Raw genomic sequence first — 144,179 nt, 5'->3', positions numbered from 1 at the left:
AGGGGGAGTTGCACCTGATGCATCTGTGGCTGCTTGCATCAAATAGGCCGTACTTGCGCTCACACTTCAATGCAAATCAGACGCAATAGCCCTCTAAAGTTCTCTGGTGTCATTTCCGGCATTCCCCATGAGAGTGACAAGTGAATCCTAGGAGATATTTACTAATATGCAAATTTTTGCTTCTGATGTCTTTGCTAGACTTTGTCTAGTATGTTAGAAGAATACACTGGCCTATTTTTGTCAACAATGATTCCCAACAAATTCTCTCTAGCTTTACTTTCTTCCAAGCAAAACTTTGCTTACTTACTTACACTTATGTTAACTTAAATTCAGTGGGTATATAAAGGTCATAGGTGTGCATTTATTAGTGATGTTGGTGATATTGCTGGAAGTGGTCACATTTATTGATTAAAAATATCCAAGGAAGCAAAATGAAGACAAAGATCCTTTATTGTCCTAGGCCATTAGCCCACCCTATAGCTGGCCATAGATGCAAAGATCCGATCGTTAGAATCCACGAACAATCGGACTTATCGAACGTCCCCATCTCCCGACCTGCGACTTACCTTTCATATCAAATATAGTAGAAAAAGAACAGATCAGGGGATGTTCTGCCCCTACAGTAATCGTAAGAAAGTTATGTCCAACAAAAGCTAGTGTCTCCCACTGAAAATCGTCAGATCGGCAATACATGCAGAGATATTATCTGTCCGATCAACCAAACGACCGATCAGCATGGCACGACAGATGTCGGGACATTACACACACGATCCGAAAATGGTACGAATCAAGGATTCGTACAATCGGGTCTTTGTGCCTCTGGCCAGCTTAAGACAAATGTAGCATGAACTTCAAATATTAAAAAAGTGTAAATAAGATATTTTTAACAGTTACAACTTGTAAACGTAATCCCGCTTTAAATAAGGAAAAAACTCCAGCATTTTGACTTTTGTTTATAACTTTTTTGGAATACAGGATATGATGTCACTGACATAATGTTGAGGATGTAGCTCTTTAGTAAATGTGACCCTTAGATTTTCGTTACAACTGCACTGCAGCAATTGACACAGGCGACTTTGGTAACTACCGTCACCTACAAAACTGACAGGCCACCCTTGGACCCCAGGATTCCTTCAACAAAAATGTCAGTGATTAATGTTTCCCAATACATATAATAAGCTGCCAACTACAATGAACACCAAAAATACTGTTGGAATTAAGAAGGCCATCTACCCACCCCTGCAGATCAGCTGCAAGCTATCTCTTAAAACCGCCTGCGTGAAATCAGCCTGCTTCATGGTTGAAAGCCACCCCTTCTTTGGATGCACTTCCCAACACCAAAGAGTGTACTCCATGGCATGACAACACAAATCCCCCCCCCCACTGGAAAGCTGAACAGCAAGATGAAAAGGCAAATTATAAAACATATATATAAATAAATGATTACATTCTATAAGATGCCAAAAGTTAATTAAAAGGTGAACTACCCCTTTAATTGTGCCTAGCCGTTTCAGATAAATGTTTACTACATACATTTGTTTAAAATTGTCTTTAAAGGGGATTAACTTTTAGGGTGATGTAGAGAGTGATATTGGTTTTCATTTATTATTATTTGTGGGTTTTGTATCATTTAGCTTTTTATTCAGCAGCTGACCAGTTTGCAAATTCAGCAATGTGTTTGCTAGCAACCATGCACTGATTTGAATAAGGGAGTAAAAAACGAGTAATAAAAAGTAATAACAATGAATTTGTAGCCTTACAGAGCATTTGTTTTTTAAATGGGGTCAGTGCCCCTCATCTGAATGCTGGAAAGAGTCAGAAGGAAAATATTTCAAAAACTATAAAAAAAAGAAAAAATGAAGGCCGATTGAAAAGTTGCATAGAATGAGCCATTCTATAACATACTGAAAGTCAACTTAAAGGTGAACCACCCCTTTACGGTACTGTGGCCCCCACCTTCTTTGCATCAATTAACATTTATCATCACCCAGCTCATTAAGAGGAGTCTCCCATGATTTGTTTCTGTGGAAGATATTTGTGTCATGATTGAATCCCCAAGGCAGATTGCAAAACATGTAAATCTAGGTTTGTTTACTCAATTGATGGGTTGAAGATAGCTTAAAGGGCTACTATAGTTATACTCAATGTGAATGTGTAATAATTTCCGTTTTGCCCCTAGCATGTATGAAACTTTTATTAGCTTATGTTCTAATTTTAGTCACGCTTAAGTTGCCATTGTCCAAAATGGTCTGGCCACAGCCGAATCATCTCCCCAAACGCTCCTGTAGTGTTAGTATCATGGCACATGGATCTTAGTGATTACGAAATATTTCACCTTGAGATTCATAGTGGAAAAACTCATCTGCGGGGTCAGCAGTAGCTAACCCATTGAAATCCCTGGTGCCAGTGGCCTTATAACTCTTTTATAGGAAACCAAGAGAATGTGTGAATTTGTGACTAGGATGGTATGGTATGATATAGAGAATAAAGTACCCCCTCTTGTAAAATATAAGGATATTATAAGTTACCAAGGAGTTTCACGACCATATAAAAACACGAGTGTTTTTATACAGGTCATGGAACTCCGAGGCAACTTATAATATCCTCATATTTTACAACTGGGGGTACTTTATTAATTATAATACACAAGTTTTAGTGAGTCATGTGACAGAAATGACATCACTACTCACCGTTTATAACTGATGACATCACTACTCATCGTTTATAAGGATATAATTTACAAGATATTCATGGCTTTTGTGTATTATATATTGTATATGGCTACAGTTGGAAATTGTGAACAATTGGAATCATAGAGTCACAATAAGAATAACTTACTATGTTGCTCATAGCCTGCACAGCAGGGCACCATAACATCTATGGGGTAAATTTAGTAAGCGGAAAATTCTCCAGCGATGGCCTCACAGCCATTGCAACACTTCGCCAGGCAAAATTTGCTCAGACAACGCTAATTTACTATAATGCAAAGTTGCGTCTAGGGTGCCGAACGCTAGCGTTACTTCGGCAATCAAAGCGAAGATGCGCTATCATTGGCTAATTTGCATACGGCGGGAAATGATAAAGTTGAATGGACGTATATTTGTTGCAACAAATACATTTCATTACACAAGTCCAGGGAACCTTAATAAAAAAAGAGTTTTTATAATGCCCTACACATGAGCCCACTGTATAGTTTATGTTCCATGTTTGCAGGCTATCACTCTGGAAAAAGGAAAAGACGTCAGTGTTTTTTGGGACTTGGAAAATTATTCCACTAAAAATTGAGGAAGTCCTATGCACTCCATTGCACTTCACCTGGTCTAAACTGGCAAAGTCAAGAGGTAACGTTCAGTAAAATCCACATCTTAGTGAATTGCGGAGTTACGTCCATTCGCCAGAGCAAAAATTCGCCTGGTGATAGAGTGCAAATGATCACTAGCGTCTGTCTCTTTCGCTAGAGAAGTTATGCCTGCGCCCGTTAGTAAATCGGCAAAGTGCCCGAATGACGTCACGCTGGCGAATTTTAGCCAGCGTTAGTCACTTTGCCCGTCAGCAAATCTGCCCATATATGTATGTATGATATGCAGTGCTTTTTGGAAGACAGGGGGTATAATTGACCTATGAGTGTACATCGGCTTTATAACCTCTTTTAGGAACACCATCATAACATTTGGATCAAGTTTACTGGTGTCAATCGCATCTGTTTTATAAGCTATTCAACCTCATGGCAATCCTTTAGATATATAATTCAGTCTGTAATGACCGATATTTATGGTCACCTCCATACTGGAAATCATAGATCTTTTATTTATTCACTCACTTTAAAAGATGGAATCTACAATTAACTGTCACCTTAGATGCAACCGTAACTGTCCCTTTGGGAGTGCTCAAATTAACTATTTGTCAGAGAATATGCTTGTGCTTAATACTAATATTCGTAGCTTATTCTTCTTAACTAAATGTAGTGCTTAGTGAATGGAGCAACCACCTAAATCACATATACCTCCGCTGAGTCTATTAAGGTCATTAGCGCAATGACTGTATGGACTAGCTTTTTCTCAGCAAGATTTACAGACGTTGTGGAAGTAATAATTACCTTTCAGACATTTCAGGACTGTTGGTTTGTGACAGGCAGCATTAACTTAATTGCACAAGATCACTTACTGATCTCAAGTATAAACTATACACCATTTTTGTGTATATTGATTGTATCCTTTTTGTGATTCTGTCTAATATATTTCAACACAATAGTTCTGCAAAACATTCAAATTAAGCAATTAATAATTGTGCTAAGGTTTGTCAGTTGTAATGGATTACTTAATACTAATGGTTGCAACCGGAGAATTTCCAGCTGTTGTAGTAAATGTTCCTTTCAGCTGCTTTATACTATAAACAGGGATATTCAACTTGACTTCACAACTGACTCAACTACATCTCAGTAGGGTTGACGGATATTTTTTAGTGCTGAGTAAAGTCATATGCACTATTTTAATTTTGGGACCATACATGCCACACTTTGATAAATCATTGTTAAATCTATGCACATTGGCCACAAAATTGTTTAGTGGATAAAAATAGCAAAATGGCTTTGCCTTAAATTGGGTTAAACCAGAAAACGTTGGTGGATGAGGCTTATTTTAGCAGTGGATGTGGCCTATAATTATGGGTGAGGCTTAATTTTGGTGCAGACTTGGCATGCATAGCACACCTCCATGTTTTTCACCCCAATTCAAGCACTGGGGCCACCATGCACAATCTTAGGGCACTGTACTGTTGATATTTTATTGTCAAAACAAAATTTTGTTTGTAAAGTGTATTTAAATTACATTTCACCAAGAATCCTCAATAAAATAAAAAATGGTTTTTTTTTTACATTTACAATAAATACTTAACAATAATACTTCCAAAAGTTCCAGATTTTTGTTTTCCCTTTTTATTTTTACCAACAGCTTAATAGGACAGTATAATTCCATTGCTTATTTTATTTTCAATTATTTTACAAGGTTGGTCCAGAGGTCATCTACAATGTGTTTAGCATTATTTCAGTGAATTAAGTGACATCTCTGTGGATCTTGATACCTCAATGAGTCCACCCAATGCAGCTGAGAACCAAGCCCAGAGTTTTTCAATCAGCAACCAAGAAGATCACCCTAAGACTGTCCACAGACAATAAGTCAGGACCCAAGGTAAAGAACCGTAAAACAGAAGAAGGACAAAACAAATAGAAAATACATATTTTGCTTTAAAGGAACACATACTCCATAAAGTTAATGTGCAGAAACTATGTTCTCAAGTGGATCAATTCATCTCAGAATTTTAGAACTTTAGTTTTTTTGTACAAACCATAAAGCATATCTATTTTCATCTGTAAGTGCATTTCTTAGTAGAAAATGAGCAGGTTTTGTCTTGACATTTGGTATTTGGAACTCTGCTCCCCAGTGAGGATATTAGGGAAGTGCTAAATAATGGCGTAGAGTGATCTAACATCTCTCTCAGAGATAATATTCTCCATTTATTTGCCAAGCTGACAGTTATTTCCTGTGAATGCTGCGACAATGCTCTAAACTGATACAAATTGTCTTTCTGTGTTCAATAAGTGCAATTTGGTTTGATGGGGGGGATGACAATGCAAAGACATCTGCTTACCTTGAGCTACAGTCACATTCGGTAAAAATAATGACTGTATGTAAAACTGTACTGTTAGTATCAAGCAACACTAGATAAACAGCCCAGACTGAAATACATTAGAGGTGTATGTTTAATCTCTAGAGAGGAACAGCAAGAATAAACAAATACAGTATTTTTAGGCAGGGGAAACAAAATCAGCCCAATTTTGTCCAAATCACACATAGATTCACTATTTTGAAACCTCGCCAAACAAGCAGATCTTTCCATACATTGCCTATTATTCCTGTTTTCACTTTTTACACTAAAACATCTATTTTTTTCTAAAAAAAAACAAAAAAAACAAAACAAGGTCCAATTTACAGCTGTGCAGACACAAATTAGTGTCATAAAAAGTAGTTGTGCCCAAACATACTCCTTGCACATCTGTGTTCTTGACTGCCTGGCCTGCTCTTAAGAATAGCACTCTAGAACACCTATTGGACCCCCCTCTAGGACCCCTGGACAAACAACACCCTAGATGTGGTGGTAATTACAGGGTACTCTTAGCATAAATAAGCTAGTGCCAGTTGTAAAGTTGAGCACTGGAAGTGATGACATCCTTGCTTTGATAACAATGGCATGGTGGCATTTTGTTGCATTGTGCAATTGTAGATGAAATTTATGGGATTATATAAATGATGGTGAAAAAATCCTACATTGTGGGAAAAGATGATTGATTCCAAAAAGTGCACTTTGCACTATATTTGTAAGTGCGGCTTCTGGTCTTTCAAAAATAACCTAAATAACTAGACAGACAGAGGAACCAGTGAATCCACCAAATTCAGTCTTTTTCAAAATGAATTTATCAAAAATATCTGCTAAAAATCTGTTCATTTTTCAAGAAAAACACATATGAAAATGTCAGACAGTGTACTCAGCTTAATACATATCAAACAATTATTGGTAATCGACATAAGATAGATTGCTAAAGAAGTAGCTATCCATGTTTATCAATCTCTGTATTTATATGGCTGGTTGTATATATGCGTGTGAGAATGAAAATCATTATCTGTATGGATATCTTCTGCTTATAAAAATGCTGTCTCTAGGCAGGTATGAACTAAAATGATAAAAGTTCCTTGTGTCATTTATTTTCTTTTAAAGGGCTTGTATCACTCCAACCCCCCCCCCCATATTGATAATATCATGTTAAACCCAGTGGTCTTTTATTCCATTAAAAAGTCATTAAGTTACAAACATTAGTGACATATCTAGAGCAGATCAGTCTTTGCATCTGTTCTGTGCAGCTAAAGCAAGGTGGGCACTGTAGAAATATGAAACAGTGAAGATGCTGAGAAGTCATGTAACATACTAGTTCAGTATAAATACATATATAAATATAAAGTACTGACTTACAGTATTTATACCATGTAGGGCAATTCATCTTATACTGTATGTGAACACCTTGTACACCAACAGCAATTGTAAGGTGTCTTAATGTACATGTTAAGTCTATATTTTCCTACCATGTATATAAGTCGGGCATATCTTCTCCACCCATGCCACATGATTTGTACTGCATATGCCCCTCCATTTGCCAGCGCCATCAAATTTTCCTAAAACAAAAAGCAGCATTTATTGGGGAGACAACATCAGCGACATTGACATCTGCAGATGTATGCTGTAAAGTTCATGCAAGGCGGAATGCAGGATTACACAGGTACAACATACTTTGATAAAAAGTTCTGCTGTGGCTGAGAACTGTAATGGTTAAGCTGATCTCAGAGAGGTGGTTAGGAGCAGTTTCTATGGGAACCAGCAATGCTATATGGCTGTTAGACTGGAGGGTGTGTTCAGTAATCTGGGCTGAGAAGAACTGAGCATGCTCATTAACCAACAAGTAAATTCCTGAAGGAGGGGGCAGAGTTGGTTAGAGGAGGAGAGAGATTTCTAAGTGATTAAGGGGATGCTGCAGCCTTACTGTTAACCTTTTAACAACCAGTGTGGCAGGTATCTAAAGATTTCAAAGAGGCTGTTCATGGATTAATTTTTTTTTGGGGGGGTTACATTTCCTTAAAGACAAAGAAAGGAGTTAGTCTGTTACTCCTGGAGTTGATATTATATGGCCAAACCTATGCAGACACCTGCCCGTCTTACTCTCATTTAAATCTCATTAAAATTCTCATTATTGCAAAGGGTATTAACAAGATGTTGGTCTTCTCTGTGCTGCTAAACACAGTTTTTAACATCTGCTCTTTTGGGAAGGTTTTTCACTAGATGCTGGGTCATAGTTGGTGGTATTTGCTTCCATTCATAGCTAAGAGGTTGGGGACTGATGTTGGGGTTTAAACACAACTCACATCCATGCTCCAACTGATCCCACAAATATCCTTCAGCTCCCACCTATGTAAACCCATTCTGCATGGACCTAATAGAGGCATGCAATAAGAACAGAGGCATTTGGACTTTTGCATATTGGATCGGGCCGGGAAAGGCTTTTAGGGCATTACAACTGCAGCAGAATTTTAACTTGGTCAGTGCGGATACGTTTGTTCTGCATCTGAACAAATCTTCTTACTTGACCAGAAAGTTAGTCACCAATATTGACCCTAATTTGTTCTTCAGTCAGATTTCTGACTGCAATCATGCTGGACAAAAGTTGTTTTGCAATTTATAATCCTTAAATCTGATTTCCACTGGACTTCAATAACTTTTGAAGCATTGCCCACAAATCTAAACTTTGTGTCGATTTGTTAAATGAGCTTTTTGCACAACAAATTGTATTGTATAGCTTTTTGAAAAAAGTGTTTTGTGATAAGATGCACCACAACACATTTAAAAAGATGGTAAGACACGATGACATACTTGATTATGGAATAGAACATTTAAGCTCTTTCGGGGGAATGTAATAAAAGTAGCTAATGGAAAAACTATTCGCAATGAGAAAAGTTATGCCTCTGCGCAAACAAATTTTGCTTTGTGTGAATTTAATATAGCTTTTGGGAACCCAGAAACTGTTTAGCGACCATTTCCGACAGTGGGAGACCGTTTGTGAATTTTATAGTTTGCACCAATGTAATAAAACTTCTTACTGAAAAAGTCGTTATGTTTGCTCAAAAAGATTATGACACCTTCAAGCACTTCTTAACAGTGCGCAATTAAAATTCACAATGCACAATTAAAATTCGCAATGTAATAACAGTTTAAGGAAGATATTGCATTGCGAGATGTGGATTTTTAGTCTTATTGGTGCAAATTGTTTTGCTCTTTACGACTATAATTACATTCCCCCGTTTGTGTAGAAGCTGCAGTATGTATAAAGTCCTTCACTGAGGTAAGTAATATGGCAAATATTGAGAGGAGAAATGTTCTGTTTACACCATAAGCTTTAATTTCATAGTTTCCTGTCTCTTTAAGGCGACAAATATGCTACTGGGTCATCTGAATAGATCTCTTAGCATTACAACCACATATATGACTGTAAGAGGATTTGATAGTAACACCAACAGAGAACAAGTTGTTGAAAGCTAGTAAGAGAACCAGGATGCAGCTGGATTATGAAAGCCAAGAGAATATAGAATTTGCACTTGAAGAGAATGATTATGATTGTTATAACCAGAGAATGTCAAAGAAAATGAGAACAGAGTATTGTCCTTTGGCTGTCTCAGTGGAGTGCGCAGGTCGAAAACCAGACTGCATACAGTCTAGGAGATTATTGGTGCAGTAATATGAAAAAATACAATACATTCCAGGAGTTTAGAGGCTAGCTGTAAGAGAGGGTCATGGAGATAGTCAAATAAGCAGGAAGGGTCCAATGTAATGTTTTTAAGAATGGCTTGACACATCTGTTTAGTAATGAAGGTATATGATCAAGTGAGCAAGTTATAGATATACAGGAGAAGCTGAGAAACTTCAGACTCAGCAACAAGACCAAAACAGCTCAAGAGGGATGAAAGAGACTTAGGAAGTTTGAAATTATTGATGTCTGTAAAGTGGGAAAATTGTTTGTGGATAGAACATACTTTGCTTTTAAAGAAGTCAGCAATGTCCTGGAGACGTGTTCAAATGTGACTTATTAATTTGGGGTGGGATGAAGAAGGGAGTAGAATATGGATAAGAAGAGTTGTGGTTAACTGTGTTATTATTCATGTGTTTTATAGTAAACTTGCTTAGTCTGGGACAGGGCAACATTGAGGCATACAATGAGAAATGTATAGTGGAGTGAAGTTACCTTTTCTGTTGGATTTCCTCCAAATGCAACCTGCAAATTGTGAGCAAGAGTGCAGGAATCGTGTTGAGAGTTTTGCCAATATTCTCCATCAAAATTATGTCTGTGTGTGATTCTTTAAGCATAGATCTGCTGTACCTTTTGACACATTTTTTTCATCTATATACTTTTTTATTTTCTATATACTAATGAATAATTTTGTTTAGCAGAGGAAATACTAGGGGGCACGATTTCAGGTCCTATAATTATGCATATTATCTTTCTACTGCTAGCCTATCAATAGGAGGCCGAGTTGCCCAGAATGTGCCAGGAAGCAGCCATGCTGTTACATCTTTGCCTTTAACTATATATCAATATATAATACAACATATGGAATCCAATTGTTGCTGCCAAGTTTGAAATTGACACAGAGTCAATTTTAGGCCAATTATAATTTTTTTTTTTTCAAAATAATTTCCATTTTCTCTGTAATAATAAAACGGTACCTTATACTTGATCTTAACTGAGCAAATGCATGGTGATCCGAATTATGGAAAGATCCTTATCTAGAAAATCCCAGGTCCTGAGCATTCCAGAGTACCTATAATGAAAGACATTGATGTGAGCAACAACTGTATCCATTTTTGAGTGACCTTTTTGGATGTAAATGAACCCTGTAATATTTTAAACTTGGGAGAAACAAAAAGCCATTAGTTAATTCTCATGTTTAAAATATTTAATGTAAAGTTTGTTTGATTTCAAGATGCAAAGTATTATGTAAATGTGGTTGTTAAAGGTTAATAGTATTCCAGCATGTTCTGAGCAGTCAACATCAGTAAAAGGTGGTATATTAAAACTGGGTTTGGTTTAACAGGAATCAAGACAAGTCCATCAAGTGATACCTGATACGCCAGATTGTTATTTCAATGCTATCCGGTGGATGTGTGTGTAGCGCAGAGTAAAAAGGTGTTTTTAATCGGCAATGAAAATCAATTTGTCACAGACATTGCTGTAACACTTACCTTATGTTATTAAAGCATGCCTTATATTTTCTTGTTCAGGTTCACTGACAGATGAACAGAGCAACAGGGAAGCATAAAACAATTAGGCAACACAATATTGTTAGATAGGTAAGAGGTAAATATAACTTTAAGTCATCCAATTTAACATTCACATGTTGATGACAGAGTTACACAGCTGCTTTATATGCATTGAAGGTTTAATCATATATTACACAGTTCTAGATCTTACAAATGTATGACCTTTTTTCCTATTTTCTGGCAAGATACAGCTGTACTGCAAATCTGTATGACCTGTTAGTACACTAAGGGGCAGATTTATCAAAGTGTGAATTTAGAACAAAAAACTCACTCACTTTCTATTCATTCCTATGGGATTTTAAAAAAGCATATTTATCAAATGGTGTGCTCCATTGGTAAATATGCTTCTAAAAATCCCATAGGAATGAATAGAACATGGGTGAGTTTTGTGGTGAGTTTTAATCTCACATTTTGATAAATCTGCCCCTAACAGTGCCTTAACGGGTCTGCCTTTTAGTCTTAAACTGAACTGTATTTAAAGGGAAGCCAAAGCTCTTTGGAAACACAACATATTTTTCTATGTTGTCTTCCATGGACAACACCCTATGCCACTTAGAGAGCCAATTGAGAAGCCCCCTTCCTAGGTCCCTCAACTTTCCATCTATTTCTGGAGCAAAGTGCACAGTTCATGCTTTCTTCAGGATGCAGAGTACTCACGCGCAGGCACACTTTGCACACTGAGGCAGAGTACATGTCAGAGGAAGGTTCACTTTTGGAACCTTGAAACTCAGGAGTCCATGAGAGCTCTATCATAAGGATAATGGTAGCCATGGCAATGTTGAGTATTTTCTCACTCACAGTTGCTAACCCCATTCTACATGAATAGGAATCGCCTGGTCCTCTCAAGTGACATTTGCTTATCTCTCAAAAACATGCAGTGCAGAATTTTCAACATACCATTTATGTGTCACTTAAAGGGATACTGTCATCGGAATTTTTTTTTTTTCAAAATGAATCAGTTAATAGTGCTGCTCCAGCAGAATTCTGCACTGAAATCCATTTCTCAAAAGAGCAAACAGATTTTTTTATATTCAATTTTGAAATCTGACATGGGGCTGGACATTTTGTCAATTTCCCAGCTGCCCCTGGTCATGTGACTTGTGCCTGCACTTTAGGAGAGAAATGCTTTCTGGCAGGCTGCTGTTTTTCCTTCTCAATGTAACTGAATGTGTCTCAGTGAGACATGGGTTTTTACTATTGAGCGTTGTTCTTAGATCTACCAGGCAGCTGTTACCTTGTGTTAGGGAGCTGTTATCTGGTTACCTTCCCATTGTTCTTTTGTTTGGCTGCTGGGGGGGGGGAAAGGGAGGGGGTTGATATCACTCCAAGTTGCAGTACAGCAGTAAAGAGTGATTGAAGTTTATCAGAGCACAAGTCACATGACTTGGGGCAGCTGGGTAATTGACAAAATGTCTAGCCCCATGTCAGATTTCAAAATTGAATATAAAAAAATCTGTTTGCTCTTTTGAGAAATGGATTTCAGTGCAGAATTCTGCTGGAGCAGCACTATTAACTGATTCATTTTGAAAAAATGTTTTTTTCCCATGACAGTATCCCTTTAATAACTTGCAAGCAGTTACATTCACTCTGAAAGGAGACAGCAAAACTCTAGATATTGAATTGTCTGCTATTAACCTGATGGCTGTAAAAAGCAACCCAGCTGCCCTTTAACACCATTAATCAAACTTAAAAAGAAAAAGTAATTCAAAGGAAAAAGTTGTAATTTTTGTAGCAAAGAGACCTATGGTTTCCATGATTAATTCAGCACTGCCTGCTACAGCAGCACAGAATTCATAAGAGGTGGGAAGCAAGTAGGTGTCCCTTTTCTGTTCCTAACATGCATGTCCTTCAAGAAACAAGGTTTTTGTTATCCTTTAAAGGATACTGACAGACTCATTTCTGCTGTTTAGTTCCAGATGACCACTTTTATCTGCACACAGTTTTAAAGGGTGTGGCACCAAAAGGCAAGTATTTGGGATAGAAAGATCATTGATACAGCTGGCCAGCATGAGTTGTATTGCTTATGCTTAGCTCATGCTCAATCACATCCCTAAGAAGATCATATGATTGTCATATAATTTAGACAAAACTATACTGCTGCGTTGTTGCCAAATGTTTATTAAGTGTAAGGAACTATATATATGGGTATATATTAAGCTTGCCCTCTTTTGTCATTGGTCTCAGTTATAGTAAAGTGTTAATTAGAGGAAAAGAAGAAAAATTCCTTTTTGCATTTTGTTAATGAGGAACCAACCAAGATCTTGGTCTGATTGTTAAAATTATCCTGCAGTAATTAGCTTGTACAATTACAACTAACTTGCTACGGTAAAATAAGCCATTTTCATTGTTTTATAATGTAGTTTCTTTTTTTGCACCATACTTATACAATTGTAAATGGCACATTCAGTTATCACAACCTTCCAATAGCAAGAACACAGCATTATTGTGGACACTGCCTACTGTGTGTACTGAGTGCATGTGACACCCACACTGACACTAAGGGGGTTATTTACTAAACTCCGAATGCAAAAATCACGAAAAATTCCTGGGGTTTTTTTTTAATAAAATCGGACTTTTAAAAAAATCATGAATTGTTCAGAATTTATTAAACCCAGAGGATGGAAAAGTCAGAATTTGAAAATCCGGCATCTCAGACCTGTCAAGGTTGCATATAAGTCAATGGGAGGAGTACTAATGATTTTTTGATGTGCGCTGGGTTTCATGCAATAACCAGAAGTTTTCCCGAACCCGAGCGGATTTGATTGGAGTTTGTAGCAGAAAATACTGAGATAAATTCGGACTTTGATAAATAACCCTCTAAGCAACTCGCCATTCCGTTCCACTCAATCACTGCAGATCTGCTTTCATTAACCCAGAGCCATAAAATCGGGCCTGCGTCCCCTAAAACTGGGCTTATTGTGCCATCGTTCTCAAGCATTCTGTGCATGTTGAATCAATGTCCTTATGTGACCTTATATAAGTTTTATGACCGAAACTGGTGTGGGATCTTTTATCTGGAATGCTTGGAACCTGAGGATTTCTGGAAAAGGGGTCCTTCTGTCATTTGGCACACCGTGCTTTAGGGCTAAAGTACAAACCAATATGATTGTTTTGCCTTGAACATGTACCTTAGTTACCATCATGTGCAAGGTACTATCTTATAATTCTAAAGATAAAGCAAATCAGCCAAAAATGGAGATATGCTTATTTAAAGAGGTCATTCTGGAAAAAAACGGCCTTCCTGTATTTCACGATAATGGATGCCATACCATATATTAAATCATCTGTGGTTTAATACACGTGGCCTTATGTGTGCATAACTAATGTGCGCTGGCGTCCTTGCATGCCAAACTAGATCAGACTGATGGTGAACACTAAAGGAAATCATTTGCATTAGTGTGAAAAGGTTATACTGAAGTGAATAGGGATCTAAAGATCTTAAGGACATCTATACCAAGAGGCCCATTTAGGTCAAATTTGAATTCATGTGAATTTTTTTTTTAATTCAAATATATTCACAATTCGACTGGAAGGTTATTTAAAAAAGAATTGAATGGCAATTATTAGATTGAATGGTTCAGCCCTGAAAATTTGAATCGCATTTGATTCTTACGAAAAAAAACCTCTGCAATTGACTTGTACATGAACTCGGCAGGTTTTTGGTGGCGAATAGTCAAATTATGACTGTTTCCATGGCTGAGGTGTGATAAATCCCAGATTCAAATTTACATTCCAATAGGGGGATTAAAATTCGAATGTGTGAATTTTGAAAATTCGAATTTACTGTTCGACCCTTGATAAATCTGCCCCCAAAAGTGTCAGTTTCAGGAATGTAAATGTGAGGGCTTTACTATAGTGTCCTTGCCCCCTGTAGGTTTGCTTATAGTAAATCCTATTCTAGCAAATCATATCTCTTAAATTCTATTAAAATCCTATATAAATATTGAGCATTCAATAATTATAAACATATAGTAAAATACGGTATTAAACCCATATTTATTATAACTGCTGTTATTATTATCTAGCACCATCATTTCATGCAGCGCTTTACAGAGTAAAGGGATACAAATACAAGACCACATGGTTAACATAAACAGACAAAAGATTTCCAAATGTGATTTAAAGTTAAAATCAGATATTGTCAGGAGACGTGGTGGTGGTGGTGGGGGAGATCTGCTTACAAATAGATGAAAAGCAACCTTTCATGGCAACATTGTCCACAATTCAGGACAGTTAGCAGAAAAAATAATTATTGAAAATGTTTTTAAAGTTCACATAGTCTGTATCTACTCCTAAAGTTATTTTGCATACATATATTCCTAGACTAAAAATCATAATAAGTTTATGCACTGTAAAGTATATTACTGAGAAAAACACCTGCTGAATGCTAATGCTGAACTCCTTGAACCCACTACAAAAAAGTTTTTCCATATAATATTATAGGGTTTAGAAATCAAATATAGGATCCGTTAATTATAGGATCCGTTAACCCGGAAACCTGCTATCCAGAAAGCTCTGAATTACAGAAAGCCCATAGACTCTCATAGACTCAATTTTAACCAAATAATTAAAATTTAAAAAAATCGTTAACTTTTTCCTCTGTAATAATAAAACAGTTCCTTGTATGTGATCCAAACTAAGATATAATTAATCCTTATTGGAACCAAAACAATCTTATTGGGTTTATTTAATATTTAAGTAATTTTAGCAGACAAGGTGTGGAGATCCAAATTACAGAAAGATTCCTTATCCGGAAAACCCCAGGTCCTGAGCATTCTGCATAATAGGTCCCATACCTGTATAACATTTTGCTTAAGGCATATTTAATTGTACAATATACAGCCATTACACATTTTAAAGAGTGTTTTTAAAGTTATGTGTTCATGTTACTTTAAATGTAGCAATAGTTAAATCCAGATCCAAGAATCCAAATCCCATAACCCCCATAGCACCTGCATGTTCTGTCATTAACAGACTAATAAAGAAGGAGAATCATAGAAGTAGGACTATGTTCATAGCTGATTGCTGCAACATTGTGTCAATTTCAGATGTAGTCAGGATCAACAGTGTAGGGAATAACAGATATTTCTTTTAGTAGGAATTCTATTTAAGAAAAAAAACAAAAAAATATTTTGCTAAGAATTATTTTTTTTCCCTGTCCACAATTTTGTATGTGGGTTTATGATTTCTCTAAATAAACTAGCATTTGATGCCTCCTTTGATACCCAAATCAATTTGGCAAAATACCAAGTCATGGGTAAAATCTGGCTATCATGTACCTCATAAACGTAATTATACATTTCTTGTTCTTTGAAAGATTTCATAGATGTTCATACAAATGCTGTGTAAAATATACACCCTAGATCAGGGATCCCCAACCTTTTGAACCCGTGAGCAACATTCAGAAGAAAAAGGAGTTGGGGAGCAACACAAACATGAAAAATGTTCATGGGGTGCCAAATAAGTGCTGTGATTGGCTATTTAGTAGCCCCTATGTGGATTATCAAGCTACATTGAGGCTTTGTTTGGCAGTATACCTGGTTTTTATACAACCAAAACTTGCCTCCAAGCCTGGAATTCAAAAATAAGCTCCTGCTTTGAGGCCACTGGGAGCAACATCCAAGAGGTTGGAGAGCAACATGTTGCTCAGGAGCTACTGGTTGGGGACCACTGCCCTAGATATTGCAACCTTCAAGTGAAATCTAATACAGTTCAGAGTCTGGCTACAAACAGGCAACCAACTGTCAGCCAACCCCCAAAAACATTTCATAATGTCATGAATTGAATTAACCATGAGTCTAACTTTAAGTCATCCAATAGAACGACACTGCACTTAATAAAACTATAAGCACCCCTACATACAGTAAGTTAGATATGAACATTTCAGAATTGTTTTTAGTAGTTTTTACTATAAAATTCAGCAGTGTGCTTGAGTTATTCTCATATAAATGCAGGAATCTAAAGTATATTATATTTAGTGCATAATATTGCATTATTAATTTTCCCCCTACTTCTGAGCTTTGCTACTCTTCTGTTCAAATATCTGCTCAGGTCATATGTATGAAGAATGGCAGGAACAGAAGGTGGCCAGTGTTTTAGCTTGTTGAAAAGTTAGGCAAAAATGCAGTAAGCACACACGGGCAAATTTACTAAGCAGGGAAAATTCGCCAGCGACGGCTTCGCAGGCAGCGAAACACTTCGCCAGGTGAAAATTCGCTCAGACAACGCTGATTCACTAACATGCAAAGTTGAGTCCAGGGCGCCGAACGCTGGTGAAGTTGCGCTAGCGTTATTTCAGCAAGCAGAGCGAAGTTGCACTAGCGTTGGCTAATTTGCATATGGCGGGAAGTTAAAGTTGAATGGACATGTTGCAGCAAATACATTATACTACACAAGCCCGGGAAACCTAAAGTTGTTGTATCTCCCCACACATGAGCCCAGTGTATAGTTTATGTGCCATATGTTAGGAGATGTAGGGGGAAGCCAGTTACCCCCAAAAAAATTTACACTCTTTTGCAGCCTATCACCCTCAAAAAAGGAAAAGACGCTAGCATTTTTTGGGACTTAGAAAAATTTTCAACTAAATTTTTAGGAACTCCTATCTACTCTATTGCAATTCGCCTGGTCTGAGGTGGCGAAGGCAAGTCTGGCGCAAGAGGTAACGTTCAGTAAAATCTGCACCTTAGTGAATTTGCGCAGTTATGTCCCTTCGCCAGAGCGCAACTTCACCTGGTGATTGAGTGCGAATGAGCGCCAGCGTCAGTCTCTTTTGCTAGCGAAGTTACGCCTGCGCCTGTTAATAAATTGGCGAAGTACCAAAATGACATGACGCTGGCAAATTTTCGCCAGCGTTGGTCACTTCGCCTTTAGTAAATTTGCCCCATAGACTCACAGCTTATTGAATTGTTAGGTTGTGTTACACTGGATTTTTTTATAATGGCAAATAAATGCAGAGAAAAATTAACTAAGCGTGACCTAGACACAAATTGCCAGCTCTTTTTATCAGCAAGATGGTGCACTTATGTCAGGACATAGGTAGGCTGGTAGAGGAATTGAAGCAGGTTGCTATGTCATTCCACTGGACGCACTGGAAGCAGAAGTACCGCTACTGGATGTGAAGTCACACACCAGGAAGAACGAAGCAAACAAAATCGGAGCAGTTCAGCACTGAATTGTTTAGAGTATTTATAGCACCCAACTTAACTAAATACACCAGAATTCCCCTTGAAAAAGGCTTATTGCTGAAACGTTGGGGTAATTCTCATCATGTGGCCAATATATCCGCTTCCTTTCGAAAGGGTTCTATTGAATGCACTAAGTTGGTATTTATAAATATATATACCTCCTTGAAAAAGGTCCTAATGAGGACCGAAACATTGGACACTGATACAATGTAATGAAAAGATAAAATTTTTTACAAAGGGTGTGCCAGTTGGAAGTTATTTTTTGTATACATTTTATAACTGAGCACCCCTACCCTCAAAGATACATTGAGCCTTGGAGTGTGGATACTCACTTGGTTGGTATATATATATATATATATATATATATATATATATATAGCTATATAAATTGTTAAATGGGTTTCCTTACGTGAGGTAATGTTGTACTACTGTGTAAATATAATTTATTTTTAAGTCCCACCTTGTCTGTGAGTTTTGTGTGCAAGCCCTAGTAAAGAAAAATGGGCTGGTAGAGGAATACCATGGATGGCAAAACTGACTTTTAATCGAAAGAGAAGATACTCTTAATATTAATTTATCGCTTCAGTCGATAGAGAGGTCCGATTCAATCAGTGCAATTTATAAATACGAGAAAAGAAAAACTGACTTTTAGGCATGTGGTTCCCACATTACCTATTTCTGGGTGTGTGTAGGGCAGCGAAGAAAAAACACACCAGCGCACGAGGGATGTAGTTGCAGGGAAACCCTTGCCAAAACTTTTTACTGCGAAAAGTGCAAATGCAACTTTTCAGGGCTCCGCCCCTTTAGGGTTTCCCTGCAACTACATCCCTCGTGTACCGGTGTGTTTTTTCTTCGCTGGATTTCGGAGGTTGCCATATCCTCCAAACACTGGGCACCAGGGTAAGCTGCCTATCTGAATTAAGGGTGTGAAAGGGCCTACCTAGTATGTGTGTAGGGCAGCTAAGGCAAGGGTCGCTAATGTTCTATCACAACTACGTCACCACTAATTTAAGCATTATTCTGTAACCTGTGCATGCACAAAAATATGATATGAAACAGAGGCACTGAAGACTGAGGTGACAATGTTCAGTGGCCCCTTTCGGTTTTACAGCTTTACCTGAATGCTGCAGGATACTCGTGGGCTCCTGTTCCAGAGCTTGACAATATGATTAACAAGAAACAAGGTACTTTGCAAAGCATGGAGTTGATTGATGACATACTATTATTCTGCTCTATATATAAGGATACCGAGAACAGAATCTAAATATAACAAAAACTGTAAGAATACTACGTTAAACACAAACATTTCTCATCCTCTACAGCCTTCCCAAACGTTAAGCGGTCACTGAATTTAGGTTAAAAAAAACACAAAGTGAGTTTTTAGACCATATTGACCTGGCTGCTTCATACAGTATACAAGCCTTATATTCTTCTACCTGCTTAGATTTCCCTTTCCTCTTGACTACTGTGGGAATTCAAATGTTAGCAATAACTTCTTGAAGTAGAAAGGCAGCAACATCCAGATAACTTTAAACAGAAATCCGTCTGTTTTAAAGAGAAAAGTAACTGTATGTAACAAATTTAACAGTAATTTACAGAGTTTGTTCATTAACCAGAACAGCCTGTTCCCCTGGCAGACTGGCCCCACTGGTCTTGCTCTTAGCAGCAAAGTTTTTAGACCCACTTAGGTGGTTAGTCCATACCTCAAACAGACGTAACACAGTAATTACCTCCCTTTTGAGCTATGCATCTTAAGGTGGTTTGATCAGGCAAAGAAAGTGATTGGGATGTCGTAGTGATTCAGCCTTTTTATGCTGCACCCCTAAAATAAATAAATCCCTTTCTAATTCTTTCCAAGCTTTTAGCACAATCATAAAATATTATAGATCCAGTTTGTTCTATCTGGACCAAAAGAAATGTTGCATAACAAGATACAAATATTGTAGTTACTGAATAACAAATATGTGTGTGCAATACCATGCTCAACACACTTTTTAAAGCTACTTGATGTTCTTGAGGGATGGTTGTGCTCACTTGGTCTTTCCAAACATCTTAAATACACACAAAATCTGAAAAGAGGTGACAAGAGCAGAGACACTGCAGATATCCTGTATGCTTGCAGCTGGGATTATGATAGGAGCATAGCTGAATAGGACATTAATTCCTCACTGAAAACAATAAAAGTGTCTTTAACACAGACCAGGGCTCTTATACATACTAAAGCAACTTATACCTTTGGGAGATCGCTACATTTCTTTTTTGGATTTGTAATCTCAACACCTTTTTTTTTTTTAAACCAAACCTTTGTTTATTAATCCTGAAACAAAGCAAAAATGTTTGAAAACCAATCCCTCGTTTCAAAGGCACATTCGGGAAAATGGAGGAATAGGAAAAATTCGAGCTGTGTAATGAAGGGACATTAGTTTCAGTCCAAGTGTACAACTAGAGTCTTGTTACAAAATGAGATAAATCAAAGAAAAAGACTTCCTACCTTTAACATAAAGACAGATGAAAACATACAATTTATTGTAAAATTATACATGCAATTTTGATGGATAGCGACCTATGCTGGTAACATATGGATACATTTGTCATAGGATCTGATCAATTTACCAACCAAACTGCTGAAATCAGCCTGCTGAAATATGCCGGTTGAAAAATCAGCCCCTACATGGGCATTAGCCTCCTCTACTGCCTGCACCTGGAACCGTTGGGTGAAGACACACTCTGCTAATTTCGGTGGGAGAATGCAAGAGCTTTTGTTTTTTGACAAAATCAGCCGTATGTGGCTGCAGCAACACATCAGTTCCAGGTGCAGGTAAGAGAGGAGGTCAATGCCTGCACAGGGGCTGATTTTCAACCTGCATGTTTCAGCAGGCCAATTTCAGGGCCTATTTGGCATCAGCCTAAAGGCCATAGACGTAGAGATCCGCTAGTTTGGCAATGTCCGCAAATGAGAAGATCTCTCCCTAATATGTCCACATTAAAGTGAGCGATATCGGGCTGATCCGATCGTGGGCCCTAGGGCCCAACGATTGGATCATAATGCATCCGATACGGGCAGCAGATCATAGGGCTGCATAAACGCACCGATGCGACTGCGATCCAACGGGATTTTTTAACCTGCCCGATCGAGATCTGGCCAACTTTCGGCCAGATATCGATCCGGAAAGTCCGTCAGATGGCCCCCACACACGGGCCAAGAAGATGCCGACTCAGTCTGTCGGCCGCTTAAGGCACCATGCAGTGTGCAAAAAATGGCTGATTGCTGCCTTTATTTGTTTTTGCATGCCTTGAGGTTTGAAGTAAATAAACCCTTTGGTCTTTACATAGAGTAGTGAAGGGGCCATTACACAGGCTTCATCACAGCTGAGTTTAAAAACCTGTTTGAAGAACATTTTGTGCATAAAACTAAAAAGCTAAAAGGTTTATTTCTGTAGTCATTAAAAATGTACAGAAGGCACCAATATGTAATTATCTGTATGATTTATTTTCAGGATATGAAAATAGCTTTATCTACAAAAAAGGCATGGGCTTTTCCAGACAGTGTGATGTCTGATGTTTGTTATGTCTCAAATGTAACACATTCAATGCTTATCTCACAGTGTTTCCTAGGATTGTATGCTTACTGAATAATATCGGTATCTTACATCTTGTTTAGGGACATCTATTACTTGCTTGATATGTAGCCAGAAAATGATTTTTGCCTGCAAAGATATAAAAGTTTGTTTCAGAAATATTGTGTAAGTAGCTGTAAACTGTCTTGATAGATACATCCACCATTATGTAACTGTATCAGAGAAGGTGGGAAAACATACAGCAGGCAGAATTACTGCTAATACGTTTTTATTTTATGTCCACACGACATGTTTCGGGCTGCAAAGGCCCTTTCTCATCCACCATTATGTTAATAATAGTCCTTTTAAGCATTAGTGATCCAAATAAGCCAGTGCCTTTTCTTGATTATGAATTTGCACCAAAAAGAAAGGAACTGCAAAGAAGAGCTAACGAGGTCGCACAGCCTTATTAATAATATAATTAGATTGTGTGTGTAACTTGGAAACCTGAAAGGAATAATTATTGCCTTAAAGAATGTTTTTGATGAGTACAAATAAATTCATTCAAAATAAATGCATTGTGTCCACACTTTGATGTGTTGTCATTATTATATTTTGTGATAAACAATAAAGAGTTAATAAAGTGCAATAGTGTAAGGGGTGCTAATTACGTAAGCAACAGTTCGTATTCCACTAGTCTGTAGAAGAAGGAATCACTCAATAAAGCATAACATTTAATAGTTCATTTAAAATGAAAAGAGGGATTTAATGAAATATAAAAACACTTAAAAATATGATGTATCCCGATCTGGTTTCACAGTTATAAGGATTGCAGTATATCTGAGTAATGAAAATACTGGTCCCACCTAGACCCTTACATCAGCCTATTTGCCCTCTTATAGTAGTATGAGGAGGGTGTCTATAGTAAAAGAAATGAGGTAGCTCCCATTGTGGGAAAAACAACGGACAAACCAACACCTTGTATGCTGGACCTTGAAGTATCGCACAAGTGTTAATTCCAAAATGGTGTGCAGGGAGAGTAAACTGACACTTTGTCCTCTCAGAGGCACCTAAGTAGGTATGGCCTCTTCCCTATGTCTTGTGTTAAAGCAACACCAAAAGTTTGGACATGAACACAATAGGTTAAATAACCAAAGGCAGTGCATACAAACAGAGGACAGACCCAGTGTACTGTACTTTGCAGTATTATACAGACATAGCTGTATATGTTTCCAATAAGGTGTGCATAGAGTAACTGGCGCTTTGTCCTGTCAGAGGCACCTAAGTAAGTGTGGTCTATTCCCTATCGCTAGTGCAAATGCAACACCAAAAATTGGAACCGGGCAAAGCCCAAAATTAAGTCTGTGCGAGTGCTGGTAACAACATCACCGGTCTGCCCAATGCTACCTCCGTTATTAGAGGGAAACTGCTGCCACCATTCAGCCCACCCTCCAGGTTGCCTCCTCCCCACCCTTAGAACGCTCGATAGAGCAAACGCCTGATGTACGTTTCGCCTGTATAGGCTTTCTCCTTTTCTTGATTATCCTGAAGTACTGTACAATAATTAATATGGACAAACAATGCAAGAAAATGGAACAGAAATAACAAACTTTGCGAGCAACACCTCTGTGAATTTCTTCAGATGTCACCTCTTTGAAGAGTTACAATGCGCCATTGTAATTGGATTAGTGGAAGAGTTTATATGCCAAGAACTTCCCACACCAGTCAGTTGAACTGAAGAAGCTGCTCGGATGAGTAGTGAAACGTCTTCAATGATTACTCAGCAAGTCCAGTTGTTTTTAGATTTACCTATACTAGATATACCATGACCTGGATGAAAATCTTCATAGTCAAACATTAGAAGGTTTTGTCAGAGGCTGTGATAACTGTATATTGTCCAGCACCAACCAGCCTGTAGTAGTGCACAGAAACTGACACTTTTTAGTTTCAACTTTGACAGGGTTAACAGTAAAGGTATCAATTAGATTTTCTCTGAGACCTGTGGCCCCAATGTTAGCACCTAAAACTGTGCTAAAAGTTAGAGAGCACCACTTTCACGTAACATCTGTATCCACTAATGTGAATTCTTTTGAACTGGAAATCCACCCAACCTTTTTACAGATGAGATACTATTACTTTCAAAACAAGAAATGATGACGTTATCCTAATAAGGAGGAAAAGCAGATCTGATGGGTTTCTCCTACTTCCTCTAACTGCTGTCAAAGGTAGTTACAGTGAAATTGCTAATAAAAAAATCTGTGATCCACAATAGCAGTAACCATTTGATACAAAAGACATTTTGCTGCTATACCACATGGCCGATGGGAGTCTCCCGAAAATGGCTCCCCATGGAAAATAACTTGCTAGCGGTAAAACCAACATTTCCTCCAGAGGCAACTTAGGGCGACTTTGGAAGAGCAAAGTGATCCGTTAGTTTTACTGCCGGCAATTTCAGCTATTTAAAATGGAGACGCATTTTTCGGGAGATTTGCCGCCAGCAGTCGTGCATTTTTATCGCAGGAGACAAATCTACCTGTCAGCCACTTCCCTTATAGAAACAGACTTCTTAATAAATCTACATTATAAATTAAGTATAACTGGTGAAGATATTTTAGTTCCATACTGTTTTCCTGTTATTAAATAATGTTTTGGAAAGCTTCCATGGGACTCCCATTATACTACTAATAAAAATTCCCAAAAGGTGAATATGCTGACCCAATATATTAATAAACCTTTCCAGGTAAACCCTGCAACTTGCCTTTGTGTGTGTGTATATACCAGTCAAGTTGCAAGGTTTACCTGGAAATTGCTTTGCAATAAAACTCCCAAATGGTTGCCCCCCTCCTATTAGACACACGGGTATTCATTTATAGAAGTTGGTTATAAGCTTGCCTTTACTAGTACTAATATATCCAGTTCTTCCAGGTGTATGATTGCAGTTTGAAATAAGTTAAATTCAGGCAAAAAAAAAATGTAGATGGACACACTGCAGAGCTATAAGTTTGCTCATTCCTCAAGTCCAGGCCCAACCAATGACCCTATACACTTGACAATGCAAGTCATGTACACAGTGCTGGGCATATGGTTCAGGGAGCGCCCAACGGCTGCATTATAGACCTGTGTCCTGAGTTTAGTTTCGACCATCTTCAAGGAGTTTGTCATGTCTGTGTGGGTTCTCTCTTTGTACTCTTGCTTTTTCCCCAAGAACCTTCTATTGTAGCTCCAACTGAGGAAGGATGTAAATGATGCAAAAATAATGTGTGGTATGAACAAAGATTAATAATAACTGTTGGGGAGATAAAGGTTCACACTGAAATAAGAATTTTGAGAAAATAGTGATCATGGTGATGCCCTTTACAAATATGATTATATTTTATTTATACGATTAATTACATTCAGGATTATGTGTTAAGTAGGAGGTCCCTGTGCCATAGAGCTTACACTCTAACTTTACCCACATACATCAGGGACCGCCATGATGAGTCATATGCGTGTGGAAGGGGGGGGGGGACAGATTGAACGTCTGGAGGATGAGCCATGGTGGCTTGGTGGATAAGCTCACAACCTAATTGTCCATATATCTGCTCATTTATCACCCTCACCTGTACGGTCAGCTTAACATAATAATGAAATGACATGGGAAGACAAATTCACTGGTAGAGCCAAAATGTTAAGCAACCCCTGTCACTTAAATTGCCAAGTTACTGGACTGGTGCTTCTTTTAGGATCTCTCTAAAGAAGCACTGCACCACCATCTTACTTTTATTACCAGGCTTGGGCTTACATAATATGGTAACCTCTGATTTTAGCTCATGCACAAGTCCAAGCCAAAGCAAAGAACCTGTGAGAATTAAAAGTAAGATAGCACTTCCTTAGAAAGATTCTTAGGCCAATGTTTCCTTCTACCATCTCCCCACACCCACTGCTCTAACCAGGGCAGCATTGCGGATTCTCCGTTTGCAATTGTGCTCTCTATATTAAATCCAATGAATTTCTAGTTAAATACTGAAATTGTCAAAGGTACAGTAACACCAAAAATGAAACCATTTTAAAGTTATTAACATATAATATACTGTTAGCATGCACTGGGAAAAGTTGTGTGTCTGCTTCAAAAAGACTTCTATAGTTCATATACATAAGATTCTGTGTAGCCATGGGGGCAGCCATTCAAACTGGAAAAAAGACACAGGTTACATAGCACATATGGTGTTTTATCTGTTATCGTCTTTTTTCCAGCTTGAATGGATACACAAAAGCTTGTTTATATAAACTATAGTAGCCTTTCTGAAGCAAACACACCAATTTTACCAGTGCAGCGCAACAGTACATTATATTTTAATTACTTTGATACACTTTCAGTTTTTGGTGTTACTGTTCCTTTTAGGGATGCACCGAATCCAGGATTCAGTTCAGGATTTGGCCGAATCGTTCTGCCTGGCTGAAACAAAACCTAATTTGCATATGCAAATTAGGGGCGGGGAGGGAAATTGTGTGACTTTTTGTCACAAAATAAGGAAATAAAAAATGTTTCCCGCTTCCCAACCCTAATTTGCATTTGCAAATTAGGGTTCGGCTGAATCTTTCGCGAAGGATTCGGGGGTTTGGCCGAATCCAAAATAGTTGATTCGGTGCAGCCCTAGTTCCTTTAGGGCAGAGCCACACGCTGCTATTTCGGGAGATTAGTCGCCCAGCGACAAATCTCTTCTTCTTGGTGCGACTGTCTATGGCATCTTATTAGTCGCCCAGCAACAAATTGTTTCTTCTTCGGGCGACTAATCTCCTCAAACTGTCTTACCGCCTGCTAAAATGTAAGTCGCTGGCCAGATGGCACTTGGATCGCTTCTGCTTTAAGAAGTCACCCAAAGCAACTTCAGGCAACTTCAGAAAACAAAGCGTTTCGATTGCTATCCCGCCGGCAATTTACATTCTAGCCGGTGGTTGTTGGGCGACTAATCTCCCGAAATAGCAGCGTGTGTCTCTGCCCTTAAATTACCAATGACATCTTTTTATAAGCCAGTACCACCTCAGGCAAAGCCTTCACCTTGTGTTATTGTACAAACAGCTATTAGAGACACATTTGGGGTACTGTAATAAACAGGACAAAATTTGGCCAGATCTAGTAACATTTTTTTTGCTTTCAACCATGTGACCAGTAAATGTTACCAGGCCCAGACTGGCAATCTGTGGATTCTGGCAAATGCCAGAGGGGCTACTATAAGATGCCATAGACAGTCATTATTTAATGGGCCTGGTGGGGCCTCTGTGTTCTTGGAATGCCAGGGCCTATTATGTTCTCAGTCCAGAGCTGTATCTTACTATTGGTTGCTATAGGTTACAAGACCAGAAATAGACCTTTTCACCTTCTATTATCCATAAAAGAAGTCCAGTAAACCCATGGCATAACCGTTTTTAGGTTAATGGAATGAGTGTTCTTAAAATGTTCCAAACAATATCCAATTTCTTACTGCCTTCGTTTTAGGTATTTCTAAAGAAATGAGGTAAATACCTGACAGGATTTAGCAGTAGCTAAATAGTGATTCCCTTACTATTCAACTCGAGGCCACAAACCCATAACGGGTACATTGGATCAGGCTGATTATTTTACAGTACGTGACAGGCCTGTTATTGGCTTTCATCCGGACAAGCAGCTTCCCTCAGCTGTGCCTGCTCGTTCAGGCGGGAGAGAGAGCTCAGCCCACAGCGCGGCGGCAGAGGGGGAGACAGGCCGAATGGAGGATGCGGCGGGGGAGCCTGGGCGATGTGCTGCGGTGTTACCAGCTGGGGGCTGCGGGGAAAGACTGGGCAGTTCCACCCCGAAACAATTCTGCACTGTCCTCGGAAGGCCCCTTATCAGCCACACACTGGAGGCTTTTGAAAGGTAACCTTAACCCCCCTCATGAGACCGTACCATTCGCACCGGAACTCCCTTACTCTTAGAGCTGTGCAAATATTTTGTTTTTATTTCCATCACAGAAACAGAGCGTATATGCGCCTTATTTGTATCATGTTAACCCCACACCTACAAATGTATACTCCTGGTTCCGCTCTCTGTCCCTTCTGAACTACAACTCCCAGAATCCCTTTAGCTGCTGATTACAGGCGGGAAATGTAACTCAGTGGGGGACTAACCATTCTATTATAAGGAAATAGTTCAGCGCCTGTTTATTTACTCCATTAACTAAGCAGCACCTACAAAAATGATTCTATAGTTGCAGTGTCCTGAGCACTTTTGCAGCTTACCTTTACAAGTATTTTCATGGAATTAGCAGTTTTGCGCTGTGAATATCATGCTTACGCCTCCCTGCTGAACTGATATGGAGGCTGGACGCAAGAGGGTTAAATCATTATATGCGAGTGGTTCTGTTTTCTCACTTGGGATTGCCACCTAAATAGTACAGGGCAACTCTTTTGAAATAAAAAATAACAAAAGTGGTATAAAGCTGATACCTTTATTGGATAACTAATATAATCATAGCAAGCTTTCAGAACATTTCAGTTCCTTTTTCAAGCTGATTACAACAAAGCTGTGGTGTTCTCTGGTATATACACAACATTCAGCTCATAGGTCAAATGACCAACAAAAAGGAATATCAATCTATTTGTAAATCTGGCCATAGACTCAAAGATTCGCTCGTTTGGCAACATCGCCAAACGAGCGGATATTTCCCCGATATGCCATTAACGCCATGGCTATATCGGGGGTAATTCGAACGTTCGGACGTATGGCTGAACGATCGAATTACGATACGCCAAGGGGCTCCAACGGGTCGGTTAAAAATCAAACCTTCCCGATCGATATCACGGGCAGATAAGCTGTCAAATTGGTCCAAACGACTGATATCGGCAGCTTTATCTGCCCGTGTATGGCGACCTTAATGGGTGTCAAAGTCATTTACGAGGGGATCTGCAAGAGACAAGCAGATAAGGTACAAGATAATGTGGGTCAAAGAGGCTGAGTATAAATTAGGGCTGAATTATTGGAGTGTAGAATCAAAGGAATTCCATATGATCTCTTAGTCCAGATCCAGACATGTTGGTATTTCTGACCTGGTGCAGTCCTTTCTTTGTCCAAATAATTAGCCATAAATCCAAGACCCAGGTTTAGTCCATTCTTCAGAGAATTGAAAGTTTCCATTATTTTGTATTCCCTCACTTTTCTTTCATTATCTGTTTTAAAATTGCCCTTAAGAACCAAAATTCTTAGATCGTTTATGGAGTGATGAGGGCCATTGAAATGATTTCCTATTGGTGTGTCCAGTTTTTTATTGGTTACAGTGAATCGGTGGTGTGTATTTCTCTTTCTCAGACTTTGCCCAGTCTCTCCTACATATAGTCCCCCTGCACAGTGCATTGACCGATTTAGACAGTTTAAACAATTTGCCCAATTTACTAGTTTCTTAGCGGCGAACCCATGCGTCACTCCGTCAATCCGGATCAGTAGTCGCTGCTGCTCAGCGTTATGGGTACTGTCTCAGTTATGCCCTATACAGCTCAGGAGAGCGGGTCCCGCTTGTGTGCGAACCGTTGATGCCATATGAGAGCCCTGGAATCTCAGGGCTCCGCATCTAAGATGAGAACTTCCCTCAAAACCCACATATTACAGTCCCAAGGGCAGGGCAGCCATCGGGGGGGACAGGGGGGAGAGTTGTAGGGGGCCCAGAGGTTAAGGGGGCCCTGCCATGCCAAACTTACTTGATTAGCCGGGCCCCCCCATCTTTGTGAGAGCTGCTGACTTTGGGAAGGCATGGACGTTTAAGGGGCCCTGGCCACCAATTTTCTCATAATGTGGGGGGGGGCCCTGGCCACCAATTTTTCTTTTCTCATGTGGGGTCCTAGCCACCAATATTTTTTAATGGGGGGGCCCTGGCCACAAATGTTTTTTTATGGGTGGCCCTGACCACCAATATCTTTTTATTTTTTATTAACATGTGGGAACCCTAGCCACCAAAACCAATATTGTTTTTTTACTGTGTGGTGGGGGGTGGACCTGTGGCGGTGGGGAGGGCGGACCTGTAGGTGGGTGCAGCCCAGGGGGCCCAGGAAATTTTGTTGAATGGGGCCCTGCAATTTCTGTTGGCGGTCCTGCCCAATATCATGTACATCGCCTTCGGGGTAAGGTCATGTAGCCATTGGCCTCTGCAATGCAAAAGAGTAGCAATAAAGTTAAAAACATAGGTACAGAAAAACAGAGGGGGAGAGAAAAGAGGAAATTACTTATTGGTACTAGACATTAAGGAGGCAACAATGTTGCCAAACTGTTCTGCCATAATGTAGCAGTGTTGCATATGAATCAAATCAAGGGACACTGATATAATCGAGCTCACAAGGAGGAAGCAATCTATGTATAACAAATAAATCCATATATATATCAATGGTATATTAAACAGAAGGAACAACTGTAAGAGGACAGCTTAGATAAAGCACCCCAAGGGTAGGGTCTCATTCAGCCCCCGGGGGCCAGATCCCTGTTGCCACCTCGTGGGAGAGTAGGTTGGTGGTCTATTGACATACACCAAAGGGTTGCCAGTCCATGTCCCATTTGGAGAAAATGTCTAGCTACGTGTTGTTTCGCTGTTTTTTCTTTGAGTGCTTTGCTTATCGTCGATCTATGATTAGCTATCCTGTCACGTAGTGGAGTGGTGGCCTTACCAACGTAGTATAGACCACAGGGGCATATGATGATATGTACCACAAAAGATGTGGTACAGTTAAGTCTATGAAGGATTCTGAAGCGCTTACCAGTGTGCAGATGAGGAAATTCCTTTCCAGTAAGCATTGATCTACAAGAAGTGCAGTCAGGGCATTTGTAGCAACCTGGTTTTTGCTGCGCACTCAGTCAGTTTTGCGTGTCCTTTTTTTGTGTGGATAAAGTCTGTTTTTACCAGTATATCTCTTAGGTTGTGTCCAAACATAGGATGTGGAGCCTGGTATAGGGAGAGGGTGTTATCCATGGCTATGATCTGCCAGTTTTTGTCCAAAATTTTTTTTCAAGTGTTTTGATGCATGTGAGTACTTAGTGGTAAATGTCATCTTGGCAGTGGCATGATCAGCCATTGATTTCTTTACAAGTAAGTCAGTCTGCTTAAATGCCAGTGCCCTTTGCAATTGGGGCAGTAGGATTTATATATATATATATATATATATATATATATATATATATATATATATATATATATATATATATATTAAAATAAAAAATATATATATGTATTTAGGGGCCGCTATGTGCCATGGTACTTATCCACGCAGATTATACTGCAAAACGTAAGAAAGCAGGAAGATATTATGGATGAATGGTTCCTAGGCTGCATGAAAGGACATTTTTGATTCTCTTTATTTGAGAATCAAAACTGTGGTTGGAAATTGGCATTGCGTTTGTAAAGTACCCAACATTTCAGGTAAATGATGACTCATTTACAAATAAATAGAATGAGCTTTTTCTCAGGATGATGATACAGATGACTAAACAGAGTCATAAGGAAAACTGCTGCTGGGCCACGGAATAAGATTATGACCCTTTAAAGGTATGATACCCTTTAGTATGATGTAGAGAGTGATATTCTATGACAATTTGGAATCATTTTTTATTTTTAGTTATTTGTGTTTTATTTTTAGTTATTTAGCTTTTTATTCAGAATCTCTTCAGTCTGCTGTTTCCGCAATCATATATTGATTTGAATAAGAGACTGGAATATGAATATGAGAGGGTCTGAATAAAAAGATGAATAATAAAAAGTAGCAATAACAATACATTTGTATCCTTGATTTTTAGATGGGGTCATTGACCACAAAGCTGCAAAGAATCAAAAGAAGAATGCAAATAATTCAAAAACTGTGAAAAATAAAAAATTTAGTCCAATTGAAAAGTTTCTTGGGATTAGCCATTTTATAACACACTAAAAGTTTACCTGAAAGGCGAACCACCCCTTTAGGGTGGTGGCAGATGGTGAGATTAGTCGCCCAGCGACAAATCTTCTCTACTGCGGGCGACTAATCTCCCCAAATGCCTTCCCGCTGTCAAGAATGCAAATCGGCCGAAGTTGAAGATTCAAATAATTTATATAGTGTAATTAAAGTTAATTTTGCTTGACTAATGTGATAAAATAGGATTTTAAATAATTCTTTTGGGTGACTGATTCCCTTTAAAGACCTGAAGGAATACTGATCTGCTACATTGTTTCAAAAATCTGAACAGAAAGGGATAAACAAATACTGGTAATCTGTTTACAAATGATTACAATATTAACTTACTAATTATATATAACATATTCAATATACATTGGAAAGTTGCTTAGAATGTTGCAGGAATGATACTTCAAATTGAGGAAAATACCCATGTCCCAGGCATTCTGGATAATAGATCCCATACTTTGCACAATCATTACTTTGTTAATATCTAAATTTTGATTTTAGCATATCTCATCCATGGGGGTACCCCTGTACTCAGCATTGAATGGCATACAAACCATTTATTGTTTTCACTATTCATAACTGTCAGCATAATGTTCATGCTTTTGATCATGTACACTGAATAGAACATTTTGCTCTCTTTCTTTCAGAGCAAGTTGGATAAAGGATATTATTGTTGTCGTGGCATTGGAGAGCCTTGATTTAATGAAGGCAATTATTCATAAATATGGCCATAAACGAGTGACACTGGTTAAGGGCGGAGAGACGCGTCACAGATCCATCCTTAACGGACTGAAAGTATTCTCTGAAAACCGTTCTGATGGAACTGCCAATGAGAAACCAGAGGTGGTGATTATACATGATGCTGTACGACCTTTTGTGGATGAAGAGTTTTTGCTGCAAGTAGCAATATCTGCCAAACAACATGGGGTGAGTTCAGGTGGATTAATTCCACTGGAAGGCGGAGAGAGATTTAATCATATTTAAGTGGATAACATACACTGGAGCATGTAAAGTTTTACAGTTTATCTCATACAAGTATGGGAAACATTATCCTGAAACCCGTTATCCAGAAAGCTCAGAATTACGGAAAGACTGTCTTCCATCGACTCAATTTTATCCAAAAAATCCAGATTTTTGTAATAATAAAACAGTACCTTGTACTTGATCAAAACTATAATATATATATATATATATATATATATATATATATATACACATGTATGTATGTATATATATATATATATATATATATATATATATATATATATATATATATATATAAAATTACTGCTTATTAGAAGCAAAACCAGCCTATTGGGTTTATTTAATGTTTAAATGATTTTGTAGTAGACTTAAGGTATGAAGATCCCAATTACGGAAAGATCTGTTATCCGCAAAACCCCAGGTCCCGAGCATTCTGGATAACAGGTCTCTTACCTGTACTTGAAAATACCAAGAACAAAATTTAAATTATGAGGAAAAAAAGTTATTCCTTACTTCCCTATATTTGTTTGCCACCTTTTTCAGGTCCAGTATTGCAAATTGCAGGAGCACTCAGGCCTTTCTGAGCAGCACATTGTGCATTTCTAATCATGGGTATACATTAATGCCTCTCACTCCGCAAACAAATATCATCTCCAAACTGATACTTCCCTCTATAGTCTGTTCAGTTGCAGACTTAGATCCTGACCCAGAGTTCTGGGTCATTGTATAAAGACAGTCCCATTCTTCACTAGAGGCACTTGAACCATGATTTTATTAATAATGCAGGACAACTGAGTATCTTCAGTGCTTGCATAGTCTTCCCTAAAGTTCAAGATCTGAACAATGTTAAAGGGGTAGTTCACCATCAAGTTAATGTTTAGTATTTTATGTAATGGGAAATTCTTATCAACTTTTCAATTTGTCTTCATTTATTATTTTTTTTTAGTTTTTCAACTATTCACACATTTTTTTCTGACTCTTCCAGCTTTTCAATGGCAGTCCCTGACCCCCGGTGTCAGAAAAACAATTACTCTTTGAGGCTACAATTTTATTGCTATTCTGATGTATTACTTATCTTTCTAATTAAGCCCTCTCTTATTTAAATTCTAGTATTTAATTCAAGCCACTGCCTGGTTACTAGGGTAATTTGGACCCTAGCAATTAAGTAGCTGCTAAAATTCCCAACTGAAGAGGTACTGAACAAAAAGCTAAATGGTTCAAAACCACAAATAATAACAAATTAAGACCAATGGCAAATCCTCAGAATATAATTCTTTACATAATACTAAAAGTTAATTTAAATGTGAACTACTCTTTTAAGATGGGGATACTCCATAAGATCTGCTTGTTTAGTGAGGTCACCAAACAAGAGATGAGCTTTACCCAATTTCAGTACCGACTTGCTGGACCAAACTGAGACGATCCAACCTTTTGCCCCCCCCCCAGGAAAAATATACTGTGTGCATGGTGCGTTAGGAGATTGCTGGTATAAATCTGGGTGTGAATTCCATCAGGTGCAGTTGCAGATTTCTAGTTTTACTTATACAGTATCAACAATCCCACAGCAGATTAACCTCAATGTCTGAGCAATTCCAGCACTTCCACAGTCTTTTTCAAGCAGCAGCAGGATCTCTATCCATGTTACTTTGCAGGTCACATACGATCCTCCCACTGGAGTATCTACAAATTCAAACAAAGGAGATTCGGTCCAAGTCTTTTTCAGATTGATTGGACAACAAAATACACTTACAAGATATTGGGGCAAATTTACTAAAGGGCGAAGTGACTAACGGTGGCGAAAATTCACCAGCAAGACGTCATTTCGGAACTTCTCCGATTTACTAACTGTCGCTAGCGAAGGAGATAGACTCTAGCTGTATTTCGCTCCCTCATGTGTAGGGCAATATAACAACTCTATTTTCTTTTATTTAGGTTTCCTGGGCTTGTGTAGTGTAATGTATTTGCTGAACTTTAACTTCCCGCCGTATGCAAATTAGGTAGCGCTAGTGCAACTTCACTTTGCTTGGGGCATTAACGCTAGCGCAACTTCCCCAGCGTTTGGCGCCCTGGATGCAACTTTGTATTATAGTGACTTAACATTGTCCTGGTAAAGTTACGCCTGAGGAAGTGTTGAGCTGTGAGCAAAGCCGTCGCTGGCACATTTTCGGAGGTTAGAAAATTTGCCCCATTGAGACTTCAGTGCACAAACCGAATAGTCCTTCCTGTTAGAAACATGATTGCATCAGGTACCAGGAACCTGCAAGTCCCGCTTGTCTTCTGCCCTCCCACACAGACCCTGGTTTTCAGCCTACATTCATATTCAGGATGTTTTTATTTATTTTTTTATTAAAGGACATATGGGAGATAAAATTCCACTTCCAGGTTCTAATGTTGTAGGGTTAATGGCACTGGTAGGTTATTGTGGTTTGTACCCAGCTGGGTTTGAAATGTCTTGATGAAAATATGATGCTTCTGAACCAATCACTTTTACTCCAGAAGACACATTCATGGGTTTCTGCTTTATATACATAAACAAGATGAGTCTGGTTTGGCGATCTTTTAGATTATAAACTTTTTTGGGCACGGCCCTTTTTACATCTTGTTATTCAGTGATTGGTTGTTTTGTATGTAAATTGATATGTTTAATTTATGCACCCATTTATTGTACAGTGCTGCGGAATGTGTGTAATATATTATTATGAATAGTAATAATAACAATACCTGTAATAATAATAATTATATTGCCTGATCTTTAATTGATTACTAGCTCCAGAGAATAAATTGCTAATTGCCTTATTATATAAGAAGAAAATTACAATATTTGATTCACCATACATTTACAATATTGTTTGAAATTATTTTCAATGGTTGCATTTAAATCAGTATTATGTTTATGTTCTATATCAGTTTTGATTTCCTCGATTAATAATTTGTTTGATCGAAGTTCAAAAAAAAAAAATCAATTAGATAGTAATCCCAAATAAAACTTGCATAGTCATATCAGTTTTTTAGTTCTATAAAAAAACTGATTCAAAAAGACAAAGGTAAATACGTTTATAATATGGCCCTTATCAAATGCCAACAATATTTACAATTTACAAAGTAATCCTTGTTCCGTGTGTCTTTACTGTAGTACATCTGCTCAGGAGACAGTGTCTATAAAAACAAGGAAGCATGTACATACTCAGCACTGGCACTGAGGTGGTTATACACTGGGGATCATACAATAAATTACCTTTGTTCTCATGGAAAAACAAATTGTTCCTTGGATTAATAGGATTTGCAAGGGCACTGCTCTTTCTGTGGGTATCTATTATGCTTTTTCAGTCAACTATGCAGTCAACTTTCTACTCCAGACATAATCACCGAATGAGTTGTTTTCATTCTGAGTTGCTGCAGACAATGGCATTCAGACTTTTTTCCAGCCCTACCTATTTACTTGCAAGTAAGTGGGTGTGCGGCTGTGTGCTCATTTCGTTTCACTATAGCTTCTATTATCTCTCCATTTCCTTTTCCAATTATGCTTGTATAAATTATGCATTCTGAATCTTCCAGAAGAGCTGAAATTGAAAAATATTGGACCTCATGACAGTTTAACGCTGGAAATTTACATTGGGATTTACAGATTCCTAAAATTATTAAAATGCTTCATAAATAGGCTTCATCAATGCCTAAAATAAAGACTGTGTTATGTAGTGACGTGATTTATTTATAAATCATTTTTTACTTAGCTTTGTAAATAGGCCCCTTATGTAGAGCGATGGATGTGAAACTTTTTATTGCATTTATTGCACAATGGAAGGTCTTTTTGACTCATTTTAGCTCTTACCATCCTAGACTCTCTCCTTACAATTGCTTGTCCAGTATTATTTTGAAGGAAAAATGTACATTTTGATTGAAAACACATTTTAGCAGAAACACTAGTTTACTGTAGTTATATTATGCCAATTATGGAAAATATATTTATTTTAAGCATATTGCAAAATATATAATTTTTGATACTACAAGTGCTAGAGTGCTAAGAGGTGCAATTGCCACCCCTGAGTGCTTACTTACCAAACACTTGTGCCCCTGAGAATGCTGGTGTTGGTGCTTAATGCACCCTCAGCCCGCTGTTTATCAATTCATGGGGAAGTCACTGGCCAATCCACTCCAAAACAGAAATCAGAGACCTGCAGCAATTTGCAAAGAACAAAACACAGTCCTTTAAATATGTCACATTTAAAATATAAATATTTATTTTGCAGCATTTTCATAAGGGTGACAATACTGACAGGATTATAGTTATTCACAGGGACTGGGGATGACACAGTTTTTACACAGATGTATTTTCAGGACTCTGAAGTCTCTTATTGCCCAAATGCCTATTCGTTTCAGTGGGCTGCAGTTCAGGATATCGCAGATGCCACTGTAGAGATATATTGAAATCCTGTCAGTGTCCCTTTAAACTAAATTCTTCTTAATTTGTATAATGTGTTTAGGAAGTCTGGTACTGATATTTTCCTCCACTGCTTTTTGTTTGTCTCTTAAAACTATCCTTTTATCTTTGCAGATGGATAGTGAAAAAATACACCAGAATAATCTTTATTGACACTAATGGGAACCGAGGCAAATGTGAGTCTTGCCTTTAATGTCAGAGTCCAAAAATAATTATTTCCTGTTATAGCAACTGAATGAGCTATTTTCCAGTATTAACAATGACATGCTGGTTTTATGAAGTTGCTCCTGGTTAAGCAAAGACTTGAATTCAAGTCTTTTCATTCACCATATTGAATGGATAGTATATTAGGCATGCTTACAGATAGTAGATGAGGTCATTTTTTTAAGAATATTTTAGCAATATAGGGACAGATGGGGAATCTAGAAGGATTCCCAGCACTTCAATATATTTCACTATTCATCACTATTCATCAAAGCTTTTTCTGCCGCCTGCAAGGAACAATTTACGCATTTATTAAAGCTAATACCTGTGTTACTTTGCCAGAAGGCATTCAACTGTCGGATGGCATTATTCAGTGAGTGCTCCCTCCACCTATTTAACCTTTCACTCTCTGCTGATACTTTTCCATCCTTATACAAACAAGCACTAGTCACTCCTATCCTCAAAAAACCTTCCCTTGATCCCAGCTTTCCCGCTAACTATCGTTGGTTTCCCTTCTTCCAGTCGCATCCAAACTACTAGAAAGGCTTGTTTACAAATGCCTGATCCTGCATCTCACTCACCACCCCCTTCTCGACCCCCTGCAATCTGGCTTCCGCCCAACACACTCAACTGAAACTGCACTCAACAAAGAACTCCTCGCAGGTATTCCAACAAGTCACCTTTCACACCTCCAATCTGTTCTAAATGCGGCTGCCAGACTCATCCATCTATCTCACTGCTCAACATCAGCTGCTCCCATATGCATGTCCCTTCACTGGCTCCCAATCTCCTCTAGAATCAAACACTCTTATTCAAGGCCCTTAATAATGAAGCCCCTCCCTATATTTCATCTCCTTCACGCAACCTTCGCTCTGCAACCTTTGCCTCACTTCTCCTCTCATCACTTCTGCCTATTCTCGTCTACAAGACTTCTCTCGGGCTTCTGCTTTTCTCTGGAACTCTCTGCCTCGAGCTATCAGACTTTCTCCTTCTTTCCAAACTTTCAAGTGTTCCTTTAAGACCCACCTGTTTAAAGAAGCTTATTAAATGTACCTTAATTAATTAATCATTGCTGTTTCAAAAATCACAAAATTGTTTCTAAAATCCTAATGTCTCGATTGTACCCTAACCTTCAGTTTGTGAACTCTAATTTGTAGGGCCCTCTAATCCTATTTACTCTGTAACCCTTGTTTGTAATCCACCATTTATTCCCTGTTTGTTATAACTAAGGTAAAGCACTGCGTATCTTGTCGGCACTATATAAATAAATGATGATGATGATAACAGGCCCCATACCTGTATTTAAAATCTTCTATGGCACATGCATTTAAATGAGAGAAAAAAAACCTTTTTGGCATAAATTACTCTGCAAAGGCATTATATTTCCTACTATTTGTGCCTATTGATATTCATGGAAACTACTATAGCTTTGACAAATATATTCATTTTCATAGATTTATGAAACAGACCCTCTGTACTTGTATTGTCTTAAAAATGGTAGAAATCTTTGGCTGATTTTGTTGACTAGTAATGATTCTGGAAATAATATTTCTAAGGCAAGAAACAATGAAAACAAATAAAAAAAAGTCCTCTTAACCTTTACTGTTAGTACAATATTTCTCTAAAGTAATGCAGTAAAGTGTGTTAGGATCACGCATTGTATGGTTAAATACATTTTTGACAGGTTTTGTTTTTCTTTTTTAATTAAGGCTTAATTTTTTTGTAGCAACGACTGTCATCTGAGCAGTCTGTTTTTCCAGGACCATGGATGTTACATTGTATGCCGATTTCCTGTCTTACTGATTGTTAAAAAGGAGTGCATGGCTAAATTGTTGTTACAAAGAGTGATTTTGAGGATATACTTCATAAAATGTAATGAGATACAAACTGTCAGGCAGTATGTAAAATGACTCTATTATAAAAAATACATGCTGTAAGGGTATAAAACAAATCTTATCCAACTCACAGAACAAATGGCTATTAAATCAGGTTAAACATCTGTTTCAAGAGTAAAATTTGAGAAGAAAGAAGTTTGCACTGTATAAGTTGCTGAATTTTGATACTTTTGTAGTGCTATGGGAATACTCCTAAATTCAGGATTTACAAACTAAAACACAAAGCACGGTATGTCATAATGAATTATTATATTAATAATTGTTAAATTCTAAACCTTAAACTTTTCACATTAAGGGGGTTGTTTATTAAAGTTTGAGGAGAGTTTTCCATGAAAATAAGCATTTTCAAGTTTATTTTTTGTCCAAAACTCACATTTTCGGGATAAAAATAGCTTGAATATTTTGCAAAAAACTCAAATTTTTCGAGACTTATTATACCTCTACCCTGGAAATAGCTTGAATCCGAAAATGCATCTAAAACCTGTCAAGGTCATGTAGGTGTCAATGGCAGAGGTCCCTTGAACCATTTGAAGATGTTAATAGCCTCCATGATGTTTGTGGGGGTTTTTTTTAGAGGGTTTTGCCAGAAAACTCAAATAATTCAAGAGATTTGAGATTTTTCTCTGCCAAAAAATTGATTAATTGGAGTTTTTTGGTTTCGCAACTCAAACTTGCAGAATCAAGTTTTTTCCATTCAAGTTTTTTCTTAAATAAGATACCATTCGAGTTTTGAGTTCATTCGAGGTATAAAAAAAACCTCTAACATTCGACCTTTGATAAATAGCTAGGTGTCATATAAAAAACTGAGTTGTTTCTGGAAAAAAGATTACTGCACTTTGAAGATCAAATCAGTCATAAAACCTTGGATCTCACTGTCAAGGGCAAATACCATCAACCGTTCCATTGTTAAAACTTTTTATACTGTGTGGATCTGACACTGAGGCTTGAAGGGATATCCGTGATCACTACGTCTGCAGTTTTAGTGGTGAAGTAATGATCAGCATTCCTTTGGTCTTGAAGTGGCCCTCCAACATATGTTTATCCCCCCTAGTCTCCCAGAAGACTTCATAGTCATCATGAACACCGCCTATTTAATAAAATGTTTCTGTTCTGTACATCTGACATTGACCAGAAAGAAGAATGATTCTTTACACATTTTTCTTTGTTTCATTGATTATCTGTTCCTGTCATAATCAGCCACAGCAGCTTTGCATTGATTGCATTGAATTTTTTTTATTGAATACAATTTTTAAAGGGATCACATTGAAGATTAAGTTCTGGGGAATGACATTAAAACTAGAAATCAGTAGGATTTTTGAAGGACAAATTGATTTTATTTTAATGGTGATGTAAGCAGTAACTGTGAGTGTTTTTGGTATGTATGGACTGTTTGGATTTTCCAAATGTTTTGATACAACGCCATATAAGCAGCTGCTTTCTAAACTCTTGGTCTTCATGCTGTTTGTACATAGATAGAAAACTTCCTAAAAGATCGTGTACAGAAGGTTGCTATCAATGGTACATTCTCCACGTGGTGTTGGGTTTAGTGGGGTCTCACAGGGTTCTGTATAGGGTTCACTTATATTTATTTTTAACATTAATGAAACAGGGGAGGGGATTGTAAGTAATGTCTCCTGTTTGCAGATGATACAAAACTATGTAGGCCACTTAATATCATCCAGAAAGTGGCTTCCTTGCATTAGGATTTGGACAAACTTGAACTCTGAACGGCTAAATGGCAGATGAGATTCAGTGTTGCTAAATGTAACTTTATGCATTTGTATGTATGTAAAAATATGCAAACCTACTTATAATCTAAATTTGGCTACATTGGGCAAATCTTCGATTGCGAAGATCCTAAGGGTACTTAATAATAAACTTGGCAAACAATGCCAGTCAGCAGCTGCAAGGGCTAACAAGGGTTTGCGTTGTATTAAAAGGATTTATTTTCTAAAGGAGAGGGTGATTCTTCCCCTTTACAAAGCAATGGTAGCCATAAATGGAATATGAATTGCAAACCATATTTTATTGAATTAGAGAAAGCCCAAAGAAGAAAACCTGCAGGTCTCAGTTATTAAGAACGGCTGGCCAAGTTGGGAGTGTTTACAATAGAGAATAGCTTAAGGGGAGATATGGATAAATATATATGGGGAGCATACAATACATTTTCTGATGCTTTGGTTGGATTTTTTTTAGCAAGTGAGGAAATAAAGGGTTACTGAAATTAACTTTAGTTGGTCCAGGAACTGGTCCAACTGCCATTTGGTAAGGAAGGAATTTTTTGTCCTCTGAAGCATATTAGAAAGGCTTTGCTCTGGGTCAGCTAGCAGTTTATTTAGTTTTATTAAGACCAAAATATTAAACTTTATAGACTTGTTTCTATTTGTTGATACATGGGATGGCCCCAGTTGTTGACATCCAAAGGTTCTCAAAGTTTTTTTTGACATCTTTAAAGAACGCCACTGTAATAGTATTGTTGGCTTAAAAAAATAATCTTGCAGCCTTTCCAAAGGTAGATAAACACACAGGGGTAGATTCACTAAAGGACGAATTTTCGCCAGGATCAGCTTCACGCAGCTCGCACCAGTTCGCCAGGTGCAAATGCGCTACGACTACGCCATTTCACTAATATGCAGAGTTTCCTCCTTGGCACCGAACGCTGGTGACTTTTCGCTAGTGTTACTTCAGCAGTGGGAGCATTTCTTAGCAAAGATGTGCTAGCGTCCCTAGCTAGTACCTACGGAAAATTTGCTTGTGATCTTTTGCTTAGGTCAATTTGTATACGGTGGGTAATTTAAAGTTGTATGGAGGCCTTTATTATAAATGTCGGTGCAAATGCTTGAAGTTACCACTTTTTATTACAAATGTCTAACGAACATAAATAAAGGCAAGAGAGTTAATATAATGCCCTACAGATGAGCCAACCGTAAAATTAATGTTCCATATGTTATGAAATGTCTGGGGAAAGCCGCTTATCCCAAAAAAGTTTGTTAGGACTTTTGCAGGCAATCCCGCTTCTAAAAAGGAAAAGACGCCAGAATTTTTTGAACCTTTCTTTTTGCTTTGCACGAATTTAATATAGCTGTTGTGAACCCGGAAACTGTTTAGCGACCACTTCCGACAGTGGAAGATCGCTTGCGAATTTTATAGTTTGCGCCAATGCGCAGTAAATGTAATAAAACTTCTTACTGAAAAAGTCGTTATGTTTGCTCTAAAAGATTACGACACTTTCAAGCACTTCTTAAGATTGCGCAATTGAGATTCCCAATGCACAATTAAAATTCACAATGCAATAACAGTTTAAGGAACAATATTACATTACTACATGTGGATTTTTATTCTTATTGGTGCAAATTGTTTTGCTCTTTGCGACTTTTACATTTCTGATTATAATCTGTTTCAATATCAGTACTCTGAAATTGCTTTGTTATATCACTACACTGCAGCCTAATGATTTGTTTATACAAGAAAGTTTTTATTTTCATACTGAACAATTCCTTTGTGTTTTTTTGCAATCTTCTTTCTTTTTTGGAGTTTCATTTCAACTATTTTTTTATGGGCATTATGGCCATTTTTACCTAGGGTATGATTCATCAGGGCTCATATAAGCCTTCTGGAGTCAAAGGGATTCACATTTTTAATGGTTAGACTCTGTGCCATTAAAGTTGTGAAATTCAGTCATGACCCACACTGAGCTGTTTCTAATTGGTCTAAAGTGAGATTTTGTTTTTTGCTAATGCTAAACCAGGCATTCTTTCATTACATCTGCCAGTTTTGGCACGCAGAATTTTTTTTAAAATGTACTTATTCATAGAAACAAGGGTTCACAACAAGACACGTGACAAAATTTAAAAAAAAATATTCATCATCCATTGTATGTTAATGGCAAATAATACATGTTGTTTCAGGATAGTTCTTTAAAAAAAAAAACTTTAAAAATTGTAATAAAAATGTGAGATTATTTGATCTCATATTTGTGAGTTGTCTAACAACCCTAATAAAATGAAACATGAGCTTTGTAGACAATTTTATGAAGCAGAGATTTTATTCAGGTATTGTAATGAACTTGAGCAGATGTCTGAGGGTGTTCGTGTTTGTGCATGTCAGAAAATACAGCATACAACTGCTTTAAGAATAGCTTGCAGAATTGAAACAGAGATACTATTGCTCCTGAGAAACATATAACCAACTAACAAAGTAATTTCTTAATGATGCAAGACCTGCAAAATATATGTCATGAATAGATAGTATGAATTTATTTTATGCAGTTTACATTACTAATAGACTCCATTTCAGTGAGTAACAATGGGAGAATATTTTTATCATCAGGGTTTCACAGATATGTCTTGTAATGTCTATACATTCAATATAAGCTGGATCATTTTCCTAGAATGAATAGCCAGCTCTATACAAATAAGACTTGGCAAAAATAGATTGTGCTTAATAATTCTGTCATTTTAGAATGTCACTGCATTTCTTTTCTTTTTTTAAGATCACTATATGGTTTACAATATTCAGCGTTGGTGGATTAGATGTAACTGCTAGTTCTTTTAGCAGTCTGATATACATTTGTGTCACTGAGATTTGTAATCTTGAAGTATATCCTAGCTAGACTGGCCTTTCGCCGCATCAATAATCAAGAGCCCTGTCCGGATTTCTTCATTTGGAAATCCGGACAGGCAGTTTTGACCCGGCAATCCCCTCCGAAAGCCAGTCTGTTTTGGTCAAAACCAAACTGTAGCCAAAAGTGAAATTAAACATACTCCCTAAAATTTTTACTCTTAATGTATTAATAAGTTTGAAAAGTCAAATTCCAGGATTACAGTATGCTAGAATAAAGCCAGGGCACATGAAGTGAAGCTGTTAGTAAACTGGCATAAGTAGAAACTGGCACAAGTCTGTTAGAGTTTGTTAGGTAAAATTACGTGATGAGGCACATTTATCAAAGGTCAAATTTAGACTTCATGAATTTTGTTAAACTCTAATAAATTAGAATATACTCGAAATTCAATTGGGGGTTATTTAATAAAAAAATTAATATCTTAAACTCGAACGAATATTACCAACCTTAAATCTCTAATCGAATTAGATTAAACTCAAATCGAATTAGACTAAAGCGTATAAGGAACGCTCACTGGTGCTTCTGTCCTTACCTTCATCTTCCCCAAGATGATGGCGCCCAGGGGGAATCACGTGGACGTCGGACGCCAGCGCGACAATCCGGGTGCAGCGTTATGACACCACCGTCAAAATGTGTGGCGTCAACACGCAACGTCAGCGTGTGACGCATAATATCATCATACACATTTTGGCGTGAAAATTCACCTATAGAAGGACGCCAGAGACCTACAGACTTCGCCCAATTATAGGTTCAACTCTGTTGTGTTCCTAGGTGTGATGTATCATTATTGAATTCCTGATCTTGACTTCGGCCTGTATCTTGACTACAAACCTTTTCTGCCTGAATTGACCTTTTACCTGGATTGACTATTCTTCTTCTTGACCCCCTTTGTTACCACAAACTGTTTGGAATCGACAGCTTCCTCCTTGGTCCGCAACTGCTAACTGAGCCTTCGGGCCTGACAACTCGAAATGTCAGGAAGGCTAGTAACATTTTCAAATTGGTCATCTCCCATTAACTTATACAAGAACTCAGCAGGTGTTAGGTGGCGAATAGTTGAATTTTAAAAGGGGCAAAGTTTGACAAATCTCGAAATACGAATTAAAGTTCGAATTGAGTTTGGATAATTCACAATTCGAATTTTAGAATTTTGACCATTAAAAAAATTTGATCCTTAATAAATCTGCCCTGATGAACAGTCCAGTTCTACTTGCTTTAAGCTCAAATAAGATCAAATGAATATACGATAATGGAAACATCAGGAAGCACTCACAGTAGTTACAGAAAGCAGCTGTGACCTTTCAAATAAAAACAGTTTTCGGCACCAATTGTACATGAATGCTTCCTTGCCTTCCTGACATATTCTGTGAGATGTGACTGCTTGAGGGGGAACATCATGTGAAACATTCCGATGCATTTGGGCATATTCGAGGGCATAAAGGGTTTTGCTAAACAACTGTTATGTGGGGCTAGTTTTCTTTTTAACAACAACATGCTTATGTGCGTTAACCTTGAGTAGCAATATAGTAAATAATGTAAATGTTTTAAAAACTGATCCATTTAGTTTTCTAGTCCCTTTTTCTCTTCAGTGTTTTACCCCTCCATTGGCTGCTGCTTTTAGATAGTTTCATTCATAATAATTTTTCAGAATTTCTAATATAATGAACTCAGATATTCCTTAACAGTAAGATTTATTATTATAGCTTTAAAACTAAGGACTGCTTTAGTGATACAGGTATGGGATCTATTATCCAGAAGGCATGGAATCCAGGATTTTTCAAATATGGAGTCTTTCTGCAATTTGGAACCCCATACCTTCTAAAAATCATTTAAACATTAAATAATTGCATGCTGCGTCTGCATCCGACAGTCGTGTCGCATCGGATCAACGCTGTGACTTTATCCGACAATGCATTCACTTACCTTATTTCCATTGCATCCGATTTGACGCCTGCATTTTTGTGCATTGCGTCGGATCGCTCCAAAATCATCCGTGTAGTCCTACCCTTAATGAGAAAGGTTGGAAGCTTTATGATTTTGTAAAGGAATACTCTCATGGGAAAAAAATGTTGTTTTTTTTTCAAAATGGATCAGTTAAAGTGCGGCGCCAGCAGAATTCTGCACTGAAATCCATTTCTCAAAAGAGCAAACAGATTTTTTTATATTTCATTTTGAAATCTGACATGGGGCCAGACAAAGTGTCAGTTGCCAAGCTACCCACAGTCATGTGACTTGTGCTCTGATTAACTATTATCTTTACTGCTGTACAGCAAGTTGGAGTGATATTTACCCCCTCCCTTTCCCTCCCAGCAGCCTAACAACAGAACAATGTGAAGGTAAGCAGATAGCAGCTCCCTAACACAAGATAACAGCTACCTGGTAGATCTAAGAACAGCACTCAATAATAAAATCCAGGCCCCACTGCGACACATTCAGTTACATTGAGCAGGAGAAACAATAGCCTGTCAGAAAGCAGTCCCATCCTAAAGTGCTGGCTCTTTCTGAAAGCACATGACCACGCAAAATGACCTGAGATTGCTGCCTACACACCAATATTACAACTAAAAAAAAAAATACACTTGCTGGTTCAGAAATTAAATTTTAGATTGTAGAATAAATTATTTGCAGTGTAAATAGTATAATTTAGAAATAAAAACTACATCATAAAAATAATGACATAATCCCTTTAACTACTTTATTCTCTGTTTTCACATTTTAGGTATGTTTTTGCTTCAGACCCTGGGATATCAAATGCTTTTGTTGATTTCCCATTAGCATTCTCTTTATAATGGTTGTGGTGCCTTTCACCAGTGAATATTGATAGCCCATTAATAATGATAATGACCATAACCTATATTTTAGTACATATTCAAAACCAGTGGAAGAGAATGTATTAGAACAACGAGGCACTTGTAATGGTATAACATATTTTTTATGGTGGTAATGGGTATCTCGCAGTAGTTAAGTTGCATACACATTACACAACAGCTATTTATTAGTCCTTAATTACAACAGAGAAAACAAGCAAATGCAATATACCTGATGATTGAACATTACATAGTCATTTCCACAGTAATGTACATTTCCTTGATAAATAATAAGCTTAACGAGCATTTAAGTGGAAAATGCTGTTAAAGATGCTTTAATGGACCACAGACAATCATCCCATGGTTTGCAAAACAAATTCCTTCATTTGCGCTGAGAATGTAGAATGTAAAACGAGTACTGTTAATATGGTGGATAGTTTGTTCCAGAGTTTTCACGATTTATAAACAAAGTGGATTTTTTATAATTTTCTAACTCTGTAATGATTTGTCATTCCAGACCTAGAACATGCTTTTCTTTCCACGCTGATAACTGGGCTTCAACACATGGCGCACACATTTCTGTTTTCACTTCCCCCAAATTTTCCAGTGAATGGTAAAGTGTACTTTGCAGTTGGCCTGGAGCAGCCCCACACACTTTGTCTACGCACAGATGACACTTTTTTTTATCCTATCTCATCCTATTTCTTTTTTTAGAAAATAGACCTAAAAGGTTGATTCAGCATATTATTATTGAAAGATAGATTTATAATTAAATTTGAGCTCTGCTGCAGGACCTGTACCTAGACGATGAAATAATTGTTTTTATTTGAACCATTGGTTCAAGAACCAGAAGTCAGATCAGTTCGCACCACTTTGTTGCGTCTTTCTGTACTATCCTTGAAATACATTCCATAAGATACATCTATGTGCTGGTCTAAAGTCATCAGCCCTTAGCTTGTTACTTTTCTACATTTTGTTGAGAGAAAGTATTGGGGGGTATCTTTTTGCAATGATCTATCATGCTTATACCCCAACACACATGCTTGTCAGTATTTATTAGGTATAAAGATAGATAGATAGATAGATAGATAGATAGATAGATAGAAGGTGGGCTCCCCATTCACAGGACTTAGGTGAGACTTGCAGCTACCCCCTTGAATAGAGTGTTGCCTGCAATCACCAGCCTTTGATTCTATAGGGGAAGGGAAGGAGGAGGCACATAGGCACCCCCTTACCTGTTCTCCAATTTCAGCTAAATTCAGACATGGAAGTTAGTCAGAGAGAGGGGATGCAGGCCACAACAAGGCTTTTTCTTTAAGGACAGAACTGGCCTGTGCCCCTGATGTTTCAACCACAGCCCTTTGTTTGCTAAACAATTTTAAAACATCTTACTAGTAGTCCACATGCAAGCTCTGTCTTTAAGGAAAGGGCTGACCTGTGCCCCCTGATGCTGCCCTGTACACTTTTGGCTGGATTTTTTTTATATTGCACAAGGTGCACAGCACAGCCATTTATTTGGACAGAAGTGCTTCTTGAATGAGAACTAAGGGGCCTTCTTTTATGCTCCATGGTGCTTTTGCTCTTCGTTCTGGGGGAAACATAAATGACCGATAAAAATGCACAAGAAAATTGCCTTTTACTTGAGAGCAATACTACTTCCTTATGTCTATGTTCCATCCTGTCTGAATACCTTCAGAAGTAAAAGCTCAGCACTTTTGATATAAACTAGTATGTAGAACACTTGGTAGACTACTTGTCACTTTGATGTGATCTTTGGAACAGATGTTTTCCATCTCCATGTTCATTTTAGCTCTTGCTTTTTAAAAATCATATTTATTTACTTTTAATTTAAAACACAGTTATTGCAGTGTTTGTGTTGGCATACATGCTTAATATTCAGTTTAACAGAGCATGAAATACAGTACAATAACGACAAGTACAAGTGCAGTGTACGTGAGATGTTATTAGGTTACTTAGGGATTGCTCCCACAACAAGATACATTGTTGTCCATTGTACACTTTGTACCAAACAGCCAGTACCGCTGTCATGGTAAGCATTATTAACATAAGCTACTGTTTAAATACATATTAATTGTCATAAGTAACTAAACTAGTTGGCAGGTTTCATGCTGGATTCTTAGTACCTTCCAGGGAGTACTCCTCAAGCCAGACTTCCAAAAGATTTACTGGTCTGAGGTAGCGCTTCTAATAGGTGACTATGAGCAATGTTAATGCAATTCCAGTGGAATTTCCATATTGATAAAAATCACTTTTCAGGAAGATTAATCATTCATCCGCAGTGAATCTATACTATTCTTTAATGTGTTCTATGTATTAGTTAATAATTGTTTTTTATTATTTGGATTGATTGCAATCAAGCATTTCATAAAATCAATAATAATATTATTTTATAATAATATAAAATCAACCCCTACATGTTTCATTTTGCTCTTAGACCCCACATAAATGGCAACAAACACTTATTTAAATAAATCAACATTCATGATGAGGGTATCTTTATAATCTTTCCAAATCATATTCCAAGTCTTCTAAGAAGCAGATTCAGAGATCGACTAGAAAGATTTCAATGAGGGAGTTTGACTGAAAAAACATTTTGAGTCATTTTATGACAGAAGAGAGGTATGACAGATTTGAACATGTGAGTTTTGCAGGAGACAGGATGAATGGAAGGTTAATAACATGGAATTCTAGGTAAAAGTATTATTTGATTCTCCAGAAGCGAAGCGAGGACGCTTGTTATAAATGAAGCTTGACATTTGAGAGGATAAGATATTGGCTATATAAAAAAAGGGGGTGTTTAGTGAAATTTCAATATTGGTACAAATTATATATTTTGGTTTGAGTAAATCAAAGGAATATAGACATTATTAACTTATTCAAATCAAAGAGCTGAACAGAAAAACAGATTTTGAAATGTCATGACCACTTAAACAGTAAAAAACTGGATGAACTTATTTTGGTAAAATAATTATGGGCTTTCAATTGGTGTTGCAGGCAGCAGGAGCTATCCGACCACTTGTGTCCACCGTTATTGCCTCCTCTTCTGATGGATTTCTAGACTATTCACTGGAACGGGCTAAACACAGAGCAAGTGAGATGCCACAAGCCTTTCAATATGATGTAATTTATCGATCATACCTTCAGGTAAGGATCTGAGATAATGAGCCTTTAAGTATTGATTAGTTTAAATGGCCTTCTAGGTTTTAAAGTATTTTTTTCTCAATTGTGTAATGTTTATTGGCATTTTGGGACTGCGATTTCCATGATGAATCATATAGGTGTTCATACATATAAGTGTCTGCTATAAATTAATCAAGGCTGTCCTTCCCTAACCACTGTACCAGAAAGATTACCAGTAAATTTGTTTTTTTAATCTTTCCAATTGTATCTGCAACATCTCAACAACCTTATTGTCTATTTAGGGCCAGCCAATCAATACTGGCTGCAATCTATTTAAACATTTCTCATGCATTACTTCCTGGCCTGTGCTTGTGCACGGAGCTCTCACTCCTTCCTTGTTTTGCTTCTTTGCCTCTCCATCTATCTCCAGTTTTTCATTATTCTCTGCCCACTTAAATCTGTACTGTTTCTCTCCCTCCTACACCTTGCTCTATTCTGTCCTGCTTCTCCCTCATTCTTTGATGGTGGATTTTCAGATTCAGGCTCTTTTCAGCATCAGGGTATTATAAATCTCTAAAAATGTGAGTTTTTGCGCAAAAAGCCTGACCAGAAAATAAATCAAGTTTTAGTATATAACCCTCATAAAGTAATATATATCTTAAATAGTATGTTAAAACCTGCTAGAGTATATATGTATCAGGCATACATTGCCCCCCTTAAGCTGTTAATGAATTACAACTTCGAGCATCCCAATTGGAAATTGTATTTCAGGAACAGAAGAAGGTGGACAGCAGGTTTGGCATGCTAGATATTTTTAAGGGCTTGCATTCTGGCAAACCACTCATTCCCCTTTCAGGATGACTGGTTTATCCTGCACATCAATTGAAACTGACAGAAAGAATCTGCTCTCTTTGAGGCATGTGCTAGATAGCTAAGTCATATTTCTCTATATCAAGGAAATGCATTAGATGAATGGGCAATTGTTTTTGTGGGAGAATTCTTCTGGGCTACTCAATGCAGCAACAATAACCTCCATGTTCCCTTCATCATGTTCTCACTCTTTCTGTCTTCCTTCCTAATGATGTTAGGAGACTGTTTGCTTTGTCTAATCGGATGCAGACTACATTCCATAGGTTATAGCTCCGGAAAAACAGTAGTGTCTGAAAAACGGATTTCATTTCAGATATGCTAATTGGGAGCTTCCTCTCTCCTTATTCGCTCTCGCAGCCAATTGACCTGGAGTACAGAATAATTTAACCCCTTTGTGTTATGGTTTTCATCTTTAGTAAGCTTGCAGGGCAGAGTGTGCATTAGTAACTTGAGTAAATTAAAAATCTTTTAGAGTGGGATTTATAATGAGTGATCATTTTGGTTTTAACATTTCTAATCTCTTGAAACAAGACTGTGGCTTATAAAGGTTTCCTCCACTCCACAGTACGATATACCGAGGTATTATGTTGATATGATTTAGAAGTCTTTACATAAATTTTTTCACCATTCTTAAAGGGTACCTGTCACCCAGACACAAAAAGCTGTATAATAAAAGTCCTTTTCAAATTAAACATGAAATCTAATTTCTATTTTTTATTAATGCATACCTAGCTGTTGTAAACTCATTTAAAAATCTCAGCTCTCAATCAAATATTGTCTGCCCCTCATAGAGGCGGGGCAGACAATTTCTTTAATTTTCCATTCAGCACTTCCTAGATGTCACTGCTCTCCTCGCATTCCCCTGTTCTCTTCACCATTTAATTGTGTAGCCAGGGCATGAGGATGGACATCAGGTCCCTCTTGTGCACAAACAAGATTCTGAGATGATGTAAGGCTTGCCTTAATAACAAGTGTCCATAAAATGGCTCCTGCCTGCTTGCTATAATTATGAATTCCCAGACTGAAGGAAACAAGATTCAAATCATTTATATAGTGTAATTAAAGTTCATTTTGCTTGACTAAAGTGATAAAATAGGATTTTGAATAATATTTTTGGGTGACGGGTCCCCTTTAAAGTAGTGGTTCACCATTAAGTTAATTTTTAGTAGGTTATAGAATGACCAGTTTTAAGTAACTTTTTAATTGGTCTTCGTTATTTATTTCCTATAGTTTTTTTTTTAATTATTTGCCTTCTTCTTCTGTCTCTTTCCCGTTTTCAAATGGGGGTCACTGGCCCCATCTAAAAACAAATGCTCTGTAAAGCTACAAATGCATTGTTATTGCCATTTGTTTATTTCTTTCTATTCAGACCCTCTTCTTTTTCATATTCCATTCTCTTATTAAAATCAGTGTGTGGTTGCTAGGGTAATTTGGACCCTAGCAACCAGATTGCTGAAACTGCAAAGTGGAGAGCTGATGACTAAAAAGATAAATAATGAAAAATGAATCCCAATTGCAATTTGTCTCAGATTATCACTCTCTGCATCATAATAAAAGTTAACCCAAGTGGGGTTGTTTAAACCCCTTCAAATTTGCCATACACAACACTCAGAAAAGCTGCAGACTCAGCCTCTCCAGAACGAGTTGGCAACTTATTGGACTGCTTGTTGGGCCTCCCAATAGGCTCTCTGACTGGTATCCTGTCTGAAAATTGGGCTGATAACTGTCAGGTAGGTTACCTATAGGCCTTCCCTATGATCTGAACATTGTCTACTGGGTCCTGCTGATTTGGCAACCTCATTAAATACCTGGATCTTCTAGTGTGTAGCCAGCTTTACTTTATTCTGCTTTCATGTTCCTTGTAAGACATACTTTCCTATACTGCTATGCTATTAGTTTTACATTTTGTTCGAGAGCCAATGCTTTTTTTCAGTTCTCAAACAATATTTGTAAATCTAACTGCAAGAATACCAAATAACAGAGATGGAGTTTATACATAACAAATACGAAAGGGAGCTTATGTTTCGAAAATGCAATTGCTCTACAATATTTTAAATAGATTCTTAATGTGTCTCTGGTCTTCTTTAGCTAAACAAGTTTAAAGATTTATAGTGACCGATTTGTCACATTTATATTTAAGCTCGGAACGATGTTTCTGAGAACTGTATAAAGTATATTTTATTTAGCAAAAGTTTTTTCCCTTTGCCCTCCATTTTCACTGTCAAATAAACAAGCAGATTTTTGTTTTCTTTTTTCTAAAACAGATCTTTCGTCGCATGAATCTTAGCGAATAAGAACCTGGAAATTTGATAATAAAGCACTAACCCTAAAAACAACTTTCTTATGCTAACATATGTGCCAGAGGACTAGCTGCCAACATAACTAAGTGCTGTAATGTTGTTATAATGGATACCAAATTTCAATCTAGATTGGTGGTCTGTTGTATAAACTTGACTTGTTAAATACTTCTGTGTTTGATTAGCTTGTTGGCACTAGGACTTGATTCAGGATATTAAAAAGTCCTAGTAAAGATAAAATATGACAGGGCTGAATAACATTTGCCATAAGTCTTTTAACCCAAGCCCTAAACAAATAAACTTTACATGATTTAGGAAGATTTTTTCAGTTTGTGACATTCAAAGAGGCTTTATAATAATCCATGTGATCCTCTATAGCAAATATAGTTCAGGAGATTTCATTGTTTGTGTTGCCTAAACCATGGAACCGTTGCAGGTTTTAACCTCGTTTGACCAGGTGATTGTGCTGGATCTGTCAAATAAGTCTTTCCAAGATTAAAAATACAAAAGACTGTAGGCCAGTGTTGTCCAACTTCTGTGGGACGAAGGCCAGAATTTTTCTCACCTACATGGTGGTTACCACAAGAACACCAAAAAAACCAAATGGTTGATGCTCATTGTTGGGATATTACTCATATGTGAAAATTTTAAGTTATATCAAAACATACCCTTAAATCCATATGCCTCCTCTTCCCCTGTGGATAACACAGCAACCCCCAGAACAGGATTAAACATTTTAGGAGCCCCTAACAACAATTTTCAAATGCTAACAAACCCCCAGAACAAATCACGTTCCACAGGTTGCGTAGAGCAGGCAGAGTATGGCACACACAGACCGAGTATGGTGCACAGGGAGAATATGGCAGGTAGAGTATGGCACACACAAGGAGCATAGGGCAGGTAGAGTATGGCACACACTGGGAGCATAGGACGTGCAGAGTATGGCACACACAGGGAGCATAGGGCAGGCAGAGTATATCACACACACAGAGAGCATAGGGTGGGCAGAGTATGGCACACATAGGGAGCATAGGACAGGCAGAGTATGGCACACACACAGGGAGCATAGGGCAGGCAGAGTATGGCACACACAAAGCATTGAGCAGTACTGATACCTTTGAAAGCTGACACAAGGTAAGCAGTCACAGCAGGCAGACTTTCAGGTGGGGGCCACACAAGGGGGGTCGAACGCCGTATGCGGCCCGTAGGCCGCCAGTTGAACAGCACTGCTGTAGGCTATTACACTCCACCCACGAGTGACTGCAATGTTATAGAAGTCTATATAAATCAAAACTATATACACTTATGGAACTTGCTATTCAGGATGCTTGGGACCTAGGGTTTTCTGGATAAGGAATCTTTACGTAATTTGGATTCCCATACCTTAAGTCTACTAGAAAATCATGTAAATAAACTCAAATAGGATTGTTTTGCTTCCAATAAGGCTTAATTATATTAGTTAAGATTGAGTACAAGGTACTGTTTTATTATTACAGAGAAAAGGGAAATCAATTTTAAAAATGTGGATTATTTGATTAAAATGGACTCTATAGGAAATAGTCTTCCCATTATTCTGAGCTTTCTGGCTAACAGGTTTATGGATAAAGGATACCATACCTGTACAACTAAATAAATACCTTGTTATACATAATATGAAGATGGAAATACTGTATGTACTGGCCTTTATTTTTCGTGTTTGGCCTTAGTCATAGAGCCGATTGTCATTGAAATAATTCTTTGTTTTTCAGGTTTCTGTATAAAATAAATAGAAAGATTAAAAAGAAGAATTGAAGAATGGTTTTAGAAGTAAAGCTTCAACCGAAAGGTTGCTCTGGTGTCACAACCAACAAACTAGTAGATACAAACTGACCCTAGTTTTGCTTAAAGATATGTTGAACTCTTTTTGTTTATTATAGCTTGATAGTACTATTCTAGTGTGTTATTTGGAAGGTCAAGAAGCACTTGTATCCTTCAAATGCGTGGGAAGTGGTCACTTCTTCTGATTGCACAACACTCAAAACACACTTACACAATCGCATCATAGCTGCATTTTCCTCATTTTGTTTAATACCATCTATGTACCATAATTCAACAACTATGGGTACAAAACTTTTGGGTCAACTCTTTTAGTGTTTTGCACCAAACAAGGACATTGGCACAGACAATATCTATAACGTTAGAATGTTAACATTCAGTAATGAAAATGATAACATAGGTATGGTATCTGTTTTCTAAAAATCCATAAAGCTCACAATGATGGGAAGGCCATCTCTCATAGACTCCATTTTAATAAAATATTTAAAATTTTTAAAATTGATTTCATTTTTCTCTGTAGTAATCAAATAGTACCTTGTACTTGATCTAAACTTAATATAAAATTAATCTTTACTGGAGGCAAACTATCCTATTGGTTTAGGATATTAATGCAAAGATCCATTGGTATGGGCAACAGCCCCGTTGTTATTCAGTACTAATGTCTGTAAAAGAGAATTTAATTTGAAGAGAATTTCTGCAAATGAAATGGACATTAGAACATGATGAATAGGGAACATCCAATATGCTGTTCCTTTGCCTCTATTATGTTTATGTGCAAGATGATTTTCTTTCTTTTTGGAAATCGGGGAAGCAAGGAAAATTTAAATGGTATATTATGTAGTGCTTCACCTCTTTTCGTTAGTAGCGAAAGGAATGTAAACACTATTTGCCAAGACAAATTAATTTAAATATTAAACTCTTCCAATGACATGCAGGCTTATAAGCTTACATGTTTATAATGTGAAATATGTGAATAAAGACAATGTAGTTTGTGTCAGTGAAGGGAATACTTTCAAAAAGGGAATTGGCAAATGCATATATATATACAGTATGTACCATGGGTACTTGATTACTTCTTAATAAATAAGAAGAAACATCATGTGTGCTGTTTTTCTGCCTCTATGTCTGTTATCTGCTCTCATTTATCTACAAGATGAGTTTTTCTAATGTAGATTTCCTTCCTTTAGTTAGTAACCACAGGAATACATGGAACATACTGTAAATAATATTTCCCAAGACAAATGACTTGGACATGCAGGCTTTTATGTTTATAATGTGAAATATAAGCATATGTGTGGACTCTAAATGACACATTCATTAAAAAAAAGAATAATTTATAAAGTACTACTACAGTGGAACCCCCTTTTATGTTTTTTGTAATGGAATTAAGTTTCCTATTAATGAGTTATCAAAATATCATATAAAGTTTTATTCCCTGTATAAAAAGTTTGTGTATACTGCATATAGCTGCCCCCATTTTAAAATAATTTTCAAACATGCTTTGCTATTGACCTTATTGGTAACTTAAGACTTAAAATGGTCATAACATGGGTGGCCACTCATACTCTCTCAGTCATGTCAACGCGTGGCCTGATTGGTCAGACAATTTAGGAGATTTGCTTGTGTATGACTGACTTACTCCAAATTGGTGCACAATTCAGCTCTACCATGCCGGAACTGCAAATGGGTCTGACCTCTATTGGCCTTTGACCTTATAATACTGTATTGCTATAACTCTACATGAAAAAAAGACATTGAGAATAGGTTTTTGGTCATGGGAACACTGAACTTCATCCATTTCATTCACTTGTTTTGAAAATATGGAAATTATTTAGAGGAAAAGATTCCCTGAAACAGAGATTAAAAAAAGATTGATTGTTCCCAGATAGAATATGTTAGGAATGTCCATACCATTATGGTTCTTTCACTATGTTAAACAATTAATAGATGTAAATTGTAGATGACTTTCTACAAATGTAAAAGGTATTTACATGCATAAAAAAGCATATATTGGAAGATGAATCAGAATATATTGTTTCTGCCAGTGTTTACTTGTCCAGGTTTTGTGCACCTTATACTAGGTTATACATTTTGTGAGTTAACCATGCATACAATTCATGCCAAAAGTTCTTTCTGCGGTTGTAATTAATTGTTATATATATATGCATTACAGTTGTATAGCACAGACACTCTTTACCACAGGATGTGTAAAATAGCCATTTCCCTTTTTAAAAATTCCTACATGAAAAGTAAATAAGATAACGAGTGTCTCATTGATTAAAGTAGCAATGTTTGGACTAAATTAAGAAACTAAAATTGATTAAAAATAACAAGAAGCTAGATTGTATAGAATTGTACAGAATAAATAAACAATGTGGATTTTTTTCCCATGTGATTTAAAAAAGACCTTATAGTAATGAATTATATATTGAAAAAAACAAGAGATGCATGCTATGGGAACTGAGAACATATACCATATCAGCACAATCATGACTCCTCCAACTGATTTGAATACTCCAATAAATTATGCTTGGCTATGGCACACTGGGGAGTTTTTTCCCCTTTGTACCTCTGGTGGAAAACAATGGAGGACAAATGCCCTTCTCCTCCTGTCGTTGCCCCTAATACTATTGAATGAAAAGGATACTATTGGATGCACTATCCCTCTTTCAGCATCTGTTTTGCTTCATTCTCTCTTTATGCAGGCGTTAGGTGTCAGATATTCATTGACAGTTAGATCCAATATATCTTATAGGGGGGCTCCTTTTGCCTAGAAGATGTATTAGAGCTCACTCACCAGACATCATGTCTCTCTACATGCAGAATTTGTGTAAAAGGCAGTTATTTTGTTAGATTTTGTTTGTACTGGAACCAGTTATTTGAGTAAACTCTAATTCGTCTGCTAGGAAAGGAAGCCTACCCCCCTAGGAAAGGAAGCCTACCCCCTCATTGCCCCATGAGATATATTGGATCTAACTGTAAATGAATATCTGACACCCAACTGCTTCAAGAAGACAGAATAAACAGATGCTGAGAGAGGGATAGTGAAGAGAAAGTTGATAATTTCAGAAACGATGCAGAATAAGTAATTGATTATATTTAGAAGGTTTCTTATTTCAGCATGATAAGGCTTATATTACATTTTCATTTTCTTTATAGATCCCTTTTAAAGTCATGTAAACTCCGAATGCAAAAATCATGAAAAATTTGTGAATTTTTTTTATAAAATCTAACTTTTAAAAAATCACGATTTTTTTTGGAATTTATTAATCCCCAAGGATGGAAAAGTCAGAATCTAAAAATCCAGCATCTCAGACCTGTCCAGGTTGCATATAAGTCAATGGGAGAAGTCCCAATGATTTTTTTGACGTGCGCTGGGTTTCGTGCAATACTCCGAAGTTTTCAGAGTTTTCGGGTGGAAAATCTGGAGAAATCGTGAAAATCCAATAAAAAATCTGAAAAAAACATGAAAATATGATTTTCTTCCTGCAAAGCAAATTTTCGGGAAAATGTAATAATAAATAACCATAAAAAACCCGAGCGGATTTGATTGGAGTTTGTTGCAGAAAATATTGAGATAAATTTGGACTATGATAAATAACCCCCTAAGTAAACTCAATGGGCTGGTTTTTCTTCCAATAAAGATTAATTAAATCTTAGTTAAATAGACAAGGATGGTATGTATGTCTGCTTCTATGAGATAAGTATCCATGTATAGTTTACCAAAAATACTGTATGTCACCATGCGGTCTCATCAGAAATAAACCCAGTCCAAGGGTTGCCAAATATTGGAAAAGCTCAAAGTAGGCAAAGGGATCCACAATTAATAAATGCAGTATCAAGGTAGTAGTAAAATTTAAAAAGTATTCATTAGGACATGTATAGCCTAACAAAGGCTATGTTTGGCTATACATGTCCTAATACTTTTTAAATTGTACTACTACCTTGCTACTGCATTCATTAATTGTGGATCCCTTCACCTACTTTTAATTAAATCTTTGGTTTAAGTTTGGATCAAGTACAGGTATGGGACCTGTTATTTGGAATGCTTGGGGCCTGAGGTTTTGCTGGATAACGGATATTTCTGTAATTTGGATCTTCATACCTTAAATCTACTAGAAAATCATGTAAACATTAAATAAACCCAATAGGCTGGTTTTGCTTCCAATAAAGGATTAATTATATCTTAGTTGGGAACAAGTACAAGGTACTGTTTTATTATTACAGTGAAAAAGGAAATCATTTAAAAAGGGAGACATCCTTTTTTGTAATTTGGAGCTTTCCAGATAACAGATCTCATACCTGTACAAGGTGCTGTTTTATTATTGCAGAGAAATTTGGATTATTTGAATAAATTTGATTCTATGGGGCAAATTTACTAAAGTGGCTAACGCTGGCGAAAATTTGCCAGCGTGACTTCATTTCGGAACTTCGCCGATTTATTAACGGTCGCTGGCGTAACTTTGCTAGCAAAGGAGATAGACTCTAGCGGTACTTCGCTCTCTAATGCCAGTCGAATTTGCGCTCTGGTGAATGGACATAACTACGCAAAGTCACTAAGATGCGGATTTTACTGAACGTTACCTCTTGCTCCCGACTTGCCTTCACCACCGCAGACTAGGCGAAATTTTTTCTAAGTCCCAAAAAACTCTTGCATCAACTCTATCTTGTTTTTATTAAGGTTTCCCAGGCTTGTGTAGTGTAATGTATTGGCTGCAACATATACGTCCATTGAACTTTAACTTCCCGCTTGTATGCAAATTAGGCAACGCTAGCGCGCTAGCATGGCGCAGTAATGCTAGCACAACTTCGCCAGCGTTCGGCGCCCTGGACGCAACTTCGGATTTAAGTGAATTAGTATTCTCTTGGAGAATCTACGCCTGTCGAAGTGTTGCGCTGTGAGCGAAGCCGTCGCTGGCGTATTTTCGGAGTTTAGTGAATTTGCCCCTATGGGAGACAACCTTTCTGTAATTCAAAGCTTTTTGGATAAAGGATGTCAGGATAACGGATCCCATACCTGTATATAAAACCAATAATAATAATAATAATTTTGGAGGGACATTCCCTTTAAAGCATTGGAGAGCCCATTTAAAGCATCTTAGCTAGTTTATTAAGCATTCTGAACACTTTTTAAACATGTTTGTTTCTGGTATAAACTTAGATGCCATGTTATTTGCATTTTACTACTGTAAAAGTTTACAGCCAGGATACTGTACTGAGAAGTGGTCATAAAATTTCCACTTCATTTGAATTGTAGGTTATAGGTTTGGATGGGCGGCAGGAGGCAGCAGAATATACCTCTAATGCAAATGTCCCAATTTAGTGCTTGCCCTTTAGCAAAGTTGCCAAAAAAAGCTCTTTTATAAAAGAAGTGTAAAGAAGAACGTTGTATTCCTGTAACAGTGGTAGTGCTAATAGTGTCAGAATAATTTTCTTTTTTTAGTTTGACAGTTTGCATTTTTTAGGCAAAGCCACATTTAAAATGAGGCATATTTGAGGCAGAGAGATAGAATCTTGCCAGTTATTGACAAAGCAATTGTTTGTTTTATTCCAACAGTGTACTGATTATGACCTGGATTTTGGAACGGAATGCCTGCACTTGGCTCTGCAATACAGCAACGTTAAAGCTAAGCTGTTAGAAGGACCACCTGATCTTTGGAAGGTAAGGTAAACATTCCATGCTGAACCCCACCCCTCAGTGTTTGCTCTACATTCTCTTATTGCATATACAGAAGTGATGATATGACAGCTAATCAAGCAGTCTGCAATCGCTGGAGCCTGTAGCTTATGCAGTAATACCTGCCCTAAGTAACAGATGACAGCGTGCAGTATATAAAGAGCAGTTTTGCATGAATGGTGCTTTTAATTTGAAAACAATTTTTGATCAAAGGTAGATAACCTTTATTTCCACCTTTAAACCCATGTTTAAAGAAGAAAAATCGTTTATGGGAACTGTTTGCACGGAATATGCAAACTGCAGGATTTCTTTACCCAGCTCCCATTAGTTTGTTAGTTTTGATTTGAGTAATTTCTGTTAGTACATGAAAAAACCATGCACTCTATTATCCGGATTGCTTAGGATCTGCGATTTGGATCACCTTATGGGGCAGATTTATCAAGGGTTGAATAGAAAATTTGAAATTCGAATTTTTGAATTTTTTAATGGTAAAAACTGTCAAATTTGCCTAGGGAGTTATTCAAATTTGATTTGAGTTATTTAAAAAATTTTAATTCGATTTTCGAGATTTAGTATACTCTGGCTATTCGCCACCTAAAACCTGCTGAATTACTGTTTAAGTCAGTGGGAGGGTTCCAGGGATCAATTTGAAGTTATATGCAGCCTTCCTGACATTCGAGTTTTTTTCGGAGAAAAAACTCAATTCAAAAATTCGAGTTTGATTCAAGTTTTCAGGTCGATTTAATTCATTCGAGTTTAAAAAAATAGATTTTATTAATAAAATTTTGATTGTCGAATTTCAAATTTATGGGAGTTTAGGGGAGTTTTTGAAAACTCACATGAATTCGAAATTCGACCTTTGAAAACTCTTCCTCCCAGTGGGTCAATAATCATTAAAACATTAAAGGGGTGGTTCACTTTTATAACAAAACATGTAAAAACTTTCCTGGGCAAATATCAAGCATTTTACTAATTTATTATGATTACCTAAAATCATCGGTTTCAGAGAAATTGTACCCGCAAAGTGCGACTCATCTGCATTATACTCTCCTCAAGTGGACTCGTTCAGCAGGGTTCGGCGACACCATTTACTAGCCTGCCCCCTCATCTTCAGTGCCAATTACATCATTAGCTATGAGGGCAAAGTCTGCTTCAAGCACATTGTGTGCATGCTCCCGCGACATCCGTAGTGATCCTAATATGATAATTATCCAATTGCGCCAATTTATCCAATCCCACCAAATGTTTATGTGTAGTAGTATAGTAGGCTGGAGTGCTGCTAAAGATAATGTGTAGACTTGGATTGGCTGTTGTAGTATTTGTGAGTACTTACCCTGCTTGTCTAGGGGTGTCAACGTCGCACCCACGGTAGGGAACCCACCGTGTCCTTCTCCCTGCACACCAATGCGCGTTCTGAAACAGTAGCCACACCGCTCGCTTCCGGGTTTGAGTGGTGGCGCGGATGATGTAACCCCCCTTTGCATGAGATTTGACTATTTAAAGGCACAGACGCCTTTTGTTTACTACCCAATGTTAGGTCTATTTCATAGTTCCTGGGTCTGTTTTCTCTGTATTCCTGATCTGTTACTGACCCTGCCTTCCCCTGATTACGTTTAGTTTGCTGCCTGTCCTGATCATTGCTTTGTTTTTGACTATTCTCTTGTATCCTGTTGTGTACCGCGATTTTGGTGTGTTTGACCTGGCCTGTGACCCCGACCATTCCTACTTCTCCTGTATCTGTACCGCATTGTCTGATTATTACCAACCCAGCCTGGCTTTCGACTACTCTTCTTGTTTCCCATTCTACAACCCAATGCTTGGTTCTCTTGCTTGCTCAGAACTCTCTCCTTGGGCCTCTTATGTTAAGACCTGGCGGCATCCTAGTAGCAGAAGGCTAGTCCCGAAGCCAATAGCAGCTGTTATAGGTAAAAGGGTGAGCCGGGACCGGGTATCTGAGTTTTGGATACCCTCCGTTACAGTATTAAAGCCAATCGCTACCATCGAGGGTGGGACACAATGCGCCAATACACCAACAGTAAGGGGAAATAATTCAGGGAGGGTTGTGATGGTGCAGGGTTTGGGAAAGCAGTTTCTAAACACGGTTACTCATTTTTCCATGGGGAAAGGACAGCAGCTGAAACAACGCTATTCATGGTAATACTTGATTTTTTTTAAAAGTGTTTTTTCTTAAAAACAGGTAGAGAGTTGAGGACACTTAGTTCACTATACAACGTGATAGCTCAAATGTTGTATTGAAGGAGAACCACCCCTTTAAATAAATCCTATAGGATAGCTTTGCCACCAATATGGATTCATGCAGCTTAGTTACCATCAAGTACAAGCTACTTAGTTACCATCAAGTACAAGCTACTATCTTTGTTTAGTTCCACTTTTGTTGCTTAAAGGGGTTGTTCACCTTTAAATTAACTTTTAGTATAATGTAGAGAGTGATATTCTGAGACAATTTGCAATTGGTTTTCAATTTTATTGTTTGTGGTTTTTGAGTTATTCAGCTGCTCTCCAGTTTGCAATTTCAGCAATCTGGTTGCTAGGGTCCAAATTACTATAGCAACCATGCTATGAACCATGAAAAAGTCAAATAACTATAAAGTAAAACATATAAATAATTAAGAACAATTGCAAAATTACTAAGAATTGGGCATTTTATAACATACTAAAAGTTACCTAAAAGGTGAACCACTCCTGTAAAAGGCATGCAGCTAAGAGGGATGAATGGCAAATATCCAAGCACTCCTAATTTAGCTCAATAATATATAATGAGGTATAATCAGTACAAATGACTTTCTATTACAGAGAAGATAAATAAATGAAAACAAAGTAAGGGTCACATCTCTGTATTGCTGTAGAGCCATATGTTTACCAGCAAATTGCAATGAAAATATTTCATAATTTTTCTGAAAACATGGATCCTTCTAAGTTGTTATACAAAAGTAGGATCCAGATGGAGGTCATGGTGTGTCTATGATGTGGATTAACCTATAGGTATTTTGTATTCAGGTGCAGACAATGTAAAACACCACATCATTAATTCATATTTCAGAGGTATACACTGTGAATAACATATCCATCTCAGACTTGCCTGCAGTGTTATGGGTAATTAGAGTTCTTATGGTCTATGGACTAATATAAAGTATCGCTGCAAGGTATAGTTTTATTGGTATTTAATTCCTTCCTGCTCACTGTAATTAATGAGGTTCATTTGTGCTTTAGGTTACCTACAAAAGGGATTTATATGCAGCTGAATCAGTTATAAAAGGTAGGTATACATATTTTATATTTAATTAATATTTTATATTTAATTAAAATGATAAAATGCAATGGCAACGTACATATGTTTGTCATTTGAACAATTTAATTGTTTACTTGGCTTTTCTTTAGATTTCATGACCCCAACAGAAAAACATACCAGTACTTAATCTTTGCCCTTATACTGCATAACCTTATAACCTCTCCTTTGAATAAAACTTTTCGGAGCAATCTTGATTATATCACCTTTCAGCTGCTACTTGTCCTGTGCTGTAAAATTGTGATTATTTTTTCTCTGTGGTTCTCACACTAATGCCTTTGTATTCTACCTACAACAAATGTACAATAGCTTTCTGTCCATGGTGCCATGAACACAACTTTAAGGGGGTTATTTATCAAAGGTCGAAAGGTCGGATTTATGTGAATTTTTTTTCTCCAACAAATTCGAATGTACTCACAACTTGGATAGATGGTTAATTGTGAAAAAACGTGACCGTCTAATATTCGTTTGTCAGATTTTGGATGGCGAATATTCAAATTGGAACTGTTTTCATGGTCGAAGTGTGATAAATTTCACATTCAAATTTGCATCCGAGTTGGTGCTTTTAAATATGAATGTGTGAGTTTTGAAACAAAAAAATTTTGAAAATTCGAATTCACCATTCGAACCTTAATAAATCTGCCCCTAAAACACTTGGCTCTAGGTTCCCTTTGTGGGTAGCAGTGGAGGAACACCTGGCTTTGTGCCTTATGAATAGGCAAGGTCTAGTTATTGAAGGTGATCTACAGAAGGAACTTGTACACTTGAATAAACACGTTCCTACTCAGTATACGTACTGGGAAAAAAATATGGGTAACATCAGTGGTAGAAATATTACGTTTGTAAATAAGCCCTTATATGTTAATGTTACCAAATGCCATAATACTTATAAGCAGTTCTAGATCACATTTACTCCTGAATATTGCTGTGCATATAAATGCCACAAAACACTACCTTAACAATGCCAGTCGGTCACATATTGTAGGCATTACACATGTAAATCCAAGTGCACCATGCCACTCAAGCATTGACGCAGGCGCAGGCTTAGAGAAGCCCACCAGTCATCTCCATTATTGTGAAGCTGTGTTTGTATAATACTGAGTCATCTACCTTTACTGGATCTTCTTTTTCTCACTTCTACCTGGCTTCTTTGATCTGCACTGAAATTTGGCCTGAATTCTGCCTCCTGCCCTTGATCAACAAATATCAGAAAATATATAGGAAAAACAGAAAAGTCCTTTAAAATCGCTTTTTCTTGCCGATCTTTCCACAGTCTCTCAGCTGCACATAAAAGTATCCAAAAAATATATATGTAGATCAGTGTCTACGGCAACAGAGAAAGAAACAGAAACACAAAATAGTGCAATATGTTTCAATATCATACCGCCACCCAGTGTCCAAGTTTTTTTTCTGAGGTGTATGTCCCCTTTAAACTTCCACTCTTTCACGAGGTGTAATATATGGCTGAGATGGGAGATCTCTCCCTCCTTCTCCTGTCAGCTTCTTATGTCCCCATAGAGAAATATAAATCCTGGATAGTGTAACACCGTTTATTAAAAAATCTAAAAAGATTTTTTAAAACAATTTTGCACTCACATTTTGGATGAAGAACGATCACACATAGATTTATGTATTTGCACAGGCTATTGCAATCTCTATATGGGGGCCCTGCAGGCGTGAGTAGTTCCCTCGTGGCTCTTCCAACGATGCTGCCACAAGGTTGGATTGAGTAGGATTGCTATGGATGGTGATGTACCATCCATAGCAATCTTACCCCATCCAGCCTTGTGGTAGCATCGATGGAAGAGCCATGAGGGGACTACACACAGTGGTGGAAAGATACTGGAGGAACTTTGCATGTCACCAACAAGAGTGGAAGTTTAAAGGGGAAAAACACCTCAGAAAAAAACTTGGACACTGGGTGGCGGTGTGATATTGAAACATATTGCACTATTTTGTGTTCCTGCCCTTGACCACTGGCCTGTGCTTTGACCAAGATCTTGTCTCCTGTTTGTACTTAACCTGCAACCTCTGACACTTCTTTGCTAAATTTAGCACCTTTAAAGTTATCTTTCTAGTGGGAGGTGAAGGGAAAGCTTAAGTTCAGTTCAGTTTTGAACCATGAAACACTTTATGCAAATGGTGTTTGTTCCTACAAATGTGCTCCACAGCTTGTTTGAATATTTGCTTTTAAGTGCTACTAATAGAAGGATGTTTTAAATCTCATATTGAGGCTGCCATGCTAATAATAATGCGAGAAGATCCTGGATTTGCACACCACTTTTTTGGAGTTGTTCACTTGACTCCATTCAGCCCCTTGATACCAAATTACTTTATGATTTATGGTCACATTTAAAAAAAACTCCACCTCGAATGGTCGGTATTGATTGATTCAATTTAAATCAGCCCTGTAACACATTGCAACATATTAAATCATCCATAAAAAAGCTTTAATATATGTTGAGTGTAGTATAACTTTGCATGAAATATACACTTTTAAAAGATCATTATCAAATGTGTAATTTTGATACATACTGCTAGTAGATTATTAGCAGGGCAAATGGATAAATTGTCAATAAAGGCTGCTGTTGTATCTTTGGAAGTTACATTGTTGGATACTATAATATTCTACATTTTCCAATTAAACATCCTTTATGGAGCCAACTCAAAAGAAAAAAAACAATTGCAGCTTTGGTATGGATTCAAAAATGTACCCATTCCATATTATATTGTTTTAGGACACTCACATGGACAGATATGAAGTAGGTACTCTTTGTAGTTCCAGACTGATCTCCATACATTCACCAGAAGGCATCTGCTGTTCCAGTCATTTAAAGGAGAAGGAAAGTCTGTTTGCACTTGAGGGTGCCAAATGTTAGGCACCCCCAAGTGATTGTATAGACTTACCTGAAACCTTTCTAGCGAGCACCAGGTTTCAGGTAACTCAATACAATCCTTTGGTGGTGCCTAACATTTGGCACCCCCAAGTGCAAACAAACTATCCTTCTCCTTTAACCTAGTACAGTCACACAGCTTCAAACTAAACTGAAGGAAATTTTTTTATAACTAGTTGACTTTTTTAAATAAGCAAAAGTTTTCTGGTATAGGCATTTAATACCAGACCTTAAGTATGCGTGAGCTTGTTGTATTTAGCTTCCTGTGTACATTGACACTGAAGTTAGCTTTGGGCACTGTTAAAGCCATATGGCTCTTGTTTTACTTGCACCCTGTATATGTAATTTTGTAATGAACTGTGCAATTTACTTGACCCTTGAGCGGTGTTTTGCATTATTCTTTACATGCCAGCATTATTATGTTTTCCAGCGCAGAGCTTGATGGATTTTAATGCAATTGCTTTAGGGTTAGTTTTAGCTTTTCACAATTACCTCAGTTTTATTATGGATTTTTTTCAGGTTTATAATCCGAATCTGGATATCAAATGCAATACATCTTTAGGAAATGTTTTACCAGCTGTGAGAATATACAGGCATGGGACCTGTTATTCAGAATGCTCAGGACCTGGGGTTTTCCAAATAATGGATCTTTCCATAATTTGGATATTTTTAATTTGTCTACTAGAAAAATCATATAAACATTAAGAGGGTTATTTACTAAACTTTATTTATTTACTAAAATTTATCTCATATTTTATTTAAAAAAAAAACATGACCAAGCTGCCATGCCTGATTTGACCTCCTTTATTAATAAAAAAAACTCAAAAACTCTAAAATCGATAGAAAACCCTAATCATCTTGTTTTTTTTTGTGTTTTTGCCTGAAAACCCTGAATTTTTCGGATTTTCAGGCTAAACTCAGCACAAACCATGATATCTTCAAATTGAGATTGGTGAATTTCGGATTTAGGCTTTTTGCAGCATCTGGGTATAATAAATCTCGAAACCCCCTACATAAACCCAATAGTCTGGTTTTGCTTCAGTAAGGGTTATGTCTTAATTATGTCTTAGTTTGGATCAAGTACAAGGTACTGTTTTATTATTACAGACAAAAAGGGAATAATTTTAAAAAATTGGATTATTTGGCTAAAATGGAGTCTATGGGGTATATTTATCAAAGAGTGAAGTTAGAGATCGTCACAGTCCTCTAGAGTGAAATTCCGCCACTCTCTATTCATCTCTATGGGATTTTGAAAAGCCTATTTATCAAAGGATGAACTTTCACCTATTGATAAATAGGTGAAATCCCATAGAAATGAATGGAAAGTGTCGAAATTTCACTGTGACGACCTCTAACTTCACTCTTTGATAAATATACCCCTATGGGAGAAGGCCTTCTGAGAATCCAGAGCTTTCTGGATAATGGGTTTCTAGATTACGAATCCCATACCTGTATTTGGGGAAGAAACTGGTTTTGCACTATAAATAAACTGCACTTATTTGGAAGCAAAAAAGGAATGGTTCTGTCTTGGTTTCTTTAGTATTCAATAATATCTTATTAAATATCTTGACATACTTATTTGTTTTCATTTGGTCCTCCTGTCCTCTGTATTGTAATATAAAGCGTGGTACAAGCAAGTGTGCAGGCTTAGCACATATAGGTAAACGTAGGCCCAACAGGTGATCCAGTGAGTTAAAAGATCAAATCCTCTGTCAACGTCTCATCAAAACAATATAACAATACATTTCATTGTTTTAATGGAAAGAAAGGATTTTAAATTTTCACATATTAGATCCCCTGTCTGACCTGCTTGTACCTGATTGTGTAAATGTCTGGAGGCTGTGTGTTTCATTTTGGAAAATCGGAAGTATGTAATTGTCCTTGTAGTGATGGATCTAGAGAGCTGCACCTGGATACCCCCCCCCACACACACAGCGAGTTCCATGTACAAAAATAGATGAAATAGATGAAAGAAAACACACTTTTCCAATTTCAGACATCTATAAATAGGCCCCTTGTGTTAACTATGACACAAGACCAGTAGGACGTACGCACCTGGGTCCATATTTATTCAGGATAAGTGAAATGTATTACACTGTTGCTTCATTTCAGTGTTTTTACACTCCCACACCAGATATCTCATTGGGATCAGTTGGATCATTTGTATGTGTGTTATTTGTTTAAAATAATATAGAGTATTGGGACATACAGTATTTTCTGTTGTACTGTAAATATAGCATTTATTGGCAACATAGTGACTCTACTAATGACTCTGAAAAGTTAAAAAAATATCAGTTTTGCCACACAAGAGGATTAACACGTCTTAAAATGCTACATAAAAGTATCCGTGCTATATAAGTACATAACAGATAATAAATAAAATGGCAGATACAAAACTGATAAAGAATAAAAGAATAAAAGAAGAATAAAGATAAAGTTGCATCTGAGCAAAGCATGCTGGCATATAAGGCACCGTGTGCTGTGCATCTCTGTGTACAATATGATATTGTATATCTACAGTTGACTGGTCATTTTTTTTACATGCTCACTACTAATTGTTTCACTTTTTGTTCATCACCTCTCCATTTTGGAATTTCAACAGCGATCTGGTTGGCCTAAATTACCTTGTAACCAGGGAGTGGTTTGAAATAGAGACTGGTATCGGAATACAAGAGGATTTGAATAGAAAGATGAATAATAAAAATTAGCAATAATAATACAAGTGTAACCTCACAAAGCAATGTTGCATGTTTTCCATGAAAGCTAGAAAGGGTCATTATAAGAAGCAAACAAATCAAAATCTGTTTAAAAAATCAAAAAGTTAACATAAAGGTGACTTACTCCTTTAAGGGACTGAATAACTTCTTTATTTTTCTTGTGATTGGTTAGCATCACAACACATTCCACATTGTTTAAAATGTGTTAATATTTTAGTAAAATAAACACAGTGCTAGAAGCAAAAAATACCTTTGTTGCACTTGTTAAAAAATATGCATAGAGAAAAGAACAATGGTGTCAATGTACGTACTGCATCTATAACTGTGATATAGGCGCTGTATGAATGATACTAAAGAGCCCACTGAAAACTGACCAAGCCTAAAGTACAGGGATTCAATGCAACTGAATTCTCAGGGTATTTTGCACTTTTGAAATAATATGCAATGCAGCAAGAGGTAAGAAGACGATTCCATGTCTGTGTGAAGCCATACATGGACCAGATGCAACTTGCACAGTGTTTGCAAACAGGTATTGCCTCTATATTCTATAATAACTTTTCCCTAGTGATGCTCACACAACTGTTGTAGGTGCAGTTTTGCAAGGGAAAGTCACAATGCTTTAAACAGGGTTTATTACACAATATTTTATTTGTGTGTTGCACACCATTTGTAAATTTTGTCCTTAATGTTACATTTTCCTACATAGTACTGTTCCTTGTTAGGGTTTTCTGTTGTGCTGTCTACCTTAAAAATGTCGAGTCCCTAAATATGTGTGTGGGTGATATTAAATTTGGCATTCTGAGTATCCAGACTCTACCAATAAATGATGTAATCAAATGAAAGCTGTCAAGCTTTGGGCTAAAGCTATTAGCTGCCAATGAGACACCCACGCTTCAGTGTTTATATAAAAATGAAGTCTTTCTATCACGCTACAGGTTTGTACTTGTTCAGAAAATATTGCCGTGTGCTGAGGAAGTTTTTGTGAGGTTTCATTGACCTTTATAGCACTCTGCAGTAGTAGCTGTTATATGCAGAAAGCAAGAGTCAGGCTACTGTACTTGAGAAAACACAAAAATGTGCAACGTGAAATGACATTTGGTTTGTCAGCGGCTTGTCAGACCACTTAAATTTGGAGTGCGGTTGACAGATATTGTATTCATATTTACCCATTTTACCTACAGCAGTGGTTACAGCCTCAATTTAAGGTTCTTGCGGTCATATTTAGAAAGCATACTGCATTCCTGATAGTTTTTCTTAAGTTTTCTTATGTACTTTGCAGACTGTGTTTACCTTTTCCTTATATCAGGTTATATTGTGTCAATAAATATGAAAGGGTTTTTCAGATATGCACTTCCACTTTGGCTCCTGTCTTTTGTTTGTATACTGACATTGGGCCTATTAGTGATGTTTCCATTTGACATGCTTGAAAGCAAAAGAAACAAATGTATGGACATAAATAAGGCTCATTTGTTCATATTTTGGTAAGCGGTGATGTTAAAGCTAGACTAAAACTGGCTAAACCTGTAAAGATGCCCTCGTTTGAGTTGCAGCAGTAGTAGATCAGTTTCACTAATCTGTGGTTGGCCAAAGATCAACAAAAATACAGGTTGATGCAGGTCAGCCTGATCACTGTGTGAATAAGTCTAAAGCTGCCTATACATGCTAGATATAGTTACAGTACTTGATTAATTTGGATTGAAAAAATACCAAAGATCTGTAGATCAAGATCACAATTGCCTATGATATTATGCTTTCTCAAGAAACCATCCAAGCCCTCTTAAAGGCATTGTAAGGACCATCTGGAATTTGAACACTTGGGACTGGGGTTGCTGGACTTTCAGTGCACAGTCGGTACATTTACAGAGTGAGCCACTGGAGGCTCTTGGGGTTGTCCTGATCCTGTATTATTATTGTTCTGTATTCTGTCTTTTTCCAGTTGTCTCCTTCCTTCTTGTTACGTTTCCAGTTAGTCTCCTCCTTGGTCTCCTCCCTTCTTGTTACCCTCATGTGTTTTCTATTCCCAATTACTTGCCCTTTATAAAGCTTTGCTCAGGGCAGAGTCATTGATTGTAATGTGAAGGTGTTTGAATCTGTTTGTTCCTGTGATTCCTTGTTCCAAGTTCAGTTTTCCAGTGATTCCAAGTTCCAGAGTGTTGTTCCTGTGTTTTTGTTCCAGTTTTTCATTGCCTGCCTGGTAAAGACTTTATTTTGACTTTTCATCTGATTTTGACCTGATTCTGTGTTCATCTTCAGTTCCATTAAAACTTGCAAATTCACCATGCCTGCTCCAAGTGTTTGTGGCTATATCTGGTGTGAGACCAACTCCCGTTACAGCGGCTTCCCACTGTAAACGTTACAGGCATTAATAGCATCTGCAATCTCAACTCCACCCAGTAGGGCATTACAAAGCCTCACTGTGAAGAACCATCAGTTCAGTTCAGTGGTTGAGCACTGTGGGTGATTTTAACCATATTGCCCAGTCATCTGTATGGACAGTTTCAGTAGACCATCTGATCAAATGCAGTCTGTCTAGAACAAAGATATCTGCTACAAATGCACCTTATTGGCATGGTGCATAAGCAGATGAGGAAATAAAAAAACCAATGCTCCCAGAACTTTCTGACAGATCCAGTCATTCTGACTTTTATCCTAATTGAATAGCCAATCAATCAGTTGGATACGTTTAAAGTCAGCCAGTGTATGACAACCCTAAGCACATATAAATAGGTAAAAGCGGCTGTTTTGTTTTAATTAATGTCCTAATGTTAGCCAACTCAAATGAAACTTGATATTACAATATAAAATGGTTCTACATAGTGAAAACATCCTGATTTCTCAAGTTTAACAGCCACAGGTTTTTAATTTCCTTCTAAATTCCTTTTGGAAATGTAAACTTGGATATTACTTATAATGCTAGTATAAAGAAAGGTGTGCCCTGAAAAATAAACATTTGTGAGTCTATAAATGGCTTTAGCTCCAGTAGCTTTCAATTATTATTTTAAAGCAATTAACTTATTTAACTTAATTAACTTAAGGGGGCAGTTCAATTTACAACACATTTTGTTTTCAAGTATTGCACCATGAATGATTACTTTAGGTTGTTTTATCCTTTCTATTTCTACTATTTTTTTGGTGTAAATGTAAGTTTTACAAATTAATTCATGAGCCTATAAGTAAGTGCCCCAACATACACAAACACGTTAGGCCTCCACCTGTATTGTCCTAATAAATGTATTTTAATTTTTAACTACTTTTTGGTTTGATTTTTTGGAGGAAACTCATGTTGCTCCATATACATGCACCCATAGACTGGGGTGAACTGTGAATATATTCTCTCCCCTTCATTACTTTTTAGATACATTACACATTGGTAGTGCTAAAATAGGCTTTTTGCACCATTCCGCTTTCATTTATTTCCTCCCTGCTTATGTTACAGTACCAGCTCAGTAAGCCTGGTCATTGAGTTTAAAAATATGGGTGCTCAGGGTGGGATTGACCAACCGGGGCCCAAGGAGAATCCTGGTTGGCCTTGACCTGTTTGGACCCACTATCCAAGGAAAGTTGGCGGTACACCAACTTTACTGATGCAGATCCTACTTTATTACAATTTAGTTATCACAACAGTCTAACACCTTATCTTACAGTCTCATAAAATTAGTACATTACACTGGGATTTCCAAGGAGGTAGATTCTGAACTACCCATTAGAGCTGATGGTCAATAGAAGAGCTGCTTTGTGCAGAAATGGTCCCCTATTGGGAGTTGTTTGTATAAATAAACTAATACATGCTTTGTCTCTAAGTAATGCAAAGAAGTTAGCTTTTCCATGGCAGCATTATACATGAGGTAGTAGACTCCAATTTACTAACTTTACTAAAAAGTAGACTATACACTAGTAGTGTTTAGGATCCCCAATGTTACACTGAAAGAAAACACATCAGGGGTCATTTTGTTAAAATTCAGTTATCTTGCTTTTCTCTGCACCTTGCATATTATTTATAGATTGAACACTGTTCCAGCATTATTCTGTATTATTTGCTGTGTCATATTTAATGCAAAAGATAGGACAGTAATATATTTAACGGCTCCTTACTTCTCTGTATTATTCGATTGACTCCCATATAGGTCAGTTGATGAGTACCGCTAGCCTTGAGATTTGCCTGATGTACAGTTTTGCATTCTGATGATTGACACGTACAAGACAAGCACTTTTACCTTGTACGTCAGTTTGGATACATTTGTCAGTAGATGAATACCTAAGTGTTGGCTTAGTTATTTAATGCGGCACCTTACACGTACTTTGACTTTACACAAGTTTGACAGTCAAGCATGTGTGTGCTTTTTCAACAGTTTATAAATTATGGTTTTTAAAAATGCAAGGAAATATAAAACATATACATGCAATCTTCCAGTAAAAAAAAAGAAAATCAGTATAGTTGTAATTGCAAAAAAACTGTATGATATTTGGAATCTGCCAAGATATGGCTGGTTTGCTCTTAAATACAGCAGCTTTTTCCAGGAAATTCCATAGACTTTCCAATGCAATTAAACAAAAACCCGAGTAATTGAGCAGAGATGTCAATCTTGAAGAGCCAACCACTGGAACAAGGGCAGCAGCTTTGCATTATTTCACTTTCTTGTATACCTGTATTTAGAAAGTGTACACCTGTGCTGTGGATAGTGCGCCAGTGGTTACGGTGGTTGGTAACACTGAATGCCATTGTAAAATGCCTACAAATTCTCTTCTGTGCGGTTCTTAAAGCAAAATGAAAAAGATTAACTCGGATAATACAGAAATGCATAGACTGTAGTATTAGTAATTTTTATTAAAGTAATATGTAAACAGAAGCTAACAAAGACCTTCATAATATCCAAATTGCCTTTAGGAGACAACCTAAGCTCCCTCTTTTAATATGAATTTCAAGTATAATGAACTGAATTAGCTAGTCAAATAAAGGACGGGTGTAGCAACTGTACCCGTAATTCTTTATATGTAGAGCTGTCTAGCTTTTCTTTTTCTATCATTCAAGTATGTTTATGGAATAGAACTGTTAGAGTGATGCAGTGGAAATATCCACTGTGCTCTTGGCTATTCTGGGACCATATAATAACCTTGATGGGCCACAATGGCATAACTGGCCACAAAAGCTGCCAAATTGCAATGCAATATTTTGGGAGACTACTGCTATGATTTAATTCGCCATTAAAGGAATGGTAACCCCAAAAAATGAAATTGTTTTAAGGTAATGAATATATCATGTACTGTTGCCCTGCACTGGTAAAGCTGATCTGTTTGTTTCAGAAACACTACTATAGTTCATATAAACAAGCTGCTGTGTAGCAATGGCGGAAATTGAAAAAAGACTATATGGAACAGGTAAAATAGTGGATAACAGATAACACTATGTTCTACAGAACTTATCTGCTATCTGCTGTGTAACCTGAGCCTTTTCTCCTTTCAATGGCTGCCCCCATTGCTACACAGCAGCTTATTATATAATGCATCTTTGACGCAAACACAGCAGTTTTACCTGTGCAGGGCAACACTGCATTATATACTTATTACTGTAAAGCACTTACATTTTTTATATTACTATTCCTTTAAGAAAAAATAAAGTTATTATATTTCTGGATAGTAGACTTGGTTTTTGCATAATAAATGTAGTTTTGCATAATTAATAGTAGTAATAATAATAATAAACCAGGGGCGTTACTACAGAGGGGGCCCAGTAACATCTAGTTACACCACTGTAATAAATAGTGTTTTTTTCATAATAAATTAAATTATAATGCTAAGGGGTAGATTTATCAAGGGTCGAATTGTTAAATTAGAATTTTTGAGGTTTTTTTATGGCCAAAACTGTCAAATTCAACTAGGGAGTTAGTCAATCCTACTCACCCGAGTTTTACAAAATCTAATTATTTTTTTTTACATAAATTTCTGGGAGTTTTTAAAAACATATGAATTCGAAATTTGACCTTTGATAAATGTGCCTCCCCATGTAGGAGGGTAAAGGTTTTTGGTCAGGGGTGTCTGGCTAGTAATAACTTACACTAGGAGGCAAGAGGCAGTATCAAGTTAGTTAGTAGAACAGCCAGAGGCTCCAAAGAGGAGACCAATAAGGGTCATATATCTTCAGGTATTACAGAGTGGGGTTACACAAGCAATTTTTCCTGTATACACAAAGTTATTTGTAAATGTATTTTCAATTAAAAGTAGTATTTGTGTCACCTTTTTACCTGCTACATTTTTCCTTGAAGGTTTGATGATCCAGATTATGTTAAATGTTCTCCAAAGTTTTAAGCATTCCATATAAAAGATCCCATACTTAATAGCAATAAATTGTGTAATAAAGCAATAAATAAAGTCCTAAAAATGGTAAAATATAAAGATAGGATGTAGCACATTGGAGCTCTGCTTTTCTTTATTCATTAATATAAAATGTTGTGTTTACCCAAGACTTTATTGTGTGTGCTCATGTCACAGCTTGTATGGACAAACATTGACTTCAGTACTTTGAAAGAACATTGCTGAAAAGAACCTTTATTTTTGTTTTGACATTTTAATGAAAAAAGTAAATGCTTCCCCTTTCTATTGTTAGTGCATTTCAGCTTTCTGGCAAAGCTGAGGACTATTCACATTACTTCCTATTTGTTGTAAATGGGAAGTGACCCCTTAAAATTCCTGCCGAATTGATTGCTTCTAGTGTGTCTTTAGAGGGCTGTGGATTACAAAGCTGAAACATAACATAACTAGTGCAATCAGTGGTTGCATCACTTAAAGGGGTGGTTCACTTTTAGTATAATATAGAAAATTATATTCTAAGACAAGTGGCATTTGGTCTTCACTTTTTGTGGTTTTTGAAATTTTTGGATTATGTCTGGCAGATCTCCAGTTTGGAATTTCAGCAGCTATAATGTTGCTAGGGTTCAATTTACCCTAGCAACCAGCCACATGTTTGAATGAAAGAGTGAAATATTAATAGGAGAAGGCCTGAACACACAGATAAGTAATAATAAGAAACAGTTAGAAATAAAATTGTAGTCTCACACAGCTGGGGTCTGCTGGCGTCAGTGACCAAATTTGAACAGTAAAAAGGGACAGAAGACCCTATTGAGCATTCTACAAAATATTAAGGGGCATATTTATTAAGGTTCGAGTTGTGTAGAACTGAGGCATGGCCAAGGCTTACAAGTGTTGTGCAACTTGGGTCTGATTTTTAAGTTGGCACAAGGTGGAGTGCACAGGAATGCCCCAGGCATAAGTTCATTCTGAATGATTAGTTTTGCACCCTGTCGTGCTCTAGCATAGAATATAGAAATAAGACCCTATGAGGAAATAACATTTGCAAAGAGCAAAACTTTGCGCCTGTTGCAATGTAATATTCTTTGTTAGGCTTTTATTGCATTATGAACCTTTAACACCTGCTCTGGAGTTTTGTTAAATATTTTGTTGCAAAGATTGCGAAATGTTATTACATATAAGAAAAGTTCGCAAAAGCAGGCTTTTTTTGAGTCTTTTAAGTCTTTGAGCTCTTCATCAGTCAAAAAATGGGGCAAACATTGTCGCTAACAGCCGCAAGTGTCTTTGTGAATGTTTTTTTGCGGCAACAAAGCAATTACATCCCCCCTATATGTTTGTTCATCTTGAGATATACTTAACAAACGCTTTCTTGCCTACATTTATGTGGAAAAATTGTATTTTCACTGATTCATTGTTCCTTCGATCCTAATTTTTTTTAATAAGGGCAGAGAATTCTATTTAGTGGTTTAAATGGCTTGTTCTGTTATATGTTATAGGTTAATATATTCTTTTTGATATTCTGATACAATTTCCAATTTGGTTTAATTTTTAATTTTAGCTTTTTATTGAGCAACTCTCTAGTTTGCATTTTCAACAACCTGGTTCCTAGGGTCCAAATCATCATGCATCTATTTGAATAAGAGACTGGAATAAGAATAGGAAAGAAAGATAAGTAACAGAGCATTTGTTTTAAAGATGGGGTCAGTGACCCCCATTTGAAAGTCTAATTGAAAAGTTGCTTGTTATAAGCCATTCTTTTACATATTAAAACTGAACTTAAAGGTGAACCACCCCTTTAAGACTACTAATAAATAGGAGGTTAAAGGCTGCAGTAACTTCAAAAAGTCTTTCTGCCATATAACTTTGCTAAAATAAAAATGATGATTTACTATACTTTGCTGTAAACCAGTGTGTCTCCACAAGCATGTCATAATTATCATCTCATGGTATATTTATTACATAGTGATTTCTTCTTTGCCCCAATTACTTCATATGAAATATTACTCTGGCAATCTCATCACAGGTTCCTCTGACCTGATCTTAGTTTGGCATCTTCTTTTCTTGGACCTTGCTTTTTTTGCATAGCAGACAGATCTCAGATATGAGTTTAAAAAGCACTCAATTTACCTTTCCCCTCCATGTGACCTCTCCAGAACTCTCAAGATGGTATCTAGTAAGGACTGTTAAATGGATCAGGGGCTATTCCTCTGTTTTGGGCTTGAAATATTGGTTCCTCCTATGCACCCAAAATCACCATCTGCCCTTTAAGTACTCTCACTAGTCTAGTCTGCTGCTTGTTGGCTTGTCACTATGAAGTGATATTATAACTGGTCTGGCATATTGGGGACAGGTGGCATGTGAAGGGCAGTTGCACATGGCAGTTGGTATGAAATAGAGAAAAGAGACAAATTTGTGTTGCCTTGCTACACTACTAAGAAGTAACATATAAACTTATCAGATTTTAAAAAATATGTCAGTAACCTTAATATATTTATATTTGCAGAGTTATAACAAAAAGCTGAAAAAAATAGTGGAATAAGACTTTGTGTAATGTAATGTTGGCTGTTGGGTACTTTAGTCTGTTTGCACAAGGAGACTGAGAATGCCAAATGATTGTGGGTATCTACATGTTTGCTTGTTTTTAACCAGGCGTGATGAAAAATAACCGGATGTGGCTTGTTTAACATGCCAAAAAATCTCTTTCTGAACAGAAGTGTGGAAAGAAAAGGAAATACAGAGTTTTATTTGCTGCTTCAATCCTGTACTGATAAGAAACAAGGACATGAGTCACTAACCTGCATGTTGTCTGTGGGCTCTGTTTGGAATTGTTTGCATGGATTAAGCTAGGAAGTTAAATGGAATGTGTCTATTGCTTTAGAAAAATGCTAGTTAAACTTTTTCACTGAAGGTGCTGCAGTGACTTTAGTATTTTTTCTACGTCTGGGCATGTAGAACAGGCTTGGGTGGGCTCAACAAGTTTGTGCGACAGATGTGTATTACAATTTCTAAAGTCAGTTGGCTTATGAATGTGTACAAAGTCATAGTCAAACAAGACACACACTCGGCTCTTTTCAGCTGAACAGTGACCGATTGGAACCGCAGCTGTGAATACTTTGAGTGCTCTTTTTCACACTGAATGTCATTGAAATGCAATTCTAAAGTCAGGATGATAAATATTAAAACAATAAATTCTTAGAATTTGTTTCTTTCTGTCGTTCTTTCCGTTGTAGCAGGAATGACATATTCACTCCTCTCCTACTTCAGATGTTTCACCTACAGCGCTTTGTGTCAGATTAAGTAATTTTCAGAGTGTCTGTATATAACAGGAGCCATAATAACAACACAATCCATTTTGAGATTTAAATACGTATACCTGTAAATTATGTACCAAATAGTAACCTGTGACATTCACAGAATGAAATCTAAATGGTTCTTTATTAACTGTACCCCTTCTGTGACCTGGGATTCAAAAGAAGTAGACATCAGACTAAACAAAGTATCAGAACTGAAGTCAATAAATTGAGTAGGGAAGTGATGTAGTGTAAGAGTAGGGGGAACCAAACAGATCTTTAAGGAATGCCAACAGCAAGGGAATTTGCTTTACCTACACATTCAAGTATAATGTACAGAATGCTCCTTTACTTCAGAAACACAACTATAGTTTATATAAACAAGCTGCTGTGTAGCCATGGGGGCAGCCTTCAAGCACAGGATACACAATAGTTACCTGATACATTTTGAAGAATCCCATTGTATACTACAGAGCTTATCTTGTGTATGCTTAGAGTTCTGTGCCTATTCTCCTTTTTCAGCTTTGGATTGCTGCCCCCATGGCTACACAGCAGCTTGTTTATATAAGCTTCTGAAGCAAAAACATCAGTTTTATCAGTGCAGATCAACAGTTTATTTTATTTTAATTACTTTAAAACACTTTAATTTTTGGTGTTACTGTTCCTTTAATCCAATTTTGCCCATTTGTGACTTTCAAATAGGATTGCCACTTTTTTTTTTAACCATATACCAGTCTTCAGGTTGGGGGACAATTAACCATAGTTTAGACACATAGCACTTAAGAATTAAGCTAACATTTTTCTGCAGGTCTTTTGTAGCCGGCTAAATAGACTATGTGCACCCCCTTACCCCCATGTATAATATAATTCCCCCTAGAAGTCTTCTTCAAAGTATTTTTTTTAAAATACTGTATATGCATCTGTATAGAAATATGGACCTGCCTCAAGGCAGATGTTAATTTCTTTTACTTTAATACCTCCTCTACATTGTATCGTGTACAGTCTGCTAGACAATAATGTAAACCTAAATGAACCCAATAGGTTGGTTTTGCTTCCAATAAGGATTCATTATATCTTAGTTTGGATCAAGTACAATGTACTGTTTTATTATTACAGAGAATAGGGAATAGGTTGCCAGATACCTGTATAGTTTTGAGATGTTGTACTGTGTTAGCCATGTTAGCAGAAAATTTAAAGTTTGGTCATACCTTTTATTGGCTAACTGAATAAGTAACAATTGCAAGCTTTCAGAGCACACAGGCCCCTTCTTCAGGTATTTTGCTTGAAGAAGGGGCCTGTGTGCTCTGAAAGCTTGCAATTATTACTTATTCAGTTAGCCAATAAAATATACCTGTATGCAGTTCTGCACAATTTATCAGGCAGGATGATCTGATTAAATGATGCTAGGGTCAAATTCCAAGTAGCATGTTCCAGTCAGCACTGTATTATTAGAGGGCTATAAGTCTCTGCACTCCGGAAAGGAGCAAAGAGGCTTGTGGCTACTTACACAATTCAGGATACAGCCTGCAGAAAGCATTGAAATTGCTAATTACAGCCCATTTTTGCACTTTGCAGGCTACATTCTGCATTGTAAATAAGCCATATAGTTTTGTATTGTGCACATCTACTTGCATTTATCAATAAGGTTTGTTTTTGGGAAGCACTAACTCCACTCTCCTCTATGAACAGGGTGCTCATGATCTTGTTACTGGGGTAGACAAATTTTCAAATTTACTGCAATCCAAGTATTTTTTGTGCTAAAACACACAAGCTTGAAGTAGACGTACCAGAACCCAATTTTTTTTTGAGATTTAAGTAAAAAAATTTAAATATTAATGTAAAAAATCTGCATCTCAAAGCCAAAATCAGTGTGAGTTGTCCTAATGAAAGCATTTTTTTTGTTTGAGGTTTTCGATTAGACTGATTTAAAATGATGAATAGAATTTGATTTTATTGCATTCAAGTTCTTTTTCATTATTTTAGTTGATCGAGTTTCGAGATTAAAGTTTTTAATGTTTTTTATATATAAGCTCACGTTCGAATTCAACTGCATATAGGACTATTAAATACCCCAGACACAGTGATGTTAAATTATATGTTAATGCATATTTTACAATATTTGCTATTTTCTTTGCTATTTTCTTTGACATTTTGTTGGCATCACATCATAGTGAGCCTGGGGTATTTATGATGTAATGCTTGAAACCTCTTATAGTTGCTAGTGACTCTATTAGTCATTTTAATTAAAGATACAATAGATTAAATAATGCCAGAGTTGGATTCAGAAATTTGTAACACAGAGAGTCCAGGTTGTGAATGTGCTTTGTTATAATAATAATTTCTTTGTTATAATAACAGTTTTCTCATTTTCTGTCTAACGTTAGTCTGTCCTTAAAGGGGGATATTCACGCAAAGACCTTTTTTTTTTTTTGCGCAATGAAAAAATAAAAATGTAATTCTGTGCAACTTGCCAGCATACATTATTCAAACATTTTCAATTAATTCAAATGAAGTATTTGTCAATGTTATTTGTAAATGTCTGTTTCTTGCAGTTCTCATCTCTCCTTTTCCCGACTACTCAAACCATTGAAAAAGTGCACATGTTCTGGATTCTGAACTATGGCACACACACAAAATGTGCAAAGTTACCTGCCTACCTGGATAAATGTAAATTGACTGTGGTAAAACATTTTGTGCAGTAGCCCAAAGTTGCCCAATGTATACTTTTTATCCCCAGCAATTTAGATTAATCCTAGCTGGGAGGTAACTATGCACATTATCTCACCATGCTATAAAACATCCTGTCTGCCATACCTATATACCACAGAGCTGTGATCCTAACAGGTGAATTTGTGAAGGCAAAGTTGGCTTTTATACCATGCTTTATAACGGAATAATGATGCAAATTCTGCTTATTACTAGCTGTGGTACCAACATTTCCTCCTGTAGAACCATGATTAAAGGAAAACTATACCCTAAACAATGTAGGTCTCTATAAAAAGATATTGCATAAAACAGCTCATATGTAAAACCCTGCTTCATGTAAAGAAACCATTTTCACAATAATATACTTTTATAGTAGAATGTGCCATTGGGAAATCATAAATAGAAAATTTCCATTTTAAAAAATAAGTGCCGCCCCCTGGGATCGTACGATTCACTGTGCACACAAACCTGCCAAACAAACTAAACTTGTTAGATCACATGAGCCAATTAACAGACAGAGTTGTCTTTTGCTTCAACACTTCTTCCTGTTAGAGTTGTAGTATTTCTGGTCAGGTGATCTCTGATGCAGCACACAGACCATCATGAAATGGTGGGTGAAGGCAAGAGATGTAAAAGGGCAATATTTACTTAAATATATATTCCAGTTTGGTAAGATTCTTTAATATGCCACTTCATATATAGTTTTCCTTTAAGAGGGGATTGTTGCAAAACTACCGTATACACCCAGGGCTGGAAGTAGGGGTAGGCAGAAGAGGCACTTTCCTGGGGCGCTTTAATTCTGTTTCAATATTTTTGTTAACATGGAAAGTATAGACCATACATATTAATATGAATGACATTTTACAGAGTGTATATAAAAGGGATACCATAAATATATCATGTTGATAATACAGATTGTTTGTCTATCTTTCATTTTGTGTTGAGAACAGAACATAACTGTATTATATATAATATATCACAATACAAAGGAAAATAAAAATAAAATAAAGACAGATAGTATAAAATAAAGATAGATAGTCCCGGGGTGCTTTAATTCATTGGGTTGTAACAAACAGAATATAGTCAGGAAAAAGCAATACCAATAGTAATCCGAAGTTGGCGAATTTGGTGAGCAAATTTTTTTATGACAAAATGTCAAAAATGATCATGGCATCTGATATTTTTAGTTTGGTGGATCCATTGCAAGTTTGTAGCAGTTCATTTAATGCACCTTGGTATTTCAGTACAGGTATCAGGTTTAATATCTAACAACCCAATATCTAGATGCAGATTTTCTAACAGTTTGACTTCAAGCACATTTACCAAAGAACTTGATGGTGCTAAAATGTATTCTACTATTTATTTTCAAGTGTCTCAGATATATGCATATTTTGTTTATCCATTTGATTATCCTTCCTTCTTTATGTGACAATTTCAAGAGAACATGCAAATTATGGTTTTTTGTGTAAATCATGGGGGTTATTTATCAAAGGTAGAATTTTAGAGCTATGGGAGCTTTTTTAAACCTTTATTGAACTCAAATGAACTCACAACTCAAATGATTTCTTATTTAAGAAAGAACTTGAATGGAAAAAACTGGAATCTGTAAGTTCAGGGTTAGCACCTGAAAATTTTAATAAATAGAGTTTTTGGAGGTAAAAAACTAGAATCGCTCGAATTGATCGAGTTTTTGAGCAAAACCCACCTTAAAAAACTCGAACATCATGAAGGCTATTAACATATTCAAATGGATCAAGGGACCTCTACCAGTGACTTCTACATGACCGCCACAGGTTTTATAGATATAGGTTTATAGGTGTATTTAGATGGTGTATTTTTCGGATTTAAGCTATTTCCAGTGTTGGGGTATAATAAATCTTGAAAAAAATGTAGTATTTTTTTTTATAACCTTGAAAACTCTACATTTTCTTGGAAAACAGAAACTCGATCCTTAAAGGGATCCTGTCATCGGAAAACATATTTTTTTCAAAACGCATTAGTTAATAGTGCTACTCTAGCAGAATTCTGCACTAAAATCCATTTCTCAAAAGAGCAAACAGATTTTTTTATATTCAATTTTGAAATCTGACATGGGGCTAGACATTTTGTCAATTTCCCAGCTGCCCCTGGTCATGCAAGAGACTTGTGCCTGCACTTTAGGAGAGAAATGCTTTCTGGCAGGCTGCTGTTTTTCCTTCTCAATGTAACTGAATGTGTCTCAGTGAGACATGGGTTTTTACTATTGAGTGCTGTTCTTAGATCTACCAGGCAGCTGTTATCTTGTGTTAGGGAGCTGCTATCTGGTTACCTTCCCATTGTTCTTTTGTTTGGCTGCTGGGGGGGGGGGAAGGGGAGGGGGTGATATCACTCTAACTTGCGGTACAGCAGTATTGAGTGATTGAAGTTTATCAGAGCACAAGTCACATGACTTTGGGCAGCTGGGAAATTGACAATATGTCTAGCCCCATGTCAGATTTCAAAATTGAATATAAAAAAATCTGTTTGCTCTTTTGAGAAATGGATTTCAGTGCAAAATTCTGCTGGAGCAGCACTATTAACTTATTCATTTTGAAAAAAAAAAATTCCCATGACAGTATCCCTTTAATAAATCTGCCCTTATGAGTTCAGAATGACATTCATTACAAATATATTGATAAAAAAATTTCATGTACTAGGAGTTTTATTTATTACACAGCAGGACAGCAGATCATTATCTAAATTAATAAATATTCCATTTGCTTACAGAATCCATCTCTCAGCAGCTGTGCATTATAACAAATGTAAATAAAGATGCCATTGAGGTTGGTTTTTTACTTCATGAGAGTCTGAAGCTTCATTTTAAAGTAAGTCAAATTTTTTATTTGATCCAATAGGGTTTTACTGGCCTGATCTGGCCTGTGCAGCAAGCCAGAACTATGCAAACTACTTGTATCACTCCCCCCCCCCCCCAAGTACTATTTGGGAGCCAGCCCAAAAGAACCAAATAATAACTTTCAGTATGATGTGACCTATTCTTAGCAACTCTTAACTCTCCTATTCATATCCCAGTATCCACTGCCTATTTGTCTTGGTAAATTGGACCATATAAACCTGAATTCTCAAACTGGAGAGCTGATGAACAAAAAGCTCAATCACCCCAAGACCATGAAAACTTGATGAAGATCAATTGCAAATTTTTTCAGAATCCATATTTGCACCATATTAAAAGTTATTATGAAGGTGAACTTACCCTTAATGAAGATGTCATGTGAGACTGCACTATTCATCATTTCTTTTGTCAAGTTGAAATGCATGATTACATTTTGTACCCTGCTATATGATTGTATTAAAAAGTACTGTAATAAATAATGATGGTATAGTTTACCTTGGATACTTTCAAAATTGGCTTTATGGTTATAGATTCATATTGCAGAAAAATTCAAGGATAAATTGTTTTCTAAAGAAAGATATTATACAGGTATGGGATCTGTTATCTCGAAAGCCATTATCCAGAAAGCTCCGAATTACAGGACTCCCATAGACTGAATAATTCAGATTTTTAAAAACTATTTCCTTTTTTTATGTAATAATAAAGCAGTACCTTGTACTTGATACAAACTAAGATATACTGTATCTAATGTTTATTGGAGGCAAAATAATCCTATTGGGTTTATATAGGGACAGATTTATGAAGGCTCGAGTTGTGTTTGCCACGAAAAATTCGCGTTTTCAAGGTTATTTTAGAGTCAAAAATCAATTTATTATCCCGCGATCCTGGAAATAACTAATCAATCCAAGCTTTTTTGTGCCGAAGACTTTATCAATTTGAGTTGATCAGGTTGTTAACCCCAAACTCGCTGATTAAAATTTTTCCCATTCAAGTTTTATCTTATATTAGTAACTATTCGACTTGTGAGCTCATTCGAGTTCATTCAAGGTCTAAAAAAACTCTTAAAACTCGACCTTTGATAAATAACTCCCTTAATGTTTAATTTATTTTCAAATTTTTTTTTTTCCATCAAAAGGGCCTGGGACTTGGGGTTTTTCAGATAAGGGATCTGAAAAACTCCAAGTCCCAGGCTCTTTTGATGGAATAGCAGAAAATGTTTATATTGAGTGTGCAATACTTTCTTTAACTTTGACTGTTATAAGCCTTGGTGACTCTAATGGGGAGTCCCTGTTGGATTAGCACCTCATACTGTTTAATCATGGGGTGTGCATCTTCTAACTATATTTCCTTCCGAGCATTCTAGATAACAAGTCCCAAACTTGGACTTTTAAATAGGAACACAACATTATGTGGTTATGTAATTTGCAGCTGCAACAGCTGGAGTTTTCACTTTTCTTCTCAATATGTGTTCTCTAGGTATTAACAAAAAGCTACATAACATAATAATTTCTTTTTAGGTATCAATACACTGGTTTGCAGGGTCATTAAATCAGCTTTGCTTCACTTGATAATGAATCCTGGCTGATTAGTCCATTGTACATTATTTACTTACATAAGCAGTGTTTGGTTCCTCTATGAATTGGACAAAGCTTTGGAAATCCCCCGATATTCTGAGCTTCTGGGCAGTTATTTATCTCTGATTTGTCAAGGGCATCTTATGACATTGTCCCAGTTTGTGTCTGTGTCTGCAATACAGTATGATGATTGCAGAAATCCCCAACTAATTCCTTTATTTGGAAATCATAACCAGGATTTGCAGGATCATTTAGTTTGAAACATACTGTGTAGTTCTGCTTTAACTCACAATGAAAGTCTACAGAATCAATTTCATTAGTTCATTGTATGGGCACATATAGACCATTTCTCTGCCTTAATTTGAAACTATTTTCCGGCACAGCTTCTTTTCAGAGTGTGTTCGTAAATCCACCTAATTAAATATATTACTTTTGTTCCTGTGTGTAAGAATTTACTATCATTGTTATTTATAAAATTAATACTTTTTATTAATTATTATTTATTAAAAAATGTAAAACATTTGGCCCCAGAAATACAGAGAGCCTCGGTTGCATGAAAGATATGCTTTTGAGGCATCTGTAGAACAAGATTCTACAAGATTCATCAATAAACTCATGGATTCAACATACATTGCAAGTTCTTTCATGGGCATTATTGGCCAACTACAGTAGCACATCTATTGTCTCACTATTTGCCACCTATCCCCTAATTTGCCTATGCTCCCAGCAGAGAACTAAGGGCTAATCAAAATCTGAAGAATACTGTATACACTGTATATTATTATATATACACTTTTCCAAATTACTTGCATTCAGTACCAAAAATTACCAGTCATTTAAAAAAAGTTCATGAAGAACTAACTATGTTTAGCTGTTCTGCCTGGCAGTTGCCCAAGCCAACCAAAAACCCAGATCAGTAATATTAATCATTCAGCCTTGTTAGACACAGACTGGTCTTATTCTGTCTGTATTTTGGAAATGCTCAAGAATTAAAACCTACCAGCTAGATGAACCAGTGTTAAGTTCTGTTCCACCTTCATTTTAGGATAACCAGTTCATGTAAATAATATATTTATCTTTGTACAAGGCTTTTAACATCCATGTGTAGCAAGGAATAAAATGAATATATTCAATTGATTAGGGGAAACAAAAGATTTGGTGGTTACTGGTATTGGTTGGGAATAAGTTGTCCTATAACTGCAATTGACCTATAATGCAAAATGAAATGGAATGTATGTAGGACTTAATGAATCTTCACTTCCTCTTATATGCCAGAAACAGCTAATTTAAGAAAGGATCATACCATTCTGTGTGGGTTACCCTTAAACTCCTGAAACACATTTTTAGAAATTGTTCATGACAGTTTTAATCAGGCTTGTCTTTTGTGCAAAAACCCCTCTAACTTCAAATCTCCATAAGTGAGAATATTTAGACACAAATTCTTGAGTCATCTGCATGAAACAGACACAGCTGCCCCTTAAGAAAATTGTCACCCTAAATTGAATTCTAACACCACCCTAGACTGTATATTTCAATCTCTAGAACTCTACTACACTCTTTTTATGTCTGGCATATACTTAGTTCAAGATTAATACTGTCTGCTATTTTGTTTTTACAGTTATTCAATGTATTTAAGAAAAAGAAATTAGTGGAGTATTATTACAAAAAAATTAAGTAGATGATGATAGATCTCCTGAACTGAGGCACTGAGGATGAAAGTGTGGAAGGAAGTGATATTGCCTGTACTTCAGACAGGAAGTATTTACTGTTCAAATGGGAGGCATTTTATTGAATGTTTTTAGCCATCCAAAGAATAATTAGGCGGATTTCCTGTATCATCTGTTAAAGTAGCTGACCTGGCAAGAGTGGTAGAAAATATTTAATTGCGTATGGATGACCATGCAAATAAGACCAATCATGGTATTGAATTCAATAGCATTCAGCCTATGACTGTCACATTCACTACTGCACCTTTCAGATTTCTGCTGAGTAAGTAAATAAAATATAAAGACCCACTGCAAATTGTCTTAGAATATCACTGTCTATATCATACTAAAAGTTAATGATGCGAATCAGAGAAAAAAAATTAATGCAAATCCAATTTCCAAAAGGATTCTTTTTTTTAAACATAAAATAGAGAATGGTAAGAGCCCACAGAAAGTAAGCAAATATCCAGTTCCAATACACATTCCTCCTTGATCCCTCCTTAAAAAATGGAACAAAAAAATCCCAGCTGTTCAAGCAGGAATAATGACACATAATTGATAATTGATCCCTGACAATTCACTCTATATTTTTTGTTGGATTTTCAGTTTTACCCACCCTATCTTATGCACATCATTTAAGATTTACTTCTACAAGGTTTATCTATGATTAGTATTACTATTTCAAACAATACTTCTCCATTTCAGATTGTTCAAGGTTTACTTTCAATTGCTAAAAAAAGTTACCAGAATTAATTACGTGTTTTCACTCTAAGATGATAAATTGAGGGAAATGTTCCACCATAGTAATTTGCCACATGTACTGAGAACACTTTGTACACGGGTAGATTTTTATTAATACTGGCAAAAATTCGATTGGGAGGGCTGATATAAAACAGGTATGGGACTCCGTATCCGAAAGCCCATTACCCGAAAGTCCATTTTAAGTATCAGGTTTTTTCTCTGTAATAATAAAACTGTACTGTACTTTGTACTTTATGGTAACTAAGTTGCATGAATTCATATTAGTGGAAAAACAATCCTATTGGGTTTATATAGGGGGTTATTTACTAAACCTCAAATTCTTTTTTTTTTTTAGGCAAATTGTCAAATTTTTTTTTTGAGATTTATTATAACCCGAAGCTGCTAAAAGTCCAAATTCAAAAATCTGCCTTCTCAAATCTGTCGAGGTCATGTTGAAGTCAATGACAGATGTCCCTTGTACAATTTGAAGAAATTGTGATCTGCACTGTGTTTAATCGAGCAATTCAGGAGTCAAATCCAAACAATATTTTGAGTCTTTATTGAGTCTTTTCCCGACCTGATTTTCAAGTTATTTTATTGATAAAAAAGATAAAATCATGGATGGGAATTTGGTCAAGCTCTGTTTAGAGATACAGTAAATTTGAATTTTAGTAAATAACACCTTTAGGGGCAGATTCACTAAGGGTCGAATTTCGAAGTTAAAAATACTTCGAAATTCGACCCTCGAATTGAAATCCTTCGACTTCGAATATCGAAGTCGAAGGATTTAGCGCTAATCCTTCGATCGATCGATCGAAGGATTTTTCGTTCGATCGAACGATTAAATCCTTCGAATCGAACGATTCGAAGGATTTTAATCCAACGATCGAAGGAAAATCCTTCGATCAAAAAAAGGTTAGCAAACCTATGGGGACCTTCCCCATAGGCTAACATTGACTTCGGTAGGTTTTACCTGCCGAAGTAGGGGGTCGAAGTTTTTTTTAAAGGGCAAGTACTTCGACTATCGAATGGTCGAATAGTCGAACGATTTTTCGTTCGATTCGTTCGATTTCATTCGAATTCGAACGAATTTAACCAATTCGATGGTCGAAGTACCAAAAAAATACTTCGAAATTCGAAGTATTTTTCATTCGAATCCTTCACTCGAGCTTAGTGAATCTGCCCCTTAATGTTTACATTAGCAGACGAAACAGTAACACCAAAAAATTTACGTATTTTAAAGGAATGGCAATATAGTGTACTGTTGCCCTGCACTGGTAAAATTGGTGGAAACACAACTATATTTTAAGCAAAGAAGCTGATATGTAGCCATGGGGGCACCCATTGTATCTTTGTAATCCTGTGCCTTTTCCCCATTTTCAGCTTTGAGTGGCTACGCTCATGGCAACACAGCTGCTTGTTTATATATAGTTATGTTATATACAGTAGTTGTGTTTAGCAAACACACCAGTTTTCCAGTGCAGATCAACAGGACATTGTATTTTGGCTAATGTTCCTTTGAGTTATAGTGATCCAAATTACACAAAGATCCTTGGATAATTGGAAAACCCCAGGTCACAAGCATTCTGGATAATAATCTCATAATAATAATCTTATAACTTTATTATATTGTGTGTGTATGCGCAGAGGTGCATAACCTTTTAACCATTTTAAAGAAGAAGGAAAGTCTGAATTGCTTGGGGGAGTGGTGCTAACTACTTGCACCCTTCAAATATTATTGACGACTTCTTCTTTAAATAATATAAAGGAAGCATTATTTATTATATAAATACAGAATTGAATCTGTTTGCACTTTTCTATTTCAAAGCTAAATGTACAATAAACTTCTTTCTTTCCAACAGGTGAAGGCCGTTTCATCATCTATGTGCAAAACAATCCATCACCTACAAAATATTTTTCATGGACAATGCTGTAATTTTATTTGTATTAATGTAAGTTGTCAGAATGATGTTGTTTTTCAGTTTTGCATTTTATACTAAAAAAATGTAAAATTTTTTTTTAGAAAACATGAAGCTTTTTGCCAGTTAGGGTCTTAACATAATTTTGCCTTTTCTCAGGCATTTTGGCTACAATTTTGCTTTTCACTGTCATTATTGAACATCATATAGGATGTGTTATAATTTCATGTCAGCATAGGCATGGCCTGCCAAATGTGGCTATTGAAAAATACTCAAGGTGTAGCATTTGCAGGAACAACTATGGAAGTTTGGTAAAAGTTTTTACAGAGAAATAATATAAGACTTTGCTTGCTATTCCCTTCTGCTAAACACAGTTCAGTAGGGTTTGCATTATATTTAAAGATACACTGTATAGTCCTTTCATGATCATATAGAGAGAGAGATCTATTAGCAGAGAGGTGCCGCTCAAGTAACAAAACTCTTTATAACAATTGGATATGCTGATCTTACATTTTTAACGTTTTAATTTATGCCTGGTGAATGTAAAGAATTCGAGTCAGCAGCAGCTTGGATTTTGACTTTAGTGCATGTCCTCTGTAAGGCAGCTTTTAATTAAACTAAATTGCTTAAAAAGAACTCAAAGTAAACAGTCTCACTTACAACTCTACTAGTGATGAGCAGGTTGACCACTGGTTGGGCTGGTTTGGGTTGCCAGTTTGGGCCAACTGTTGCGGTTAGACTGGGGAAATACACTCCTTCACTGCTCCCAAAGATTTCATTTCTTGGTACCAGAGGCACACACATTGAATTCTATAAACTCTACATCTACTTTTCCCTTTAAATAGGAAAAGTAAACTGTATCACTTGTTTAAGCACAACTTTTCCTTGTTTGTTATAGATTATACAGGAGCAGTGGCCAGCTCCATGTTGTAGCTCCCACCCTTCCCAGCTATAGTCAGGTTAGCCACTGGTGGCTAATAAAAAGGCAACCAAGTTTGGGAGTTTTACTTTGAAAGCAGCAAGTAAGTTGCAGGTAAAACTTAGTCCCTTTGTAAAATGTATAATGAAGCAATAGAATTCTTAATGAATCAGATGAAAATTGATCATAGGACTGGCCAGATATGGGATGACTTTGACGTAGTTGGCCAGCTTAAATATATTGCAATATATGGACAAACAATCCCTGTTTTTTGTTTAAAGGGTAAGGCATTTTTTAGTAGCTGTATGCACAAAATGTCGCAATGTCTTAAATATATTAATAATGGGATGAGTGCGGAGGATCTCTTGTATTTGAAAAAAAAAATAAAAAAAAATAAAAAAAAATATATATATATATATATATATATATATATATATATATATATAATATAAAGGTAAAATGAATGCATAAAAATATACTCAAAATATTCAAGATAACCATTCTTTTTTAAAGGTAAAAGACTCAGATTTTGAAGAAACTCAGAATTTGGTAGATTTACTTCAAACAACTAATGCTGGTATTTCCTATCCGTTGGTTATTTTATCGGTAAGTAATGTTTGATACATTTTTTTAGCACATATAAAAAGCAGGCAGAGCCAGTAGTTTAAGGAACTGACAGATCCTGTGTTAAGTAGTTATTGAATTTACCCTAAAATCATTATACAGTTTTGATTAAAGCATGTTGGAAAGTTGTTTCGAATGGCAATTTTTAAAATATTATGCATATAGAAATTAGACATGTAAAATGACTGGCTAAGTCAAAGAATTGCCAGAAGCACTATACAGGCAGACTGTATGCCTGCATGGGTAGGTTTTTGTGACCTGATCTTCCTTAGTAGTTGTTGAGCACTGATGGACAACTATCATCAAGCCATGATTGAAATGCTAAATCTTATTTAGAGCCAGGCTCTGGTATGTAGTTACTCCATCAATTTTTTTATTTAATAGATTTAGTCACTGTTCAATGAAAAGGTAGTAAAGTGTGGTATTTGTGCTGCACATTAGTCTGCATTTGGTCCCAAGACTTCCTTTCTCAATATGTTCAAAAATGTGACATATTTGAGATGTATAATAAATATGCATTTATGCAGTATTATGTGCACATAGTGTGCATACTATGTTTTATTTCTTTTAAAAGGAAAATAAAAAGAAGGCCTACCTGTATTGTTTTTTTATTAATAAAAGACGCAGGAGCTTTATCGTTGCCTCTTAATGTTGCCTCTAGGGAAGACTGTCTGTTAAAAAATGCAATGATTCCTCTGCATAGGTTATGTACATGTAATAAAATGCCTGCAAGAACCTGTCATAGTGCAGTATTGTAAATCGGAGTCATATTAATTCAGCGCATACATATCTAGGGTTTTCATTTTCTGAAATCCCCCGAGGGATACTTTTCCCAAATACTTGGGAGCGTCTCTGGCTGACAGGTAAAGACTATTACATCAGGTTGATGGATAGGTGTAATGGAAGGGAATAACAGCAACATGGTTTAATATTTCAATCTGGAATGGAAAGGCCTTAATGCATGGTCATGTTCAAGCAAAATATTAACAAGTGAGAGACAATTAGAAAATATGAATAATTTTGAGTTGTAAAAAAATTACACCTATGGCAGTATCTGACTACAGTGAATGACAGCTGTAAGTGTCCACTCTTCAACGTGGTATTGCTCAAGCAACAATCCCTTCCAGATTCAAATTTGCTGACTGCTTTACCTGTATCCAAAACAAATACCAGGACAGAAAAATATTTTGCATTTTTCGAATAAATTTATATAAACTGAAACTGCTAATTTAAGAGAAATATTTATTCCTATTAAAGATACAAATCATGCAGTAAGAGTAGAAAGCAGAACAATGCTTGCATTGCTTGTTTTGGATACTGGTGAGAGAGTCAGCAAATAGAAATCTGGAAGGTACTATTGGTTGAGCTATACCATATTGAAAAGTGGACTCTTACAGCTGTTATTTACTGTTGTCAATTTCTTTTTAGAAATTCTTTTTTTGCATAAATATTTTGCTTGAACATCCTTTCACTGCAACTGTATAGAAACTGTTATGTAAGTCTAGTGACATAAGATTAGAAAATATTATCGATGCCTAATAAACATTTTATATTTGCATTTTTGCTTGAAAATAAATATCATGGATGCCAATTGATGTAAATATCAGGTTTGAAAGGAGGAAACCTTACCTATCGGTTCCAGGAGCTGGAGAAGGACATCCTCCCAATAATCTGCAGTCTGAAGAAACTGGAAACCATACCTAGCGGTTCCTGGAGCAGGAGAAGGATATCCTCCCAATAATCTGTAGTCTGCAGAACATAAATTTAACCCGTGTTTTCATACAAAACTAATAATGCAATAATGATTTAAGAGTGGCTTGGATGATTTCTTGGACATACATAATATCAAAGGCTATTGTGAAACTAAATTCTATATTTAGTATAGCTATGGATATATATATATATATATATATATATATATATATATATATATATATATATATATATATATATATACCTGCAGCGGGTGGTGAGGACAGCGGAAAAGATCATTGGGGTCTCGCTTCCTGCCATTATGAATATTTACCACACCCGCTGTCTCCAGAAGGCTACCAGCATTGTCAGGGATAGCACCCACCCTGCACATGATCTCTTTACCCTCTTGCCATCCTGTAAAAGATACCACAGTATTCGAGCGCTGACTTCCAGAATGTGAAAGTCTATTTCCACAAGCCATCAGGTATCTCAACTCCCAAGGACTGAACTGAATATATTCATAAGGAACTGAAATGTCACTTTGCCCAGCATGACCGTGTTATAGAGTTGTTGTATAGCACCAGGAGGTTCTGGAGGAACGTCATTTCATTTCTACTATGTACTTTATTTACTGTATATGGCTGAAATGACAATAAAATCCACTTGACTTGACTTGACTTGATATAATTTAATTAAAAGTAGGGAGGGGTGTGTGTATGGATGCTGGGTTTTTATTTGGAGGGGTCAAACTTGATGGACTTTGTCTTTTTTCAACCCGATTTAACTATGTAACTAATAGTGATGGGCGAATTTATTCACCAGGCGTGAATTCGTGGCGAATTTGCGCGATTCGACGCCAGCGAGTAAATTTGCAAAACGCCCGTGAAAATTCGCGGAAAAAATTCGCCGGCGTCAAAAAATTTTTCCCGAAAAAACGGACGCCGGCGTCAAAAACGGGCACCGGCGTCGAAAAAACAGACGCCGGCGCAGTTTCGCAAATTTTTCGTCGTTTCGCGAATTTCGCGCGAAATTTTCCGGCGAAACGGCGCAAATTCGCCCATCACTAGTAACTAACTATGTAATTATCTCAACATTTTTTTAAGTTCACAGTCTTATTGAATTGAAAATGCATAAAAATATTTTACTACTCCATACGGCAATTTTTTGCTTATTAGCAATTTCTTCAGTATTTCTCAAAAGAGTCTTTAAACATTCATTCTAAAGCATCTTATAGTTTGCTACTCGTAGTACAGGTATGGGATCCATCATCTGGAAACCCGTTATCCAGAAAGCTCGGAATTAGGGGAAGGCCATCTCCCATAGACTCCATTATAATACAGCAATCCAATTTATTTTTTAATTATTCCCTTTTTGTCTCTAATAATAAAATAATACCTTGTACTTGATCCAAGCTAAGATATAATTACTCCTTTTTTTTTAAAATTATTCCCTTTTTGTCTCTAATAATAAAATAATACCTTGTACATGATCCAAGCTAAGATATAATTACTCTTTTTTTTTTAATTATTCCCTTTTTGTCTCTAATAATAAAATAATACCTTGTACTTGATCCAAGCTAAGATATAATTACTCCTTATTGAAAGCAGAACCATCCTATTATTTTTATTTAATGTTAATTCAATTTTCTAGACGATCCAAAAGATCCGTTATCTCTAAAACCCCAGGTCCTGAACATTCTGGATAACAGGTCCTATACCTGTATTGCCAAAGTATGCAGAATGTAGGCAATGCATAAGAAGTTTCACATTTCGTATATTGTACTTGGGCTTCTGTAAAAAAAAGTGGAACAAGAGCCCCCTAATAGTAAACTGCACCCAAAAACGATGGGGTTAATTTAATCTAACCCTGGATGCAAATACTATAGCAGTAAGTGACATAAAATCACACTCCTTGTTGATCAATTAAAGAGCACCTGTAAGCATTCCGTGAGCTAAAAGTTGGACTTTCAAGGGGGTCTTGACCAAAGGTGGACTCTCAAGGAAAAATTAAATGTAAAAGTTTAATTAAGGATAGTCAGATTTGTCAGTACATTGGATGGGGCAGCACAACTCTCCTATACTGTAACTCTAGCGAATATGTTTGCCCCCGAGAGTGACGCCAGTAACAGGTAAGAATAGCACAATTATCTGTATTATCTTGAAATATCCTTTAGCAACATTCTGCAGTACAAGGCTACAAAACTGTCAGCCCTGCCACACTTTGCAAGTAATTGCATTGCTTAAATGCCACAGAGATATTAAAATACTGTTTTCCTAGTCCCAAACCTGTTTCAAAAGTATTGTGATTGATTAAGAGTTGGAAGAGTCAGCATTGGAGATATAAATCTTGCGACGGCTTCAATATCCCTTAAAAGAGCTAGATGCTTCAGGAAAGGTGGAGTCACCTGAAGAACATATATCAATTCACTGTTGCAAAATATGTAATGGATATCAAGGAATGTTATTAATCTGAGTGAAACCTAATCCCTTTTGGTAAATACTTTACATTAGGTTCACAAGTGCAGACCTGATACCTTAAGACAGAACAGAGTATCAGATCTTATAAATAAGTTTAGGCCTCATATTTACAATGACAATGTGGACAAATTGTTTTAATATTATTGCTGTATTAAAATGTATCCTCTATATATTAGGCCATTTCTGATATATCAAGGAAGGGCATTGTCCTTAATGGTGCTAAATTGTTGTGTATATTTAGGAAAAATATTTATTAATTTTTTTCTTATACCACAATTTATTTCTAATCTTTTTAAAATTTTTAACCTCATAACAGACTTACTTTTGTTTTGTTTTACCTTTCTCTTACATTTCATATTCTCCTTCCTCTGCCCTTTATTACTGCATTCATCCCATCCACATTTTGGAGGTGTGTTAGAGATCAGTGCTGCCCCTAGGCTCTAACGGCCCATTAAACAGAATTGTGTTTGATTACTTAAAGTAGTTGTACAAATTCTGACGATTTGACAAATTTGATGGTCAAAAAAACTTTTGTGACATCCTGGAAATTTAGGAAAGATACAGAACTGCTGGGAATCCTTCTACAGTCCCTATTTCAGTATTAAATAAATATGTGCTGCAGGGATGAACTCAAATAACTATTGACTTGTATAATATATTTTGTTTTTAAGATGGTTTAGCTCTGAAACCCTAAAGATAAGGTGTCTTCACAGCTCTTTTGCAATTTTTTAATTTGCTATATAATGTTCTTCATTTGTCTGTTATTGCATTGCGAATATTAATTGTGAATTGCACAATTTTAAGATGTGCTTGAAGGTGGCTCAATCTTTTGGAGCAAAAGAAGAAGTTTCATTACATACACTGTGCACTAGCTCAAACTATAATATTCTCAATCTTTCTTCCACTGTTAGAAGTGGTCGCTAAACAGTTTCCGGGTTCGCAAAATGTATATTAAATTTGCCCAAAGGAAAATCTGTTAGCACACAGGCATACATTTTCGTTTGGAACTATTTTTACTGCTACTAACTTTTATTACATTCCCCACAAATATTTAAAAAAATGTGTAGTGATAAAATTCCAAAGATTCTGCTGATGAAGCCATTCGTTGAATTTGTTTTCTTTTTGTTTGTTTGAAAGGTTCATTCAACATCTGAAGATTACAGCAGTGGAATTAACAAACTAATTGGAATCCGCAAGCTTGCAAAAGAAGCATACAAATCGAATATTTTGGTCTATGGCCTACTAATTAATATTGATCAGGTATGTACAAAAAAAATGCTGTAAAAAAAGTTATTGTTCCTTCAGACATAAATAGGGAATACTTGTATTTTTAGCACAATCCACAAAGCATAACATGTTTTAGAGGCATAATTATTTGCACTTTCATATCTGACCCCTATCATCGAAGATGATAGTGTTTTTGAGGTTTGCACACACAGTCCACTTGCAGGCATTCCCTCTAGGAAAAGGATGAGTGGATGAGAAGGAAAAGGATAGTGGATGAGTATCTGGTAGCTCACTGGCCATCACTGTTCGGATAATAAACGTTTTTTGGCACATCACCTCAGGTGTGAGTGCCCCATAAGGTTCCTCAACTGATCAAGTCAAGTGTCCTCAAATTATTTTGAGATTGGTCCTGTTCATGTACTGTTCAAGTAACCGTTATTGTGGAAAAAATGGCAGCTGTATGTGTGTGTATAAAGTAAACTTCAAGAAACTGAACATGTTTATAAACAGTTGCATTTGCAATTAGTTTATGGACCTTGTGGCATTTTGTTGATGTGACTGGCATCCAGAGAACAATGTACACTGGTAAGTGCACAAATACATTAAAGGGGTGGTTCACCTTTAAGTTAAATTTTAGTATGTTATAGAATGGCCAGTTCTAAGCAATTTTGTGATTATTCATTATTTATGTATTTTAATCGTTTTTTTTTTAACTATTTGCTTTTTACTCCTGACTCTTCAGCTTTCAAATCAGGGTCACTGACCACATCTAAAAACAAATGCTCTGTAAAGCTACAAATGTATTGTTGTTGCTACTTTTATTTCTATTTAGGGTTTCTCATATTCATATTCCAGTCTCTTATTCAAATCAATGCATGGTTGCTAGGGTAATTTGGACCCTAGCAACCAGACATTGCATACTGGAGAGCTGTTGAATAAAAAGCTAAATAACTCAAAAACCATAAATAATAAAAAATGAAAACAAATTGCAAATTGTCTTGGAAAATCACTTGCTACATCACACTACAAGTTAACTCATAGGTGAACAACCCTCTCATGTTCTTTATGGACATGCACCATGTTCGCAGGTTAGTTATTAGGTGTGTAATAGCAAGTCATGCACAGAGTTGGGATTCATCATTTGTGTTGAGATTCATCATAAGCAGAATCAAATGGTTGGCAGCAATATAATACATGATTCTTGGCCTCAATGTGCTGAAAATGTTTTTATAAGTCTGATAATATAAATAGTGATATATCATTCAGTTTGTCTACAGTTCAAGCTCAATGAATGTGTGCTTTTAATTAACATAAATGGGATTTAAGTGTAAAAAAACCCCAAGACTTAAAATGTGCGTAGTCTCAGCTAATGTGTTAATGCTAATATATAAACCTAACTTTTATCTCTTTTTTTTTATATTGTAAGTGGAATCCAGTAAATTTGTGGATAATAGGCCAACATAAAATATGCAGCGTCAAATGTTTATTGATATAAGCTCCTTAATGACCCACCTCATCTTGCCTTTTCAGACACAATGCAAGTTTTATTCTGGAGATGCTGAGATCAAATATTCTCCAGTAGAATCTAAGCAGTTCCTATACAGAATGTAAACTTGAGGCAGAAATTTCCCAAAAAAGTAATTTTGATTCTATAAACTAAATAAGGATTGCAGAATAAACTTTGGGGGATTCATATCAAAGAGTTCCTATAGTCCTTTTGTTTTTCTAGGCTAGACAAGTATACATTCTATTTTAATTCAAAAGTGATGGCTTGAGATAGCTTTTGCTGGTGGGTCTCATATTTCCCTAAATTGTTCGCACGCTCATTGACATACTGGAAGGGACTCCATTAGCACCTACATAGACAGTGCTGATACATGCTGTACATTCAGGTTTTAAAACAGAAGATAATTAGCTTCAACATTGATGAGAGTACACACATTGTGGCACTTACAATGGAAATCTAGGAAGAATTGTGAATAAAAAACATGGCAATATTTGTGCATACAGTTAGGTCCAGAAATATTTGGACAGACAACTTTTTTTTCTAATTTTGGTTCTGTACATTACCACAATGATAAGATGCAGTTGAACTGCAGACTTTCAGCTTTAATTCAGTGGGTTGAACAAAAAGATTGCATAAAAATGTGAGGAACTAAAGCCTTTTTTTAACACAATCACTTAATTTGTTGTCTGTCCAAATATTTATGGACCTAACTGTATTTGTACTTACGTAGGTTGAGGGGTTACTAAATATAAGATGGCACAGATTTTTTGGTCTGTGGAATTTTGTAGTTAATATTTGATCTTAATGTTTTGAAAAGCTTGACAATTCTCCATGCGGAGAACCTCCTTCGGACCTAGCTCCAGTGTTCTCTCAGCACCCTGCATTCATTGACGTAGTTCATTTGCACAAAAAGAACCAGGTGCGCATTGTCACTCGCATGGTAAACACCAGAACTGATGGCAGGCAGACTTAGAAAATATTTGGTGCAACCGGTTTATGACAAAGCAAACATGCAATTGCGCAGATTTTGGTGAAAGGGACCTAATTGTGGTGAGGGACAAACTGGTGCATTATGGAAAAAAATATGGTCATTGTGCTCAAGGCTGCACTTTGTCCACTACTCCTTGGTAAGTGAATGCACCCTTATATAACATTATTCTATATCATTCTTGCTAGAATTCCTGATGGCTTCCAAGCGGTTTGATTTTCATCACAAATAATTATACTTTTCCGCCTGTCATAAGCATTTTCATAACAGTCAGGCAAGTTTTTAATGAATTGAGTTCAGGGGTAGCGTATGCAACCTTCCAATTTGTTTAGTGCCTTTCACCCATTTACGCATTCATAGAGACTGTCATACAATGGGGGTCATTTATAAAGTTTGCGCTGTGCATATTTTTTCACAAATGGTTGTATTGCCCATGTTTTTTCCTGAGCCCTAAAATATTGCAGTACTGTGCCTGTCTTTTGGTCTTTTGCGAATTTGCATTGCAAAAAAAATATTCGCAAATGAGAAGTGTTTGTGTGAGCGCAGGCACTTTGCAAGGTCATTATGCGTGAAAATAGCGTTGACAGTAATTAAATTTGGAACTTCCAAAACTTTTTCATTATTATTTTTACACTTCATAACCAGACTTTATATCTACACGCATATTAACCATGTAGCTTGATAACAGAGTGAAATCAATAAAACTATGATTTGGTGTATTGGTGTAAGATTTCATATTGAGCTCATCATGAAGGACAGATATAGAAGATTTAATGCTGTGTGTTATTTTTATCCATTCATTTGCTGGTTGCATTTTTTTACTTTTTATTAAATCTATGTTTCTCAAATTTTGCTTGTAAAGGCTATTTGTAACAAAAATATGGATGTCATATGAGGCCTTCAAGTATTTCTTAATAATTCTACCCTTTTTTAAAGAACTACCTCATATATTTGCCTTTGGGCGTTCACTTACACTTTCATTCATCCTTTCCCAGATAAAGATAAATATCTATTCTTCTAATTTTATTTTGCCTAAGGATTTACAAGACCTGGTGTCCTCTTACTTGCAACCATTTATAGTGTCGTCTTGCTACAAATCTTACTCATACAATACTTAAAGAGATGTTGATGCATAGTAACACACACACACACATACTGGTAATGCTATTTGATGTATAAACAACAAGCACATTTACTCACACTGGTACCTCTCATATTAAACACAAACATAGATGGACTGATTTAAAGGAAGTGCTTGATGCATATTGCCAGCATCTCAATTGCCATTGCGAACAGAATAGGGAACAAGGACATCTCTGTCTTGACAAAGGGAATGGGGGTGGGGTTAGTCCTTTAATACTGACCTGGGAACACACAGGACTAAAAGTAGCATATCGGTGGGCTCAGCCTAAGTGACAGACAGAGTGGAATTTGGGGGTGAATGCTTGTTTGATGACTTAGCTAGATTTGACTAATAAGTTTCCCCTTCGTTGTAAATAGTGAAACTATTGTAACTTAAATTGTAACTTAAGGGGTTATGTAATAAAAGGCCCTAAATTTGCTCTTCAGCAGTAACCCATAGCAACCAATCAGCAGATATAACGTACTAGTTACCTGTTTAAAGGCAAACACTTTATTGATTGTGGGTTGCTTCTCCTGGCTAAACCTAATGCCTTTTATTACATATGAGGGTTAGTTAGTAAGTAGAGGTATGGAATGTATTGTCCAGAATGCTTGGGATCTGTAGTTTTCTGTATAAGGGCTCTTTCCGTAATTTGGATCTTCATAAGTTAAGTCTACTAAAAAATTATTACAACATTAGATAAGTCCAATAGGATTGTTTTACCTCCAATATGGATTAATTATGTCTTAGTTGTTTGTTATTGAGTCTATGGGAGATGGCCTTCCCATAATCTGGAGCTTTCTGAATAATGGGTTGCTGGATAATGGATCCCATACCTGTAATATTATTTAAATTCAGAGAGACATGAGCTCATTAATGCTACAGAAAGTGGTGGAACGCCTAAAGATTCTAAGCATCTAATGGGTGCTTGGGGTAGATTACAGCTGTCAACATAAGGGTGTTTAAACATTACTAGACTTTTGGTTGATGTACATTTTTGACCATGCTATCTAGAAACCTGCAGTTCATACTCGGATGAAGCAAAAATCTAACCTCTGCTATGACTTTTATTATTTTATTTCCATACCTCCCACATGCCACAATTTAATTAGGTAGTCCCAATTCATAGACGTGAAAAAAAGTTTTTTTTTTGTTTTTTTATGAGAGATTATGGCAGCTCAATGAGATCCTTATTGTTATAGTTTTTATGTTAGGAGATGAGCTCTCATGACCATAGAAACTGACTCATGCTAATTATGCATGAAAGTTCTGCCAAAAACAATGGATATTATCCTTTTTTGGATGCCAAGAATATATACGTACAAGCGGCTCTTCATTTGCAGAGAATAGCCTACTGCTGTATTTTTTTTTTTGTGTAATTGAATGAAGGAATCATTTGTCAACAATTAATATAGAAAATATTCATTTAATTCAATAGATCAGTTGCACTGTGTAGAACTCTGATTAACACAACCACTGTTAATCTGTCTCTGCTTATATAAAAGCCCAATTGGCTCACTTGGAAAAATAATAATGATCAATATACATTAACTGGCCACTTGTTTCATCAATCATTCTGTCATTTTTGGAATTCATAAAACAGGGGAGAGAATTCTGTGGTAAGCTTCCTTCACTACTGTAGAACCTAGTGGTACTGACCTATTAGCCTCAAGCTAAAAAACCCCACAGAAGTTGGAACGTTTTGCACTCTTCCTAAGATCTAGTTGTTGGGCTGCATATACATGCTTTTTGCCTATGTATAAATAATTGTTATAGATAGAGCTGGAGGTTTTTGAAAGTTGACCCAGATGTCTGTCACTTTCTGTGTAACAGATGTGAGGTTGATATATGAGGCCCTTTAATCCCATCCCTGATGTTTTCATCTAAATGATTTCCTTTTCTTTAGAGAGGAGAGGAAGGGAATGCTAACAAGATCAGATAAGCATTACGTGGTTCCACTCTGTCCCTCTTCAAGATAAAATCTTGATAAATAGCTGTAATTATGAACGGGAAGTAAAAAAAAAATGTTATGAGAAAGAATATAACTTTATATAGGACCCCGAGATTAAGTACAAGGAAAGAATGTGCTGGTGCCATACTGCCCATCATTTCCATGTTGGTGGTTAATGCAAAATGAAACATGTTCATGGTAGGATTATATTTCAAGCCACTGCTAGGTTTCTGCTTTGCTTTCCTTTAACATTGGCCTAGAATGGCAGCTGAGTGGTCTCCAGTAAATTTAGGCTTACCACCTGCCTTTCTTTTGTAACAAATCCCAGCAGCCATATTGGCTAATTATGACTATTTGGTTACTATTTTGGGGCTTGGACATTCTGTTGATCAGGTCAGTTTACTTATGTAGGTTACTCTATATGTTCTTCACCCTGCATGGTTACCACCTGTCCAGACCACTGGACTAAACTCAAACCTAGTCCTTATTTTAGGGAATTTGCCAACAGATGATTTCTAATACAAGACACATATAATAACATGATGTAATGAATATAATCTTAATTCCATTTTTCATGGCTTTAACATGTCTTTAAATTAATGAATCTTATTGTGCACAATAAAAGATATTGCTAGGGTCTCCATCAGTGCTTGGAGAGCAGGTCCTACAAACAGAAGTGTGCAGCATAATGTTTTGGCTTGATAGCATTAGTAATTGCAGTGCAGTCACCAGGCAAAATGGAGAGGATGAGGACCCAAATCACTCCTTTGCCTAGGGCCAAATTTGGTAAAAATCCATTTCTGTGATCACTCCTACAGTATCCTGTAATTAATTGCATAAACAATAAGGATATAAAGATGGAAAGTATAAACTACACTGAATGCCTATGATAAAATAAATCATCTTAAAGTCATGCGGCTTTTATGGTATCATAAGACCACAGGTCTACAGTTTGCTAAGAGACTGATGTCTTTTAATAAATATTTTGGGCCAGATTCAGTTCAGTGAGAGAAAAAAATATCTCTAGGTTTTAAGTGAAAACTCCATTCAAGTCTATGGGAAAATATGAAAGTCAAATATGGAGTTTTTCTGTTCCATTTGAATGTTAGCTGTTTGCTTTATAGTTGGAATATCACACTGGTAGTTTGATGTTTTTAAAACAGAAGATAATTAGCATCGCCGTTGATAAGTGATGCACAAATTGTGGCACTTACATGGAACTGCAATTATGCTGGAAATCTGGGAAAAATTGTGAATTAAAACACATGCCAATGTTTTCAAATAGTTGCACTTTACCCTTACTTTGGACAAGGGTTTTTTTTTTTTTAGAAAATATAAGATAGCACAAATTATTCTGTCTGCAGAATTTGGTAGTTAACATTTGATCTTAATATTTTGGCAAACTTGACAATTCTCTGTGTGTCAACAATTTGTGTAAGAACCTCCTTTGGAGCTAGCAGTAACTCCAGGGTTCCATTAGAACCCTGCATTCATTGACAGTGAGTGCTATACAGGGCAAGGAATAAAATAACTTTTTGCTGCAAACTATGACATATGCTCACTCAAAGTTCTGTAGCCTAAATACTGGCACTAAGGGGGTTATTTAATAAAGGTCAAGTTGTGTTTTTCCAAACAAAATTAGAATTTTTTGAGCGGAGTTTAACTAAAACCTCAAATTTTTTCTGAAGCTGCTAAAAGCCAGAATTGGAAAATACTCCAGCAAAACCTGTTGAGGTCAAGTAGAAGTCAATGGCAGAGGTCCCTTGAACCATTTATCTTACCTTCTTGATTTTTGTTTGTGGTTTATGGTGTTGTGCACTCCAAAAGTCAATCAATTCAAGATATTCAATGTTTTTAGCCTATAACTAGATCAATTCAGGTATTTGAGTTTTTCCCCCCAATTGCATTCAATCAGGCTTTTTACATTCAGGTTTTTTTTTCATAAATAAGCAAACATTCGAGTTGTGAGTTTATTCAAGGTAGAAAAAAACCTCACAAACTTAACCTTTAATACATAACCCCTTAGTGTGTATTCTTGCTCATATATGTTGTCATGGACCCTTTGTGTGACGGAATAAGTGGGGGCCCACATAAGATTGCTCATGCGTTTCGGCACAAGCCATCTTTAATGCAACTCTGTGTAAGTTTACTAATCACGTCCAAAGCAATAGCAGATAGACAGGAGCCGACAACCACGGGTAGTATTAAGATAAAAAAACATCTTTATTTCCAAGCATCTTTAAAAACAGGCTCCTGTCTATCTGCTATTGCTTTGGACGTTGTTAGTGTGCCTGGAGCGGAGTCCGGCTGACAGAGGGCCACCACTAGGATAGACGCGGACCAGTCACATGTGAGTAATCTGTATGCGTAAGTTTACTAATCACTCAGTGGTTCGAGCCAAAAAAAGCTTACAATCTTCATAAATTAAAACATTTTTAACAAAGAAAAACTTTGGCAGCTTTTAGGTGCTGAAAGCGCAAGCAATCTTAAATGAGCCCCTTAGTGAAATAACTGTCACTGAAATATATTTTGACAAGCAGAATGTCGGAGATTAAGCCATTTTCACATTAATAGGTAATTTGTTGAAAAACACACTTTAAAGTCAATCAAAATAATGCTACTTGAAACTGATTTCAGTTATGTGCAAAGCAAATGAAATATCCATTATTTGGCACCAATTTCTATGTTTGTATTATGAAAACCTAACTAGACCTCACAGAGCTTTCAGTGTTCTCTGTCTTGGCAAGTATGTGACATTTGGAATATTTATTTTAATGAGGCTGATATTCTCTAATTAGTATTCCCCATAATTATTTTCTTTCCTTGCATTCCTCTGCTTTTAAGCTTACTATTTGTTTGTGAAGTTAAAAAGACTGAAATCTGTATGTGATGAATTAAGTTATTATCAGATTCATAGTTCAAATGCTTGTTTTGCCACTAGCTGTAAAATCAATTTAAAGAGAAATTGTTTGATGCAACACATTTAGTTCATCGTGTGTGGTACTGGCATAGGGTAGAGTGTTTTTGTAATAGCTTTTTGGCTGTGTTTCAGTTTTCAAGGATTAAGTTTCTTCCTTTTTTTTACTGATTCCTTGGACAACACAAAGTATAATTTTAAAATGTAAACTGCAAACTGCAACTTTTACTGGGGCACTGATGGGTAGAGATGGGTGCGGACCTTCTACATATAATACACCTGAAGTGATGTAGCACTTCTGGTCCTACAAAACAGCTGATATGCCACTTTTGAAGCAGTATTTATACAATCTACTATATTGGTAAACCAGTTATTATAATGGTCCATTTTTTCCTGAAACCAGTTTTCACTCCACATCTAAAACATTATGTTAAAGCTCGAAACAGCTAAATTCTTTGACTTAAATAAATTCTAATGCTAAAGATTTATCTGCCCCAAAAATTCAAACCTGGATTCTCTAGCAGATGAGTCACAATTAGGTTATAATTTATGGTATATACCACTGACCATGTCTTTATTTCTAGAAACGTTCCAGAGATGACCAGCTATAATAAAAGAGTGTATGAGCAAAATTTGGCTTATCTGAAATATGCAAATTATATTGCAGATATGTATTGCCCATGATGACTATATTATATTCTATTGAAGAGTATTCCCCCCAAAAAAAGGATGACATGGATAAGCGATGTATTTATCTAGAACAGGGGTCCCCAACATTTTTTACCCATGAGCCACATTCAAATGTAAAACAAAACTGAAGAGCAATATAAGCAAGCAAAAGGTTCCTGGGTGCCAAATAAAGTCTGTGATTAATTATTGGTAGTCCCTATGTGGACTGGCAGCCTACAGAAAGCTCTGTTTGGCAGTACATCTGGTTTTTATGCAACTAAAGCTTGCCTTCAAGCCTGGAAGCAACATCCAAGGGGTTGGTGAGCAACATGTTGCTTGCCTTCAAGCCTGGAAGCAACATCCAAAGGGTTGGTGAGCAACATGTTGCACGCGAGCCTCTGGTTGGGGACCACTGATCTAAACAAACACTATTCCACTGCACTGCCTTTCTCTTAGATTATTTTTATCTGAGATGGACCTATACTGATATTTCTGGGTTCCACAAACTTCTATAACATTATTAATGACTAATATATATCTTAATAGCAATGCAGTCAATATTTTTGGAATGCGATTTGTATTTCTTGGGAATTGAAGAGGAATAAGTGTGTCATTTAAACCTCTGACGCATATAGTATATATATTACGTATATATTTATTATAAATTAAGAACCACAGTAATTTTAAGCACTTGACATTTTTAAACATATGGCTCATGATGGGAAGAATTAATTAGTTTAGGATTCGGTATTAGGAATGTTGTGAGTATGATGACGTGGAGCTGGTTGGGAAATGGAAAATGTGAGGGTGGGTAAGAAAGAGCAAGAAAATAACATGTTTCCAAATGCCAAAACAGCTGCTGATTGATTGGAGGCACATGGGAAGGAGTTATGTAGCATCATTAAGAGTTGTTGTAAGTGTTGTTGAAAGATAAAATCCATATAAGTAAGGTAAACCTAAGTCCAGCTTCATTCCGGTAACATTAACCTGAGTTCAAGAGCAAAGTGCTGCTAAATATACTGTTCAGTTTCTCTGCACCATTGTATTGCTCGACAAGTGCCCTGCGTGTTGTACTGAGCAAAACCCACATTCATCTCAGTGTTCAGAAGTTAGCTGAAGTCATGTTTTGACCACACAGGTGTATCAAGGAGGGCACTAGTCTCCCAGAGCAGATGGCGTCCTGATCTTACCAAATGTGGGTCATGTAATGTATCTCCTCATGCATAGTCTTTATGGAAAGTTACCACTTAGGCACTGAAGTTAAGTTCTGCAGAGTAGAACTGAGTATGTAGTATTACTGGCACAATTTTTCACTTGCAGCTCAGTGTCAACAATGGTGTTTTCTCCAAGTGCCACTAGTACTGACTAAGTGGTAATACCTGTGGATCTTCTTCCACCTTCCTTGAGTACTGACATGGCCCAGCACCCTTACAGTCATTTGTTCTTCATTTTAACTTAGAAGCATTAATATTAATTTGACAAGTGAGGGTATTCAGTGTTACACCTCCTTTTATACCAAAAAATATTGCCAACCTTCACCTTAAGTGACCTAGTGGCACTAATGGGGATTTAGTTCTTTAGTACATAGCAGCCAGCCTACAGCCTACTTTTTAAGACATACAACTATACCAGCTTAGGTTTCCCCTGTATTAAGTACAATTCCACTGAAAAATTTGCTTATAAAGTAAATGTTTAATGGAGAGTTCATAAAAACTATAACGCAACAGTCTGAAAAATGACCATAGAACTGAATTTTTTACATCCAAATATGAACGTTTCAAAAAGTTGATGTTTATCGTACAGTAGGAAGTGGCTTGTAACAAAGGAAATCCAATACAACACAAAATCAACATCAAACCTGGAAAGTAAGATGGTCTGATGAGTCATATTTTCTTACTTTACATCTGGAGCAACTTACTGACTCCTCCAGTCTGTCAACTTGTGTGGGAACAGTTCTCATATTTGCAGCCAAATCATGGAAGTCATTGGGTCTGATTTTAAAGCTACACTGTAGAAATAAGACATTCCAAGCGATTTTAGGTGTAAAAAGAATCTACACAAATAATATTTTGTTTACTAGGATGGTGTCAACCACCTTCCATGGCAACTTGCTGCCAAACAGCTCTCCCCCTCCCTTTGCTTGCTCACGGTGGCGTCACTGTCATGCGCAATAAATTCTGATAAGAAGCAGGCGTATGTGCATTATTCCTCATCCTTCCTTAAGTGCCCCAGTTAATCTTTATGCAAATGACCTTGCCCCTGGTGTCCCACATTGGGAGATAAGTAAGAATCCTCATGCCTGTGCAGGGGTGGCATGAAGCACTGGCAAATGCGGAAGGCAAATGGGAAGTAAAGCAATCAAAATGGCAGCCGCAAAGTTATGATTTTTTCGGATAATCTGTTTAGGTATGTGTAAAATTGATTTAACGATTGACTTAGTGCCCTCATTAACTATTCAGAGATGCTAATTGTAGAGAAATTTTGGGAAGGGTTTTGTTCTCCTTTAATCATATACTGCTGTTTGGCAAATAGTCTCCTTGGAAAGCTATAGCACCAGCCCTTATTTTCCTCTGCATATACCAGTCAAAATACCAGGTGCTATTTGTGCCAGAGAAAAGTGTAATTATATAGAATTAATTAACCACACAAACACTCAAGATTTATGAGTTATTTTGTGACTGCAGAGAAAACACATCTTTACTTAGTATGTAGTGTTTTTTCTCTAAATTAGCAGCCGCACGCTCCAACAGGAAGAAAAGCCTATGGAATTTGCTTATAGTACAAGAATTAAGCACATTCATTAACATGCAGTGGAATATCTTCCTCTGAAACAGGCATGTGTGCCTGCGGAAAGTCGTGTATTTATATCCACAGGTTATCATAAGGATTTCTATCAATAAATACTTTGCTTTCTCTTTATATATCTGACATAGAAATTAGTATAACAAACCCATCGCCCACTGATATTTCTTGTTATACATTAAGGATCATATTTTTGTACATTCTTTAACCCTGGTGGTCTTTATTTTAATATATCTAATTAACACAACTAATGTTATTGCATATGTTGCCGGAATCTGTGAATTAGGGAGAATAGCTGGCAGATGATGTAGTGACTGTATGTATAACATTCTTCTCCCAGACAAGTTGTTCTCTATCCTGCATCACGCAGGCAAATCAATCCACAAGCTTTTCAATTGAGGTTAAAGATATGTATGTGCTGCTGTATCCCCTATTGTTAAATATGAAGTCAAAGATAGGTTCTGTGACAATATATTGCAGGAAGAAGCACAATGAGTACTTCTATACATATGTAATATATTTATGTTTTATTGAGTTCATCATTAAGCACTGTTGTTGCAGGACCTTGAATTTTAGAGCTAGTGCAAATAATATTCACAGCCTTGATTGATAAACAACATCTAACCTTAGTTGCAAGTATTACAATGTTTAACAATATTACAAGTAAGGACCTACCTCTACTTGTTGACCTAAAACTGGCCAACCCCTCTCTGCAGCCATATCCAGGAATATTTACCTGTTCAGTTACAGTATATACTTACCCCTTCACACTGCACTTGGGAGTTACATACCCTCTGTTATTCCTAATGAGTTTTATTACTTGCTCTGCTACCCACATCAGCCCCAACTTGGTTGTGATGCACTCCCAGTACCTTTACTGTCATGAACTAATCCTAGTGCCAGTCATCCACTCTCTTGTTTCCCATGTTGCCCCCAGACATCCAACAAACTTTTGGGGGTATATTTATCAAAGGGTGAAGTTAGAGATCGCCACAGTCCTCTTGAGTGAAATTCCGCCACTCTCCATTAATTTCTATGGGATTTTTAAAAGAGTATTTATCAATGGGTGAAAGTTCATCCTTTGATAATTATGCCTTTCGAAATCCCATGGAAATGAATGGAGAGTGGCGGAATTTCACTCTAGAGGACTGTGGCGATCTCTAACTTCACTCTTTGATAAATATACCCCTTGTTCATCACCTTCACGTTTAGGGGCACATTTACTTAGTTTGAGTGAAGGAATAGAATAAAAAATACTTGGAATTTCAAAGTATTTTTTTGGCTACTTCGACCATCGAATAGGCTACTTCGACCTTCGACTACAACTTGGAATCGAACGATTCGAACTAAAAATCGTTCGACCATTCGATAGTCGAAGTACTGTCTCTTTAAAAAAAACTTCAACCCCCTACTTCTGCACCTAAAACCTACCGAGCATCAATGTTAGCCTATGGGGAAGGTCCTCATAGGCTTTCCTAGCTTTTTTTGATCGAAGGAAAATCGTTTGATCGATGGATTAAAATCCTTCGAATCATTTGATTCGAAGGATTTAATTGTTCGATTGAACGATTTTTCCTTCGATCGTACGAACGAAGGAAATGCGGTAAATCCTTCGACTTCGATATTCGACATTAAGTAAATGTGCCCCTTAATGTTTTCATTACTTAACTTTTCATGCTTAACCTCTAGCTTTCTCCTACTGCTTAATATTATGTTTGTGAAAGTTCTCATTCATCCAGGTCATGGTATATCTATAGAAATAAGTCAAATAAACTATAATTGCTGTGTTTTTCTTGAAGACATTTCACCAGTCATCCAACTGCCTTTCTCAATTCAGAATAATTCTGAATTATTCTGATTTGAGAAAGCCAGTTGGATGACTGGTGAAACGTCTTCAAGAAAAACATAGCAAGTCCAGTTGATTTGACTTATTTCTATAGATATGCTTAATATTATGTTTTTCTGCCTTTAGTCCCCCCTACCTTCACACACACACTAGACTCTCCTTTTCTTGAAATTTTATTCTGTAGAGAAACCACAAAACTTTTTTGGTGCTTCTCTCTCTGCACGGCTATGGGCAACAATATGGATATTGTGAGAGAGCAGCACCAAGGAAAATGGCAAAGACATAATGCATAATGTAGTCCTGTAGACTTGATGCGGACCTCCATTTAACTCAGTGTTCAGAATCAGTTCTATATGCAATATATGCAGTGTGTATGTTTTTCATTTGTATTGAACAGGTACACACACAGCTACAAAACCTAAGGGGTAATTTACAAAGCCTCTGAGCAGAAGTTAAAAAACACTAAGAAGAAACATGCTCACACACACAGAGCATTTCTGCCCAAAGACTGTTCGGTGCATATATATATCTACAATCTTTCATTAGAACAATTTTTTAATTGGAACTCCTAAACAGTGGCAGAATTTGGGAATCATAGGATTTGGTAATTTGCCAAGAACTGTCCAACAACAAACTACTGTATCTGGCAAGTCTGTCTACCTGCCTTTAATTTTCTGAGACATTTCAAAGACCTTTTTAATTTTAAGCAAAACATTATTAATTGAAATATGCCAGAGGCACTTCATTGCTTCAGATGCTTGCAGCATTAAAATAGGACAATGGATTTCTGTGCATCCAGCAACATAGGGGGTCCATTCTAAGCAAACACTACAGATGAAGCCAACTGCTATAATATTTCTAAAGATCCTTTGTAAGTTAAGTTCTGCCACTGGGCATGCCTGCTTTCATTAACATGCTGGGTTAATATATCATACAGTCAAAAACATGTTACATAGCTATTGAGCTCAGTTTCGATTTTATCCACAATTAGTAAATGCATAATAATTTAGGTATTAAATTAGCGACGAGGAAGTAAGTTTAAAGGGTCATTGAAATACTGTACATGAACTGAAACTGTTGAGGATGCTTAATAATTCTTTTTCACAAATAGCCTTATTTTTTGTGATATACATTGTTTACATGCATTGTTTATTAGTGTGCTTCCTCAACCTAACATTCGAGAATGCTGTTTGTTTGATGTACAAATTTCTGATTCATACTGGGCTCAGTGTCAGTGACTGACAGCATGAGTGTGTTGTTTGCAGCTGGAAAAGTATGACATATTGAGGATCTTGCAGATAAATTGGTATGTGTTTGGTAAGAAAAGAATAAAAAATACTATAGGACTCATTAACTAAAGTGATTGGCCATAATGCACCTTATCGCTGAATTTTTTAACCCCTGGGCAAATCTTTGTGTCACCAGTATGTAATAATAGCACCCATAAACATCCCAAAAGCACGACCCTGCATAAATTCATTTGACTGAGTTACCAAACAACCTAGTCTTTGGTCAATTTGGTGGCCAAAATCTGGTGGAGCATGTGGAAGCATCTACAGACCCATGACCTTTTTTTGTTTGCTGGAAAAAAATGAAAAAAACTATGAATATGGATAGAAATGCCATATTTTATATAGTGAAGTTATTGACCCAACCTAATAGTTCAACATCTGTATAGTAGTAATGATCCAGGCCTTCAAAGTTGTCACAAGAGCTCCCCATCTAGGATTATGTTAGGAGTGTCAATGACATGCTTAGTTGGCTCTGAGCAGCTGTTGAGATGCTAACTTTAGAGGGTCGTCGCAAAACAAGCTGTTTGCCAGTTTTATAATCTGATTCTACGGGGCAGATTATAATATTTTGATGCTAATTGTGCTGCCATGTATCAATAATTTTAATTATTTAATAATAAATGTGACATTTATATTATATATATTCAGTATCTTGTGCATTGGCCCCTAAGCTCAGTAACTGACAGCAGTGCAGAGCATGGGCAGGGATTCAGCAGAAAAGTAGATGGGGAGCTAATGAGGGGCATCTTTGGAGGCACAGATCTTCCCTTCTAAAGGTCTGCGGGGGCATTGGGCTGATATGAAAGTTCAAAACATAATTTACAACATTTCTGCCTAACTCTTTAGTTAAGCTTTAGTTTTTCTTTAAGTTACAGATATATTTTAAGTGGACAGATACCCTCATTATAAATAGGGTTTCCTTTTCTTTTTCCATAAATTAAATTCATCATCTTTATTTGAACCTCTGAGTGGGTTTTGCCATACTCATTCCTCCATATACAGCTTGTTGAAGAATTCCCCTGAAGGTAAGGAACAGAATACTAGGCATTTCTTCTGCAGCTTACATCATCTGCCAAAGTTAAGCAAAGAACAATAGGAGCTCCTTCCCATGTCTTGAGACGTGAGAATAACAATATATATATATATATCAGCAGCTTTTGTAGTTAACTAGCAGCACCCAGCAGGTATTTGCCATTTTGTTGAGATGCTAAATATGAAGCTTTACATTTCATAAGAAGAAATCTTGAAATTCCCCATTATCAAGAAAGCCAACTACAGTATAAAAGCATCATGGCTGCACTCATGAATAGAACTGTAGCATAACATTTATTTATGGAGAAACAAACATAGCTTTAGGCAGGCTGTATCAACAGCCAATGTACTTTCAAGAAACTACCATTCGTTATGTATACTTATGTCTGTCATTACGTTTCCAAATAATGTATTTTGTGATACAAAAAACACTGCTTGTTTTAATTATTGCTGTGTATTGTGTTGTGTTGAATGTGGGGCTCTGGTTCTAGTCCTGGGTCCCTTGGGGGGCCTGACAACACCCCTGCCTATAATTCATCCTATATTTTTTTGAAAACCCAAAGAGGGATTGAAGAAAAAACTCTGCACAGAAAACAGAGAATGGTGTTTTGCTTTTCAGTATCCCCCGAAACTGTGTACAAAACTTTGTTTTACGTCATGATAAAGGTTCCAAAATTACAACCACAAAGTATTTGGAGAGGTTTATCATAAGATGACTAGTGTTCTATACTGGTAGGAGTATATAAGTAATCATTTTTTGACAAGAGATCAGCTTGTTGAGAAAGTTCAGCATATGAGCAGCAATATCACTTTGATGGTGCACTTGTCTGGAGAATCACATTCAGAAATTATTCTTCTAATATAATCCAGTCTGATTATGGAAAATGCTTTCCAGACTAAAGTGAAGGGAAACAAGTAGATGCATGCATATAGGATTGCTTTGCTGCAATAAACACTTCATAAGAAATTTATATTAAATAAAAAAAAAGAAAAATGAACAACTGGAGTACATATACTGTACATGATACGTTACTAGAGGAATCTTTTGTATCATGAGATAATATTTGAGGCCTCATATATTGTAGTGTGAGTACGCCAAGTATTCATTTAAAAGAAGTATACATTTTTGCCTGTAAAAAACACTTTTTTAAAAATGATTGTCAATGTACCACATATAAGGCCTACTTATTCAAATTCGAAATCACACTTTGTTCCTCAATTCGGGAAAATCGCTGCAAAAAAATGAAATCAATTTATTTTCATCTTTTTTATTCAACTTTTCTACACTCAGGGACAGATTTATCAGCTTTCAAATTTATCAAAATTCAAGTTTTGCATCAAAAATCCTGAATCCGGAACTCAAGTTTCCAGTGCAAAAAAAACAAACAAAAAAAACAGGAACTTGAAAAAGTTCAAATAAATGTCAATAGGCGTTGATAACTACTTTTTTTTCAATTCAAGTTTTTAAGATTATTTTGATATTTTTCCAGTTCGTTAGAAATCATGTGTAGAATGTGATTTCACTGCATTCAAGTTACTTTTTAAAAAAAACAGGAACTTGAAAAAGTTCAAATAAATGTCAATAGGAGTTGATAACTACTTTTTTTCAATTCAAGTTTTCAAGATTATTTTGATGTTTTTCCAGTTCGTTAGAAATCATGTGTAGAATGTGATTTCACTGCATTCAAGTTACTTTTACATGTTTTTACATGATCGAGTTTTGGAAATTTGAGTTTTTGTTAATAAATAAGCACGCATTTTTAAGTTTTAGATTAGAAAAAAAAACTGCCAGCTGTCTATAAGTCAGCAGGAGGTGTATTTTCAGCTTTCAACCTTTTTTAGGTTTGTAAAAATGAATGAAACAAAGGGATTTTTATGTGACCAAGTTTTTTATATTTTTGTTGAATTAACACAGTTGAGTTTCTTTAGTTTGAGTTCTTTCAAAAATCTGGTAGCAAGAGAGAAAAAAGAATTGCCATTGTGAAAACATGAATGGAACAAAGGGATTTTTATGTGATCAAGTTTTTTCCATAAATTAACACAATTGAGTTTTTCAATTTGAGTTCTTTCATAAATATGGTAGCAATAGATAAAAAAAGAACCACCATTGTAAAAATACAATTGAGTTTTAACACAATGCTTTTATTCACATTTTCAAAAAAAAAGAATCCATGCCAGGTTGTAATTATAATTGCCTCATGCCTGAACTTTGTATATAAGAATCATGATGTTATGTATTAAGCCATAAAGGGATGCTCTGAATATAGATCTTTTTGTTTGGTGGATTTGCTATATTTGTTTTTCTGTAAATATTAAAAGATACGTGCCTTACAGAACTTTCATTCATGTGTGTACTTGTGTAAAAGAGCCTTGAACACAGTTAAGTCATGATCACATCTTGTTTGTTGATGCACTTCATTATAAAGATTCTCAAGGTACCTGATGATCTTCAGCTATCCTTGAAACCGTATTCAACTAATACTGGCAGCACAATGTAGTAGTAAACTGAAGCACATTCAGTGACTGGCCTGTACAGGAGTTTGTTCATTAATTGCGTCTATGCATATCACAATTATAGTGGTATAAAGAATGTACATTTAGAGCTCCGTTTAGCTAAACTTGTGTTTAGCTGTACCTTGTTTTTATTCAAACACAATTCAAGAACACTTCAGTGGAATGGAGCTTCTCATGCAGCCCTGAATGCATACCGTATTATTCTTGCTTGGTTGAGGTGTCATCATATTTAAGAAACCTTCCAAGTTTGAGTTGCACACTGATATTGCAAGCAGTTAGGGACAAAGAAGGTGTGTATATGTGCGTATGGGCCATATGTCCTACTTTTGTCTTACTACAGGAGAACTAAAGCCATTGAGTTATGTTTAATGCAAAACAGTTAATTCTGTCATTTGTTTTATTAGGGGCTGAAAACAATATGGGGCATAACTCTAACCTTAAAGGGATACTGTCATGGGAAAAAATTTTTTTTTCAAAATGAATCAGTTAATAGTGCTGCTCCAGCAGAATTCTGCACTGAAATCCATTTCTCAAAAGAGCAAACAGATTTTTTTATATTCAATTTTGAAATCTGACATGGGGCTAGACATTTTGTTAATTTCCCAGCTGCCCCATGTCATGTGACTTGTGCCTGCACTTCAGGAGAGAAATGCTTTCTGGCAGGCTGCTGTTTTTCCTTCTCAATGTAACTGAATGTGTCCCAGTGGGACATGGGTTTTTACTATTGAGTGTTGTTCTTAGATCTACCATGCAGCTGTTATCTTGTGTTAGGGAGCTGCTATCTGGTTACCTTCCCATTGTTCTGTTGTTAGGCTGCTGGGGGGGGGGAAAGGGAGGGGTGATATCACTCCAACTTGCAGTACAGCAGTAAAGAGTGATTGAAGTTTATCAGAGTACAAGTCACATGACATGGGGCAGCTGGGAAATTGACAAAATGTCTAGCCCCATGTCAGATTTCAAAATTGAATATAAAAAAACCTATTTGCTCTTTTGATAAATGGATTTCAGTGCAGAATTCTGCTGGAGCAGCACTATTAACTGATTCATTTTGAAAATTTTTTTTTTCCCATGACAGTATCCCTTTAACATATTTAAATGGTACAACAGAAGGGGTACCAATAGGGTTGGCACCTTTTCTAGAAAAAAATACCGTACTTCCTATATATATATATCTTTTTTCCCTGTTAATAATATTGGGATCAACCGTAATTTTTACCGGCCAGCGAGATGGCAACCATAGGTACCAATACCCTTAAAGTATTATGTGATCATGTATGTAATCCAGCATACAAACATTTCCAAGCAGAAGCTTTACCTGCAGTTCAAAAAGTAATAAATCAGAACTCAAAACATTATTTAATTTTCTAAATCAAGCATTTTTAAAAAGGTCATTTTTTTGTCTAAAACTACAGGTGTGAAATCTATTATCCAGAAGCATGCTATCCAGAAAGCTCCAAACTAATGGCAGTACCATCCATTAGTAACTTTGAGGCATAGTACTTCACATTATGGAAATAAACCCATATCTGGAAAACCCCAGATGCCAAGCATTCCAAAAATAATTCCTATACCTTTACTAGTTGGAGCTATTATTTCCTCATTATTTTCTATAGAAAATCATACCAGTTCAGCACACTTGTAATAATAATATGACTGAATATACTGTAGATCTTTTTGTTCAGTGGATTTGCAATATTTGCTTTAAATATTAATGCATACATGCCTTACAGAGCTTTCATTGCTGTGTGTACTTGAGCCATGAACATAGTTAAGTCCTGATCGCATCTCGTTTGTTGATGCACTTCATTGTAAAGATTCTTAAGGTATCCAGAAGTATCCAGAAAGCATCCAGAAAGCTCCAATTTATGGCACTGCCATTTCCCATATTTTTCATTTAAATAAGGAATTCATGGGGGCCCATTTATTTAGCTCGAGTGAAGGAATAGAAGAAAAAAAACGTAGAATTTGGCTACTTCGACCATCGAATAGGCTACTTCGACTACGACTTCAAATCGAACGATTCAAACTAAAAATCATTCGACTATTCGACCATTCGATAGTCGAAGTACTGTCTCTTTAAAAAATACTTCGACCCCCTAGTTCGCCACCTAAAACCTACCGAGGCCAATTTCAGCCTATGGGGAAGGTCCCCATAGGCTTCCTAACAATTTTCTGATCGAAGGAAAATCCGTCGATGGATTAAAATCCTTTGAATCGAACGATTTTTCCTTCGGTCATAGGAAATGCGGTAAATCCTTCAACTTCGATATTAGAAGTGGAAGGATTTACATCAGCAGTCGAATATCGAGGGTTAATTAACCCTCGATATTCGGCCCTATGTAAATTTGCCCCATAATGCTTTTTTTACAGATTTGCATTTTTCTATAATAATTAACAGAGTTGTCCCCATAAGTAATGAAAGCTGCAATGTTTGCCCAGAAGTAGTAACCTGTAGCAACCAATTAGTTATTTGTTTTTAAACCAGTGATCAGTAAACACTTCTTGCTGATTGGTTGCTATAGGTGGATATGCATTAGTAAACTTTGCACCTTTTAATACATTCTGTAACTCCCTAAGTACCTTGTACCTGTAATGACCAACATAGCATAAATCCAAACTAATGGAAATACCATCCATTAGTAGGATTAAGGCACAGTACGTCACATTATGGAAATACACCCATATCTGGAAATCCCCATTCCAAACATAACTTGTGAAGTGATTTACAAGAAATCAAAGTTTGGTAATTTTTCAATCATTGAACATGCCAATTTTCAAAAAAAAAAAAAATATCAAACACATCAAGTAAGCAGGATAAAAGTATTAATGTAGGATAAAAATAATAATGAAAATGTGATCAGAATCACTTTTAGGATCACAGATTTGAATAAGCGGAGGAGGTATCCATAAGTCCATCAAGCAAAAATAAAAAGCATAAAAAGATAGTTCCAAAATGTTAACTGTGTTCATATCCTGATGTATTGCAGTTTGTTATCGATGGAAGAAGGCAAAACAAATCTTGTTAAGGTTCACAGAGCGGTAAAATGCAGGAAAAGGGCCCAAGGCACAAGCTTCTTACACTCCCACAGTTCCACCTATCTCTAAGCTGTATTCCCTACAGGTTGGGCAGGACAGGCGCTTCCCTTCACTCACCCCTTCTTTTATTATCATTCATTATATGCAAAAGAAGGCGATTAAGGGCACATAAGGCTCTTTAAAGCCCTATAGCTCCTTCTCAGAGCCTGTTGGCAAAGGATCAAGTGTTCTTCCTTGCGCCATTGAGTGCTATTGGCTGCCATTATGTGCCCATTAGTCCTTCCATCTGCAACTGGTAAATAAGCTTTCTAATCATAATCCTTTTCTTTGCTAAATTGTTTCATTCTGAACACTTCTGATTTTTGACAGCATGAGAGGGTCCGCACATGTTGCAAGAATCTTTTTAGTACAAATGTTCAAATTGTGTTTGTTAAAAAATCCTCTATAATAGACCATGGTGGAAATCTGATTTGCACAATATACTGATGTTGTGCCTATTTTAGCACCCCTGCCCTTCTGTACTTGTGCCCACCAGTGGTCACTGGGTTTGTAATCAGTCACTGGTTGCTTAGTGACTGATTATGGTTATGGATTTTTAAAAAAATGAAAACATTGAGACAATCAAACCTGTCCCAAAATGTAAATTCCTGACATGGCTGTTTTGACATTTCTTTAAGGCAATTGGAATTTATTCTTGGTAGTGCAGACACACTGTAGTAATTAGTTATGTTGAATTAAACATATAAAATAGAATCTTCTTACATATTGCACAGTCGGTGATAAAATAAACCTTCCAAACAACTGTTCCTTTCTGCTTACAGTAACATTCCAGCTAATTGATTCACACAGTCTGTCTTGCAAGGCGCTCCTGCCCATTTGCCTTTACAGAATTCATTTTTGGTGGTCTTAAGGTTTTATAATTGCTTCCAACTGAAATTCTAAAATAAATAAAAAAAAAAAAATAAAGGAAGTCTTGCAAATAATGCTTTCCATAATTGCTAGCAAAGAAGTGTGCAGCTCATATATAAAGCCTTACCAAACCACAAAGAATTTAATGTCTATGCTAATGGATTTATGGAGAGGAATAAATGTGAACCTTCTGCTTTACCAGCACAATACTTGCCATGGTATTTTTAGGATTTGTAACTGCATTATATATTAAGCAGATTGACATTGATAGACATGTGTAGACCAGTAGTTAGATTCCCATGATGACTTCTGTAGTAGCTAAGCCCTTTATATGTTAGTAAATTACGAACCTAGCATTCTTCAAACCCAAAGGTGGGTAAACTTTCCCACTTTCCTCCTTTTTTTGGACAGGTGGATGATTATTATTTATCATATTTGTTTCTCCATGTGGGTAATTGTGGCATTGCCAAGGGAATAGTTGTCAAAGGTGTAGTCTTTTTCTACAGCTTGTACTAATGTCGAACTCAGAGAAGTGCAAAGACCTGGTACTTTAAAGGAGAATGAAAGCCCCAATCAATGGGGGTGCCAAATGTTTGAAAGAATGGAGGAAGCAGATTTGCTCGCTCATAAGTCCCCTGGCCGGTACAATTTACTCCTAACAGGAGTTTAGGGCCCTTGCGAGCAAGTGATCCTCTTCCTCTCCTTCTTTTTTACGCACAGTAAATCAAAAAAGACAGCATTTTTGTTAAAGTCTGGCTTCTAACTCTACTGTGCATGCTGTCCTGCGCAAAGAAGCAAGGAAGAGGATCACTTGTTTGCTAGTGCTCTGGGCCAGTATATCAAGTAAGTCATTCATATCTTTGGGGGGGGGGGGGTGAACTAACATTTGGCACCCATTTCCCCCCCATCAATTGGAACTTCTCCTGAGCAGTTTTGTAGTATAAGGCACACAGCTCCTTCAACACTTGAACATTGCCGTTGCTTCATTGAGTGTTTGCAGGTGGACGCTATTAGTGTATCATTAAGGGTGCAAACAACAGTGGCTGAAAAACTAAACTTTATTTTGTTTTCTTGTGGTTGTTCCTTCGTAGGAAATGTACTCCAGTCTGGAAAAAATGACATGAAGTATTTGTTTTGCCATCTTTTCACATAGATCAGCTCTTATTTTAGTTTTCTTTTACATAGATGTCTGTACTTGGCTCAAGTTAATGTGTTTTCTTTACAATATTTTCATACTTACAACTGGTATTTGAAAATTGCTTCATAAAGGATATTTCATTTACGATTTCCCATACATTAGAACTCATGCTGCAGGCAAGGTTTTTAAACAGGAAATAGTGATTTCTGAATTCACATAAACCTAATTGAGCTACCAGTGGCTCATTTACACTCACTCTACACAGCTGAGTTGGCTGGCAATTAAGGGTAAGATTTGTGGGATCAAATATTAATGAAACAAGTTTTCCCACATTTTCAACACTGGGAAAATGTTAGGTTTGTTCAGTTAATTGCAGGTATAACATTGTAAACAAACAACTGAATGGTTGCCATAGGTTAATGCTCATATACACATTTACTCTGTGTTGATAAATGAGCCTTACCTTACCTTACCTCATATTTACACAAGATTTCAGAATAAAGTGTTAAATTATGCCAAAGAAAGGCAAAGTGCGGTTTGTATTCATTTTCACTATTTTCTATCAATTATTCTATAATATATACAATAATCTCACGTCTAGTTGTGTACTAAATGTTTTGTCACTGTTTATTTTAAATGTTTCCACACATTCACAGCTGCGACTGCACTCTTGTGCTGCTTTTCTTAGACATGAGTTCTCACATTTTATTTATTTAGTCATCAGAACCTCCTACTACTAGCTGTGTTCCTTTCCTGTGATGGTCTTAGCCCCAGATGAACCACTGTGTAAGATGAAAGGGTTTATTACCAAAAATGAGTTGGGGAAATTGCTACATTTAGCCATTAGATTGTTCTAGGAGGGTTGAGCTTAGAAGGATTTAAAATGAGACAGGCTATTGGTCAGGAGTGTGCATCATGGAAGGAACATCTTTGAAGGAAGTCAATTTAGAGAAGAACCACAGCCAGCACCCAAGTGAGTGAAAAGAGTGAGACCTAGTCAGCATAGGCTTAGTTTTGTTATAGCACACTGCAGCAGTGTGAGCCAGATCAGGATAGTGAGCATGAGCAGCTTAAAGCCCAACCAAGGAGTGAGAGGGAATAGCTTCCAAGCAGACACCCCACATGTTAGGGTTGACATTAAAAGGACAGAGTAGTGTTAGGCCCTGGAGTGCCTTGGGCCCATCACAAGGGACACATCACAAGTGCCTGGCAAAGCTGATGTCCTGATATCAGCCCAGTAGAGGGGAATGTGGTGACGTCCTCTGGAGTAACACTGGAGGCGAATGGTAATAATGGGAGAGGGAACACCTAAAGTGGTCATGAGTATTACAGTGAAGTTGTGCAACTTATGCTGAACTGACTTTATTGAACTCTTGATGTAACTGTTTGATATGTGAAAAGTATAAAGGTCCTGAATAAAACTATGATAAATGTTACATTGAAAATGCTTCAGGAAGAATAACGTTACAGTTTACAACTACCAACAATCTTGTACTTATTTTCAATGGGAATTACACTTGGACTTTCTCTTGGCCTGAAGCCATAAGGGATATACTCTGCCATATTAATTGTGGTCATCCTAACTGACCTGGCACCTGCTGGGGTACAAACCCCTTTTTGACTCATCTTACTGCTGCAGTTAACTAACAACTGACCTTACCTTTGCTATCCCTGACACTGTTCCTCATGACTGAAGCAGGTGATGGGAAGATGCTATTGGTCTATCAAGGCAAATATATAATGAATGACTACCTAGCTACAGTTCACATGACAATTTAAACTCTTAAATTGGCCAACATTTCCTAAATCAGATTGTCTCATTCGGTAAGCACATACAATAATTACTGCCATAACTAGTATAGTGTTTTGCATAAAACCAAGTAGTTTGTTTCCTCATCTTTAATGTTAACCTACCTGGAACATCAACCCTGGGATTATAATTTCACCTTTGGCTACAAAATGACCAAAATACAGGTTCCTTTAAACTTTGACAGTTGCAAGTGAATTGCTGTTTAGTTTCCATGCTCTTTTTTTAATTGTAATTTACATTTTAAATAGCTTATTTCTGTGTCTGGAAGGCACAAAAACACTTCAGCTTTTGTTTTACTAAAATACGGTAGATATGTATCTAACTATACTTTTCCTACTTTAAATAGTCACCTACATTCAGGTTAGGGCTTGAGTTTGTAAACATCTTGTTATTCCATAGTGAAAGCCTTATACTGTGTTCCCAGGCGCAAATAAAATATAAGACACTGAAGAAGTATTATTGCTCTGCCCTGTGTTCACTTTCACAACTTTAGTTTATTGAGTGTGCCATGTGATTATTTTGCTTGTGAATTAGTATTCAAATTGCACTTCATTGGGAGTCGGATGCCGAACACTGACATCTCAAAGGCATTTTTCGAGAAATCAGTTGGGCATAAGTAAAGCAAGAGGAAACATTTAATTACATTGTTATTACGAGAAGAATGCTAGATGAGGGAATATATGGAGTAAGTGGAAAGAGAAAACCATCACAATAATTTGGTATAAAATGTGTTGGCATTGCCTTTAATAGAGTGCACGCTTGATAGGAACCAAGTCCCGTTATAAAACTACTTTGGTTGGAAAATCACGTTCCATTAAAATAAATCGCAAAAGTCTTATAGTCACGTTATAAGATCTTCTGAATAATCAGGGACATTCATAATAATACATGCAAGTTGCTGAGTGTCACAGATTGCATTCAAATTAAACCCTTCTGGCTGGATTATCTAAAAAATGTCCCCAGGTTTTCATGTGATGTTGTACGCTTTTTTTATGGAAATCTATTGATCTGTAGATATACAGTATACCATTTTGAATAAAATGAATAGTTGAGTTAATAGTTGAAGTTTTGCAGATAATTTTCATTAACAAAGATGGGGAGTTTTTTTTGAAACCACAAATAAACGTATTTTCTCTAAAAACCATGAATACCAAGTACTTTATCAAAAGATCCGAAAATAAAACGTATTCACAAAAAATACTCAATAAAAATACGAAAACCTCTAAAACTTCGAGCTTATCGGACAGTTATATGATTAATATTGAGCCACACCAATTAGATTGGTTATATGTAATGTTTAATAATGTGTATGAAAATTATTTTTAGTAGATTTTAGGTATGGAGATCCAATTTACAGAAAATTCCTCATCCAGAAACCCCTGGTACTATATATTTTTTACCTGTCCAGATACAGTTAATATTATAAATTAAATTTAAATTTCTTTTTTGCCTTACTTTTCAATTCTGAAATAATAAAGCTACTTTCACAAAGGTTAGATCAGGTGAGAAATAAAAAGCATGCTTTTGCTACATATGCAGAAGTATATAGATGTACATACATGTTTTGGTTCCTACAATGCCATGCATTTATCTATAGTAACCCTCTCCTGACAAATATATGTGTCCCCCTTAAAGGGGTTGTTCATCTTTAAATTAACTTTTAGTATGAGATAGAGAGTGATATGCTGAGACAATTTGCAATTTTTGCAGGTTTTAATTTTTATTATTTGAGCTATTTAGCTTTTTATTTAGCAGCTCTCCAGTTTGCAATTTCAGCAGTTCACTTGCTAGGGTCCAAATACCCTAGGAACCATGCATTGATTTGAATAAGAGACTGAAATATGAATTGGGAAAGATGAGTAATGAAAAGTAGCAATAACAATACATTTAATTTTTAGATGGGGTCAGTGACCTCCAATTGAAAGCTGGAAAGGGTCAGTAGAAAAAGGCAAAATTTAAAACTATAAAAAAAAGAAAAAATGCAGTCCAATGGAAAAGTTGCTTATAATCAGCAATCTTATAACATACTAAAAGATACCTAAAAGGTGGACCACCCCTGTAAATATCTTTACATTCCTCAGTAGAATATAAAAAAAAACCTTCTTGTATGAATATAATTATTCTTAATAACAGATAGAATTGCTACTATAAGTTCAGACAGTCTTTCCGCACCAACGTCATTAATGAATAGATGAAAAGAAGCGGCCCAAGGTCATAGCCCAAAGGTATTACACTTAGAACATTTCCATTACTTTCAATTCTCTTCACTCTATTCTTCAGACAGTTTTCTATCCAAGTGCTAACTGCTGGCTGGGATCTCTATTCTTTCATGTACTCTGTAACCTTTTTTTGTGGTACCGTAGAAGGTAAAAACTGTATAGTATATCCTCTGCAACCACCAGATGAAAGTATTTAGTCATTTACAAATGGAAGCAATTGGATTGTCTGACAAGCGCAGTCTCAGTCAGATAAAGCCAAGCAAGCTCACACTTGTTATGAACACACAGTCAACTAAATCCCAAGGTTGAATATGAACCAAATAAGATGGTCTGAATTAACTTGATTGTCCTGGGTGGATTGTTGCAATACCTGATGTGTATACCTATGATCCATGCATATTATAGAGCAGTGATCCCCAACCAGTGGCTTGTGAGCAATATGTTGCTCTCCAAACCCTTAGCTGTTGTTTCCAGTGGCCTTAAAACAGGTACTTCTGAATTATTGGCTTAAAGGCAAGCTTTAGTTACATATAAAACAGGTGTACTGCCAAACAGAGCCTCCTGTTGGCTGCTAGCCCACATAGGAGCTACCAATAGCCAATCATAGCCCTTATTTTGCACCCCAGTGACTTTTTCCATGCTTATGTTGCTCTCCAACATATTTTTACATTTGAATGTGGCTCACGGGTAAAAAAGGTTGGTGACCCTATACAATCTAGTTGTCAGTGGCAGAATGATCTGTAGTATATATCAATATTTGGTCAAACAGTTCAAGCTCTGGATCATATGGACACATGAAGCCACAGAGGACTTGATCTCTTTGTTCGTGTAGTTATTCATAGACAGGTTTACATTGTTTGGTGTATTTCCACATGGTTTTAAGCGGTATCTTCTTTCCTTTGGATTTTGGTCCTGCCACAATCAGTGAAACGCAGTATCATCTTACATTTTTAGTTCTTTGATGCTGGGTGTTGTATGCATGCCATGCATATCCTCCAGATAGACTGTGAACATACAGAGGGTTATTTATTAAAATCCGAATGTTAAAATATTGGATTTATTATACCCTGATGCTGTAAAAAGCCACAATCTGAAAATCCGCAATCTCAGACCTGCAGAAGTCCTGTATAAGTCAATGGGAGAGGCACCTATATCAATTTGAAGTTTTTGTGGTCTGCTCTGGGTTTAACCCGAAAATCAGACTTTTTCTGGGTTTTCGGGAGAAAATTCAAAAAATTTGAGCAATTCAGGGGAAAAAAGCCTGAAAAAAATTAAGCAATTTGGAGTTTTCCCTCTATTTTATTGTGTTTTAGTGCAATTTGATTAAATTGAGTTTTTGTATTAATAAATAAGCTAAAATCGGGCATGCGAGTTTGGTCATATAACCCCCACAGCTTGATTGTGTTTTAACTTTTCAGCTCTGTTGTGCAAGCCTTTTAAGTATGCACATAACATAATAAGAAGCCAATTAGGGAGCTTCATGTATGGAGTGGGATGACATTGGACAAGTGTTCTGCTTTACTAATGTAGTTCTTATTTATTTTATTTTCAAACAATGCTATGATTTGTTTATAATACAGGGCAACCCTTGACCACTTGGCTGTGCCTGTCCTGGCTGTGGTGTAGTGGCATGCAAATATATGAATGATTGTAAGCTCATTTGGGCAGGGTTCTCTTCAACTCTTGGTTATTGATTGGTTTGTATGTAATTCTGTATGTTCAGTGTATAAGCCTATTGTACAGTGCTGTGGCACTTTATAAATAATAATAATAATCATAAAATAATGATGTACATCTGGGACAATACCAACCTAACACTCGCACTGGCCCTAGGGATTTCAAAAGAACCTCTAGTATTACAAAGTCTAATTTTTAGTGAAGTTGTATCTAGTCCTGCATTATATACCTTTCACACAAGACAAACAGAAGGGAAGAGGGAGCTTCAGAATTGGAAGGTGAAGGTCATTTTTGACATCCTTTTAGCATGATTCTTGCCGTTGGAGATATGATCTTAAAACTACCTGATGGCTTGTATAAAGTATGGGGCTCCTCTTTGCCACTGCTCTATGGGCATATCTGGGACACAGCCAAACCAACCATTCTTTAGGGATTTTACAAGCAACCCTGGTATTACAAATGTTCATTTTTGGAATTGTGCCGCTATCATAAATTATTCACACTGACATTTTGTTTTAAAATACATCACAATGTCATCTACATTACAAATTGCAGTTCTAGGTTACAAATATTATTTTAGAGGCAGTTAGCGAAACGCAAACAGATCATCTGCCTCCATTACTTATTGGTTAGAAAGTGTGAACTAGTGAGCAACCATAATAGACACTTTCAGAGAATCTTTGAATTGTTTTCTCAACTCCGACACAATCTTACTTTCAGGGTTGGTTTATTTTGGTAAAGGTCTCTACCGATGGCAAGAAGTAAACTTGCATAGTCTTTATGCCTCATCTGATTATAAAGCTGCATGTCTTTCTGCTAAATCACTTGTGCTGTATCGTGGGTGGTCAAGTAAGGCAGGATAATTGTTGACGGCTGAATGTAAAATCACAACGGCAGTCTGTTTTTAAACCCTTTCCTTCAGAGAACTGTTTGTATGTAAACATTTAACCAAGCCACATGAGCCAGTGGGTAAACTATTTATTGTAAGAAGCTGTTTATAATCTTTTTCTGGCACCCAGTCATACATAATTATGTATGGCTTCAGAACTAATAAATGATGAAGGCAGGCTGAAAAATTCCATCAAGCCTACGTATGGTCATTATGCTACATTAACATAAACCACAAGAACTTTGTATGCAGCTTACCCTGTCTGAATGTATGGATTATTATTAATTGCATTCATGACTGTTTTCATTAAGCAAAATGTCTAGCATTTTACAAAATATTAACGTTAATCTACAATCCAATTCAATAAAAACTGCAATTAAAGCTTCATTATTCATTTATTTGAAACCCACAAAACACAGGAAATGTAGCAATTAAGCTTGCGCCCAACTGAAATGTGCTAACCCTTATTACAGCTTTGTAGTGAGATCATGACTCCAGTCAAATGACAAAGGCCATGAATAATGATGTCACTCACATAAAGGGCTAGATTCAATTCAGTGAGAAAAAGTTTCAACTCGAGATGCAATTAAATTTAGAAAATCGTCTCAAGGTTTATCATATGAAAACTTTATTCAAGCAAATGAGAAAAAACTGGAACCGAATTAAGAGAAAATGTTTTGAATCTCGTGAGTTTTCACGTGATAAAACATGAGATATTCTCACTGGCCCAAAATGTCATAAACCCATGTCACCAGTCTAAAGACTTCCCCCTAAACATTGTTGTCGCTTTTACTTATTTTTTTATTGCATTAATCTTAGGATATATATTGGCAAATTCTTGGTTTTCTCAACAATTTCACAAGTGATAAGTAACAGATGCCAATGGGATTTATATTTATGCTTGACCAACGGCTTTGGCATGATTCTCCACTCAGTCCTCTGCCAAACCTCTCCTTACAGCGCATTTGCAGGACAGTATTTATGTATGGGCGGATCCTGGCAGAAAGGTGTACTCCTCTTAGCTCTGCCATTAGATTTAGGTGCAAGTGTCCGCCAGTGGTCTAGGGGCAATTAGGTGGCTCTGCTGGCCCCTGGCATGGTCTGCATGCACTTGGCCATCTGGAGGGCTCACCTCCCTCAGAGGAGTGGAGTGCACATCTACTCTCTGGGAGGTTGGCAATACAGAATGTAAGATATTGAAAGGCTCAGATTTATTTTCCATAAAGGTTTTGCACAAAGGAAGAAAGTTCTCATAAGTAGAACTTTTATAAGAAAGCAACATTTAGGGGGTTATTTATCAAGGTCCGAATCTCAATATCGGCTGCTATAAACTCCGATCTAACCCACTCGGGTTTTTTAACGCTTATTTATTATTACATTTTCCCGAAAATTTGATTTGCGGGAAAAGCTCAGATTTTCAGGATTTTTATTCGTGAATTTTTTGGAGTTTTCACCCGAAAGCTCTGAAAACATTGTGAAATTGCCCGAAACCCCCGACACATCCAAAAATCAATGGGACTGTTCCCATTGACTTTCTATGCAACCTCGACAGGGTTGAGATGCCGTGGTTTTATATTCGGGCTTTTTAGCCCTCAGGGTTTAATAAATTCCGAAAAATTCGTGATTTTTTTTAAAATCTGATTTTATAAAAAAAAAAATGGGTATTCGGAGCTTAGTAAATAACCCCCTATGGGTCTTATTTATCAAAGTCGAAATTAATCTGACAATTTTAATGAAAAAAGTCCAACCAAACTAGAATCCACAATTAGACCTTATTTATTATTTTTAAAAAAATCACGATTTTATTGGATCAGTGACAAACTTTTCTGACTTTTTCCCGAAATCGCCCGAAATAGCACGAAAATCCGATTGTAGCACGAAATATCAGGATTTTCAGGCTAATTCCAACACAGACTACCGAATAGGATAGGGACCTCTCCCATTGACTTATATACAATCTCGGCAAGTCTGGGAAGGCGCAATTTCGGATTCAAACTTTTTCCATCCTTGGGGTAAAATAAATCTCTAAAGATTTGAGGTTTTTTTCCACTGAAAATGAATATTTTATAGTTAAAAAAAACTAAATTTTTTTAGTTTCTTGGATTCTGACTTTAATAAAAAAAACACCTTAGAAAAAATAGAAAAAATAGTTTTCTATTTCAGATAAATTTGATGATAAAATGTGAATAAAAAGGTGCCTGTTTTCATGAGCATTGTTTATGCACACACAGATTAAGTGCTCACAGCAATTTGTGGAGCCGCAATATAATGCAAAAATATAATTCACAACTCACAGACAAGCACCAGGCATCAGATACCCAGTCATGGGTAGGGACCCTTTGAACATGGCCTAACCAGATGAGGGCTAGAGGCTACTGGTAGCTGCTCTTGAAGTGGCATATAGTAAGAGCAATTCATTGAGAAGCTTTGGCTCTAGTCAGAAGTGTAGTGGGTTAGTACCCTTAGTCTGCTGTATGTGATATTGGAGACACCTAGAATTCCCCAAATTATGTTTATAAACCATTAGCTGTTCAGGAATCACGGACACTCATCTGAGTGCTAAATATGGATTGTGTTAATAATGTAAAATGTGTTTTGTTTGCAGTGTTCCTATAAGGTTTCTCCTAACCCGAGATAGTGTTATATGTACTTACCATGACAAATATTGTTTAGTTAATTATTACTTTAACACTACAGTATTTACCCTGGCAGCATGCTTGATTTTTGGAAAGGCCACAAAGACCAAGGCCTAGTCCAGCACTTGCTCCTTTGTTTAATCCTATTGTCCCTGGAGACTGAGCACAAAGGTCAAGGTGTGGAGATGAGCAGGGTGTTCTCAGCTTTACACTTCAAAAATATGGTAACTCTTACTTTAGCAAAACGTTACTAGAGACATTGGGAAAGCTGAAGGGTGCAAAATGGATATCTGTGCTTAAATATGTATGATTCTAGACCATAACTCATGAGCAGCTGCTGAACTAAAAATATCTAAAGATAAAACTCTCAGTTCCTGTCTCTGCGCCGTTTTAAGTTTAGCTTTCAGGTTGGCCAGTCCTTATTTTTGTAATAATTATCTTACGTCCCTACCACACCACAGCTTTAGACATCAGGTTGACCAGTCCTCATTAATGTATTCATTATGGTACATCTCTACCACACAGCAAGTTTTGGTTTTAGGTTGGTCAGTCCTAGTTTATGTATTAATTTTCTTACGTTTCTACCACACCAGTCCAGTTAGTCAGTCCTCATTTATGTATTGATTATCTTATGTCTCTATCACACCATAATGTTAGACTTCAGGTTGGTCAGTCCTCATTTATGGAGATATCTCATAACCCATAACAACATTTTCTAGAGCCCTTTCTGTGTAATTCCAACCCTTGTGGTTTATTTGATTTATTGAAGCTTCATACAACCCTTTCCACTGACACCTATTTAGAAGACATACCTGAATGCTAGAACGTGAGGCTGCCGGTTCACCCTACATGGGGAGCAGTGTAGAAGTGACTATAAACTAACCATGAATATTAACACCTGTCACAGTACGGCACAAGTTACATTCTGTTTTTTATTCTTTTACAGGACAAAGTACAGCTGCAACAGGCTGTATGCGAGGGCACTGCTATTATCACCGCGTTGATAAAAGACAGGAACCCTGCACTCGTGGGACAAATTATGGTTGCTTAAAAGCTCTCTGGTTTCAAGAAGTATACATTTACACTGGTTTATTGTTATGCTTTATTGATTAAATGGAAAAAGCACTACCATTTGGGAATCATTTCTTTCAGACCAGGGATTACATTGTATCTGTTTATATAACATGTACCCCGCATAGTACGTATGTTCAGGCCTAAGTGTCTGCAAATGATATTTGCTGCTATAAACATTGGGAATATTTTTAGCCTTCTTAATCTTAATGGGCTGGTTTTTCAGTAGACTACTAAAATACAGACTCACCATTAATCCATCCATTTTCCAAAATAAGCTTTTGAATTAGAAAAGGTCTGTGTTATTGTTTTTATAAAAATGATTTATGTCTGAAGAGGGACATTGAGAAGAACTGCGTCACACAGAACTGGCCCCATATTTATACTTGTTTATAAAGAGGTAGAAGTCAAGTTTAGATATGCATATTAGAGGATATGACTATGAATCAAAACAATAAAAATTTAAATGATGATAAAATTAAAGCCTCATGGTCAATAATTTTTATTTGTTGCTGATAACCAGATGGTATTTTCAGCTGCAGGACAGAAAGAGGTAGCAAATGAACACTCAGGGGCCCATTTACTTTGCTCGAGTGAAGGAATAGAATAAAAAAACTTAGAATTTCGAATGTTTTTTTTGGCTACTTCGACCATCGAATTGGCTACTTCGACCTTCGACTATGACTTTGACTTCGAATCGAACGATTCGAACTAAAAATCGTTCGAATATTCGACCATTCGATAGTCGAAGTACTGTCTCTTTAAAAAAAACTTAGACCCCCTACTTCGCCACCTAAAACCTACCAAGGTGCAATGTTGGCCTATGGGGAAGGTCCCCATAGGCTTTGTAACAATTTTTTGGTCGAAGAAAAATCGTTTGATCGATGGATCCTTGGAACGATTTTCCGTTCGATCAAACTATTTGCGGTAAATCCTTCGACTTCGATATTCGAAGTCGAGGGATTTACATTCGGCAGTCGAATATCGAGGGTTAATTAAATAAGTAAATCTGCCCCTTATAATTCGACAACTATAAAAAGTGAAGACCAACTGAAAAGTCGCTAGAATAGGCCCATTTAATTGAAAAAACTGTTTTTTCACATCAAAATGTTAGGGCAATTGGGCAACAAAGAAACCCGTCAGCCATCACCTTAAAGGAGTTAATTTTTAGTATGATGTAGCGAGTGATATTCTGAGGCAATTTGCCATAGCTTTTCTTTTTTTTATAATAAGGAGTTATTTTGTTTTTTAATCCTCAACTCTCCAGTTTGCAATATTGGCAGCTGGGGTCTAGATGACCTTAGCAACCATGCATTGATTTGAATAAGATACTGGAATATGAATAGGAAAGGGCCTTATATAAAATAGCAATAACAATAGATTTGTAGCCTTACAGAGCATTTGTCTAGAGGGGTCACTGACCCCCATTTGAAAGCTGGAAAAAGTCAGAAGACGTTGCTTAGAATTGACCATTCTTTAACATCTTAAGAGTTAATGTTAAGGTGAACCACTCCTTTAAGGGTAGTAAAATGGTATAAGTATTTTCTTCACACTGAAGGAGAAGAAAATAAAGTGAATTCAAACTGAGAAAGAGGTAAAAGCAATTAGGGAAACAGCACCATGAGCTATTATGGTAACAGACAATTAGGGAAGTGTGATCACAGGCATAACCAGGGGGCCCCCAAAATATATATACATAATATAATATATCAACATATATATATATATATAATATATATGTTGAGACACAACAGGCAAGGTTTGTAAGTGAACAGTGAAATATGGAATCCTATGTAACTCCCCCTGTCGGATGTGCCCTATTCATGGGGGAACCACATCTTTTCTGGTCAAAAATACCTGCAAAAAGTGCAGGCAGTGTGCAAAATTGCATGAACCTGGTGCAGGTTTATTTGCACTTTTGCAGCCCACCTTGCACTCGTAGATGAGGCCCCATATCTCTTTGCGACTTATGTTAAGCTATTATTTTAATTCCTGTTGCAAAGCCAATTTATTCTAATGAAATAGCTGTGATAAAGTGGCTTGGTGGGCTGCAACAACTAATATGTAAACACACTAAGCTAGTGGACCATCTATCTCTATATTATGATTAGCATGTTTAAACTGAATCTGTGTATACAAAGGATGAAGAGTCATTGCACGAAATAAAGTCAGTGGGATTCATCTGATTACTGGAGGTGGGGTAATATAAGCCAAGGAAGGAAACTGGATGTTTGTAATCCATTTAGGAGTGGCCGCTTTAGTGCCAGATGAAAGTCATCCAGTTGTAACTGGTAGTTAAGTGATATATATATTTATACAAAACCTTTCAGTGGTTGGCACCAAGATGTTTTTCCTGCAATTGTTCTTTTGAAAACTTTTTCAGCAACCTGGAAAATGACATATATAAAACATCAAAATGGTTCGAAGATCTGTATTGCAAAGTTATTCCATTCAGTTAAAACAAATGGAATGAAATAGAAAGTATGAAATGGAGGCCTAGCTCCATCTAGTGCTAGGTCTGGAAACTGTAAATGGGATGCTTTTAGTTTTCACTATGAGAATTTCAGGAGAACTCACAGTACTGACGGGTATCGCTTTAACATCACTGACGTAAGTGGGCCCAGCAACCACCAAAAATCACCACGCCAAAGCGTTTGGAAGGAGGGGAATACTTGTAAATGTATATAGTTAAAAACGTGCATGGTATTGTTTACTCTGGCCTCTTATCTTTCCCTCTCCTAGGGTAAAGGTACATGGAGCATTTTTCCTGCCACTGCCATGTGATGGGCAAAACACTCCTGTCTACCTCTCACCATTTCTATTATACTACTGAAAGTGCCCAGGCTAACAAAAATGGAGCTCCTTTCACTGACTCCAATAGGGCATTAATATTAGGAGTCGTTTTGACTGCTACTATTCTCTGCAGAGGTAGGGTCGATACTATGGGCTGTTCAGTTAAAAACTGCCTGTTTAAGATTTAGAGTCTTGAAAGTGGGACAAATCTTTGCAGATAGGAGCCCCCAAAGCCCGGATAACTGCCCATTGTTTCATGGCTCCCCCTTACATCATCAGACCCTCCTAGGGTTGCCACATGTCTGGTTTTGAACTGCAGTCTCAAACACCACAGAATTTCAATCTTTACCAGCATTCTTTTACCATAGAATTCCATATATGTTAGCCCTGGATTTTTAGGACATATCCTGAGTGTGACCAAAAAAAAAAATGATCCAGATTCAGTTCCATGAAGGCTGACTTCTGTGGAATGTTTAAGTTTAAAGGGATACTGTCATGGGGAAAAAAATTTTTTTCAAAAGGCATCAGTTAATAGTGCTGCTCCAGCAGAATTCTGCACTGAAATCCATTTCTCAAAAGAGGAAACAGATTTTTTTATATTCAACTTTGAAATCTGACATGGGGCTAGACATATTGTCGATTTCCCAGCTGCCCCATGTCATGTGACTTGTGCCTGCACTTCAGGAGAGAAATGCTTTCTGGCAGGCTGCTGTTTTTCCTTCTCAATGTAACTGAATGTGACAAAATGTCTAGCCCCATGTCAGATTTCAAAATTGAATATAAAAAAATCTGTTTGCTCTTTTGAGAAATGGATTTCAGTGCAGAATTCTGCTGGAGCAGCCCTATTAACTGATTCATTTTGAAAAAATTTTTTTTTCCCATGACAGTATCCCTTTAAATTGGTATGTTAAAGGGGTTGTTCACTTTCAGATACAGTAGATCACCAGAAATAACGACTTATTCCAATTACTTTCTGTTTTCTTTGTTTCACTGTTTCTCTAATATTGAAGTGTTAAAGTGTCATTTTTCACCTTCTACAGCAGCTATGGGAGAGGGGGTCGCCGACCCTGTAAACTGTTCCAAATGGATACATTTAATTTATACATTTCTTATCTTTGTCCCTGCTGAGCAGAATCTCTGAGTTTCATTAAAGGCAGTTGTTAGAATTGATACAATAGTTGCTAATACTCCAGAGATGCTGCTGAGAAATGTATTAATTAAATGTTGCAAAATTGTAACAGTTTAGAATCTGCACCTGAGCTGCCAGACTCAAACACCAGTGAAGAACATTCAACTTTAAACTTAGATTTTAGGAAAACAGTAAAAAATAAATAAGGGAAAGTAATTGAAAAACGTCTTTATTTCTGGGGAAAAAAGTGTTTGGAAGGTGAGCAACCCCTTTCAGTCTGCTGCACGGTATTATGGCTTGTCAATAATAAGTAGCAAAGGCTTGTTTATTGGGCTGACCTATTCTGCAGCACTTTACAAACACATCGATAACTGATTTTTACATAAAAATATTTGAGGACCTATTCAATGGGGTAGATTCAGAAACGGGCAAATTTTCGCCAGCGTCAGTTTGCACAGCTCGTACCAGTTCGCCAGTTGCAAATTCGCTATGACTACACCAATTCACTAATATGTGGAGTTTCATCCTTGCCGCGCCGAATGCTGATGACTTTTCACTGGCGTTACTTTGGCAGTGCGAGCATGCGAAGATGCGCTACCGTTCATTTGTGCCTAGCGAGAATTCGCTAGTAATCTTGCGCTTAGATCAATTTGTATAGAACGAGTAATAAAGTTGTATGGAAGTCTTTATTATAAATGTTGGTGCAAATGCTTGAAGTTACCACTTTTTATTACACATGTCCAGGGAACCTAAAGTAAGACAAGAGAGTTTAATATAATGCCCTACACATTAGCCCACATGAGCAAACCGGTTACCCAAAAAAAGTTTGTCAGGACTTTTGCAGCCAATCCCGCTACAAAAAAGGAAAAGTCGCCAGTGTTTTTGGAACTTTAATGCATTTTCAGCACACAGGATATGATGTAAGTGACTGAAGATTGAAAAAGATCTAGCTACTTTTTAACACTTCATCTGGTCTGAGGCAGGGAAGGTAACGTTCAGTAAAATCCACACTGAAATTGTTAAGTAACGGCCCTTCCCCAGAGTGAAAAGTCGCCTGGCGATAGAGTGCGAACGAACGCTAGTGATGATCTCTTTCGCTAGCGAATTGGCGCCTGTTAGTGAATTTGCGATGTCCCTGCAGGTGGCAATGCTGGCGAATTGTCACTAGCGAAAAGTGCAAAGTCACCATGATACTTTTATGGGCAGATTTTGATAAATACCTGCCCCTAAATCATATAGATGACCTACTAAGGAAGCTGGGTATTAGATGTGTAAAAAAAAAACACCTGTGCTAATGTGTACTGTAATAATAGTGTAATTATAATAATATAAAACTAAGTAATACTATAAATAATACATATTAATAAAATAATAAAGCCTCTGACACAAGTATACCTTTTTCAACAAAACTGTTAGTGGAGGTTCGGGCACAGGATTTGTAGGTTTTCTGTAATTTTTTCTTGAAATAGTCCCCCCTCACATGTACCTCACTAATACAAAACAAACGAATGCAGTCAAGGCTGTATAAATGAAGGGAGCTGCAAGTGTCTGTGCTACAACATAGAGTGAAAAGGCTTGCGGCTATTCGCACAATGCTCCACACAGTTTTGCATTTTGTATTCAGTCTGTGTGGGACATTGTACATGAGACCTCTTGGGGCACATTTACTTAGTTCGAGTGAAGGAATAGAGGAAAAATAGTTTGAATGGTCGAATATGGCTACTTCGACCATCGAATGGGCTACTTCGACCTTCGACTACGACCTTCGACTTCGAATCGAACGATTCTAACTAAAAACCGTTCGACCATTCGCTAGTCGAAGTACTGTCTCTTTAAAAAATACTTTGACCCCCTAGTTCGCCACCTAAAACCTACCGAGGCCAATGTTAGCCTATGGGGAAGGTCCCCATAGGCTTCCTAACAATTTTCTGATGGATCTAAAATCGTTTGATTCGAAGGATTTAATCGTTCGATCGAATAATTATTCCTCGATCGTAGGAATATCGGTAAATCCTTTGACTTCGATATTCGAAGTCGAAGGATTTTACTTCGACGGTCGAATATCAAGGGTTAATTAACCCTCGATATTCGACCCTAGGTAAATGTGCCCCCTTATGTCCAACTACCCCATTTCCTGCACCCATATATAGAATAATGATATAATGTCAGTCACTGCTCCAATAGGTATTAAAACAGACATAAGACATTTAAAAGCATTTCAGTTTAATGACTCCTAAATATATAGGCAATATTTTAGTTGTCAGTGAGACATGTGAAAGCTGGAGAGAACATGGGATGGTTTTCCCTTGTTCTTGTGTGGTCCAAACTTTGTGGGTAAGTGATGGAAGATTATGACTCAAAATAGAACTGTATAGGATACTATAACAGCCATTGGGAATTAGACAGTCAGTGTTGCACTTAGTACTGTGTAAGCAGATATCCCTGTTCTAAAAAAGATGTGATGCCATAATTTAGTCCCCAAGTATTGTTGTGTATATATGTATATACATTTCTAGCAGCTAATATACATTTCCTTACCTCTCCTAAAACAATTGCAAAATAATACACCATATTGTTTAATGAAATAAAGTTCTTCTTTAATTAAACAATATATTTTTTTTTACAGTGTTTATTTTAGTTCAAATTGAGGGGGTACAGAAAGCTCATCGTTCATTATTCCATTAATTATCATTTACAGTAGTTCCAAATCCGGTACACATTACACTTTATACAGAGGTATACATTTATACAGGTGCATAAAGATACCTTAGGGGCGGTTTCCCCCTAGTTTTCTCGTCGGGAATCTTAATACCTCTCTAGTGGGCCCTTATGTTATTAAGAATTGGCCTCCGTCCACTCATCCCATATTTTCGCATATTTGTCTGGGCAACCTCTGGCTAGGTATGTCATCTGTATCATCGGAAGGTAATTATTATTGAATCATTTCACCAGTGTCGGACTGGAACACCAGGGGCCCACCCAAAAACCTTAGACCAGGGGCCCACTCTCAGTACTATTATTCTTCCTTTCCTCACTCAACCTCTATTCTCCTAGTATATTTTCTTTACATACTATAATCCATTATTCCACCTATTTAGCCCCGTCTTCTCATAGAAATAGGGAATGACCATGAAATAGGCCAAATATTTAGCAGCATGAGGGCCCACTGACACCTGGGCTGACCGGGACTTTTCCTGGTATCCCGGTGGGCCAGTCCGACACTGCATTTCACATTTCTTTATTGGATTTTGTTGGAAGGCCAACCTTCCAACAGTCAAATTTCTGCTTTGATAGTCTCACGATTCAAATCCAGAATAATCAAAATCCATAAACTCCTCTTTGACAAATTTCAATGCTGGTTTGTAGTCACCTCTTGATTGTAAAACACGTTTTGTAAGCCTCTGAAATATTTTACTATACATTCTCTCTCTGGGAATAAATGGTGGTTGTATTTCCTTCTTTGACAGGGCATCAAAGTCTAATTTCTGTAAATAAGGATATACCTGTAAAAATAATGTTATTATTCTGTAATTATTATTCACATCTATAAATAAGCAAGCAGATGGCATTGACACATTATTAATCATATAATATAATTATAATTAATCGAATAGAAGTAATAGCGCATTCAAGCACTTTCAATCAAATTCGATTCAAAGTTTTTCCCAAAAAATTTTTGTTTGATTTTTCAAAGTCCACCTATTGACTCCAAATAGGAGGTCCCCCATAGGCTAAAACAGCAATTCGGCAGGTGTTAGACGGTGAATGATTGAAGTCGAATTTTCAAAGAGACAGTACGGGGCTGATTCACTAAGGGTCGATTATCGAGGTCGAAGGATTTAGCGCAAATAGCGCGATCGTACCATCAAAGGATTTTTCGTTCAATCAAACGATTAAATCCTTTGAATCGAACGATTCGAAGGATTTAAATCCAACGATCGAAGGAATATCCTTCGATCAGAAAAAGTTAGCCAAGCCTATGGGGACCTTCCCCATAGGCTAACATTGAGTTCAGTAACTTTTAGATGGCGAACTAGGGGGTCGAAGTTTTTTTTAAAGAGACAGTGATTAGACTATCGAATGGTCGAATAGTCGAACGATTTTTAGTTCGAATCCTTCGATTCAAAGTCGCAGTCGTAGTCGAAGGTCGAAGTAGCCCATTCGATGGTCGAAGTAGCCCAAAAAATACTTCGAAATTTCGAAGTTTTTTTACTTCGAATCCTTCACTCGAAGATAGTGAATCGGTCGTGAATCGATAGTGAATCGGTCCCCCACTTCTCGGCATTCAAATTTTTTTTCATTGAAAATTCACCTCGACCTTTGATAAATCTGCCCCTATTTGTTGTTGTTTTTTTTGGCTTCTATACCAATTATATATTATGATCAACGAGACATTTCATCTACAAGAACTATTATTATCACACATATCAAAACCGTGCGGCCAAAAACTAGGAGCTCTAATCGAATATCGTGATCTAATCGGAATGCTTAATTGCTTAAAAATTTGCTGACAACTTACTTTTGTTATTATCTAATGGAGTCTGCATTCAATTTCTTTGGATACTTTGGTTCCTGTTTTGTGATGACGTCAAACAGCTTTAGAATTAAACTTAAAGGATAAGATTTAGGGGCAGATTTATCAAGGGTCGTAGTGAATTCGAGGGAATTTTCGAAGTTAAAAAATTCGAAATTTGAAGTAATTTTTTGGATAATTCGACCATCGAATAGGATACTACGACTTCAACTTCGATTTAGATTTGAAGTAAAATAGTTCAAATATTCGACCATTCGATAATCAAAGTCTCTTTAAAAAAACTTCGACTTCAATACTTCGCCAAATTAAACCTGCCGAAGTGCTATGTTAGCCTATGGGGACCTTCTAGAGCAGTTTTCTAAATTTTTTGAAGTCAAAGAAAAATCGTTTGATCGATCAAAGAAATCCTTTGAATGGTTTGATTTTACTTCGACCGCAGAATAGCTAAATTCGATGAAAAAAAGTTTGAATTCGATATTCGAATTCGAAGTATTTTAATTCGATGGTCGAATTTCGAAGTATTTTTAACTTCGAAATTCAGCCCTTGATAAATCTGCCCCTTAGAATAGTTTTAGAATATTCTAATAGAATTCTAATAGTTTTAGAATTAAACTTAAAGGATAAGATTTAAAGACTTAAAATGTAATTGGGTAATAGATTCATTTTTTTTCTATATTATTCTTTTAAAAGCTTTCTGTGTAGCTTGAAGGATTGCCTCCATGTGAATGCAAATAAAGTTGTGGTCATATGTAATGTGTTTGCCAGTATGCTATTGTCAATAGATATATGCCAGGCTATTCAAAAAACTGTTTTTTTTGGTGTTACATGGAATCATGTGTAATAGACACTTACCTTATTGAGAAGAATTTTATAAATGATTACTCCTAACGATCACCAGTCTACAGACTTATATGTCTGGCAACTTCAGGGGCCATATATAGTAACAGGTTCCACAGGGAGTGCAAGTTATTCCTCCACAGAACATAGCTGAAATAAATAAAATGTTAGCTAGAAATCAACATTCTACATTCATATAATGCATTCCATAATGAACCTAATTGCTTTTTATTTTCAGTTTTAATCTTTGGAAATATTAAAAGGTAAAATTATATATTTTAATTTTCCTCTTTAGTGATGGGTGAATTTGTCTCATTTCGCTTCGCAGAAAAATTTGCGAATTTCCCATGAAATATGCAAAACGGCGAAAAATTTGCGAGAAGCGTCTCTTTTTGGACGACGGCGAATTTTTGGCGGTGAATTTTCACTGCAGTTTCGTGAATTTTTTCGCTGGCAGCAAAGCGGGAATTCGCCACAAGTTCGCATCTGGCGAATAAATTCGCCCATCATTGTTCCCCTTATTCAGTTACAGGTTGGAAAATAATTGTTCTATTCTGGCTAATCATAACCTAAAATAGTGTATTCAGTGCATCCCTAGTATGTACACTATGGGACTTGTTTGTTTTCTGGATAATGGATCTTTCCATAATTTGGATCTACAAGAAAATTTTTAAATATTAAATAAACCCAATGGGGCAGAAATTCAATAAGTGCCGAAAATACGCTAGTGATGCCTTCATCTCACTTTGCCAGGCGAAGTTTCACCAGGGCGCCGCTAATTCACTAAAATCCGAAGTTGCGCTCAGGGAGGCAAAAGGTAGCGCTACCGTTAATTCATTGAGCAAATCGAAGTTACGCTAGCGATGCCTAATTTACATACGGCGCCAAGTTAAAGTACAATGGACATATATGTAGAAGCAAATACATTACACTATACAAGCCTGGGAAACCTTCATAAAATAAAATAGAGTTGTTATTTTGCCCTATACATGTGCCACTGTATAGTTTAGGTGCCATATGTTTAGAAATGTAGGGGGGGAAGGAGGGTACCCCCAAAAAAATTTACGATCTTTTTCAGCCTATCACCTTTAAAAAAGTAAAAGACGCCAGCGTTTTTTGGTGCTTCAAATTTCAACTTTTTTTGAAGCAAGCCCTATCTACTCTAATGCACTTCACCTGGTCTGAGGTGGCGAAGGCAAGTCTGGCGCAAGAGGTAACGTTCAGTAAAATCCGCAAGTTAGTGAATTAGCGTAGTTATGACTCTTCGCCATATCGTAACTTCACCTGGCGTAAGGATGCGAAGTAGCACTAGAGTAGGACCACTCCACTAGCAAATTTACACCAGCACCCGTTAGTAAATCGGCATAGTAACGAAATTACATCACGCTGGCGGATTTGCGCTAGCGTTAGCAGCTTCGCGCTTTGGTGAATTTGCCCCAATAGGTTTTGCTTCCAATAAGGATTAATTATATATTAGTTGGGCTCAAGTACAAGGTACTGCTTTATTATTATAGGAAATCATTTAAAAAATTAATTATTTGCATAAAATGGGAGTCTATGGGATACAACTATCCCGTAATTTGGATAATGGGTTTCTGTATAATGGATCCCATACCTATATAGCTAAATCATAACGACATGCCAACTTAAATTTCATCAATGCTTACCCATGAATAATGTTGTTTTCATGTAGGAACTTGTACGTCTCCAAATCACCTTCACTGCAATAGTCTATTGCTAAACAGAGGTGATGCTGAGTCTGCAATGATGCAAATAAGCCAACTAGGAAAGGGTTCCTCTCCCTTGTTACTAATTGCAGGACACTCTTCTCTGCTTTAATTCTGAAAAATAAAAAATACAGAAATTACTTTTTACCCATTCGCTTAGGGGGTTATTTATCAAAGTCCAAATTTATCTCAATATTTTCTGAAAAAAACTCAGCCCAAATCCGCACCTTTAGGATTTTTCATCCTATTTTCACAATTTTTTTTCCGCCCGAAAACTCAGAATTTTGCCCCGAAATTTTTTTGGGTATTGCCAAAAACCCAGCGCACATCAAAAAATCATTGGGACTTTTCCCATTGACTTATATGCAAACTCAACAGGTCTGAGATGCCAGAATTTGGAATTTATTAAACCCTGAGGTTATCGTGATTTTTGCATTCGGAGTTTAGTAAATAACCCCATAGTGTTATTAGTTAACAGATATATCAACATTGAGACTAGTGATTTATGATAAGAATTCCCAAGACTACATTTTGTCAGGATATAAAACATGGTTGATCAATATTGGGGCTTCCAGTTGTTGCTGAAATACAACTCGCAGAAGAGTCCAACCAATATGTTACAACATTAGCTGTAAGTGCCAGAGAACACATATTGCTGATAAAAGAAGTGAACCTCAAGTGTATGTGCCATTAGATTAACACAGGGTCTCATTATGTTAGGAAATATTTAATTTTCTGGTACCTGTACACTCAGTAGAATGTCCCAGTTGATTCTATTATATTAATCATTTACAGCAGTGGGTATAAAATCCCTAATGTTAAACTTGTAAAGCAAATATATAATTATTAGCTAGTTCTGGCATGTGTTAACAGCATTTTTATCCGGGAAAACCATATTTCATACCTGTATACCTCATATAGACTTGTGAATCTATTTGGACAACCGATAAAGCTGTCCATCTATCTGTCTCTTTCTCTGTGTTGGATTCCTTTTAACCATTCAGTTAAAGATTTACTGCATCATAATTTAGAATTCAAAAAGAATTCTAAAATTCCTTACACATTGAGGACTATCTTGCACATTGTTGATCCTGGCATCTGGCTCTCTCCTTTCTGAAAAAAATCAATCATATACGTAGTATATTAGATTTGACATTTTTTGCAATTTTAGAAAAAACGTTGGAAAAACAAAATTCATTCAAGATGAAACGTTGTGCAGTTTATTAAAGAAAAAAGTGTGAAACGTTGAATGAAAAACCTGTAAAAACTGGTCAGTGTGTATTGAAATCATGGGAATTGTCTGCAGTTATTCAAACTGCAAATATTAATTCATTAATTCATTAATTATTAGGGATGAGCTATAAATGCCCGTTGACTTTAATGTATTTGCAGTGAGAAAAAATTCCCATTGATTAAATGCATTTGGCATGAGGGTTTTTATGTTTAATAGATAGGACCATAAACGTTATTTAAGCCATAATTTCGAACTTATTTAGGCAGGGCAAGGCACAAGAAACTGACTTGGCTTTGGGTAGTTGAGGGGAATGCCTGGAAATTACAGGATCAGTATGGCCCAACTGAAAACTCTTTCAAAACTCAATTAAGTTGATAAAATAAAACAACACTAAAATAATAAAAAATAATGCACAGGCCACCTTCATTCAAAAATGATAAGCAGTTAAGTAAATAAGAAAAGCCCAATTTATACCCAGGCCCAGAGATAAAGAGGCGGGACCTTAGGGTTAAGTCAGGGAGGTTGAATCACCTTTAGTTTAACATATCTAACAACACTCTCCCCCCAAGGCACTTAATTTATGCTGACGGCCTCTACCTATGCCTTATCATCACT

At 36.6% G+C, this 144,179-nt stretch overlaps 1 protein-coding gene across 1 annotated transcript; it reads left to right on the top strand.

Moving 5' to 3' along the window:
- The first annotated feature begins 27,068 nt into the window (after positions 1 to 27,068).
- On the top strand, positions 27,069 to 131,788 carry crppa.L (CDP-L-ribitol pyrophosphorylase A L homeolog). The gene is made up of 10 exons (XM_041565919.1): positions 27,069 to 27,533; positions 32,215 to 32,494; positions 49,532 to 49,681; positions 60,197 to 60,301; positions 63,548 to 63,593; positions 84,279 to 84,376; positions 90,286 to 90,375; positions 91,775 to 91,867; positions 97,195 to 97,317; positions 131,186 to 131,788. The coding sequence occupies exons 1-10, from the start codon at positions 27,385 to 27,387 to the stop codon at positions 131,288 to 131,290; spliced, it is 1,239 nt and encodes a 412-aa protein (XP_041421853.1). The 5' UTR covers positions 27,069 to 27,384; the 3' UTR covers positions 131,291 to 131,788.
- The last annotated feature ends 12,391 nt before the right edge of the window (positions 131,789 to 144,179 follow it).

This window comes from Xenopus laevis, chromosome 6L (genome assembly GCF_017654675.1).
Source record: "Xenopus laevis strain J_2021 chromosome 6L, Xenopus_laevis_v10.1, whole genome shotgun sequence".
Taxonomy (NCBI): Eukaryota; Metazoa; Chordata; class Amphibia; order Anura; family Pipidae; genus Xenopus; species Xenopus laevis.
The sequence above is the reverse complement of the archived record's forward strand: the minus strand, read 5'-3'. Positions and strand labels throughout refer to the sequence as shown.

Excerpts from the sequence above, each read along its gene's own strand:
- crppa.L (XM_041565919.1), top strand. The coding sequence starts at position 27,385 with ATGGAGGATGCGGCGGGGGAGCCTGGGCGATGTGCTGCGGTGTTACCA. Across the intron at positions 27,534-32,214 it reads ACACTGGAGGCTTTTGAAAG|AGCAAGTTGGATAAAGGATA; the intron begins GTAACCTTAACC and ends TCTTTCTTTCAG. Across the intron at positions 84,377-90,285 it reads GTCTGAAGCTTCATTTTAAA|GTGAAGGCCGTTTCATCATC; the intron begins GTAAGTCAAATT and ends TCTTTCCAACAG.